Genomic DNA, 144,179 nt, shown 5'->3' on the forward strand with positions numbered 1-144,179 from the left:
TTACTTGCAATCATTGTTGCATTTGCGATTATTATTTACTGGTTTGTGTTTGTATTTCCAGGATGTGGGGAGTTATGCCGTCCCACCATTAAAACTTGCTTTTGAAACTAAGAATGTATTGAGTGTGCTTTTTCTTAAAAGAGTGCTGAATCCCCTGTCTTTATATCAGGATTATAATCCTGAGGCTCACTCTCTGAGCCATTTCATGTAATATATATATATATATATATATATATATATATATATATATATATATATATATATATATATACCAATTAATATGTAAAAGAACAACGTATAGGCAGAGTTATCCAATACCAAAGGGAAATCTACAGCTAGCTCAAAAGTTAACTATTCCTTATTCAGATCCAATCTCTGAGATAAAATAAAATGAAACCTGTAGAGTCTATAATGGGTTTTTACCAGGAAGGCTGCCAGGTCTATATCTTTATTAAGACCTTTCGGTATTTTGGTTTCCAAAGTATGAATCCAGAAAGTCTTACGTTTTCTAAGGGCCAATTTCCCATCTTCATTTGGAATAGCTTAGTTATATGTCAGATTATACAGTGTAGCTTATGCTGTCTCTTTAAGCAATTGTCCTTACTCCCTATATAACCTCCCACTTCTCTTACCTCATTGCTGGATTAATGTTTTCACATCCCTGCATGAGAAAGCTTCTCAGCCAATCTGCTATCTGACATAGGGGAATCATTCTTCTGCTACACAGAGCAACCACTTCCTGTGCTGCAGCTCTCTCCCTCTCACACAGAACCACCTGTGTGCAGGACTGACATCATCAGCTACTGCCACAGCTCTCACCTCTCACTCTCAAGCTTGTTACCTGCAGTTCAGCATTCTCATACACGCTGAACTCTTCTGTTCCTGGGAAACCTGTAGCAGCACTGGACTCTAACTCACTAAGGTCTAAGGCAGGTTGTATAACTTATTATCTTATGCTAAGTCAATTTATCTTCATGCTTAGTAACCTGTGAATTGTTACTGAAATCTCTCTCTCATTTATACCTGATTGTATTTGTATGGTTACCTTCTGCTTAAAGCTATAACCTCCAAGTCTGCAGTGACTCTGGAGAAATAGTTTATAGGCAAACATTAAGACAGATAGTTTAATATTGCCAATTGCATATTGTAATTAAGCTATCTGTAACATCTATCACTTTGCTTAAGTTAACCTATTGAAGTAAGCTGCATAAATTCTACAGAACTGCTTTCAGGAAATCCTCACAAAAAACAAGTACACTCACACTTTTTGTTCAGGGTTATAACATTATATGATGGTACCTTTAAGGCAAGAGGGATCCTTATTATGGAAATTTCTATAATGCACGGATAAGTTATGAGATTTATCCCCATTTTTGATGTTACTAATATGCTCCAATAAACGTTTCTTGTAGGGGCGAGTCATGCGGCCCACGTACTGTAGGCTACACCCACATTGGAATAAATAAACTACAAAATCCGTTCTACAGTTAAATAAAGAATTTACTTCTACAATTTTATTATTAGTACTTGAAGCAATATTTTTAGTTACTTTATTGTCAGACACACAGTCTTCTGTATATAATTAGAAATATGTATTGAAGTATAAATAGAACATATTCTTCTATGTGAAGAACATTGGAAATATTGGGTTAGTGCACTTGAGAAAATGTGATCAAGTTTGTGCTTGAGTAAGGGTGTTTTTTTGATGTTAAAAAAATACAGTTATGAAATGTGTGTTTTGTGTATATATTTGAATATATTCATGTTTTAGAATCAGAATTAAAGGAACACTGAACCCAAATTTTTTCTTTCGTGATACAGATAGAGCATGACATTTTAAGCAACTTTCTAAATTACTCCTATTATCAAATTTTCTTAATTCTCTTGGTATCTTTATTTGAAATGCAAAAATGTAAGTTTAGATGCCAGCCCATTTTTGGTGAACAATCTGGGTTGTCCTTGCTGATTGGTGGTGCTGTCCAGGTACTGAACAAAAAAAAAAAAAGCTTAGATGCCTTCTTTTTTTAAATAAAGATAGCAAGAGAACAAAGAAAAATTGATAATAGGAGTAAATTAGAAAGTTGCTTAAAATTGCATGCTCTATCTGAATTACGAAAGAAACAATTTGGGTTCAGTGTCCCTTTAAGTTAATGCTGAATGACGGAATATGTTTTGATGGGACAGAGTAAAAACTAACTGCAGAATATGTCTAAAAATAACAAAAAAGTAATTGGAACAGTTAAGCAGATACAATGACCTTTGGAACTGGCAGAAATAAAATTATTTAAAAGAATGATTTAAAAGAATATGGTTTGTTTAGTCATAGAATGTTAGTGATGTAATTTACACAAAGGTATAATTAAATAATTCTTTCCCAATTAATTCTATTATCAAATGTGCTTTGATCTCTTGGCATCCTTTGTTGAAGGAGCAGCAATGCATTACTGGTAGCTAGATGAATACATCTGGTGAACCAATGACAAGATGTATATATGTGCATCCACCAATCAACAACTTACTCCCAGTAGTGCTTTGCTGCTCCTGAGCCTTCCTAGGTATTTGTTTCAATGAAGAATGACAGATGAACAAAGCAAATTATAAAATAGAAGTACATTATAAAGTTATTTAAAATGATATCCTGTATCTAATTAATAAAATAAATATTTTGAGTTTCATATCCCTTTTACACCAGAGGGGCTAGACATAACACACACTTTAGAATTAAATTCATCAAACTTTTAGATTCACACATTTTTATATTATGATAGAAGTTAACATTGGTGTATAGTAACATAATAGGCCCTTTTCTAGCTGTAAGAATGATACATGGCTGTGAAACATTGCTAAGCACCTTGTTGTTATATGAAAATTCTGAATTATTAACCCCACCCTGCGACATGGAGGAACACCAATACAGATATTATTACATGTTACAAGTTATTTACATTTGTATTTATTTCTTCTTGTAAAATGTGATTTTATTTGATATAAGTAGAAAGAAGGGTTAAACCTTAGCGCAACCCTAATGTTTGTCAGCTATTCTGAAAATGATACAGCCTACCCTTATGGCTGAAAAGGTTAAAAGGCAAAATGTTGAAATTCAGAACAGTGCTAAAACAAAGCTGCAAACAAATCTAGTATATATTTAACATAGCAACTCAAAGCTTAAACGTAAATATGTTTACATTCAATATTTATTTATCAAACAAATGAGCAAATATATAGAAACCTGTGACCAAAAAATAATAGGGTTAAAAATGATAGGGTAAAAAAATTAAAGGGACAGTCTAGGCCAAAATAAACTTTCATGATTCAGATAGAGCATGTCATTTTAAACAATTTTCCAATTTACTTTTATCACCAATTTTGCTTTGTTCTTAGTTGAAAGCTTAACCTAGGAGGTTCATATGCTAATTTCTTAGATCTTAAAGGCCACCTCTTTTCAGAATGCATTTTAACATTTTTTTCACCACTAGAATCTAATATATAGCATAAATAAGAATGAAAATAGTTCCCAAAATGAGAAAAGGAAATTGGGAGCTAAATTCATAACAACTTATAATTTGGGTGCTAGTTGTATTAAATCAACATTAAAGAAGCATTGGAACATTCTTTTATCTGATCCCATTTTGGGGCCACACTTGGAGCCAACTCCTGTGACTGTTTTTAACCCCTTAACGACCGAGGACTGCAGGGTACGTCCTCAAAAAAAAGGCAGTTAATGCCTGAGAACGTACCCTGCACGTCCTCGGTTTGGAAAGCAGCTGGAAGCGATCCTGCTCGCTTCCAGCTGCTTTCCGGTTATTGCAGTGATGCCTCGATATGGAGGCATCCTGCAATAACTTTTTTAAGCCATCCGGTGCAGAGAGAGCCACTCTGTGGCCCTCTCTGCACCGGAGATCGGTGGTTCCCTGCGTTGGTGGGTGGGAGCCGGACCGGGAGGCGGGTGGCGGCCATCGATGGCCCTGGTTATGTGCAGGGGGGGCGGGATCGTGGGCGGGGATGAGCGGGGGCGCGCACGGACGCGCGCGCGTGGACGGGAGGGCGGGGGCGGGGGCGTGCACGGGAAGGGAGCGGGTGGGAACCGCTACACTACAGAAAATGTGTTAATAAAAATGTTTAAATGCCCTAATATTTTTTTTTTTAAAAAAAAGATCAGCAAGGTGGTGGGGGTTTGTCTGTGTGGGGGGGGAAGCTACACTACAGAAAAAAGCCAAATAAATATAAAAAAAAGCCCTTTTTTTTTGAAAACTGGGTACTGGCAGACAGCTGCCAGTACCCAAGATGGCCCCCAATGAGGCAGAGGGGATGGTCAGAGAGCGGTTTTGGGGGGGATCAGGGAGGTTGGGGGCTAAGGGGGGGATCCTACACCCTAGCATATGTAAATATGCTAAAAAAAATTATTTATTTTTTAAAAAACCCTTTTATTTTAGTACTGGCAGACTTTCTGCCAGTACTTAAGATGGCGGGGACAATTGTGGGGTGGGGGAGGGAAGGGAGCTGTTTGGGAGGGATCAGGGGGTGGGATGTGTCAGGTGGGAGGCTGATCTCTACACTAAAGCTAAAATTAATCCTGCAAGCTCCCTACAAACTCCCTAATTAACCCCTTCACTGCTAGCCAGAATACACGTGTGAGGCGCAGCAGGATTTAGCGGCCTTCTAATTACCAGAAAGCAACGCCAAAGTCATATATGTCTGCTATTTCTGAACAAAGGGGATCCCAGACAAGTATTTACAACCATTTGTGCCATAATTGCACAAGCTGTTTGTAAATTATTTCAGTGAGAAACCTAAAATTGTGAAAAATTTTACTTTTTTTTCAATTTGATCGCATTTGGCGGTGAAATGGTGGCATGAAATATACCAAAATGTGCCTAGATCAATACTTGGGGTTGTCTACTATACTACACTAAAGCTAAAATTAACCCTACAAGCTCCCTAAAAGCTCCCTAATTAACCCCTTAACTGCTGGGCATAATACACTTGTGGTGCGCAGTGGCATTTAGCGGCCTTCTAATTACCAAAAAGCAACGCCAAAGCCATATATGTCTGCTATTTCTGAACAAAGGGGATCCCAGAGAAGAATTTACAACCATTTATGCCATAATTGCACAAGTTGTTTGTAAATAATTTCAGTGAGAAACCAAAAGTTTGTGAAAAAATTTGTGAAAAAGTGAACGATTTTTTGTATTTGATCGCATTTGGCGGTGAAATGGTGGTATGAAATATACCAAAATTGTCCTAGATCAATACTTTGGGATGTCTACTAAAAAAAATATATACATGTCAAGGGATATTCAGGGATTCCTGAAAGATATTAGTGTTCTAATGTAACTAGCGCTAATCTTGGAAAAAAGTGGTTTGGAAATAGCAAAGTGCTACTTGTATTTATGGCCCTATAACTTGCAAAAAAAGCAAAGAACATGTAAACATTGGGTATTTCTAAACTCAGGACAAAATTTTGAAACTATTTAGCATGGGTGTTTTTTGGTGGTTGTAGATATGTAACAGATTTTGGGGGTCAAAGTTAGAAAAAGTGTGTTTTTTTCAATTTTTCCTCATATTTTATATTTTTTTTTATAGTAAATTATAAGATATGATGAAAATAATGGTATCTTTAGAAAGTCCATTTAGTGGCGAGAAAAACGGTATATAATATGTGTGGGTACAGTAAATGAGTAAGAGGAAAATTACAGCTAAACACAAACACCGCAAAAATGTAAAAATAGCCTTGGTCCCAAACGGACAGAAAATGGAAAAGTGCTGTGGTCATTAAGGGGTTAAGAGAAATAGGAATATAAAAAATATAATAGCTCCCTCAAAATTAAGAACTAAAATAGAAATAGGTAAAGGGAACCTTTCTGCCTGGTGTAAGGGATGGACCTTTAAGTGTGGAAGATTAAATTGCTGCATGTGTGGCTTAATAAACAAGGGTGACATCATTTACAATTGCGACTATTCTAAGGAATACAAAATTAAAGATAGGGCTTCTTGTGTGTCCGTATATGCGGTGTATTGCTATACCTGCGAGTGTAATAAAATCTATGTGGGCAGGACTAAGAGAAGGGTGAAGCGCTGCATATATGAACACATAGAGAACATAATTAGGGGCTATGAAAACCACAGTGTATCCGAGCACTTTAGGAGGGTACACAATAAAAATCCAAAAAATCTTTCTGTAAGAGTGCTACAAACCATACCATCATCAGTGGGAAATGAACAACAAAGGTTAATGAAACTTAGACAGTGTGAAACTAAGTGGATTCATCTACTCGATTGTATGGCACCCAAAGGGTTAAACTTAGATATAGATCTGCAGGCTTTTATGACATAAGTATTGTATATCTTGACAGATTGTTAAGACAAATATGGATCTACCCTTTTAATAATCCTTATAAATTGTGTTAGAATTCATGAATTAGTGATTTTAGTTCACATAATTTTAATCTTTGTATATAGGTTTTAACGATAATGTATATGCAATGTTTAGTGTATAATATATAAAATGACATATTTTAATGAAATTGTATTTTATAACACTTATTGCACAATATGAGATATGGATTATTATTATTATTGTTCGTAATTTTATCTTTATCTTTATTATTATTTTTTTTTACATATTTTTTACATATTTTTATAGATGTAATTAATAATATGGTGCGGCATAATCGTGATGTTCAGTACATAGCTGTGTCCATAAATGAGCTACGTTCCAAATAAGAGACAGGTCCTTATCGACTCACTGGATTGGCCAGTTAACAACGAATAGAAACATTGCATCGGATGTTTAAAGGCACGTCTAGGAACGTGCATTACATCATCATTTCCTCTTGAGAAAGTTTGCTAAGAGCAAACGAAACGCGTTGAGGGCGGAGCTTCAGACTGCTCCTAACGAAAGGAACATCATCTGGGACGAGGAACGAGCAGATACATACTGGATGGTACCGGAGTTGCTCATACTCGATTGGGACTCGTCACTTCCTGTCCCTTAGTGGGATTCAGGCTGGTTTTTCATTTTAATCTTGTAAGTGTGATATTTCCAGCATGTGCAATAAAAGTTTGAAACGTCTACCTTGATGTGGGGCTGCACTCTTTTCTTTTGTTTTTTTACTAGAGGGTGTTAGTATTTCATATAGATAACACTGTGCTCCTGCACGTGAAGTTATCTGGGAGCAGGCACTGATTGGCTAAACTGCAAGTCTGTCAAAAGAACTGAAATAAAGGGACAGTTTGCAGAGGCTTAGATACAAGATAATCACAGAGGTTAAAAGTGTATTAATATAACAGTGTTGGTTATGCAAAACTAGGGAATGGATAATAAAGGGATTATCTATCTTTTAAAACAATAACAAGTCTGGTGTAGACTGTCCCTTTAACATATAGTCCAAATACCACCTAGAGATAAAATATCTGAGAACATTATAAAAAAACATATAAAACATAATGTACCCTATTCATTTTTTTTTAAAAATGCTGTTTTACAGACCCGCTCTCTGCTCTCTGCTGAGCGGGTCTGTTATATTTACTCAGCGCATCAGGCCAGCTGTATAGTCACAGCACCGGCCCGACCGCGCCATAAGACTAAGTGCAGCTCCCTCCTGCTCTGTCAGACAGCAGGAGCGAGCTGTACTTAGTCTTATGGCGCGGTCGGGCCGGGCTGTGACTATACAGCTGGCCTGATGCGCTGAGTAAATATAACAGACCCGCTCAGCAGAGTACAGAGAGCGGGTCTGTAAAACAGCGTTTTTAAAAAGAAATGAATAGGGTACATTATGTTTTATAAAGTTTGGCTAATATAATGTTATACAATTCTGCACTATGCGCAGAATTATATAACATTATTTTTAAAGTTTACTGACACTTTAATGGGTTTGATGATACAAGCCTTGCAGATTTTGGGGAGGGTGCACCACTAGACCCTCACCCTTTTTCGTCCATTTGTTTTTATTGTATCATACAGTTTTTTAATAAACCTGTTGTGTTTTTACTTTTGAACCGTTGCATTGATCCTGTATTCTACCAACCTTTTGATACTGGGGATCATCCTGTTCCAGTATCCTGGAGTGCAGCTAGCACTGCTGTTAAAATCCAGCCTGTGACCTAAAGCACTATCACCGAGATTATGAGTTTTGTGTTACGGTTTTAACGCTGAAAAAATGGCCATTTCAGCGTAAAAACCAGTAACGCAGCTATTACGAGTCTTGTCGGTATAGCTATACCGCAAGCATTTTAGCCTGTAACGCAATGTCAGTCCCGCTAACGCAAAAATGACATTTTGGCATGGGATTTCCATAATGCTGGTATTACAGGTTGTGCGGTGAGGCTAAAATGCTTGCATTCCAGCCTATCCTGACACGATCCATACTGCCATCTGAGACCAGTAGTTATGAGTTTTGTGCAACAAAACTCATAACTAAAATGCTACAAAGTACACTAACACCCATAAACTACCTATTAACCCCTATTCCGCCACCCTCCCGCATCACAAATGCTAAATTAAACTTATTAACCCCTAATGTGCTGCTCCAGACATAGCCGCCACTAATAAAAATTATTAACCCCATTCCGCAGCTCCCCGACATCGCCACCACTATAATAAAGTTATTAAACCCTATTCCCCTAGACCCCAACATTGCCGACACTATAATAAAGATTTTAACCCTTATTCTGCCGCTCCCTGACATCGCCGCCACTAAATAAAGTTTTTAACCACTAAACCACTGGCCTCCCACATCACTGCCATAAATAAACATATTAACCCCTAAACCGCCAGCCCCCCAAATCGCAAAAAACTAAATTAAACTATTAACCCCTAAACCTAACAACCCCCTAACTAAAAATTAAAATTACAATATCCCCATCGTAACATAAATAAAAACTTACCTGTGAAATTTAAAAAAAACTAAGTTTGAACTAACAATTAACCTAACATAACTATTATACTAAAATTAAAATAACTACCAATTAAATAAACTAAATTACACATTAAAACAAACACTACTAAAAAAAAAATATTCTAAAATTACAAAAAATAAAAAACTTTTTTTGTGTTCATTTAGCACCCTCTATAGCGCAAAACTTGTAATCTAGGTGTATATATGAGTGCTCTTACCAAATGTGAGTACCCTGTGTCAGAGCCATTAATCATATTGATTGGACCTGACTGATACACACAGGCACCTCTCTCTTTGTTTGTTTGTTTTCTTGTATCCTACAACAATCTACACTAAGGTGTGAAGAGAGTGCAATCACCTCTGAATGAGAGCAGTGGACTGGAAGCCGCTATCTTTGGCTACCTAGTTATCCGGAAGACCTCTACTATTGGGACATAACATCATTATTGGATCTATTTGGACATTTGGTATTTTATCCTAGATTTCATCAGTGTGATTAAGGACATTTGTATTCACACACGCGTGCATGTGTGTGAGTGATTATACATATATTTATTTATATATCTATATAATTACATATTTGTATATATTTTTCCCCACATCATAATATATCTGTGCACATTAGTGCCCCCTATTGAGACTTTTTATATCTACCAATCATTGAACAGCAGTCTTAAATCCAAAGTCCTAAGGTGCTTGGAGAGCAAGTGATCCGGGACTGGGGAGAATAGATTGCGGCACTAAGGTTACATCATTTCCAAACTGTGCGATATAAGCCGTTATATTGACACTTGGACTTAGTAGTAATAGTGTACATATGGCAGCTGAATTTTGAAACTGCTGTTTAAGGATTGGTATCATCACACAATTAAGTGGATTGTGAACTTTCTCAGACATTTTATCTCTAGGTGGTATTTGGACACTGAGGCCTATTTATCAAGCTCCCTATGGAGCGCTGCTCCATAACCTGTCTACCTGCTCTGAGAAGACGGACAGAAATCGTAGGAAATCAACCCTATCGAATACAATCTGGTTGATTGACACCCCCTGCTAGCGTCCGATTGGCCGCAAATCTGCAGGGGGCGGTATTGCGCCAGCAGCTCACCAGAACTACTGGTGCAATGATAAATGCAGAGAGCGTATGCTGTCGGCATTTATCGATGTGCAGCCGACATGATCCGTAATATCGGATCATGTCCGCTCCCATCATGATAAATAGGCCCCTATATGTTCATATTTTTACTCTATTATTTTTAACCCTATTATTTTTGGGATTTTTAGTATTTTATGTGTCTGGTGACAAGATTTTATATATTAGCTCATTTGTTTGATGAATAAATATTGAATGTGCACATATTTACGTTTAAGCTTTAAGTTGCTATGTTAAATATGTACAAGATTTCTGATTTTATTTGATGAAGAACGTGCTGAATTTTTTTCCTTCTAATTAAAATTATTATTCAATCTATAAGGCTATAGACGAGACTGTCCGATATATTTTCTGTATCTGGATTATAAGCAGGTCAAGTGTCTTGATGACCGATGTAAAAATAACATGAGCTGAAATATAACTTAATTGTTAACCCCCATGTCCACTTGTCTGTTGTCTGAAATCTGGCACCTATAGTACTATTGTAAAATAAATAAATAAATGCAGAAATGAATAACCTCTTTATAGACATGTACTTTGAACATATTTTATTAAGGGCTCAAAGAAGATAATAGGCTTGGTTACACGTGGATCGCAATTAATCGCAAAGAATGTATTATATTTTGTATGAACTGGTATTACAGTTGAATGGTTAAATATTTTAACCAAAACAGCTTAACATGGCTGAAAATTTTTTTTTAGTGTGACCTATACTTTTAATGGATAGCGGAGGGAGCTCTATAAGCGGGCTCATTGCGCTTGTATTACAAGTGGTGAGTTAGGTTTTGCTCTGTAAAAGGTAGCACTTTTACAGATCAGAAGTAAACCATTATTACTAATAGTATAGCACTGATCTACATTAAAAACTCCACCACATGCTCACTATCAGCTTAGTGCAACTTTAGCTTAGCACTCAAGCTATATTCAACAGGAATTTTACTATACATCCACATAGAACTCTATGATGTGATGGAGTCTGCGCAACCGCGCTATCCAACATGCAGACATTTACGCCCCTAGACTATCACTGAGCAATAAAAAATAACATTAAAGTACAATAGTGCTAATATTTTTTCTCTCCACTTGTAATCTAGGCAAAAAATGTTGGTTATTGTAAGCACATCTTACTTCATTACAGAACTGTCTGAGAAACATATGCCTCTTTATGCTTCCTTTTAATCTTTCCCACTAAAGTTGTGACAAAGTAATGCCAAGTATTCAGCAAGAAGTGAGTAGGAATTTCAGATCTAGGGTGATTGTTTGCATTTAAATTTAAAATATCCTTTGAATACCTGAGTGAAACTACCAAGAAAAATAGCATGAGAAGCGAAGAGCACAGGAACAGGTTATTTGAGTGTCTTGATTAAAGATATATAAGGCAATATAGGCTGTAAATATCCAGAGGACTGTAGATTCATGGTTGTCATAAAGGTGGCTAAGCTGTTGTTTTTTTGAGACATAGATCAAATGTAACTACCAGAGAACGTTGTGCTGCAGACACCTCTACATTTTACCATTACTTTAAAGATTAAAGTTAAAAATAGGTTAAGCAGCTAGAGCTGAATAAAAGAGAGAAGACAGAGGAAAGATAAAGGGAGATAAAAGAAAGATATGCAAAGAAAAGAGGAAGAAAAAATACAGAGGGAAGGAACAGAAAGAAAGGAGAGAGGTAAAAAGGAGAAGCAGAAAACTGAGAGAAAGGAGCAATAGAACACAAAGAAAAAGGAGAGATTGAAAAATGAATGAGAGAGGAAATAAAGAGTAGACTGAAAAGAAATGGACAGAGAAAGAGCAGTTATAAAAGAGACAGACAAATAACGACAAAATGTGAGTGAAATACAGGTGAGAAAAAAGACAGATACGGGAAACGGGAATACAAAAAGACAAAGAAGGTAAAAAAGGGGGATAGAAGGAAGGGAGAGATAGAGAACTTTGGAAGGAGAGGGAGAGAGGATAGGGAAAAATAGACGAAGGAGAACAAAAATGAGGGGTAAAGAAAGATCAAAGAAAGAGTGAAAAAGATGGTCTACTATACCTTTCAAGTCCATACATTTCGCTATCTCTATTTTAATTTTATGATCTGGTTCAGTAGGTACAAAATAACCTGTAGACTACTCAGCCATCACCACAGAAAACTGCAAATTCAGTAGAAAAGTTTATTTACCACAAGTCATCTGAAATATATATAGAGGCCAAATTATAAAAGGTCTTGCGGACCTGATCCGACAGTGGGGATCAGGTCCGCAAGACCTCGCTGAATGCGGAGAGCAATACGCTCTCCGTATTCAGCATTGCACCAGCAGCTCACAAGAGTTGCTGGTGCAATGCCACCCCCTGCTGACTCGTGGCCAATCGGCCGCCAGCAGGGAGGTGTCAATCAACCCAATCGTATTCGATCGGGTTGAATTGCGGCGATTCCTGTCCGCCACATCAGAGCGGGCGGACAGGGTTATTGAGCAGCGGTCTTTAGATCGCTGCTTAATAACTGCTGTTTCTGGCGAGGCTGAAGACTCGCCAGAAACACAGCCTTTCAAGCTCCATACGGAGCTTGATAAATGGGCCTCATTGTCTAAAACATGTGACTCTATTCCATTCACTGAACAGGAGTTAACAGTACAATAAGCAATTTGCAATCAGAAAACTCAGTTTTCATGTGTTTTCTTAAAGGCTTATTATAGCAAATCCCATAAGAAAAACAAAACATTGCACACCCACACATACTATATATGACAATGAACTGAAGTCTCAGAGTAGACTGGGTACTCGTTTTCATATTCTTGACAATGCTCTCAGAATTGTCTATGTCTTATACAATTTTTGATATATTTGCTTACATAAAAACAATCATTTCCCCATAAGTATGTTACTGTTACTTATATGGATGATTTCAGGGTCTAGAAAGGTTTTAACCCTTAGCTGGACCATGTTACTTTGTATAAGTTGCTGCAGAATTTAGATAAAGTGGGGTTGAGTTTTAAGGTGAGGCCCTGACTAGAGTTGGACATATTTGTTTAATACAATTTAATTTACCCACGGCCTCAAGTCTAAAATTTGTTGTATTATAACCAAACAAATTTAAGACCCTTCCTTTTGAGAATATCAAAAATGACCAACCTTAAAGGGACATGCAACACTTTTTAAATGTAATATAAAATGTTCAAGTAAAAAAAAAAAAATGTAAAACATTTTGTTATAAACTTTCATTATTTATTTGGATGACCAACTTCCTAGCACATGTGGGTCACATGTCAACATTTTAGAAGCATTAAGGGCTGCATATACTGTAAATTGCAGATTATTTAACACCCAAATAATAATAATATATTTCCTTAAAGTGTTCAGGGGATTTAGGTGAGGTTGCAGGGTACCCTCTATTTTCTGTTCTTCAAGTTTTGGCTACCCAATATACACATTTTTTTTTTCTGCTTACTCTTGGGTCCACAGAAACTATTGCACACATTCTTTATTCTGCTTTTTGCCTGGGGCCACAAAGGCAAGTGCGGCTGCCCTTGGGCCACCTGTTGGCCATCCCTGATTTATGTTATTCCCTCTCCTGTAATTTAACTCTAAAAATCATGTTTTTTTTTTAATTCAGAGAACTGTAAGTGAACACTAAAGATATCACAAGCCTAACCCTACTACATAGCTTTCCCTATTTGCCCTTAGCCATAGTGATAAGATGATGCAAACAAAATATCTTTTGAAAACAAACTTACAGTAGAAAGTATTTTTACTCTAGTAAGTCTGGATTGGCTCCTTCAAATAATACAAGTGATGGGGGAGTTCGATGACTGAAAAAATTATTGCAGCAAACAATGTGTTATTTTATTTGCTTAGTGTTCACATTGCGCTAGTATGTCAAATATATTTGCAAAGTTTGCTGGTTTTACTTCAGTACCATTCTGTCATTATCTAGCATGGAATGAAAGCCATTCCTGTCATTATATGGACATTTTCTGGATTTTAGACATAACGTTCTTGACTGTCTTTGTTGCTGTCACCTAAATTCAGCGGTCAAGTCCTAAAAAAAAAAGTGTGGGAACTCACCAAGACTTCCACCCTCCCTCGCAATTAATATTGTTATATATATATATATATATATATATATATATATATATATATATATATATATATATATATCGATATAGATATATACACACACACACACACTGTATTTATATGTTTATAATCTATACACTTTGGTTAATGAGAGCAAATTATATCCAATGAAGGGTTGAATGGGCCTCAGAATCCTCCTCTGTCACAGACTCTCACCCACTAAAGGTGCAATAGTCCTATTTCTGCTGATGGGAGCTAAGTAACCCCAGAGCAAGTCACACAGAAATGTAAGAACCATGTGTAATAAAAGATAATAAAGATAATATTTATAACAGGGGTGATAACACGGCAGGACCACGACTAGCTTGCATTTAGTGTATTAGGAAGTGTTACTGCCCATTACTTGAGGATCTTACTATCCCTCTAACCAGACTGTGCTCCAGTTCCTCCCCCAGCAGCAGTGTTTACTGAAGTGTTTCTGTCCTCTGTCCAGAGGGAACTTAGTTCCTCCTGCAAAAATAGTGCAGGAACTCCGTTCCCATGCGTTCCCACCCAACTTGACATCGAACATTTTAGTATTTATGAACAATCTTAAGCAATAAAATCAGCTGCTCAGTTGTCAATGTGCTCTCACCCAAGGTAATTCTTAATGGGTCAGTCTAGTATAAATTAAACTTTTGTTGTTCAGATAGGACTTTTAATTTATTTAACTTTCCAATTTACTTTTATCATCAAATTTGCTTTTTTCTCTTGGTATTCTTAGTTTAAACTAAACATAGGTAGGCTCATATGCTAATTTCTAAGCCTTTGAGGGCTGCCTCTTATCACATGCTTTTTAAATCTCTTTTCAACACAAAGAGACAGAAAGTACACGTGGGCCATATAGATAACACTGTGTTCAGGCACAAGGGGATATTTAAGATTTAGCACAAAACAATGCTAAATTTAAGACAATAGATAATAAACAGTCACAGTCATGTGATCAGGGGGCTGGAAGAAGGTTCCTAGATACAACGTAATCACAGAGGTAAAAAGTATATTAATATAACTGTGTTGGTTATGCAAAACTGGGGAATGAGTAATAAAGGGATTATCTATCTTTTAAAACAATAACAATTCTATGGTAGACTGTCCCTTTAAAATCTGGCCTGTAAGTGGGTCCAAAGTATTGACAATAAAGAACACTGGTCTATATTCCTATATAAAATATATACATTTTGATACCTTTTCCCATCAGAATGTAAATGCTGAGATATTAATTGTTTTCCCATGGGTTTCATTTATTTAAGAAAATGGAATCTTTATTATGAATAAACTTAAGACTTAAAGGGACATTGTTTTATAACCAAAAATAGGGCTATTTGGCCCCAGCATAACATGAAATTCAAAAATATGTACACTGTATACAAAATATGAATCTTTTGCACATACTAAGGTCAACACTGGTCTCATGCAGAAGGTGAAAAAAGAAGGAACAAATGTGCATACACAAGTCTCTAGGGGGCACTCTTCAAAAACCAAATGTATACCAAAAACAAAAACAAACACACAAATAAGCAACATTTTTTATAAAAGTCAAAAAACGCTCCAGGGAAGAATAGGCAACTCTCTGTCGTAGGATGATCAGGAATCTGATGATATAAATGATCTGGAAGAGGAAATCACAGAGGCACCAAACGGTCTAGTACCATCAAAACAGGAAAAAATACAATGATAGCAAATGGTTACTCACAAACACATAGCACATGATGGTGCTATTCAGGCAGGCTATTAAGTCTATTTAGTCAGCCACCCAGCTGACTGATCCCAGGTGTTATTATAACTTAAATTCAATAGAGAATTGAATACAAGGATACTCTGTTAGCACTCTTAAGACTCTGTGAACAAATTAGAATGGAGAACTTGATAATTCACTTGAGTTAAAACATATTAATCTTTATTAGAACATATTTAAAATAATGGGTGTAGTTAAAGCTAAAATGTTAGCAGAGAAATAGTGATGAATTACATCTAATAGTTATTGGGTTGGTGCTGGTAGATAAATTACCATGGATTCAAATTGAGTATAAATATCATTACCTAGTAGGTGGCAGAATATTGGAACTTATAGGTCAAAAGAGGACACTGAAGTACCACTATATACACTAATTCAGTATTATATCTGGGTTACATTAGAAATATTGTCACTCTCCAATTTTCAATCTTAATATGGGACCTGAGTAGTGTCAGTTCAAATATATAACATAAAAATCAGATTTAAATTTACTTGTTCTTTATTATTATTTGTTGAACAGTATATACAAGTATTGTGTTATCTGAATAAAGTAACAGCTTGCCACCAATTATTTTAAAAATATAAGAATAATTAATGAAATCCAAATTCCATAGCAGTTTGAGTGTATTGTAACGTATTAAGTGAACACTTTATTGTATTTTCACAATGAGCCTCTTGTCACTGAATCTCTGAGTGTTTGTCTAGGTGAGCAACTAATTGTTGTCCTTGGGGTCAAATATTAGACCACCTAAGTGGGGTAATATTAGTTGCTGTCTCCTCTCTCAGGATTCAGAGATGGCAGGCTGTATTAGTTAATCACTTTTATTTAGTATTGTAGACAAAAGTGCCGGTCTACTTATAAAAAAATTTTACTTCGTTTTAACTGATATTAGTAATGATTGCCCGCTCAATAGTAAAACTTATGTTGGATTTATATCATAGTATATGTTGGTATATTATATCGATTTACTATTAATTGGTTAAGGGTTAATGGGCTTACTTAAATGATAATAAAGAACAAGTACATTTAAATCTGATATTTATGTTATATATTTGAACTGACACTACTTAGGTCCCATATTAAGATTGAAAATTGGAGAGTGACAATATTTCTAATGTAACCCAGATATAATACTGAATTAGTGTATATAGTGTTACTTCAGTGTCCTCTTTTGACCTATAAGTTCCAATATTCTGCCACCTACTAGGTAATGATATTTATATTAAATTTGAATCCATGGTAATTTATCTACCAGCACCTAACCAATAACTATTAGATGTAAATCATCACTATTTCTCTGCTAACATTTTAGTTTTAACTACACTTATTATTTTAAATATGTTCTAATAAATAAAGATTAATATGTTTTAACTCAAGTGAATTATCAAGTTCTCCGTTCTAATTTGTTCACAGAGTCTTAAGAGTGCTAACAGAGTATCCTTGTATTCAATTCTCTATTGAATTTAAGTTAATATAACTTTGATACTAAGCACTACACCTCAGCCATATAATATAGTTTTAGGCCAATTTGTCCTGACCCATGATGGTGATAAGACTCTAACGCATAGATTTAGAGTTTGGCGGCCAAAGGGGTGCGTTAGCTATGCTTGCTTTTTTTCTTCCGCACCTTTTAAATACCGCTGGTATTTAGAGTTCACAGAAGGGCTGGGTTTTCAGTGCGTTAGGCTCCAAAAAGGGAGCGTAGAGCATAATTTAACGCCACTGCAACTCTAGATACCAGCGGTGCTTACGGACGCGGCCAGCTTCAAAAACGTGCTCGTGCACGATATCCCCATAGAAAACAATGAGGCAGTTTGAGCTGAAAAAAAGCCTAACACCTGCAAAAAAGCAGCGTTTATCTCTTAACGCAGCCCCATTGTTTTCTATGGGGAAACACTTCCTATGTCTGCACCTAACACCCTAACATGTACCCCGAGTCTAAACACCCATAACCTTACACTTATTAACCCCTAATCTGCCGCCCCCGCTATCGCTGACACCTGCATATTTTTTTTAACCCCTAATCTGCCGCTCCGTATACCGCCGCTACCTACATTATACCTATGTACCCCTAATCTGCTGCCCCTAACACCGCCGACCCCTATATTATATTTATTAACCCCTAATCTGCCCCCCACAATGTCGCCACCAGCTACCTACAATAATTAACCCCTAATCTGCCAATCGGAGCTCACCGCTACTATAATAAATGTATTAACCCCTAAAGCTAAGTCTAACCCTAACACTAACACCCCCCTAAGTTAAATATAATTTAAATCTAACGAAATAAATTAACTCTTATTAAATAAATTATACCTATTTAAATCTAAATACTTACCTGTAAAATAAACCCTAATATAGCTACAATATAAATTATAATTATATTGTAGCTATTTTAGGATTAATATTTATTTTACAGGCAACTTTGTATTTATTTTAACCAGGTACAATAGCTATTAAATAGTTAATAACTATTTAATAGTTACCTAGTAAAAATAATTACAAAATTACCTGTAAAATAAATCCTAACCTAAGTTACAATTAAACCTAACACTTCACTATCAATAAATAAATTAAATAAACTACCTACAATTATCTACAATTAAACCTAACACTACACTATCAATAAATAAATTAAATACAATTCCTACAAATAAATACAATTAAATAAACTAACTAAAGTACAAAAAATAAAAAAATATTTACAAACATAAGAAAACAATTTTAAACTAATTACACCTACTCTAAGCCCCCTAATAAAATAACAAAGACCCCCAAAATAAAAAAATGCCCTACCCTATTCTAAATTACAAAAGTTCAAAGCTCTTTTACCTTACCAGCCCTTAAAAGGGCCCTTTGCGGGGCATGCCCCAAAGAATTCAGCTCTTTTGCCTGTAAAAAAAAACATACAATACCCCCCCCAACATTACAACCCACCACCCACATACCCCTAATCTAACCCAAACCCCCCTTAAATAAACCTAACATAAATAAACCTAACACTAAGCCCCTGAAGATCTTCCTACCTTGTCTTCACCATGCCAGGTATCACCGATCGTTCCAGGCTCCAAAATCTTCATCCAAGCCCAAGCGGGGGCTGGCGATCCATAATCCGGCAGCTGAAGAGGTCCAGAAGAGGCTCCGAAGTCTTCATCCTATCCGGGAAGAAGAGGCGATCCGGACCGGCAACCATCTTGATCCAAGTGGCATCTTCTATCTTCATCCGATGAGGACCGGCTCCATCTTGAAGACCTCCACCGAGGAAGCATCTTCTTCTTCCGACGACTTCCCGGCGAATGACGGTTCCTTTAAGGGACGTCATCCAAGATGGCGTCCCTCGAATTCCGATTGGCTTATAGGATTCTATCAGCCAATCGGAATTAAGGTAGGAAAATTCTGATTGGCTGATGGAATCAGCCAATCAGAATCAAGTTCAATCCGATTGGCTGATTCAATCAGCCAATCAGATTGAGCTCGCATTCTATTGGCTGTTCCGATCAGCCAATAGAATGCGAGATTAATCTGATTGGCTGATCGGATCAGCCAATCTGATTGAACTTGATTCTGATTGGCTGATTCCATCAGCCAATCAGAATTTTCCTACCTTAATTCCGATTGGCTGATAGAATCCTATCAGCCAATCGGAATTCGAGGGACGCCATCTTGGATGACGTCCCTTAAAGGAACTGTTATTCGTTGGGAAGTCGTCGGAAGAAAAAGATGGCTCCGCGGTGGAGGTCTTCAAGATGGAGCCGGTCGTCATTGGATGAAGATAGAAGATGCCGCTTGGATCAAGATGGTTGCCGGTCCAGATCACCTCTTCTTCCCGGATAGGATGAAGACTTCGGAGCCTCTTCTGGACCTCTTCAGCCGCCAGATTATGGATCGCCAGCCCCCGCTTGGGCTTGGATGAAGATTTTGGAGCCTGGAACGATCGGTGATACCTGGCATGGTGAAGACAAGGTAGGAAGATCTTCAGGGGCTTAGTGTTAGGTTTATTTAAGGGGGGTGTGGGTTAGATTAGGGGTATGTGGGTGGTAGGTTGTAATGTTGGGGAGGGGGTATTGTATGTTTTTTTTTTACAGGCAAAAGAGCTGAATTCTTTGGGGCATGCCCTGCAAAGGGCCCTTTTAAGGGCTGGTAAGATAAAAGAGCTTTGAACTTTTGTAATTTAGAATAGGGTAGGGGATTTTTTTATTTTGGGGGTCTTTGTTATTTTATTAGGGGGCTTAGAGTAGGTGTAATTAGTTTAAAATTGTTGTAATATTTTTCTTATGTTTGTAAATATTTTTTTATTTTTTGTACTTTAGTTAGTTTATTCAATTGTATTTATTTGTAGGAATTGTATTTAATTTATTTATTGATAGTGTAGTGTATTAACTATTTAATAGCTATTGTACCTGTTTAAAATAATTACAAAGTTACCTGTAAAATAAATATTAATCCTAAAATAGCTACAATATAATTATAATTTATATTGTAGCTATATTAGGGTTTATTTTACAGGTAAGTATTTAGCTTTAAATAGGAATAATTTATTTAATAATAGTTAATTTATTTTGTTAGATTTAAATTATATTTAACTTAGGGGGGTGTTAGGGTTAGGGTTAGACTTAGCTTTAGGGGTTAAAAAATTTATTAGAATAGCGGTGAGCTCCGATCGGCAGATTAGGGGTTAATACTTGAAGTTAGGTGTCGGCGATGTTAGGGAGGGCAGATTAGGGGTTAATACTATTTATTATAGGGTTATTGATGTGGGAGTGAGGCGGATTGGGGGTTAATAACTTTATTATAGTAGCGGTAGATTAGGGGTTAATAATAATATGCAGGGGTCAGCGATAGCGGGGGCGGCAGATTAGGGGTTAATAAATATAATATAGGGGTCGGCGGTGTTAGGGGCAGCAGATTAGGGGTTCATAGGGATAATGTAGGTGGCAGCGGCTTGCGGTCGGCAGATTAGGGGTTAAAAAATTTTAATAGAGTGGCGGCGATGTGGGGGGACCTCGGTTTAGGGGTACATAGGTAGTTTATGGGTGTTAGTGTACTTTAGAGCACAGTAGTTAAGAGCTTTATAAACCGGCGTTAGCCCAGAAAGCTCTTAACTACTGACTTTTTTCTGCGGCTGGAGTTTTGTCGTTAGATTTCTAACGCTCACTTCAGACACAACTCTAAATACCGGCGTTAGAAAGATCCCATTGAAAAGATAGGATACGCAATTGACGTAAGTGGATCTGTGCTATGGAAAAGTCGCGGCTGGAAAGTGAGTGTTAGACCCTTTAATGACTGACTCTAAATACCAGCGGTAGCCCAAAACCAGCGTTAGGAGCCTCTAACGCTGGTTTTGACGGCTACCGCCAAACTCTAAATCTAGGCCTTAGTATTTATCTATACTGGTGCCATCATTTACTTCTTTCTAGTGATCCCAGGTGTTAACCAGGATACACTCCAATCCACAGGTGATATTGTAGCAAAGTATAACAAAGCAACACGTGTATGTACAAAATCAAAATAATTTTAATATGAATAAAAATCTATTATTAGCTATTATTTATTATTTAGCTATAGCTAAATTATTTTGATTTTATACATACACTTGCTGCTGTGTTATACTTTGCTACAATATCACCTGTGGATTTGAGTGTCTCCTGGTTACCACCTGGGATCAGTCAGCTGGGCTGCTGAGAAGCTCCAGCCTGTTTGAATTGCACCTAGAGGTGCTTTGGATGATGTTAGTGAGACCTGTAGGGCTAAAGTTCGGCCGAGATTTGTACAGGCTTCATCATCTAATATTTTACCTTTTATTGATTAGGCTATTGATTAGGCTAGAAGATTTTAGAGGGGCTTTGTCCAGATCCTTGGGTGTTTTTGGTAGGTTGAGGCCTATGATGCAGCAGTGTATTCTGTCACAGTCAGCCTATTTAGTATGAGACTTGTGAGTCCCTGCAGGGTGAACTATAGGTTCTATCTAGATTCACAGTTAGATTTACCACTGTGGAGTGTGTGGAGCTTGCGTCTGGTAGTGATCTGGGGCCAGTAGTTCTAATTACGGGTAGTGGCCACGTGGATGGCAGAACCACTGAGCTGTGTGGCCTGCTGAGTCAAGGGCCAGTCTCACATAGGCTCTTCTGTCAGTGTTATATTGGAAGTATTGCCCAGGTTGGTGACTTCCTTTACTCACGCAGCCTCCAGTTATAGAGCAGGGTGCCTGGAGCATTGTTGGCTGCAAGCCTGTGGTTAATCTTAGGCCTCTGGGTCGGTCTCTGGAGTTCAGATGTCTGGTCATCAGCGGCTCCTTTGTCCGGAGCTTTGGGTGCACCTGAAGGGTCACTTAAGACCGTGAACCTGTCCTCGGCCTGTGCGGGCTCTGTTAAGACTTGTGTAGGCCGCAGTGCGACCCGTCGTTAAACTTTAGGATCCGTGAAGCCTATTGCTCGGATTTCCGCAAAGGGCTGTCAGATTGTGGCTGGAAGATATGCACCCTATGATTAGGTTGATGTGAGCTGCAAAAAACGGCTTTAGGTGGCCAAATGTGTGGTTTTTCACCGGAGCTCTGTTAAGGCACGTCCGTCCAGCTTTGCAGTTGACACCGCCCCCCTAAAAGGAATATTTTTGTTTTATACATATATGAAAAAGCATTTGCCACCTTATACATGGCCCAGAAAAATGTCCCTTTAAAAATATGCCCCATTAAGGGCCAGATTACAAGTGGAGCCATATTTAACGTTCTGCTCGTGCTCTAACTCCACTAGAAGTAAGCTTTTTGCGCACGTCGGGTAGCACTAGTATTAAGCGTTGAAAGTAAAAAGCTTTGCAAGTGCGCTAACCAGATGTGTGCAAAAAGCCGAAGTTAGAATATTGCAAACGCGTTAACGTATTCCCCCATAGAAGTCAAAGGAGCAAGAAAAGTGGAAAAAACTAACACCCTACTCATGGGCAAAACCAATTGCATATTCTCAGGTATGCTAACCTGACATGAAAATATGAATATTTCACATTACAATGTTCTTCACATAGCTGAAAATGTTCTATTTATTCATAAATACATATTTCTACACATATCTGATGTTTTATTTTTGGTAAAATTTGTATGGTTATCTATAGGTATAGATATATACAGATACTGTATACATAGTAATATCTATTTAAAAACACATAGAACATATTCTGCTGTGTGAAGAACATTGGAATGGGAAATATTTACAGTATAAGACTTTATTAAATATGAATATTGCATAAATATGTTTTTTATGTTTTCATCTACTTAACTGCCAAGGGCTCCAATGCACTACCTATCGATCTATCTATAAACATATATATATATATATATATATATATATATATATATATATATATATATATATACAAAATAAACAGATAGAGTCCAGCACTGTTGAGCTTTTTTACCTGGCTGTGTGCTCGTTACATTGGGCTATCAGCAAAAACCCAAACAAATACAGTCCATATGTAGAAAGTAACAGCACCACTGCATCAATATTCTTAAAGGTGAATTATTTCTTTATTGGTGATATCACAACCATTAAAACAGCGACGTTTCGGACCTACATGGTCCTTAATCATGCATAGTTAAAACACAGTAAAACACACATTTAAAAAGGGTGGTTTGACCAATCAGATTTCAGCTCACATTATTAATTGAATTAACCCATACCTATCCAGGCATGATAATACAAGTATTTACTTTTTCTGTTGGTGGCCTCTAGTGGTACCATATTGAATGTCACCCTATTTCAATATCAAAATTCATAAAAACAAATACAAATCATAGTCCCTATTCAAACCATAAGGATGTAATGTATTTAATTTCTTGATCCACCAGACCTCCTTTTTTTTTAATTTAAGTTCTCTGTCGCCCCCTCTTCTATGTATAGGAATGTGATCGATTACTTGGAAGCGCAGCTGACTAACTGTATATCCCATTTGGGTAAAATGTGCAGATACTGGTAAAGACATGTCTTTAGATTTAATTGATGCCTTGTGCTGACTAAACCTATCCCTAGCGGCCTGAGTAGTCTCTCCGATGTAACAGAGGCCACATGGACATTTGAGTAGATAGATTGCATAATTGGTTTGACAAGTGTATAAACCATTGATGGTATACTGTTTACGCTTATCATTCTGGGCCAAAAATGTACCTCTAATTACTGAATTACATTGTGCACAGTGGAGACATGGATAACATCCTTTATTGGGAGTGGTCAAATAATTAATGTCAGACTGTTTAGTTGTCCCCACATCTGCCCTAACTAGATTATCCCTTAGGTTTCTCACCTGTCTGTATGATGGCATTGGTGGTAATTTAAAAGACTCAACTTCTGGATTAAATTTTGATAGTAGATGCCAGTGTTTCCTCACTGCTTTGAAAATGTGTTGGCTTCGTTGGCTATATTCCATAGTAAGCACTAATCTGTTTGCATCATTTTTGGTTTTGGGTTTAGCTTTACTTTTGTCAAGATCTGTAATATTTTTATTGATAATCTCCTGAGGATAACCTCTTTAGATAAACTTATTACCCATAGATTCTAGCCTGTAAGGCAGTCTATCCTGATCACTGACTATCCTCTTGGTGCGTAATAACTGACTTCTTGGGATAGAATTGAACACTGTCTCAGGATGAAAGCTTTCATACCTCAAAAGGGTATTTCTGTCTGTGGGTTTAGTAAAGAGATCAGTGTTCAATTTATCATCTTGTATGTAGACAGTGGTGTCAAGAAAATTAATCTCATGTGATGAATATGTCAATGTAAATTTGATGTTTATCATTGAGGCATTGATTTCCTCCACAAACTGTATCAGGGACTCCAATGAGCCCCCCCCCCATATGCCAAAAATATCGTCTAAATACCTTAGCCAAAGCTTACAACAGTGATTGAATGACTTATTAGCATAGACAAATTTATTTTCAAAGCCACTCATAAACAAATTGGCATATGAGGGGGCTACATTGGAGCCCATGGCCGTACCTCTCTTCTGCATGTAGTAAGTGTCCTGAAACAGAAAATAATTGCAGTATAAGACAAGTCTTAACAGATCATCAATAAAATCTATCTGTGTTGGATCATACAATTTACTATTGTTCAAAAAACTTTTTATGGTGTCAAGGCCTGCCTCGTGAGGGATAGATGTATATAGATTAACCTCATCTAAAGAAAAGATAAACCAATTTTCTTCCATTTTTACCTTTTCTAATTTTATCAGGAAATCATTAGTGTCTTTTATAAAAGACATCTGTTCTTTAACCATTGGAAAAAGAATTCTATCCAGAAATATTGACACATTTGAAAAAACAGACTCTGTACATGCCACAATGGGCCGCCCTGGTGGGGATGACATATTCTTGTGAACCTTGGGCAAAGTATAAAAAACTGGTGTTATGGGATGTTTTTTATAAAGAAAATCAAATACCTGTTTAGTTATAGTACTACATTGAAATGCCCTATCAAGAATTGTTTTTAACTCTTTTTGTATTTCCACAAGAGGATTATGGTCTAATACTTCATAAACCCCTCCATCAGAGAGTTGATGTAAAATTTCCTGAATATAATATTTAGTGTCCAATATTACAACAGCTCTGCCCTTATCGGCGTTCTTTATTGTAATATTCTTGTTATTTTTTAAGGACAACATAGCTTTATATTCTTCTCTTGTTAGGTTATACTTTTTCATTTCTGGATTTAAATTCATTTTTTTCATCAAGTTACTAATATCCTGTTGCACAAACTTAATAAAAGTTTCCACACCAGAATTACTGGTAGGAGGTATAAATGGAGACTTTTTATATAAGTTAAGATATTTCAAATCAAGGGGATTTGTTTGCATAACACCTTCATTTATTGTGCTTTCAACACCCAGATTATTTATATTTTTGGCCCAGAATGATAAGCGTAAACAGTATACCATCAATGGTTTATACACTTGTCAAACCAATTATGCAATCTATCTACTCAAATGTCCATGTGGCCTCTGTTACATCGGAGAGACTACTCAGGCCACTAGGGATAGGTTTATTCAGCACAAGGCATCAATTAAATCTAAAGACATGTCTTTACCAGTATCTGCACATTTTACCCAAATGGGATATACAGTTAGTCAGCTGCGCTTCCAAGTAATCGATCACATTCCTATACATAGAAGAGGGGGCGACAGAGAACTTAAATTAAAAAAAAAGGAGGTCTGGTGGATCAAGAAATTAAATACATTACATCCTTATGGTTTGAATAGGGACTATGATTTGTATTTGTTTTTATGAATTTTGATATTGAAATAGGGTGACATTCAATATGGTACCACTAGAGGCCACCAACAGAAAAAGTAAATACTTGTATTATCATGCCTGGATAGGTATGGGTTAATTCAATTAATAATGTGAGCTGAAATCTGATTGGTCAAACCACCCTTTTTAAATGTGTGTTTTACTGTGTTTTAACTATGCATGATTAAGGACCATGTAGGTCCGAAACGTCGCTGTTTTAATGGTTGTGATATCACCAATTAAGAAATAATTCACCTTTAAGAATATTGATGCAGTGGTGCTGTTACTTTCTACATATGGACTATATATATATATATATATATATATATATATATATATATATACATACAGGTACATATGTATTTATGTGTATATATGTCTGTAAATATATATATATATATATATATATACAGTACATATATATATATATATATATATATATATATATATATATACATATAAATACATATATATATATATATATATATAAAATAAGAATAAAGAAAAAATATAAACCTTATTTAGCAATCCCACATAAGCCTAAATAAACAAAAAAGTAAGAGCTGCGAGAGTCTCAAAACAAACACACTAGTACGGATGCCAGGTATGTTGCAAACAAATCATTTAATGTCAAAGAATATATATAACAAGGTACATAAATAAAAGTAAAAAGGTGACCACTTTATTTGTGAGCCACAATAATCACATATGTTTGCTATTCATTCATTACCCAACGTACAACCAGGGGATCCCAAGAGTCCAGATACATAGTGCGTCCACTGGATTAACAAAAAATGAGTCCGTACATATGGACAGTTAAAGGCAATGAAATAAAGCCAAACAGGATCAGTCCTCTGGAAGTACACCTCTGTCCTATACACAGAATAATATATAGTAGATGTAGTTTTGAACGTGCTTACAAATTTACAAGACACTTCTGGGGGCCAATAAATCACCAGTTATCCCTGAACTTCGTCCCCACCACTCACTCAGATCCAGAGAGAGCTGAACAATTGCTAATGGGACTAAGTATTACCGTTCAGCAGGGAATTCTGGCGTCCGTCTCCTTGTCAGGTATATGTATAAACGTAACGCCTCTCACTCAGCGTTACCTAGTGTTACCTGATTACAGAGTCTCAGTGTATCTTCACCCCGTGTCTCCTCCGTATAAGGCTCACCACTAATCCGTTCTTGTTAGTACTCTCATGTAGTTGCATAGGAAAAGGAACAGAGGTAGTCATTGGGATGAAAACATTGTAATTTTAGACAGCGTGGAAGTCGGCTCCAGCTGATTGACAATCGCTACACGTGTTTCACCCTATGTCACTAAGGGCTTTCTCAGGCACAGTGAATCGATATCTGCTGTAGAGATTCTGCTCTATTTACCAAGAGCCCCACAGGTGAATTGAAACAAAATTAATTATTGCACAATATAACAAAAAAGCTAAATGTAACTACATTTAACAAGCCAAACTAGCTACTCAAAAAGTCACTCAACCTAACATCCGTAATAAGCACTATTTTATCTAAAATGCATATGTAATACCTAATGCATATATACAGAGCACATAGAGGCACACAGAACTCACAGATTTGAATGGCTTGTTAAATGTAGTTACATTTAGTTTTTTTGTTATATTGTGCAATAATTAATTTTGTTTTAATTCACCTGTGGGGCTCTTGGTAAATAGAGCAAAATCTCTACAGCGGATATCGATTCACTGTGCCTGAGGAAGCACTTAGTGACGTAGGGTGAAACACGTGTAGCGGTTGTCAATCAGCTGGAGCCGACTTCCACGCTGTCTAAAATTACAGCGTTTTTATCCCAACGACTACCTCTGTTCCTTTTCCTATGCAACTACATGAGAGTACTAACAAGAACGGATTAGTGGTGAGCCTTATACGGAGGAGACACGGGGTGAAGATACACTGAGACTCTGTAACCAGGTAACACTAGGTAACGCTGAGTGAGAGGCGTTACGTTTATACATTTACCTGATAAGGAGATGGACACCAGAATTCCCTGCTTAACGGTAATACTTAGTCCCATTGGCAATTGTTCAGCTCTCTCTGGATCTGAGTGAGTGGTGGGGATGAAGTTCAGGGATAACTGGTGATTTATTGGCCCCCAGAAGTGTCTTGTAAATTTGTAAGCACGCTCACAACTACATCTACTATATATTATTCTGTGTATAGGACAGAGGTGTACTTCCAGAGGACTGACCCTGTTTGGCTTTATTTCATTGCCTTTAACTGTCCATATGTACGGACTCATTTATTGTTAATCCAGTGGATGCACTGTGTATCTGGACTCTTGGGATCCCCTGGTTGTACGTTGGGTAATGAATGAATCGCATATGATTTGATTATTGTGGATCACAAATAAAGTGGTCACCTTTTTACTTTTATTTATGCACCTTGTTATATATATTCTTTGACATTAAATGATTTGTTTGCAACATACCTGACATCCGTATTAGTGTGTTTGTTTTGAGACTCTCGCAGCACTTCCTTTTCATTTATTTAGGTTTATGTGGGATTGCTGGATAAGGTTTAAATTTTTTTCTTTATGCTTATTTATTTATCCTTTAAACCTCCGAACACCTTGGTACCCATCTTAACATTTGGAGTAGGTGGGTCCTTGATCACAGCAAATCCAATCCAATGCTAGCTGGTATATTAAATTAATACATATACTGTATATATGTATATATATATATATATATATATATGTGTGTATATATATATATATATATATATATATATATATATACACACATATTTAGACATGTATATGTACAGTAAATTTCAATGTTCCTCACATAGAAGAACATGTTCTTTTTATTTTAAAATATATATGTTTATACAGTATATATATATAACTTTGGACATCAGTGATAAAACATTTGTTTATTGTGACGTTTCGGGAACACAAACGTCCCTTCCTCTAACAAACTTGAAGTGTAAAATCAAAACATTTATAGGACTGTATGACCCTCCCAATCAGGGCTACCAATCAAGGAAAGCAATGTGCAAAAGGAAAAGAAGCTGTGTGCAAAATGTTGTAATCGGCTCAATAGTATATACATGTAATATATCGAAAATGGGTTAATACATGAATGTGAGACAAGTGAACATGTCCTAAATGTTAGTGGTACAATAAAAAGGTGTATATCTCCTCTGTATCGATGATCTGACTCAAGTGTTATGTAGAAATATCTGGTTGCTATGATTATACTTCAGATCATCAGGCTGCATCATAACCACATGGCTATCATAACAAACCTCCTAATAGGCTCTAGCGTATTATGCCCACCTACAGGATTCGTCAATCAATGGTGATGTATGGGCCGGCCACTCCCCCCATTACAGAATGGCAGTGTCTCACAAGTAGATCCCGACAATTGTTCTCTCAAACATACATACAAGAGGGTTTATGTGTGTGTGCCCAGAATATAATAACTGCACCATCAATAATTTCACAAGACGGAAAATGTTTAGAGCCGTATGAGGCAACTACGCCCCCTCTCAGAACTAGAAGCCGATAGGGCAAAACATCACTAGATAGACAACCATAAGAACTGATGTCGACAAGCTAAAATACACAAGCCAGCTCAATACCTTAACAACCAGTGTGAAATTATAAATCACATCTGAGCCACAGGTAAGTGGAACCAGAATACAGCGATAATGTAAAGAAACCACATCACAACCAAAACAAATATAACCCACATATTAGAGCCAAAGTAAATAAATTGTTACTATGTGACACCAGTTATTAGAACATTATAAGTAGGCTACCAAAACTAAAGGTAAACATAAATAATAAAAATAATAAAAATAAATAAAATAAAGATAATATTTTGTCAGAATACCCACACTAAGAGTACTATCAACCATCCTCAAAGTCACCTGTGATCCGAAGCTTATATTGTCTTGGCATTATGTTTATATCCCCGGGTTGTCAAAAAATAGATACTGGGGGTTCTTTGGCCTCCATTCTAAGCAGAGACCAAAATGCCAAAAAGACAAGAACACAAATATTAAATGTGACTATTAACACTGAGTAGACGGGGTACGGTGGAAATATTTTAAAGCATCTTGCACTATATCTCCGGTAGAGCATAACCATTACCAGAGCTCTAACCGGCATATAAATTCCATCATGATCCCAAAGGTTCAATATGCTCCGTGGTAGCTGATTAGATGTAAACCTGCTAATTAAACATAAACATATCTAATAGAGGTAACTCCTCCAATACCTAACTATAGAAATGGGTAAACATAACTTGGCATGATATTCACAGGTGCATAACAATGTCACCTACGAAGTGTGCACCATTGAATATCCAAGTGTGGGGTGAGCATCCTAACGGAGACCTTGTAAGAGACAGAGATCATCCAACGTAGGGGAATCTCACAATACAAGTGTGGGTGCTAGTGGGGTGAATATATAATCAAAAACACATACTGTATATACAAATAATTCAATATGGCTAAAAACAACAACCTCATGTCAGTACCACAATCAAAATTCAAAATTCTAATATTACATCGACTGTGAAGTTGATTAGGGTCAATCCAATGAGGAACATAAGAGATTATTTATTCAAGGAATATTACTTTTGGGAAAAATATTATACAAATATGTTTGACCGCTAGGCAGGAGTCTAAATGGATTAAATTTCTCTCATTATTCGCAGGTAAGAATGGATCAGACCTACAAGGAAAAGTGAACTCTCAAATCTGATAATATGGGAAGATGAACTCTCAAAACAAATTATATGTAGAAGATAATATAAAAAATTAGATATAGTACATCTGTGCTCACAGAAAGCACTGCCAGAACGTCTGGACATTAAGACCCCTCGGAGCTAGGGTACCAAGTTCATGTATCAATCTCGCCTCTTTTTGCAGGAGTAATTTGGCTCTGTTGCCTCCCCTTCTTGGGATCGGTACATGATCTATAATTCTGAATCATAGATCTTTAACAGTGTGGTCTGCTTCCAGAAAATGGCGGGCCACTGGTTGTTCAGATTTGCCCATCTTGAGTGCAGTCCTGATACTGGAATGATGGTTCACCATCCTCACTCTGGCATCATCATTCGTCTTGCCTGTGTAAAACTTGCCACAGGGGCAATTGAGGAGGTAAATGATATACTGTGTAGTGCAGGTCAAGAAGAATTTGATATTTCTTTTTGCAGTCAGGATGTTGGAAACTCGTGCCAGTGTGCATACTGTTGCACGTGACACAGCTAGTGCATTTAAAGCATCCAATCTTCTTCTTGAGCCAAGATTCCTTATCACTCTTGGGGTTAACATCTGTTTTCATCAGTATATCCCTCAAGCTCCTTCCTCTACGTTATGCGAGCCGGGGTACTGTCCATTGGGTGAATGGTAGCATTGGATCCGATAAAATCAATTTCCATTCTTTCTTTATTGCTTTTGTGATGTGATATTGTTTTGGGGTATAGGAGGTGACAAACGTGAGCTGTGGGGCCCCCTTCTGTTTTGGAATATTCTGTACCTCTCGTAGCTGTAATGCTTGTTCTCGCATTTGATGCGGCTCTTTACCATTGTACCCACGTTGCATGCATCTCTGTTTCATCTCAGACAGTTGTATAGTGCACTTGTTTTCATCAGTGTTACTCCTAATCACACGCTGATATTGCGCTTTCGGGATATTTCGGATCAAAGCTGGTTGGTGACAGCTTCTTGCATGTAGGATGGAGTTCTGATTGGTGCCCTTTCTAAATAGAGTAGTGCTCAGTCTATCTTGGACCTTGAACACCCTTAAGTAGTCAACTGAGTTAAAATTTACAGTATGTTGAAATCTGAAGGTTCTTTCCATCTCATTCAGCGTTTTAATCCATGCATCTAAGGATGTTTTGCCGTCTCGCCAGATCAGAAACAAGTCATCTATATACCGACAATAAAATTTGATGGAATGTGATTCATAAACCTTCATCCGCACGAACTCGTATTCAGCCATAAACAGATTCGCCAGCAATGGGGCCACATTGGACCCCATCGCTGTCCCTGCAATTTGCAGATAGAAGGTATTTTCAAAACGGAAAAAGTTTTTCTCAAGGCATATAGTGAGAAGATCAACAAGTACATCTTTGGGTGGACCCACATAGGGTACCTATCTTAGGCAGTTAGTAACTGCTGCTATCCCAAGATTATGTTGTATAACCGTGTGCAAGCTGCACACATCCAAGGTAATTAACAGGTCGGTAGGTCTTATATCCTTTAATTGAGTGATCAGTTGAATAAAGGCTGTGGAATCTTGAATGTAAGATTTAATTTGTTTTACCAAAGGCTGCAGATAATAGTCTACAAATTCAGCAAGTGGCTGTAGCAGTGATCCCCTAGCAGAGACTATTGGTCTTCCTGGGGGTTGGACTGCATCTTTATGAATTTGTGACAGTGTGTATAGTATAGGTGTTATAGGAAAATCTCTTTTCAAAAAACAATACTCCTGCTGTGTGATCACTTCAGCCTCCTTCCACCCCAGTAGTTTCAGATCAATGAAACTCTTTAGTTGGTGAGTAGGGTCACTTAGTAGGGTTAGATATGTAGTTGGATCTGATACTTGTCTGATGATCTCAGTTCTATACTGGCTTAAGTCCATCACCACACAACATACGGAGGAGATATATACCTTTTTATTGTACCACTAACATTTATGACATGTTCACTTGTGTCACATTCATGTTCTAACCCATTTTTGATATATTACATGTATATACTATTGAGACAATTACAACATTTTGCACACGGCTTCTTTTCCTTTGGCAAACATCTTTCCTTGATTGGTAGCCCTGATTGGGAGGGTCATTCAGGCCTATTAATGTTTTGCTTTTACACTTGAAGTTTGTCAGAGGAAGGGACGTTTGTGGTCCCGAAATGTCACAATAAACAAATGTTTTATCACTGACGTCCAAAGTCCAGTGAGTGCTTTTTCATTAATTCTTTATATACCTGGCTATATCACCCTGGCAAGCTGAAGTTGACTGGTGAGAGTGCACACACTATACAATTTGGATATATATATTTATATATGATTATTTTAAAACATATATATCTATACCTATATATCTATATGAATATACACAGATAGATAGATATCATAAAACATTTTTAGTAATATTTAAATTATGTATTTTTTATTAAAAGGTGTTTATATGTGTATATGTTTTACATGGTTTTTGTACAACTTTTCCTTTCACCCTTACAGTTTACTTTATGTCTCAATGTGTGATAAATATTCTAGCACAGTTTAGGCTTTTGCTTGAGTGCAGCCTATAACTTTCAACTTGTAGCTTCTCTGGTTAGAGCGCTTTACCATGGACTTGTAATATCAAAGTGGTGTGCTAATGGTATCACAGTCAAGAAAACTGGTTATCGTGAGTGTGCTGTCATAAGCAAACCACTTGTAATCTGGTTCAGGGTGTATATTGTGTTGTGACTATATGTCAGTAGTAATAAGTATACATTCACAGACAATAAATTCATTTTGGACAGATCGTTCGTCTCACACACAAAAGTCAATTTGTTTTGTCTGATATTCTCTTATGCAGTTCAGAATTTGTTAATAAAAAAATAAAAAAACATTGACCTGTTTTTTTCCTACAGGGAATGTCTTCAGGATAGCAGAGGAGCAGCTATACCACAGATTAAATTTAATTAATGTTAAAGTAACAACTAGTGATACTACTACAGGCAAGCAGCACCACCAAAATACTTTAATGGAGTTAGGATTAGGCAATTTATATACTTATATGCCTGTTGCCAGAATCAATCAAATGGCAATGACATTGCTAAAAAATGTTTTATTGAATAGTGTTAATTTGAATGTTTGAAACATATACCATGTAAACATTGTAATTTGAAGTTCTTGAAGCATTTCTAGCATACAGAAAATCTTCGCCCTAAGAATAACATGAGCAAATCAACAAATTAATTTTTTTGCCGAGTGAATTTTTGTTTTTAACAATTGAAAAAAAAAAGAAAAAGCTTTTTAGAAAAATATTTAAATTGATTGGGAAAAAGATGCATCAAAGTAAGCATGATTGATATATTCAGCAGATAAAAGGGGTTAAAAACATAGGGCTGCATGTTTTAAGCAGCAAATGCTTCTTCAGTGCCCTTATGGTGCAGACTTTGAGGTTGCAGAATAAATCCCCACAAACTCATTCATTCATGGTGACTGACAGGCTCTGCTCTCACATGACCAAACAAGTAGCAGCGCTGAACAAGTAAATCCTTGTGCAATGATGTTCGTCCTCTGCCTGCTCCTTGTGAAGGCAGATGGATAGGCCCCCTTATTAGTTAGAATAAGTGGGGCAAAGATGTGCATAGATTGTACTTCTAGGATGTTAACAATAAAGATAGGATAAGTGGGCCTATCAGTAGCAGGCATATCTAGATAAACTCTAATCACTAGCCCATACTAATCTGAAATGGCACTGGAATGTTGTAGCTTGACTTTCTGTGATGTGTTTATTAGATAAGCAAGGGTTCAAATTACAATGTTCTAACAAATGAGAACTTTTTTTACATCTCAATAACATTTTAAGAAATTTAACACATATTTCACAAAAGAGTAAATACGTGTACATAATGTTAGGAGTGAACAAAACATACAAAAATAAATAAATAATGTTAGTACAATACAATAAAAGGAACACTTTTTTTTTTAATGAAAGGCATAGGGTACTTTCTTAACAAGTTAAAGGACCAACTTAAGTTTAAAGCTTTAAAATAGAAAAACTGACCACCATATGTGAAAGTAACTGGCTGTTTCATTATTTTTATGGAGAAATAAATGTAAATTAACATTACATTAGAAGATGAACAAGATATTGAGATGAAGTTTAAATCTTTGTTACTTATTAAACATTCAGAAATTACAAAGTGTTTCTGCAGTTTCTTCATAAAACCCTATAATTTGTACAGTTGTATTATCTTCAACAGCTAAATATATAATTTGCAAAGATTCCTTTTGCTAATAGCTATACTGACAAAATGTGTGAAATATTATCAATGCTAATCCTGAAAAGTCAGACCTCTCTCAGTTAGACATAACAATTATTTTTGCTCAAATACGCAAAGAAAAAAAAAAAAAAAAAACGCACCAAGGCAACAAAACAGAATAATCTGTTTATCTACTGCAGCATAGTATATCAATTTGTGATAAGCACACTCACCTTCCAGTATGTCTCCTTTAATAATACATGTTTGATATAGGTCTCTTAAATATGTGTATTTAAAGGGACATTGTACACTAAGTTTTTCTTGCATTAATGTGTTGTAGACGATCCATTTATATAGTCCATCTGCAAGTGTTTTTGTAACAATGTATAGTTTTGCTTATTTTTAAATAACATTGTGCTGATTTTTAGACTCCTAACCCAGCCCCAAAGTTTTAGATGTATACTGATGTATACAGACTTCAGACTGCTTCTGCTTGTATAATGGGTCTATTCATATGCAGGGGAAGGGGGAGGGTCTGCCTTCAACCCCTTTCAGTGGGTGTTCCAGACTACCTCATCAACAGTGCTAAATTTGAAACTTCTAAGTAAGTTTTTAAAAGGTTTAATACTGAATTTTTATATCAGTATCTGTGCATATTATTCTTTATAGTAGTGTCTATTACATGCAGTTAAATGAAAATTGGTGTATTCTGTCCCTTTAAATGGGCATTATATGAAACAAATGAATTAGGCACTGGAAAAATTTCAGGATTCAGCATTCGTTTGTGAAACAAATCTCAAATATGGCTGCAGGCCACTGGATATATTAGTGTGAAAGTGCAACACATAAAGATCTGGATTAGCACAGATCTCTGGGAAACGAATGCTGATGAATCCTGAAATTTTGACCATACCTACATAAATTAGTACATTTCTAATTGCTATGCAAGACTTTTTTTTCATTATTTTTGCAAAAAATATTTTTTCCTTTTTTAATTATCGTAGCTTTTTGTGCTCATGACTTATCTATGATATAGCTATAAGATGCAGTCTTGCATACTCTGATGCATATTTTGTATGTGTATAGTGAACTTACCAGCCCTAACATTGCATGCTATTACTGTAATTTAATTTTCAACAATAAAGCATATGCCAATATTTTAAATTTTTTGGTGTAACAGCGTTATAAACCATTTTCAAATTTTAAGTAATACTGTGGCCTAGATTTGGAGTTTGGCGTTAGCCGTGAAAACCAGCGTTAGAGGCTCCTAACGCTGGTTTTAGGCTAACTCCGGTATTTGGAGTCACTCAAAAAAGGGTCTAACGCTCACTTTTCAGCCGCGACTTTTCCATACCGCAGATCCCCTTACGTAAATTGCGTATCCTATCTTTTCAATGGGATTTTTCTAACTCCGGTATTTAGAGTCGTGTCTGAAGTGAGCGTTAGAAATCTAACGTCAAAACTCCAGCCGCAGAAAAAAGTCAGTAGTTAAGAGCTTTCTGGGCTAATGCCGGTTTATAAAGCTCCTAACTACTGTACTCTAAAGTACACTAACACCCATAAACTACCTATGTACCCCTAAACCGAGGTCCCCCCACATCGCTGCCACTCGATTAAATTTTTTTAACCCCTAATCTGCCGACCGCCACCTACGTTATACTTATGTACCCCTAATCTGCTGCCCCTAACACAGCCGACCCCTGTATTATATTTATTAACCCCTAATCTGCCCCCCACAACGTCGCCGCCAGCTACCTACAATAATTAACCCCTAATCTGCTGACCGCAAAGCGCCGCCACCTACATTATAGCTATGTACCCCTAATCTGCTGCCCCTAACACCGCCGACCCCTATATTATATTTATTAACCCCTAATCTGCCCCCCTCAACGTCGCCTCCACCTGCCTACACTTATTAACCCCTAATCTGCCGAGCGGACTGCACCGCTACTATAATAAAGTTATTAACCCCTAATCCGCCTCACTAACCCTATAATAAATAGTATTAACCCCTAATCTGCCCTCCCTAACATCGCTGACACCTAACTTCAAACATTAACCCCTAATCTGCCGACCGGAGCTCACCGCTATTCTAATAAATGTATTAACCCCTAAAGCTAAGTCTAACCCTAACACTAACACCCCCCTAAATTAAATATAATTTTAATCTAACGAAATTAATTAACTCTTATTAAATAAATTATTCCTATTTAAAGTTAAATACTTACCTTAGCTACAATATAAATTATAATTACATTGTAGCTATTTTAGGATTAATATTTATTTTACAGGCAACTTTCTAATTATTTTAACCAGGTACAATAGCTATTAAATAGTTAAGAACTATTTAATAGTTACCTAGTTAAAATAATTACAAAATTAAATTAATTAATTAAATACAATATCCGATTGTATTAATTAAATACAATGTTCCGATCAGCCAATAGAATGCAAGCTCAATCTGATTGGCTGATCGGATCAGCCAATCGTATTGAACTTGATTCTGATTGGCTGATTCCATCAGCCAATCAGAATATTCCTACCTTAATTCCGATTGGCTGATAGAATCCTATCAGCCAATCGGAATTCGAGGGACGCCATCTTGGATGACGTCATTTAAAGGAACCGTCATTCGTCGTTCAGTCGTCGGCCAGGATGGATGTTCTGCGTCGGAGGTCTTAAGGATGCTGCCGCTCCGCTCCAGATGGATGTCGATAGAAGATGCCGCCTGGATGAAGACTTCAATCGGATGGAAGACCTCTTCTGCCCCGCTTGGATGAAGACTTCAATTGGATGGAAGACCTCTTCTGCCCCGCTTGGATGAAGACTTCCGGATCATGGACATCTTCAACCCCTCGCTTGGGCTTGGATCAGGACATCGGAGGAGCTCTTCTGGACCGATCGGTGAACTTGGTATGGTGAAGACAAGGTAGGAAGATCTTCAGGGGCTTAGTGTTAGGTTTATTTAAGGGGGGTTTGGGTTAGATTAGGGGTATGTTGGTGGTGGGTTGTAATGTTGGGGGGGGTATTGTATGTTTTTTTTTACAGGCAAAAGAGCTGAACTTCTTGGGGCATGCCCCGCAAAGGGCCCTGTTCAGGGCTGGTAAGGTAAAAGAGCTTTTAACTTTAGTAATTTAGAATAGGGTAGGGCATTTTTTATTTTGGGGGGCTTTGTTATTTTATTAGGGGGCTTAGAGTAGGTGTAATTAGTTTAAAATTGTTGTAATATTTTTCTTATGTTTGTAAATATTTTTTTATTTTTTGTAACTTAGTTCTTTTTTATTTTTTGTACTTTAGTTAGTTTATTTCATTGTAGTTATTTGTAGATATTGTATTTAATTAATGTATTGATAGTGTAGTGTTAGGTTTAATTGTAGGTAATTGTAGGTATTTTATTTACTTAATTTAATGATAGTATAGTGTTAGGTTTAATTGTAACTTAGGTTAGGATTTATTTTACAGGTAATTTTATTATTATTTTAACTAGGTAACTATTAAATAGTTCTTAACTATTTAATAGCTATTGTACCTGGTTAAAATAATTACAAAGTTGCCTGTAAAATAAATATTAATCCTAAAATAGCTACAATGTAATTATAATTTATATTGTAGCTATATTAGGAATAATTTATTTAATAAAAGTTAATTTATTTCGTTAGATTAAAATTATATTTAATTTAGGGGGGTGTTAGTGTTAGGGTTAGACTTAGCTTTAGGGGTTAATACATTTATTAGAATAGCGGTGAGCTCCGGTCGGCAGATTAGGGGTTAATGTTTGAAGTTAGGTGTCAGCGATGTTAGGGAGGGCAGATTAGGGGTTAATACTATTTATTATAGGGTTAGTGAGGCGGATTAGGGGTTAATAACTTTATTATAGTAGCGGTGCGGTCCGCTCGGCAGATTAGGGGTTAATAAGTGTAGGCAGGTGGAGGCGACGTTGTGGGAGGCAGATTAGGGGTTAATAAATATAATATAGGGGACGGCGGTGTTAGGGGCAGCAGATTAGGGGTACATAAGGATAATGTAAGTAGCGGCGGTTTACGGAGCGGCAGATTAGGGGTTAAAAATAATATGCAGGGGTCAGCGATAGCGGGGGCGGCAGATTAGGGGTTAATAAGTGTAAGGTTAGGGTTGTTTAGACTCGGGGTACATGTTAGAGTGTTAGGTGCAGACGTAGGAAGTGTTTACGCATAGCAAATAATGGGGCTGCGTTAGGAGCTGAACGCGGCTTTTTTGTAGGTGTTAGTTTTTTTTTCAGCTCAAACAGCCCCATTGTTTCCTATGGGGGAATCGTGCACGAGCACGTTTTTGAGGCTGGCCGCGTCCGTAAGCAACTCTGGTATCGAGAGTTGAAGCTGCGTTAAATATGCTCTACGCTCCTTTTTTGGAGCCTAACGCAGTGGACTCTCAATACCAGAGTTATTTTTATGGTGCGGCCAGAAAAAGGCCGGCGTTAGCTACGCTGGTCCTTACCGACAAAACTCTAAATCTAGCCGTGCATGTATAAGAAAACAGGTTATCAAATCATTTTAATGACTTTAAACTGCATTGACTTTTCATATACTTATGAGCTGCAGTCAGATTTCCTAGACAATAATAACAATATATTAAGACATGATGAAGTCTTCTTTTCTAATTTAATTTTTTTTTAAATACATATATGTAGGCTAGTGAAAATTTGATGTGTTTACTCAATCCAAATGCTGAAAATCCAGATGTTCCAGAATTTTTCTAATGACATACAAACACAGTTTTAAGTAGCACAGATATAAATATTTGTTTAATTAAATAATCATGAAAAGTCCATACAATAATGGAATAGTGTTCAAATTAGGAAATTGAATAGTGCTCAATTAGAGCTTGCTTCCATTGAGCCGTAATTCCGTTTGCATGCACTCGCAAACCGATAAATATGCTGTTGAAAGCAATATCGTTTATCGTCAGCTTCCAACGGCCCGTTATACCTCAATTCCGGCATCCGAACTCTGGCTGCCGAAAACATTATCGTGTCCCATACAAAGTATAGATAGCCGCTAATCTTTAAATAATATCAGGTTTCCAATACCAGTGCAAACCGTAAATACACTGTCGGAGGCTGCCGATACACTTACAAAAATAACACCCAGCTCAACTAGGTGTAAAACAGGAAATGGGTGCTCTTTGAGACTTTTTTCCCATTTAAATCTAACCCGACACATCAAAACCCCTCTATCCGCCATCCCCCTCACAGTGCAACTTATAATAAATCTATTAACCTCTAAACTGCCATGCCCCACAATGCAAACTAGCTATTTAAACTATAAACCCCTAATCCGCAATGCATCTATTAAATCTATTAACCCCTGATCCCCAATGCCCCCACATTGCAAAGTATCTATTCAATCTATTAACCTCTAACCCGCCATCTTCCACAACGCAATCTAGCTATTTAAACTATTAACCCCTAATCTGCCAATAAGACATATCGTAATTAACTAATCACTAAGCCCCCTAACTAATCACTAAGCCCCCTAACCTAACACCCCCTATAATAAATTAAAATAATCCTAAATTACAATTAAAATAAAAAACCTAACTTTACTTTAAAAATAAAAAAACTAAGTTTAAATTAAGCTAAAATTACAGAAAATAAAAAAAGTCTAACATTACAGAAAATAATAAACAAGATTATCAAAATAAACCTAATCCCTATGAAAAAAGCCCCCCAAAATAAAAAAAAACCCTAATCTAATACTAAACTACCAATAGCCCTTAAAAGAGCCTTTTGTAGGGCATTGCCCTAAGTTAAACAGCTCGTTTCCTTAAAAAAATACTAAGCCCCCCTCTAACAGTCTAACAGTAAAACCCCCCACCCACCAAACCCCCTAAAATAAAAAAAAACCTAACACTAAAAAATACTAAACTACCCATTGCCCCTAAAGGGGCATTTGTATGGGCATTGCCCTTAAAAGGGCACTCAGCTCTTTTACTGCCCTTAAAAGGGCATTCAGCTATTTTAAGATTGCCCAAAATCCCTAATTTAAAAAAATATATATATATATATATATTTTTTAAAAAAGGCCTAACTCTAACCCCAGATAGGTACTCATGGTTCCTGAAGTCCGGCGGTGAAGTCTTCTTCCAAGCGGCGACCTCTTCTGTCTTCATCCTGGACCGCGGAACTGAAGACCGGCGACCACTGAACCATGGAGCGTGGAGGATACTTTTCGTACGATCGTCGCTGTACACTGAATAGTGAATTTAAGGTACGAGATTAAAAACGGTGTCCCTTACATTCCTATTGGCTGATTTGATTCTTCAAATTCAAATCAGCCAATAGGATGAGAGCTACTGAAATCCTATTGGCTGATTTGAACAGCCAATTGGATTTCAGTTCCGCGGTCCAGGATGAAGATAGAAGAGGTCGCCGCTTGGAAGAAGACTTCACCGCTGGACTTCAGTAACCGGTCGCTGCATGGAAGAAGACTTTACCGCCGGACTTCAGGAACTGTGACCTGTGTACCTATCTGGGGGTTAGAGTTAGGTTTTTTTTTTATTTATATTTTAGATTAGGGATTTTGGGCAATCTTAAAAGAGCTGAATCCCCTTTTAAGGCCGGTAAAAGAGCTGACTGCCCTTTTAAGGGCAATGCCCATACAAATGCCCCTTTAGGGGCAATGGGTAGTTTAGGAATTTTTAGTGTTAGTTTTTTTAATTTTGAGGGTTTTTACTGTTAGAGGGGGACTTAGTATTTCAAGGAAAAAAGCTGTTTAATTTAGGACAATGCCCTACAAAAGGCCCTTTTAAGGGCTATTGGTAGTTTGGTGTTAGATTAGAGGGTGTTTTTATTTGGGGGGGGGTAATTTTCATAGGGATTAGGTTTTTTTTTTTTTTTGATAATTTTGTTTATTATTTTAAGCATTGTTAGACTTTTTATTTTCTGTAATTTTAGCTTTAGATTTAAATTTAGTTTTTTTATTTTTAAAGTGATGGTAGGTTTTTTATTTTAATTGTAATTTAGTATTATTTTAACTTATGTAATGGGGTTAAGGGGGCTTAGTGATTAGTTAGGGGGCTTAGTGATTAGTTAATTGTGATGTGGGTTATTGCAGGTTTAGGGTTTAATAGATTTATTAGGTTAATTGTGATGTGGGTTATTGGCGGAATAGGGGTTTATAGTTTAAAAAGCTAGATTGCGCTGTGGGGGCATTTCGGATTAGGGGTTAATAGATTTAATAGACAATTTGCGTTGTGTGAGCATTGCGTATTAGGGGTTAATACATTACTTATTGCGGTGGGGGGTTTGCGGTTGAGAGGTAGATATTGCGCATGCGTTAGGTGTTCGATTTTATTTTAACAGCGAGTGACGGGTAAAATATATGGCGCCACACTTGTATGCGGAGCTGTATATGCGATTAAGTGTAGTGTAAGGTCGGGTTACCATAGTAACCTATTAATGTTAACAAAACGGGCATCGGGTTGGAAGTGTTAACACACAACGCTAATTTACACCTATACGAAAAGAGCGACCGCTCGCAAAGTGGAAACCTTTTCGATGGAAACCTGGTACTAAAATGGAGCCGTAAATTACTTTTAGCTGTTAGCCGCTTCGGTAGCTTACGGCTCCATTTTTAACAGCTCAATGGAAGTGAGCTCTTAGTCAAAAATACTAACAACTAATAACACCTTTTGGCTCAAGGGCAAAGTCATAGCTATTTAACAAGGCATAATATATTAAAATACAAATGATTGCCATGGTTTAGATATGGTTATCAATGTTAAAATAATACTGTGGCTGAGTCCACTAATTGCAAACTGCAGATGAGTTGGAATAGTATATTAAAAAGCTATACATCAAAGGGTTAATATACTCCAGAATAGTTATTGTTAAAAAAGATAGATAATCCCTTTATTACCCATTCCCTAGTTTTGCAGATCCAGCTCTGTTATACTAATATAATTTTTACCTCTGTGATTACCTTGTATTTTAGCCTCTGCAGACTGACCCCTTATTTCAGTTCTTTTGACAGACTTGCGTTTGCCCTCTCATAAATAACTCCACAGGAGTGAGCAGCATGTTATCTATCTGACACACATGAACTAGCACTATCTAGCTGTGAAAAAATGTACTGAGATACTAGGCCTTCAAGTCAAGGGCTTAGAAATTAGCATATGAGATTACCTAGGTTTAGCTTTCAAAATAGAATACCATGAGAACAAAGCAGATTTGATGATAAAAGTAAACTGGAAAGTTGTTTAAAATTGCTGCCCTATCTGAATCATGAAAGTTTAATTTTGACTAGACTGTCCCTTTAAGTTAAAAATTTCAGATACAGCACACAATCTTTAAATATTGCTTAGACCAATAGACCAATGCAGATAAGGCTAGGGAAAAGATTTCACAATTTCAAAATGATAACAAATTAAGCTAGGGCAATCAGATTTCAATCAGTTCTAAATGCATTTCTTTTGCATGTGGAACTTTGCAAGTGTTTAAAGGGACATAAAAAAAAATTTCATGATTCAGATAAAGAAACAAATTTGGTAACGGGGTAAATTGGAAAATCATTTAAAATTGAATGCCCTGTCTGGGTATCCTTTGTTGAAAAGCATACCTAAGTAGACTCAGTAGCTGGAAGTTAGCTTTTAATTGGTAGCTGCACATATATTCCTATTATCATTGGCTTACAGATGTGTTCTTCAGCTAGCTCCCAGTAGTGCATTACTGCTGCTTCAATTAAGGATACCAAAAGAATGAAGCAAAATTCATAATAGAAATATATTGTAAAGTTGTTTAAAACCGTATGCTCTATCTGATTCATGAAATAAACATTTTGGGTTTTATGAATTTAAGCAAATCTAAAATATATGCCAAGACTTTCCCTTTGAATTAATATATTTACTACTGTCCTGAACAGTTTTATACCGAAAGATAAATATTTACAAAATATTCACCTTGTAAAATACTTTTACTATATCAGTAGTGGAAACACTTTAATACTATTTTTTTACTTGCCATAACTGCTTAAATATTTTCTCTTGAATAACTACATCATGTATCTTACAAATATGACAAATCAGTGCGCATCTCCCATGTTTTGACACTAAATTCAAATTGCCTCTCCAAAAATGGTTACAAATGATAAAAAAATTACCTATTCATACATTTCATTTTTTGCATTTGTATTATAAGTAATACAAATAATAATACAACTTCGATATTGAGGTCAATACTTTACTTTTTAGAAATAGTAAAATAATAATAAAACAAAACAAGGTAATGTAGCTTTAAATTGATGCTGATGAATTATGCATGAGCTTCCTTTACATATGAAAAAGAACACTTTTCAGCAAGTGTGTTTTATGAGTAGGAAATAATGTTGCAATAAAAGAAATATTAGAATACACTACAGCTAGCAGGTCCTAAGTCCTATTTGGAGTAGGAAGCTATATAAATTGCATCAGAAACTGTGGCAGATGAGGTCTTATGATTAAAATATACAATTTTTACTGTTGTTTATTGATATAAAATATTATCTGCTAGATAGAACACAGGTAAGATTTTAAATCATAGAGATGAGCAAATGTATTTTTTAATACAGGTACGCAGTGCCATCTAGAGGCATAAAAAGAATGCCAATTTTATAATGAAACATAAGATCGGTCCAAATTTTTATTGAATGCAAAGAAGCAGAAAAAAATCTTCTAATATTTTTTTAAAATTAAAATTTCCTTGGAGTTTTAAAAATTAGGAGTTTTTACTGGATCATTTAATATTCATTTACATTCATTATATTGCTGTCATCTCAGTTAAAAAAAAGCTCTGGAAAGACATTGTTTTATACATATAATTTCTTCAATAAAAAAAATATAACATCTTAAATAATAAGTAGTAATTCATGAAATTGAATGCCCATATATTTAAAACAACACTAAATATTCATCATTTTGTGATTTCTGATGATTTATGTTTAGTGATCTAATGGAGAATGTACAATTATTTTTATCATGAATGTCTGCAAAATAAGGCAATCAAAATATAAAATAATATTATTGAATCATCTGTTGGTGTCACAGTACATTCTATATATAAGAGTAGATTGGTGACTCCAAACAGAGTAATATTTTATATTATATAACAAAAGGTTAAAGTGCTCACTCAGTAGCTTAAACAGAACATGATACAAATGTATTAATTACTCCTAGTTATATATATATATATATATATATATATATATATATATATATATATATATATATATATATATATATATATATTGGTACACACCTATGGTATATAGCAGGCCCTGCATATTTCTTAATATACCTGACCAGAACTCACATATGATTAGACTAAGTTTCACATATTCACTTAAAGGGACACTAAACCCAAACATTTTCTTTCATGATTCAAACAAGATTCCAATTTACTTCTATTATATAATTTGCTTCATTCTTTAAATATCCTTTTAAGAAGAAATAGCAATGCACAAGGGTGATCCAATCACACAAGGCATCTATGTGCAGGCACCAATCAGCAGCTGCTGAGCCTATATTGATATGCTTTGAAGTAAAGGATCTCAGGAGAATGAAGCAAAATATATAATAGAAGTAAATTAGAAAGTTGTTTAAAATTGCATACTCGTTCTAAATCGTGAAAGAAAAAATGTGGGTTTCGTGACCCTTTAAACTTCTTTGGCCTGAGAGCTAGCTGTTATAGACCTAGGGAGTATATCATTATCTTCCAATAGAAAGTAATGGGACTTCCTAAAAGCAGGATCTCCCAGGTGTTGAGAAGTGTAATATGACAGCACCTAGCACTGCTAAAAACGTTATCGTCAATACAAGGGAAAACCTATGGGTATTGGCCTAGTTTACCTTGCATTTGTTTCTAATTTTGTATGTATTATGTTTTATACATATTTAGAAGTTCTAACAGTTAAACAAGTTTGCCACGACAAGTCATATGTATCCTTTGGATGAAAATGACATAGCAATGGAATTCTTGCTAATCTCACAATTGATATTTCAAGAGCCATTTTAGTAGATAAAAAGCAATATGAATACAATAAATATTTGTATACTTTTAAATAGATTTTTGTATAAATGATACAACATAAAGTAAATACAACTAATAGTTAACTGAGTGCTTGCCATATTGTATTTATCCAATATTTTGATCTTAACTCTATGAAACATTTCTTAATGAAATATACAATATATAAAGTATTCAGCATAACATTTACTGTGAATTCTGTGCACAATCTTGCAATATCTGAAATTATTAAATAATTTAGTGTATCTTCTCTTTAAATATCAAAAAACTATGTAATTATCTACAAATAATTGAATTGTGAAATACTGAATATTCAAAAATATTGTGACATATTGAAAAGTTTTATAATATATATTTAATGAAATTGTTTTCATTCAGAAAAAAATAATTGATCCTCAGTTCAGAGTTTCCAATGTCTATTATCTGTCACAAAATATTTAAATTAACTCCATATTTCTCATATATACTTAAATAATATATGTTTATATTCTAATTTAATCTAAAGTTGTCAAAAAATTGCAAAAAATGTATACATGCATCATTATAAATGGTACACAGTCTTATTAAAAATGCATAAGGTTTACATATGTACATATTTTATTGTAACTTGTTTTCTATTTATTTATATGCTTAAATCATCAGTTTAAGATGATCTATGGTTTATAAACAATATATAAGAGAAAATAGCTAAATGAAGACTAATGTGTTTAAACTGAATACTATAGTAAATAACCAGTTTTGATTAATTAATTGTGTGCATACTATGTTTAAAATATGCAGCCCTTGCAAAAAGTTTTATAATGTGCTTGGAGACCTGTTTTGAGTACATAGAAGCTGAAATATTCTCTGCACTAAGGATGCATTAAAGTTAATATGATAAAGTGGCATTTATCTAGAAAGGTCAACTAACAGTATCTGAGACAGATTACGTTTATGTTTGCATTTTTGAAGTATACAAATATTACAAGCCCTAAGAGACTTTTTTGGAAGATAATAAAATACAAGTAGAAAATGTGTATTTGCAAGATAGTATGCAAAATAATAAATAAATATTTAATATATACAAATACAATAAAAATATTTTAAAAATCTTAAAAACATTATATCTTATTGATGTTAAAGGGACATTAAACACTAAATACATGCTAGATAGAATGGTGCATTCAAAGAAAAGATTAGTCCATGACTAACATGTAGATGTATTTTTTGAAGTTTCATTAGTTGTTTAAAAAGTGACAAAATAAGTGTAAAGTTTTAGTGTCTATAAAACACTGGGAGCTGCCATGTTGTAACTTGTGTTACCTTCTCTGCTGTGGCCAATTAGGGACAGTTGTAAATAAATCACTAGAGTGTGCAGCCAATCATTGTGCTGGATTTAATAGTGTTCTGCACTTCCATTTCTAACAGGAACTGAAAAGCTCACAATTTCAGAATGGAATTACAGGCAAAGAGGACAAAATAAATAATGAAAGTATATTGCAGAGTTGTTTTATTATATACAATTTATCATTTTATATTACCATCTCAAAGTGTTTAATGTCCCTTTAACGTATGTTATGACACAATGAAAAGTGGCTAGGTAAGAGAAATAGAATATTCTTGTAAACTACGTAAGTTTCATTAAATATAAATATGAAAAACATTAATCTGAATTTTAAAAAACAAAGAATTTGTGCTAGATTTCTATAGCTTTTTCCAGATGAAAACATATTGCAGTTGGAAATGTACTGTATATGACTAGTATTTTGAAAGAAAAAAAGTTTTAAATATCTACAATCTGAATGTCTGAATATTTCAAAGAGCATAGTAGACGTGTTTGTAAAATAATTCTCAGTTTAAGTTGAATTTGAAACACATTTTTGACTCTCTGGTATGTAACATAAATTAATAATACTTATACAAATATAAAAATAGAGAATAAACAAGCAACAATTTATTTTCAAATAATAAACAAAATATTGCTTCAGAATTATTAAAGAAAATATAACAAAATTGAATATTTAAGTAGATTAATATAAATATTGAGATTCCAACAATAGACATAAGAAGAAACAAAATGCATTATTATAATGCACAGGAATAAGCAAATGCACGTATTTAAACAAATGAAAACAATTATAAATGCACCAAAAATAAAACTGAGCATTGAGTACTAGGCAGATTTCTTTTAAAACAAAGTAGCTAAATAAGAATAACATTTCTTTGAGTATTTTGCTTGTTTATTCGTTTTCTCATAAAGTCTTAAAAATCTCAAAACAAAACTGCAGTTTGAACAAGATTGTGACTGAGCTCCTCCTGCAGGGCTGCTGTGTGACAGACCTTATGCTCCAGCTATTCTATGTAAACATTTTTAACAAGAACTTGTAATGAAGTGTAATATTTGCCCTAGCAACAAAAAGTAAATAAAAAAATGTTTTAATATCAGATGGTTTACAAGGGAAATATGAATTAATTCATTAAACTGTATTGTATTCATGTATGATTTGCTCTTGAGTAGAGTGTGAAAATATTTTCAGTGATATTTAGAGTTTTGTAAAAAAAAAAAATTCAGTGATTCTGTGATCTTTTTGAATATCAAATGATTAAGATATATTGAACCTTAAGCTTGGCATGGAACTATATTGGTAACTAAGGATGGCCAAATGTTTAGGCACGTCTATGAAAAATAATGAATGTTTGCTCAATTAACTCAATGGGTTCCATGTATGAAGCAGCGAAAGCTGCTCTGGAGCCCTTGCGCGGCAGGTTCGCATATGCGAGCCTGCTTCCTGCAATGTTAGAAGCAGCGGTCATTAGAACACTGCTTCTTACACCCTTTGCCACCTCTGAGATGGCGAGGGAAAATCACTGAGTGCTTGCTCTCTGTGATTGACAGCCCCTTCAGTTGTGCAATTTCACCCCAATGAAGGGGTGGGCATTACACACTACGATGAGTGTGTAATGATACATATGAGCCAGCGGATCAATAGATCCGCTGCCCGTGTTTAGCGAAGGCGGGTGGACAGCTTCGCGAATTGAGAAGCTGTCTGCCCTACCTTTAGTACATGGAGTCCATTGTATATGAAAGCTGAATGCATATAACAAATTGAATATTCATTTTTAGTTACTAAATGTTAAGTGAAAGTAAATCCTAGCGTTTTACAAATGCTAGGATTTACTATTGAAACAAATAAAGGGCACTTTCATTCATAAAGTATAAGATACTTCATGTAGAAAGCTCCTTTATTTGATTCAATCAATCGCCGCTTTTAGCTCCTACAGCTTTTGGCTAAGAGGTGAATAGACGTGCGGTAAATCCGGCTTGGCGCCTATGGGAGCCGGATTTACCGCACTGCTATTGGCTAAGAGGTGAAAACGTCACCTCTTAGCCAAACATTTATTTAGCCGTGCTCTGCTGTAGGAGCTAAGAGCGGTGATCGATTGAATCAAATAAAGGAGCTTTCTACATTAAGTATCTTATACTTTATGAATGAAAGTGCCCGTCTTTGTTTGTTTCAATAGTAAATCCTAGCATTTGTAAAACGCTAGGATTTACTTTTACTTTAACTATCTGTAAATAGCATACACATATTAAAGTAGGACATTAAACACATCTTACTTTTGTGTACACTTTGTCTCACATTTCCTAGGAGGCTAAAGAGCAAAAGCTGTAAATTACAGGTGCTGCAAGTCAAATAGCCAGTTTACGTAGTTTGCAGCATTTTTAATGCCTTTGTTACAGAGTTTGCTTATTGGCCTCTTTAGGGTATATGTTCAAAAGCACAATTTTACACAAAATTGAGAGGTCTTTAATTTACGTTTAACATTTAGACCTAATTATTCAATCTAGACTTTAATCTAAGTCTATTAGAATGAATCTTTAAATGTAATCAAATGTGTAACCTTCCTTTGTTTAAATGTTAAAGTGACATGACAGTAAAAATGTAACTTTCATGATTTAGAGAGAGCAAGCAATTTTAAGAGACTTTTCAAATATCTTCTGTTATACATTTTAATTTATTCTCTTGGTATCCTTTGGGTAACAGGGTAAATAAGTAGGCTCGGAAAAGGAATGCACTAGTGGGAGCTAGCTGGTGATACACACATATGCCTTTGTGTCATGTGCTCGCCAGATACATTGATCTAGCTACCACATGTGTACTATTGCTCTGGGGCTGACTTTAACTATGTGTTTAACCTATTTGCAGGTGTTAGACACATAGTTATATGGAAGCAGTAGTGCAATCATATAAAACAAATTAGATTTTTTGATTTTTGTATATATATATATATATATATATATATATATATATATATGTCTCTTTAACATCCACTCTTTGTAAACACTTAATTGACAGAACAAATGTCAAGGTAATATTAATTTTGCCATTCAAATATCAAAAAGCAAACATTTATCCATTCTAACCATAATTATCTAAGGCTGTCTACCTCAATATGTTTTGTCATTCTATACAATCAATCTATATTGTTAATTAATAAAACTTAAGAACAAATTTTACTGGTACGGCAAGCTGTTAATAAAGTTATTCCTGCCAGTTACAAAAATGAATACATTTTTAGTTTTATACTCCCATCCATTAGACTAGACCATTCAAAAGTGCTTCACTTGGGTCTTCATCCTGTTTTAAAACTGAAGGCAATTCCAGTCAATTAGAAAACAATCTTATTGTTCATTTTTTCAGTTCAAAATCCGTACATAAACTACACCAATCACTTTTATGGAGACAATGGCAGTGGTATTCCAGTAAGGGATGGGCGAATGTTTCTAAAAATTCAAAAATTAAAATGAATTTCGATACATTTGTTCGTTCGCATCGAATTTCGAATGTTTATATAACATTCTAACATTCTATTTTCGAATTTTCATTTTCAAATTTTTCAGTAAAATTCGAAAATATTTGTTTGAATAATAGAATGTTTAGCTATGTATTCATTCAATTTCGAAATGTAATATTCGAATTTGAATGTGACATTCGAATTCGAATGTGACATTCAAATTTGAAATAGTATTTCTAGTCTACAACTGGGTTTAATAAATGTATTATTCGAATTTGAATGCTACATTCGAATTCGAATGTCACATTCAAATTTGAAATAGTATTTCTATTCTAATTATGTGTTTTAAATGTGATATTCGATTTGAATGTGATATTCGATTTGAATATGACATTCGAATTCGAAACAGTATTTCTTGTCTAATACTGTGTTTTATAAATGTAATATTCGAATTTGAATGTGACATTTGATTAGAATGTGATATTCGATTTGAATGTGACATTCAAAATAGTGTTTCTAGTCTACAATTGTGTTTTATAAATGTAATATTCGAATTGGAATGTGATATTCGAATGTAACATTCGAATTCAAATGTGACATTTGAATTCAAATGTGACATTCGAATTTGAATGTGACATTCGAAAACTGTAAATAACATTCAAAAATCAAATTTTTAAGAATATTCGTTCTTATCAACATTCTATTATGTAAATCGAATTTCTACAATAACATTCGTTCTAACATTCAAATTCGGATATAAACACATTCGCCTATCCCTAATTCCAGTCCACCAGAAAACACATTTCTATTTCAACAGATTTTATGTTTTGAAAGTCCACTGTGGCCTCTCTAGCAAGATATGTTTTGCTGATTGTTTTCCTTCCACATGATGTTTTTGTACATGCTCAGTAACAAGTTAAACAAACATCTATTCTCTTAGATCCTTTTTTATGTCTGCTTGTGTTAATATTTAAATAAATATAAGTGATTTCTAGTGGTAATGGAGGAAAAATATCCCACACATATTTTTAACCCCTTAGTGACCGAGGACGTGCAGGGTACGTCTGAAAAAAAAGGCAGTTAACGCCTGACGACGTACCCTGCACGTCCTCGGCTAAAGTGAGTGCTGGAAGCGATCAAGATCGCTTCCAGGCACTATTACAGTACTGCAGGGATGCCTCGATGTCTGGGCATCCCTGCAGTGCTGTTACGGAGTGCCGGGACCGGAGCGATCACTCCCCCTTGAGTGATCACTTCCGGTTTTGCTCCACGTGGAGCCCGGCAGTGCAGCAGAGCATCGGAAGCGATCGGACACGCTTCCGATGCTCTGCTAGTGTGCTAAGTGGGTCGAGGCACTTAGTTAGTATATAAATAAAATAAAAAATGTAAAAAAAAAAATAATATATAATATTAAAAAGCCCCACATATAGCGCCCCCCCCCCCCCCATGAGGCTTCCAAAATGGCGATGCCCGGTGCATCATGGGGCATCTGGGGGTGTCCCTAGCCTGTCTCACCATAGGGGCAAGCTAGGGTCACCCAATCTGAGCCTTCTTTGAAAAAAAAAATAATAATAATAAAATACCCCATTTGTCTGATCATGTCAATATTTGTAAATATTGACTCTGATCAGTGTGGATCTCCCTCCCTCTCCTCACTTGCCATTTTGTTGGAGAAAGAGAGAGACCTGTATTTTAGCAGAGAGAGATTTATTTCTTTTATTTGTTAAAAAATTTAAAATCCAAAGGCTCTTTTCAGAGCCATTAACCCCTAGCTTGCCAGTGATCACTATAAATCACTGGCAGTAGCACAGCTGCACTTTTTTTTGCTGTCTGTGCATTTTTTTAGGGGTTAATTTTTGTTGTTGTATTTTTTTTTAAAAACTCAAAGGCTCCTTTCAGAGCCATTTAGCTAATTTAATTTAATTTAAAGACTATTTAACCCCTAGCTTGCCAGTGATCGCTATACATCACTGGCATTAGCATAGCTGTAATTTTTTGCTGTCTGTGCATTTTTTAGGGGTTAATTTGTGTTGTTGTAATTTTTAAAAAAAACCAAAGGCTCCTTTCAGAGCCATTTAGCTAATTTAATTTAATTTAAAGAGTATTTAACCCCTAGCTTGCCAGTGATCGCTATAAATCACTGGCATTAGCATAGCTCTACATTTTTGCTGTCTGTGCATTTTTTTAGGGGTTAATTTTTGTTGTTGTAATTTTTTAAAAACCTAAACGCTCCTTTCAGAGCCATTTAGCTAATTTAATTTGATTTAAAGAGTATTTAACCCCTAGCTTGCCAGTGATCGCTATAAATCACTGGCATTAGCATAGCTGTACTTTTTTTAAAAAAAACCCAAAGGCCATTTAGTTAATTTAATTTAAAGAGTATTTAACCCCTAGCTTGCCAGTGATCGCTATAAATCACTGGCATTAGCATAGCTGTACTTTTTTAAAAAAAAACCCAAAGGCCATTTAGTTAATTTAATTTAAAGAGTATTTAACCCCTAGCTTGCCAGTGATCGCTATAAATCACTGGCATTAGCATAGCTGTACTTTTTTTTAAAAAAAACCAAAGGCCATTTAGTTAATTAATTAATTTTGGTTTTCTGTGACAGATACAAAAATGTCACAGAAAAGATATAGTGTTGAGGAGGCGTATGCCATCCTTGCGTCAGAGTCAGATGCCTCTATGTCTGACTCAGACCCCAATTTTGACCCTGCCATATGCTCAGATACATCATTAGATGCAGTCTCAACTGATAGTGATGTATCTGTGGCTGCTAGCCCCCCTGCCAGCCCCCCTGCTAGCCCCCCTGCCAGCCCCCCTGCTAGAAGGAGGCGTGTTGCTGCCATTGCCGCTGAAGAGTGGGTAACGCCTCATCTCCAGAGGCCAGATATCCCACCCTTCACAGCAAATGCTGGCATAAATATAGATGTGGCAGGTTTTAGCCCCCAACAGTTTCTGGAGGTGTTTCTGGGTGATGATGTATTGGGGAACATTGTTGCCCAAACTAATTTATATGCCCATCAGTACCGTGCTGCAAAGCCTGAAACATATTTGGCAAAGCAGCAATGGGCCCCCATCAATGTGCCAGAATTTAAAAAATTCTGGGCATTGACTATGCTGATGGGCATCATAAAGAAACCCTCCGTTCGCTCCTACTGGAGCAGTAGCCCCATCTGCTCTACCCCCATTTTCTCCCAGAGTATGTTGAGGCAGAGATATGAAATGATTCTTCATTTCATGCACTTCAGCGACAACAGCCTGTGCCCCCCTAGGGAGCATCCCCAATTTGACAGGCTGTATAAAATCCGCCCCCTGATTACCCACTTTTCTGCCAGGTTTGCAGAGGCTTATACACCTGGAAGGAATATATGCGTTGATGAATCCCTGATGAAGTATAAGGGAAGGCTGGGATTCAAGCAGTATATTCCTTCCAAGCGCTCCAGGTATGGGGTAAAGGTGTATAAGCTCTGTGAGAGCGAGACTGGGTATACTCAGGCCTTCCGGGTGTATGAGGGAAAGGATAGCCACCTTGACCCTCCAGGTTGCCCAGAACATATGGGAACCACTGGCAAGATTGTCTGGGACCTGATATTACCCCTAATGAACAAAGGGTATCACTTGTACTTAGACAATTTTTATACAAGTGTCCATTTGTTCAAGCTACTGTATTGCTTTGATACAGTAGCTTGCGGTACTATTAAAAAGAACCGCAAAGGTTTCCCAGGACAACTTGTACGCACCCGGCTACGAAGGGGGGAGACCTCTGCTCTGCGCCAAGAGGAGCTGTTGGCACTGAAGTACAGAGACAAGAAGGATGTATACCTTCTTACCACCATCCACACAGAGAGGACGGTGGCGGTCTCTGTACGTGGCAGAGCTGAGATCATAAGGAAGCCAGTGTGCATCAAATCTTATAACCGGCATATGGGTGGGGTTGATCTGGCAGATCAGCTGCTGCAGCCCTACCTAATTATGCGGAAGACAAGGGCCTGGTACAAAAAGGTTGCAATTTACCTAATGCAGATTGCAACCCACAACGCTTTTTTGTTGTTCAAAAAAGCAAACCCCGGAATGAAACTGACTTTTTTACAATTTCAGCTCCAGATCATTTCGGGGATTTTGTACCATGATGCACCTGCTCCCCGGGCGGTGATGGGAGAGAGCAGAGTTGGGGCTACTCATTTTATTTTTAAAATCCCCCCTACTGCCGCAAAGCAGAGACCACAAAAAAAATGCAGAGTCTGTACCAAGAGGGGGCAGAGAAGGGACACTGTATATCACTGTCCTGATTAGCCTGGACTCTGCATTGGGGACTGCTTCAAGCGGTACCATACAATGGTCAATTTTTAAAAAATAAATAAATTTGCTGTTATTTTTTTTTTGTTATGTTTACTGTTACATTTTTTGTTATTTTTTTACTTTTAATGTGCCAGATTTTTACATTTCACTGATATATTTTTTTTTCTAAAATGGGGCTGTTCTTTTTTTTTTTTTTACAAAAACCCCTGTCAAACCTATGCATGGGGACATAGGTGTACTCAGGGTGCCTAGCAGAAAACAACCTGTAGTATTTTTTTTTGCACTAACTTACAACAGTCTCTCCTAAATCATAGTCAAAAAGCAATGTGTGTGTAAAAATGAAAATTGAAAAAATGCCACCATACACTTTCTCCAATTTTTTTAGCTAAAACAGTTACTTCAAATGCATCAAAGCACACCATATACAATACCTTGGGGTGTCAACATTTCAAAAATATGCACATTCATGGCAATAAATAAAAGTGGGGTTTACAATAGGCCCCAAACTAAAGATAGGCCTATCAGAAGAAATACTCTCACTTAATAACTAAAATCACAAGTCATAAAATTGTAACATAACCTTCCCAAAATCCTGGCAAACCTATGCATGGGGGGCATAGGTGTACTCAGGGTGCCTAGCAGAAAACAACCTGAAGTATTTTTTTGCACTAACTTACAACAGTCTCTCCTAAATCATAGTCAAAAAGCAATGTGTGTGTAAAAATGAAAATTGAAAAAATGCCACCATACACTTTCTCCAATTTTTTTAGCTAAAACAGTTACTTCAAATGCATCAAAGCACACCATATACAATACCTTGGGGTGTCAATATTTCAAAAATATGCACATTCATGGAAACAAATAAATTGGGGTATGTTAAAATACCCCCAAAAAGACAATAGGCAAAGAAAATATGTTAAATGTGAAAAAAAAATCACAAACGCATGTTGGACATTTGGCATTACACCCCCCGAACAAGCCAAGAAACTTATGCATAGGTGGTATCACTGTACTCAGGAGATGTTGGTGAACACATATTGGGGTCTTCTTTGGCAGTAACACATAACAGGAGCTGAGAATTCATGTCTAAAGTACAATGTGTGTGAAAAATAACACACAAAAAATGACTGCCTAATAGTTTGACAAAGAATTAGTGCATGGAAAGTGTTAAAATACCAGCATTTGAAATACCCTAGGGTGTCTACTTTTCAAAAATATATGGTTTGATGGGGGTAAATTACATTGGCCGGCTTCAGAAATGTCCTACATAGGACATGGGTGCATGGGATGTGAAAATTCCAAGTTGAAAAACTGGAATGCGCCCCCTAAAAATAAGGCCTTTTAGCCCCCAGAGAACCCAACACACCTATACATGGGTGGTATCACTGTACTCAGGAGATGTTGTTGAATACATATTGAGGTTTTTTTTGGCAGTAACACATAACAGGGACTGAGAATATATGCCTAAAGTACAATGTGTGTGAAAAATAATGCAAAAAAATGACTACCTAAAGGTTTGACAAAGACTAGTGGTTGAATTAGTGCATGGAAAGTGTTAAAATACCAGCATTTGAAATACCCTAGGGTGTCTACTTTTCAAAAATATATGGTTTGATGGGGGTAATTTACATTGGCCGGCTTCAGAAATGTCCCAAATAGGACATGGGTGCATGATGACAGATGTGAAAATTCCAAGTTGAAAAACTGGTATGCGCCCCCTAAAATTAAGGCCTTTTAGTCCCCAGAGAACCCGACACACCTATACATGGGGGGTATCACTGTACTCAGGAGATGTTGTTGAATACATATTGAGGTTTTTTTTGGCAGTAACACATAACAGGGACTGAGAATATATGCCTAAAGTACAATGTGTGTGAAAAATAATGCAAAAAAATGACTACCTAAAAGTTTGACAAAGACTAGTGGTTGAATTAGTGCATGGAAAGTGTTAAAATACCAGCATTTGAAATACCCTAGGGTGTCTACTTTTCAAAAATATATGGTTTGATGGGGGTAATTTACATTGGCCGGCTTCAGAAATGTCCCAAATAGGACATGGGTGCATGATGACAGATGTGAAAATTCCAAGTTGAAAAACTGTAATGCGCCCCCTAAAATTAAGGCCTTTTAGCCCCCAGAGAACCCGACACACCTATACATGGGGGGTATCACTGTACTCAGGAGATGTTGTTGAATACATATTGAGGTTTTTTTTGGCAGTAACACATAACAGGGACTGAGAATATATGCCTAAAGTACAATGTGTGTGAAAAATAATGCAAAAAAATGACTACCTAAAAGTTTGACAAAGACTGGTGGTTGAATTAGTGCATGGAAAGTGTTAAAATACCAGCATTTGAAATACCCTAGGGTTTCTACTTTTCAAAAATATATAGTTTGATGGGGGTAATTTACATTGGCCGGCTTCAGAAATGTCCCAAAATAGGACATGGGTGCATGATGACAGATGTGAAAATTCCAAGTTGAAAAACTGGAATGCGCCCCCTAAAATTAAGGCCTTTTAGCCCCCAGAGAACCCGACACACCTATACATGGGGGGTATCACTGTACTCAGGAGATGTTGTTGAATACATATTGAGGTTTTTTTTGGCAGTAACACATAACAGGGACTGAGAATATGCCTAAAGTACAATGTGTGTGAAAAATAATGCAAAAAAATGACTACCTAAAAGTTTGACAAAGACTAGTGGTTGAATTAGTGCATGGAAAGTGTTAAAATACCAGCATTTGAAATACCCTAGGGTGTCTACTTTTCAAAAATATATGGTTTGATGGGGGTAATTTGCATTGTCCGGCTTCAGAAATGTCCCAAATAGGACATGGGTGCATGATGACAGATGTGAAAATTCCAAGTTGAAAAACTGGAATGCCCCCCCTAAAATTAAGGCCTTTTAGCCCCCAGAGAACCCGACACACCTATACATGGGGGGTATCACTGTACTCAGGAGATGTTTTTGAATACATATTGAGGTTTTTTTTGGCAGTAACACATAACAGGGACTGAGAATATATGCCTAAAGTACAATGTGTGTGAAAAATAATGCAAAAAAATGACTACCTAAAAGTTTGACAAAGACTAGTGGTTGAATTAGTGCATGGAAAGTGTTAAAATACCAGCATTTGAAATACCCTAGGGTGTCTACTTTTCAAAAATATATGGTTTGATGGGGGTAATTTACATTGGCCGGCTTCAGAAATGTCCCAAATAGGACATGGGTACATGATGACAGATATGAAAATTCCAAGTTGAAAAACTGGAATGCGCCCCCTAAAATTAAGGCCTTTTAGCCCCCAGAGAACCCGACACACCTATACATGGGGGGTATCACTGTACTCAGAAGTTGTTGTTGAACACATATTGAGGTGTTTTTGGTCAGTAACATATAACAGGAACTGAGAATCCATGCCTAAAGTACAATGCGTGTGAAAAATAACACACCAAAATGACTACCCAAAAGTTTGACAAAGACTGGTGGTTGAATTAGTGCATGCAAAGTGTTAAAATACCAGCATTTGAAATACCCTAGGGTGTCTACTTTTTAAAAATATATGGTTTGATGGGGGTAATTTGCATTGTCCGGCTTCAGAAATGTCCCAAATAGGACATGGGTGCATGACGACAGATGTGAAAATTCCAAATTAAAAAACTGGAATGCGCCCCCTAAAAATAAGGCCTTTTAGCCCCCAGAGAACCCAACAGACCTATACATGGGTGGTATCACTGTACTCAGGAGATGCTGCTGAAGACATATTGGGGTGTTATTTGGCAGTAACCCTTAACGTTCTCAGTAAATGTATTCTTGAATTGCTATTTTGTCAAAAAATCACCATTTTTTTTTTTTTTTCAAACTTTGGCATAGATTGGTGGTAAAATAGTTGCATGGAAAGAGTCAAAATACTCCATGTTTAATACCTTAGGTTGTGTTCTTTTAAAAAATATATATATGTGAAGGGTTAATCAGGGATTCCTGACAGATATCAGTGTTCCAATGTAACTATCGCTAATTTTTTTAAAATTTTTTTGGAAATAGCAAAGTGCTACTTGTACTTATTGCCCTATAACTTGCAAAAAAAGCAAAGAACATGTAAACATTGAGTATTTCTAAACTCAGGACAAAATTTAGAAACTATTTAGCATGGGAGTTTTTTGGTAGTTGTTGAAGTGTAGGAGATTTTGAGGGTCAAAGTTAAAAAAGTGTGTTTTTTTCAATTTTTTCCTCATATTTTATAAAATTTTTTATAGTAAATTATAAGATATGATGAAAATAATGGTATCTTTAGAAAGTCCATTTAATGGCGAGAAAAACGGTATATAATATGTGTGGGTACAGTAAATGAGTAAGAGGAAAATTACAGCTAAACACAAACACCGCAGAAATGTAAAAATAGCCTTGGTCCCAAACGGACAGAAAATGGAAAAGTGCTGCAGTCATTAAGGGGTTAAAATATCAACCATAACAGACATGGAATAGAATAAAAATAATTGTATACCAACAGCTTAATCAGTCAACAGTTCTTGAGATGTTATAAAAACACAAATTATGTATATATGTCAGTCATTTACCTTATAGATTATATTTTGCGGATAGTATTTTGGTGTAGTTTTAAAGAATGAATGAGGTCAAAACCTGTGTTTGAAGCTGAACAACTTATGAAAAGTTTTTCATTCAGATATCCGGATGCTATAAACCTAAGTATGATATGCAAAGGTAACATTATAATAAGAAGCAAATAGGTAAAGCTCTTCTAGATCACCTAACATGAAGGTCATCTACTGGAGAGCTTGGCTCATAGGCTTACACGCAAAGGGGGTCAGGGGATGACAAAAAAGGTGAGGAAATAAGGTAAGAAAAGCTTAGTATGCATTGTATGACAGGTTGTATGCATCCCTCCCTAAACAGTAAAGTTTTTAAGGAGCATTTGTAACTTTGAAACTTTGGAGAGAGGCAGAGAGTTCCACAAGATTGGGGTCATTCTGGAGAAGTTCTGTAGACAAGAATGTAAGGAGGTAGCAAGAGAGGAGAGAAGGTAGTCTTGAGTAGAGAGAAGGAGATGGGAGGGATATTATCTGGAGACAAGTTTACATATATAGGAGGGGAGTAGTATTACTGAGGGCCTTGAATATTAGGGTTAAGATTTTGTGTTTTATTCTTGAGGCTAGATGAAGCAAGGGAAGGGATTGGCAGAGAAGTGCAGTAGATGAGGAGCGATGTATAAGGAAGATCAGGCTGGCAGAGATCCATATACGAAACAGCGGAAGCTGCACCAGAGCCTTTTGCGGGGCAGATTCGCACATGCAAGCTTGCTTCCTGCAATGTAAGAAGCAGCAGTCATTGGATCACTTCGTCTTACACTCTACGCCAACTCAAGCAAGCCTGCTTCCTGCAATATAAGAAGCAGTAGTTAATAGACCGCTGCTTCTTACACCTCTGAGGTGGCGAAGAGAAATCACTGAAAGCTCACTCGCTCTCGTTAATTGTCAGTCCCCGTTTAAAGGGGCGAGCATTACACACTCAGTGGAGTGTGTAATGCTGAATATGGGCCAGCGGACGAACAGATTTGCTGCCCATATGTGGCGAAGGCGTATGGACTACTTTACAAGTTGAGAAGCTGTCCGCACACATTTTTATCATAGAGTCATAAATGCTAGAAATATGTTTGTCTAAAACCACTTCCAGCCATGCTGAAGCCGGTCCTCTTCATCTTTATCATTTGCCTTAACAATTCAGGAGTTCCTGTTTTTTTGTAACCATATAAACCAATCTGGAATTTTGAATTGCAAGACTTACTATGAAGACTAAAGATGTTTTATAAAGTTAATTACAAAGAATTATAAATACAAGAAACATGGATTGATGTATATAATCGATTTGGGCATAATTAGTGTTTATAATGCTTGCTCTCATTTACTGCTCTAAGCTTACACATCTATCCATGGGTGATATGAAAGTAATCATAATATTCCATACCCAATAGAGGTGCATATTTAGATCTATTCTATTAGGCATAACATTTATAGATTTACTAGCATAGTAACTTACATTTTTATCATCTTGATAATTAAAATGCATTTTTGCACTAGGAGCTGCAGTGGTGAACTCAAGCAGGCAGGTAATGATATGTACATATGCAGTTCCATCATGAAGATGTGCAATTTTCCAGTGTTGCAGATATCATGTTAGCTAACCCCTTCTTTGCCAGGCATGCACATAAAATCTATCTGCCCTAAAATAATGGGCGAGATTACATATGTGGCACAAGCTTCAACGTAACTGCTGAAACCCGCGCCGCCCGTAATTTCACCTCGCACATCAGTGTATTACATATATGGCACTGGCATTCATAAAGTGCGTAAGTCGGATAAACTAGCGATGTCCAGAAATGTGCGTAAATACACATTTCTGGAGTCGCCAGTGACTTATGGCACTTTAGAAACTACCGGCACCTAAGAAAATAAAAAAAAAAAATCAAATCTTCCGTAAAAGTCTAACCCGCCCCCAAAAAGAAACACGTAAAAAAACTATATCCGCAATCCCCCCACATCACAACTAATAATAAATGTATTAACCCCTAAACTGACAACCCCCCCACAATGCAATATGCTTAAACTATTAACCCCTAATCCGACATTCACCCACATTGCGATCTACCTAGTAAAAGTATTAACCCCTAAATCCGTCAAACCCAATATCGCAAACTACCTAATAAATGTATTAACCCCTAATCCACCATTAACCCACATTAAAAAGTACCTATTAAAACTATTAACCCCAACGCAATAATCCTAATAAATCTATTAAACCCTTATCCGCCAAACCCACACAGCACAATAATCCTAATAAATCTATTAGCCCCTAATCCGCCAAACCTCCACAATGCAAATAACTAATTAAATTACTAAGTCCCCTAACCCAATACCCCCTAAATTAACCCAAATTACCTACTGTAAATTAAAAAATACTAAGTTAAAAAAATATAAGTAATAAAAATTAAAAAAGTCTAACATTACATAAAATAATAAACCAAATTATCAAAAATAAAAAAATTAAATATAATCCCTATGAAAGTTAAAAAGCCCCCCAAAATAAAAAGAACCCCTTATCTAATACTAAACTACTAATACACCTTAAAAGGGCCTTTTTAGGGAATTGCCATAAATTATACAGCGCTTTTATCTTAAAAAATATTGTTCCCCCTCTAACAGTAAAACCCACCACCCAACAAAAATACTATTCCCCCTCTAACAGTAAAACCCACCACCCAAGAAGATCCTGTTCCAGGCGGTGAAGTCTTCTTCCAAACGGATGACATCTTCTTTCAAGCGGTGACCACTTCCTTCTTCATCCAGGATCAAGCCGGCTCAGAGCAGAGATGAGCGCGGAGCAGGACCAGCGATTGCAGAGCCATGGAGGATCCTCTTCGTACGATCGCCGCCGTACACTGAATAGTAAATTCAGGTACGCGTTTAAAGATGGCGTTCCTTGCATTCCTATTGGCTGATTTGATTCTTCAAATTCAAATCAGCCAATATGATGAGAGCTACTGAAATCTTATTGGCTGTTCAAATCAGGATTATTAGGATTATTGCATTGTGTGGGTTTGGCGGATTAGGGGTTATTAGATTTAAAAGGTTTGTTGTGATGTAGGTTAATAGCGGATTAGGGGTTAATAGTTTTAATAGGTACTTTGCGATGTGGGTTAATTGCGGATTAGGGGTTAATACATTTTTACATGTATTGTGATGTGGGTTAATGGTGGATTAGGGGTTAATATACTTTATTAGTTATTGTGCGGGGGATTGCAGTTGACAGGTAGATAGATATTGTGCATGCGTTAGGTGTTAGTTTATATTTTACGGTGCTCACATTTTCAGCGCAAGGCTTGCTGCGCCTGCCTAAATGTGTGTTGAGGTGAAAATGGAGTCCAATTTCTCCATTTTCGCCCCCAAAGTCCTTGCGCTGAATATGTGATACCGATTTGCGAGTAAAAATTGTGGGCGACGGATGAAATACACGCGCCACATTTATAAGCGGAGGCTTATATGTGATACAAAAACTGCATAAAAAACAGTGTCGCCGACTTTTGCGGTCGACACCGCATATGTGATCTTGTCCAATATGTTTCCTTCCTCACGTCAAAAACGTTATGTTTTTGAAAATTATTTATATTTGCACAAAAAATACATCCAAGAACAATACAATACAAATGTTATGTTATGACTCTACTTGTGCATTTCTCTTCTTTTATTGTTTGTTATAACCATCTGAAGATTTGCCTGAGGCAATAGGAGATATAGTTTGTTAACATAATTGGGTTGCTATTATGAACTCTGAATGTATTTCATTATGAAATTATGTTTCAGTAGCATAAGATGTCTCACTCTGTAATAGCTGATATTAATCAGATTTTGGTATGGTTGTTTTGTTTTGTATTGTTATTTAAAACCAATAAACATTGTAACAAAAAACCCCAAAAAAATGTTTGCAATCCCAAGTTTTTTTTAGCTAATAAAACTTTAAAAAAAGAAATATTTACTAATTTGTGAAATATATAAATATATCACAAACATCAAATGATACATTAGTCCATCCACTTTATTTTAATTATTTGATAATTAATATGATTTATTTAAAAACAAATATCATGAAATACAGTATTTTTTTTCTCAATCAACTGTTCTGATGTTAAAGATCTGCAGGAGGCCACACACAACAGAATAAAGTACATTTAACTAAGTTAAATATTACAGGATCTGGTCGATCCTAATAATTTATTAATAAACAGATAGGAGAATAGAAATAGCAACTTACATAGATATAGCACAGCTTGCATGGTGTGGCAAAGCCTGTGCAAATGTCAAAGGAAAAACAGTCAATGTGACTAGACCCAGGTTTTAACTAAAGCTGAGATATTTCACATCAAAGAAAGGGTAAAATAGAGAATGAGATGCTTTTCACAACAAAAGCTTCAATATCCTGAAGAAAGAGAGCAAAATTTCTCATGTTTAGGGAAAGAAATAATTACTAGTTCCTTCAGGGTCTAAAACTCATAAGACATAAGTATGACTGCTGCCTGGAAGCTCCCTTCTTGTGAACATTTCATCAGTAAACCACCATCATGTCTTAACATAGTGTTTCTTGTCTTCTACCTATAACATATTGCTCTGAATTTCTCTCCACTCATTTCCTTACAATAATGCAGCCTACGCCTTTGCCTTCTTGAATTTCCTCAATGCTCATTAGCTTAAAGGGACAGTCTTGGTATCATTTAGAAATATAAATAATCTATTTAATACCGATTCCACCAGTTTTGCATAACCAGCATTTTTATATTAATATACTTTTTACCTCTTTGATTACCTGTATCTAAGTCCCTGCAGACTGACCCTTATTAACTTCACTGCTTTTTGCAATTGTACATGTTAGCCAATCAGTGCTGGTTCTTCTATACCTATTATCATTCTCCATGGGAGTGATCACATGAACTAGCACTGTCTGGCTATTGTGCAAAATTTAAAAAGCACTGAGATTAGGGGTGGCCTGTGGGAGATTAAAAACAGGCAAACTTAGAGGTTATAAAGTATATAAATATAACAATATTTGTTATGCAAAGCTGGGGAATGGGTAGTAAAGGCATTATCTATTTTTTACTTTTTAATAAACTGTCCATTTTCTTTTATTGATATGGTAACTCTACAATCATGCTAGCTGTACTAAGTTTTATTTTTACCCATCACTTTTCAATTTAAATATTATTAAAAAATAGTCTAGGAAATTACAAGCCTTTTCAACACATCTAGCTTTATTTCCCGAAAATAAAAAAAAATAAAAAACACATTTGCATACATAGAAACACTGTTCATTTTGTTTCATAAATCAGATGAAAAATACTGGTTTCAGTGTTTCAGAATGAACATGGTGTTTTAAAATTAGAATATTGTAATATTAGTAAGAAAAAAAAAATCTGTAGACATAATGTTTTGCAATTGAAGAGGACAATGTGAAAATGCAACTTCCTTTATTTTGAAACCCTTCCACACATTCCTATACAATAGAAAATAATTCTAAATAATTTAGTTTCACATCTCTGTAGAAACAAAAGGGAAAAAAAGGTGTTGGGAGTATTGAAATCTGAATGCTGCAGTTTACAAATCTTTCTTCAACAACGGGAATTAAAATAAAAGTTAAAAATACTCATTTGATTTATCACTTCATCCATTCAAAGTAAATAGCCGCTATACAAAATTAAAAAAAAAAATGGTGGTGCAGAGGGAATAGGAAGTAAGAAGGTGAGAATAAATGTATCTGCCTTAGGTAAGTACTGTGATTAATTCTGATGTGCGTATCACCGGTAGCAACAAGGTCTCTGATGCTTTCTCAAATTAAATAATGCATTGCATAATTATAATAGTTAAAACATAAGGAACTCAGGCAAGCTGAACCCTCAATCAACATATCTTTTGTTTTTCCAATACTTTGTCATACATAAAACAATAGATTCAGAAAACCATGTACTTAAGTTTATCCTAGATATATTCTCATGGCAACAAGATTCTACAAAAGGATTATGGCTCTACAAATATACAAATGATTTATAAAACACAGTTGCTACACTATTCGTGTAATGTCCTTGTTAAATGATCTTAATATGTAGCCTAATCTTGCAGAGCAAATAGTAGCAACATTTTTTGTTCACAAAATGTCAGAATAACATGTTTCTCTCTACTTGCAAGAACTATATCTAGTAAAAATGTCACTATTAGAAAGGTCTATGGCCCCATTTATGAAGATGTTGAAGCAGCTTTAGGACACGTTTCGGTGCAGGCTTGTTCATGTGAGCATTCAACAGAAAGTTAAGAAGCACCGTCACTTCTTTACATGGCCGCTACTTCTAAACATGTCCACAACTTCATAGTTTGCGGATATCTGGCTTCCAAGACTTATTCATCCAGGAGGACTGACAAACCCTGCTCTTGCTCAATTAAGTCCTGACGATCAAACGTTTGCTTAAAGGGACACTGAACCCAAAATTTTTCTTTCGTGATTCAGATAGAGCATGCAATTTTAAGCAACTTTCTAATTTACTCCTATTATCAATGTTTTTTCTTTCTCTTGCTATCTTTATATGAAAAAGAAGGCATCTAAGCTTTTTTCTTGGTTCAGAACTCTGGACAGCAGTTTTTGATTGGTGGATGAATTTATCCACCAATCAGCAAGGACAACCTAGGTTGTTCACCAAAAATGGGCCGGCATCTAAACTTACATTCTTGCATTTCAAATAAAGATACCAAGAGAATAAAGAACATTTGATAATAGGAGTAAATTAGAAAGTTGCTTAAAATGTCATGCTCTATCTGAATCACAAAAGAAAAAATTTGGATACAGTGTCCCTTTAACAATACTATTTTTTCCTGTAAATATTTGTGTGAATGATTCAAGTATTCATTTTGTATGATTTTTAAAATTACGATTTTCATTGAGCACTTTTTTAATGTATGCATCTCCTTCCCATATAAAAATTCAGTATATGCCTCTTAGCGAGATATCCGGTTTTCAGAGTAAAAAGTGGCTTTATAAAATTTTACCAGTAAAATAGAAGTACTGGCGAGCATTCTTAAAGGGATGCTAAACAGTCTGTTTCATTGATTTAATAAAAAAGCACTAAGCTGTGTCTTATACCTATAAAAAAAAAATAATTGCCATAAGTATTATTCATATATTTGTACAGTATCCTTAAAGTGAATGTCAATTTTGATGCTAAAGAGTCCGGTTTTTAAAAATTCAATTAAAAACAGGGGCACTTTAATTCATCAAAATTTACATTTCACTCCTGTTGTGAAAAAATACTAACCTTTTAAACTTGACAGCCGCTCCAGCTTCCCCCACCCGTCGCAAAGCCTCTTCGTGGGTCTAAAATGAGGAATCCGACTTCCTCCAATCACGGCATTGAATCAGACACTTATTCCCCGGGGGGAAACCGTGATTGGAGGATGACCTATCCATAATTTCTGACGTCAGAAATGGCTTGCAATGACCGGAGGAAGCTGGAGCTGCTGTCAAGATTAAAAGGTACTTTTTTTTTCACAACAGGAGTGAAATGTAAATTTTGATCAATTAAAGTGCCCCTGTTTTTAATCAAATTTTTAAAAACTGGGCACTTTAGCATTAAAATTGCCATTCACTTTAACTACCTGTCACAGCCTTATAAGGAGGAAGGGACCTCTCCAGGAAGGCTTTATCTAGCCTGATGTCATAAAACTTCTAGGCTGGTTACTATTAAGTGAATAGACTAGATAACAGGCAATTATCCTTTCTAATGCCTAGATCAATCAGAATGTAATCTAAGTTTCAAAGATGTCAGCTCCCATATCACACTGGGGGCAGGGCTACACTGAGCATTTCTAAGTGCTTATTATGCAATAAAACAAGTAAGTCTGTTCTTTTTAGGTTTACTTTGATTTAACACATTTTATTTTGCCAAAGAAACATTGTTTAATATCACTTTAAATAATCTTGCCAGCCCAGAGATCTTTAGGTCATCTTTAGCCCTTAGTGTTGCTAGAGCAAGGTGCTGCATAAGTGTTTTCTTATTCAATGTTAAATTATGGAAAACTATGCTTCATTGATAAGGCCCCAAAGACATGTAGACAGGTTTCCTGTCTTGGAACATTGTTCACATGCACCATGATACATTGATAAATGTTGGTCTATGGGCAAGATTCTCTAAAACTCTCTGGTCTGGTGAAATTCTTTAAGATGCCTCACCAGTATTAAAAGGCCCCTAAGGGGCACATTTTACATTAGAATCTGTGTATCTCAGTAAGGGATGTTCACTAATATTCTTGTGAAGGAGAGACTATTACTTCAAAATATAGTACTTAATAAAATAAGCTGATTATTTTTCTTCAAGCAGGTGAGTTTTTGAGATTCAGGCCCTAAGTGTTTTCTAGCTTATCAAATATATAAATACTAGTCCTAAAGCCCGTTCACACTGGCCATTTTTTGCAGTACAGCGGTCCCACCCCTTGCGCTCTCTCCCTCCCCTTCTCTTTTGCTCTCTCTCTCTCCCTCCCCCCTCTCTTTTGCTCTCTCTCCCCCTCTCTTTTGCGCTCTCTCCCCCTCTCTTTTGAGCTCTATCTCTCCCCCCTCTCTTTTGCGCTCTCTCTCTCCCCCTCTCTTTTGCGCTCTCTCTCCCCCCCTCTCTTTTGCACTCTCTCTCTCCCCCTCTCTTTTGCGCTCTCTCTCTCCCCCTCTATTTTACGCTCTCTCCCCCTCCTCTCTCTCTCCCCTCTCTTTTGTGCTCTCTCTCCCCCTCTCTTTTGCGCTCTATCTCCCCTCTCTTTTGTGCTCTCTCTTTCCCCTCTCTTTTGCGCTCTCCCCTCCTCTCTTTTGCGCTCTCCCCTCCTCTCTTTTGCGCTCTCTCCCCTATCTTTGCACTCTCTCTCCCCCTCTCTTTTGCGCTCTCCCCCCCTCTCTTTTACGCTCTCTTTCTCTCCACCCTCTTTTGCGCTCTCTCTCTCCCCCCTCTCTTTTGTGCTCTCTCTCCCCCCTCTCTTTTGTGCACTCTCCCCTCTCTTTGCACTCTCTCCCCCCCTCTCTTTTGTGCTCTCCCCCCTCTCTTTTGTGCACTCTCCCTCTCTTTACCCCCCCTCTTCTGCTCTCTCTCTCCCCCTCTCTTTTGCGCTCTCTCCCCCTCTCTTTTGCGCTCTCTCTCTCCCCCTCTCTTTTGCGCTCTCTCTCTTCCCCTTTCTTTTGCGCTCTCTCTCCCCCCTCTGTTTTGGCTCTCTCCCCCCTCTTTTGTGCTCTCTCTCTCCCCCCTCTCTTTAGCGCTCTCTCTCCCCCCTCTTTTGCGCTCTCTCTTTCTCCCTTTCTTTTGTGCTCTCTCTCCCCCCTCTCTTTTGCACTCTCTTCCCTTTCTCTTTTGCGCTCTCTCCCACCTCTTTTGGGCTCTCTCCCCCCTCTCTTTTGAACTCTCTCCCCCTCTCTTTTGTGCTCTCTCTCTTCCCATCTATTTTACGCTCTCCCCCCCTCTCTCTCTCCCCTCTCTTTTGCGCTCTCTCTCCCCCTCTCTTTTGTACTCTTTCTTTCTCCCCCTCTCTTTTGCACTCTCTTTCTCTCCCCCCTCTTTTGCGCTCTCTCTCTTTCCCCTCTCTTTTGCGCTCTCTCTCCCCCATCTCTTTTGCGCTATCCCCCCCTCTCTTTTGTGCACTCTCCCCCCTCTCTTTTGCTGTCTCTCTCCCTCTCTTTATCCCCCCTCTTCTGCTCTCTCTCCCCCTCTCTTTTGAGCTCTCTCTCTCCCCCCCTCTCTTTTGCTGTCTCTCTCTCCCCCCTCTCTTTTGCTCTCTCTCTCCCCCTCTATTTTGCGCTCTGTCCCCCCCTCTTTTGTGCTCTCTCCCCCTCTCTTTTGCGCTCTCTCTCTCCCCCCTTTCTTTTGCGCTCTCTCTCCCCCCTTTCTTTTGCGCTCTATCTCCCCCCTCTCTTTTGCACTCTCTCTCCCACCCTCTCTTTTGTGCTCTCTCTCTCCCCCCTCTCTTTTGCGCTCTCTCCTCCCTCTCTTTTGCTCTCTCTCTCTCCCTCCCCCCCTCTCTCTCTTCCCCTCTCTCTCTCCCCCCTCTCCCTCTCCCCTCCCTCTATCTCCCCCCTCTTTTTATCTCTCCTCCTTTCTATCTCTCTCCCCTTTATCTTGCGAGTGACCGCGCCTGGCCACGCCCCCTGTACGTCCGGCCATGCCCCCTTCACGTCCCTTCACGCCCGACCACTCCCCCTTCATGTCCGACCACGCCCCCGATCACGCCCGGCCACCCCGCCTCAGCCGCAGATCAGGTAGAGATCTCAAAGGCCAGGTGTGTTTGTCCTCGTGCTGTCTCTACTGCGCATGACAGCTTCGGACAAACACACTTGGCCTTTTATATAATAGGATAATTGGCCTTGTGATAATTTTTCTTACACATGTCTGATGACCAATCTGTGCAGCATATGCATGTTGCTGCCAATCACTAGTAGTGTTACATCTGTTTAAGATCAGTTAAGCTGTTGGTTAATTTTTTTTGTTATCATGTGATCATTTTGAGAATTGTATACTATTTATTGCACTAGCATAAACAAAGCAGTTTCCAGAGGTGTAACTAGAAACCACAGGGTCCAGGTGAAAGAATCTAAGAAGGGCCCCCCTACCCCCCACAAAAAAGGTGAATTTGATACATATCTTTTTTTTTTTTACATTTAACACAGAAAAAAAAATGTGAATCAGACTACATGTCTGAAAAAGGAGGTACCCTGTGCCCACAGTCTGTGAGATTGTCTGACTTCCTATTACTGTATATAGTGACACTTTTTAACCCACCAGTACTGTATATAGTGAGTTAGTGACACAGTCTGTAATCTGCCGGTGAGATGGCTGGCCTGACCCTACCCGCCCCAGTACTTTATAAAGTAACCACAGTAGTTCCACAAACATACACACACACACACATACATACATACATACACACATACATACAAACATACACACACACACATAAACACCAATGGGTAAAACAGAAACACTAACCCCTGAAGTAAGAGACAGAGACACTCACATGATATCAGTGCAGGCAGTGAAAGGTCAACGTTTTTTATTGAAAAAATAAAACATATTTTCTTTAAGCTGGAGAAATCAGCTCATTTACTTTAAAAATAAACAAAGTGTCCCCTAACAGTAAAACCCCCAACCCACCAAACCCCCCCAAATAAAAAAAAAACTAACACGAATAAACCTAAACTACCCATTGCCCCTAAAGGGGCATTTGTATGGGCATTGCCGTTAAAAGGGCATTCAGCTCTTTTTCACTGCCCTTAAAAGGGCATTCAGCTTTTTTGCAATTTGCCCCAAAAAAACACTAATCTAAAAAAAAAAACAAAAAAAAAAACTAACACTAAAGCCCCAAATAGGTACTCACAGTTTCAGAAGTCCGGCGGAGAAGGTCTTCTTCCAGGTGGGTCTATCATCTTCATCCACAGCAAAGACGGTGTGGAAAGGAGGTCCGAAGTGGTCTTCCCAGATGTGGCAATCCTCCGCGGCGGTCCTCAGCTGTGGCAGTCCGCGGCAGTGGTCCGCGGCGGTTTAGGTTTATTAGTGTTAGTTTTTTTTATTTTGGGGGTTTGGTGGGTGGAGTTTTTACTGTTAGGAGGGACTTGGTTTATCTTTAATGTAAAGGAGCTGATTTATTTAGGGCAATGCCCTACAAAAAGCCCTTTTAAGGGCTATTGGTAGTTTAGCATTAGATTATTTTTTTTTATTTTGGGGGACTTTTTAATTTTCATAGGGATTAGGTTTAATTTTTTTATTTTCGATAGTGTTGTTTATTATTTTTTGTAATGTTAGTTTTTTTTATTTTCTGTAATTAGACTAATGTATTGTAATTTTTTTCTATTTCCTATTGTAATGTAGTAATTTTTTACTGTTATTAAGGGGTTAATTTAGAGGGTGTTAGGTTAGGGGGTTTAGTCATTAAATTATTTTTTTGCGTTGTGGGGTTTGGCGGTTTAGGAGTTAATAGGTAAACTAGGTTTATTGCATTGTGTTGGGCATTGGCAGATTAGGAGTTAATAGATTTATTACATAGTTTGCTATGTTGGGGTTTGTGGATTTAGGGGTTAATAATTTTTGGCCAGATTATGAGTTTTGCCTTATGAGGGGTACGGTGCTAACTTGCACGTTATTGTCAACGCTCACTTACCTACAGCACTGGTATTACAGGTTTTTATAAACCTGGCGTTAAAAGCAAAAGAAGTGAGCGTAGAGCAAAATTTAACTCCATACCGCACTCCAATACCAGTGCTGCTTAAGTCAGCGGTGAGCTTGTTGTACGTGCTCGTGCAGGATTTCCCCATAGACATCAATGGGGAGAGCCGGCTGAAAAAAAGTATAACACCTGCAATAAAGCAGCATAAAGCTATGGGGAAACTAAATGTATGTTTACACCTAACACCCTAACATGAACCCCGAGTCTAAACACCCCTAATCTTACACTTATTAACCCCTAATCTGCCACCCCTGACATCGCTGACACCTACATTATACTTATTAACCCCTAATCTGCCGCTCCAGACATCGCTGCCACTATAATAAACATATTAACCCCTAAACCGCCGCACTCCTGCATCGCAAACATTAGTTAAATATTATTAACACCTAATCTGCTGCCCCTAACATCGACACCACCTATCTACAATTATTAACCCCTAATCTGCCGCCCCCAACGTCTCCGCCACTATACTATATTTATTAACCCCTAAACCTAAGTCTAACCCTAACCCTAAAACCCTCTAACTTAAATATAATTAAAATAAATCTAAATAAAACCTACTATTAATAACTAAATAATTTCTATTTAAAACTAAATGCTGTAAAATAAACCCTTATCTAGCTACAATATAACTAATAGGTACATTGTATCTAGCTTAGGGTTTATTTTTATTTTACAGGCAAGTTTGTATTTATTTTAACTAGGTAGAATAGTTGCTAAATAGTTATTAACTATTTAATAACTACCTAGCTAAAATAAATACAAATTTATCTGTAAAATTAAACCTAACCTAACCTGAGTTACACTAACACCTAACACTACACTACAATTAAATAAATTACCTAAATTAAATACAATTAACTAAATTAAATACAATTACCTACATTACAAAAAAACAAACACTAAATTACACAAACTAAAAAACAAATTACAAGATATTTAAACTAATTACACCTAATCTAATAGCCCTATCAAAATAAAAAATCACCCCCAAAATAATAAAAAAACCATAGCCTAAACTAAACTACCAATAGCCCTTAAAAGGGCCTTTTGCAGGGCATTGCCCCAAAGAAATCAGCTCTTTTACCTGTAAAAAATATACAAACAACCCCCAACAGTAAAACCCACCACCCACACAACCAACCCCCCAAATAAAACAGTAACTAAAAAAACCTAAACTCCCCATTGTACTGAAAAGGGCATTTGGATGGGCATTGCCCTTAAAAGGGCATTTAGCTCTATTGCAGCCCAAAGCCCTAACCTAAAAATAAACCCCACCCAATAGACCCTTAAAAAAAACCTAACACTAACCCCTGAAGATCCACTTACAGTTTTGAAGAGTCGACATCCATCCTCAACGAAGCCAGGAGAAGTCCTCAGCGAAGCAGAAAGAAGTCCTCAACGAAGCTGGGAGAAGTCTTCATCCAAGCCGGGAGAAGTGGTCCTCCAGATGGACAGAAGTCTTCATCCAGACAGCATCTTCTATCTTCATCCATCCGGCGCGGAGCGGGTCCATCTTCAAGACATCCGTTGTGGAACATCCTCTTCTGCCGACGACTACCTGACGAATGAAGGTTCCTTTAAGTGACGTCATCCAAGATGGCATCACTTAGAATTCTATCAGCCAATCGGAATTAAGGTTGAAAAAATCCTATTGACTGATTGGAACAGCCAATACAATTCAAGCTCAATCCTATTGGCTGATTGGATCAGCCAATAGGATTGAAGTTCAATCCTATTGGCTGATCCAATCAGCCAATAGGATTTTTTCAACCTTAATTAATTCCAATTAGGTGATAGAATTCTATCAGCCAACCAGAATTTAAGTGACGCCATCTTGGATGATGTCACTTAAAGGAACATTCATTCGTCGGGTAGTCGTAGGCAGAAGAGGATGCTCTGCGCCGGATATCTTGAAGATGGACCCGCTCCGCACCGGATGGATGAAGATAGAAGATGCCGTCTGGAGTAAGACTTCTGCCCGTCTGAAAGACCACTTCTCCCGGCTTGGATGAAGACTTCTCCCGGCTTCGTTGAGGACTGCTTTCTGCTTCGATGAGGACTTCTGCTGGCTTCGTTGAGGATGGATGTCGGCTATTCAAAACTGTAAGTGTATCTTCAGGGTTTAGTGGTAGGTTTTTTTAAGGGTTTATTGGGTGGGTTTTATTTTTAGGTTAGGGCTTTGGGATGCAATAGAGCTAAATGCCCTTTTAAGGTCAATGCCCATCCAAATACCCTTTTCAGGGCAATGGGGAGCTTAGGTTTTTTTAGTTATGGTTTTATTTGGGGGGATGGTTGTGTGGGTGGTGGGTTTTACTGTTGGGGGGTTGTTTGTATATTTTTTACAGGTAAAAGAGCTGATTTCTTTGGGCAATGCCCTGCAAAAGGCCCTTTTAAGGGCTATTGGTAGTTTAGTTTAGGCTAGGGTTTTTTTTTTATTTTGATAGGGCTATTAGATTAGGTGTAATTAGTTTAAATATCTTGTAATTTGTTTTGTTTTTTGTGTAATTTAGTGTTTGTTTTTTTTTGTAATTTAAGTAATTGTATTTAATTTAGTTAATTGTATTTAATTTAGGTAATTTATTTAATTGTAGTGTAGTGTTAGGTGTTAGTGTAACTTAGGTTAGGTTTTATTTTACAGGTAAATTTGTATTTATTTTAGCTAGGTAGTTATTAAATAGTTAATAACTATTTAGTAACTATTCTACCTAGTTAAAATAAATACAAACTTGCCTGTAAAATAAAAATAAACCCTAAGCTAGATACAATGTAACTATTAGTTATATTGTAGCTATCTTAGGGTTTATTTTACAGGTAAGTATTTAGTTTTAAATAGGAATTATTTAGTTATTAATTGTAGGGGCTTTTTTTTAGATTTATTTTAATTATATTTAAGTTTGGGGGTGTTAGACTTAGGTTTAGGGGTTAATAAATATTGTATAGTGGCGGCGACGTTGGGGGCGGCAGATTAGGGGTTAATAATTGTAGGTAGGTAGCGGCAATGTTAGGGACAGCAGATTAGGGGTTAATAATTTTATTTTAGTGTTTGCGATGCGGGAGGGACTCGGTTTAGGGGTTAATAGGTAGTTTATGTGTGTTAGTGTACTTTTTAGCACTTTAGTTATGAGTTTTATGCTACAGCTTTGTAGTGTTAAACTCATAACTACTGACTTTAGAATGCATTACGAATCTTGCGGGATAGGCTGTACTGCTCACTTTTTGGCCTAAAAAAAAAAAAGCTTGTAATACTGGCGCTATGGAAGTCCCATTGTAAAAAGACTATACGCAAATTGAGTTAGTTGATTTGCGGTGAGGCCAAAAAGAGTGCGGGACAGCTGTACCTACAAGGCTCGTAATAGCAGCGGTAGTAAAAAAGCAGCATTTTTACTCATAACACAAAACTCTTACGGCTAGATTTAGAGTTGGGCGGTAGCCGTCAAAACCAGCGTTAGAGGCTCCTAACGCTGGTTTTTACCGCCCTCTGGTATTTGGAGTCAGTCCGGAAAGGGTCTAACGCTCACTTTGCACCCGCGACTTTTCCATACCGCAGATCCCCCTACGCCATTTGCGTAGCCTATCTTTTCAATGGGATCTTTCTAACGCCGGTATTTAGAGTCGTGGCTGAAGTGAGCGTTAGAAATCTAACGACAAAACTCCAGCCGCAGAAAAAAGTCAGTAGTTAAGAGCTTTTTGGGCTAACGCCGGTTTATAAAGCTCTTAACTACTGTGCTCTAAAGTACTCTAACAACCATAAACTACCTATGTACCCCTAAACCGAGGTCCCCCCACATCGCCGCCACTCTATTAAAATTTTTAACCCCTAATCTGCCGCTCCATACATCGCCGCCAGCTACGTTATCCCTATGTACCCCTAATCTGCTGCCCCTAACATCGCCGACCCCATATTATATTTATTAACCCCTAATCTGCCGCCCCCGCTATCGCTGACACCTGCATATTTTTTTTAACCCCTAATCTGCCGCTCCGTACACCGCCGCAACCTACATTATACCTATGTACCACTAATCTGCTGCCCCTAACACCGCCGACCCCTATATTATATTTATTAACCCCTAATCTGCTGTCCCCAACGTTGCCTCTACCTACCTACAATAATTAACCCCTAATCTGCCGACCGGATCTCACCGCTACTATAATAAATGTATTAACCCCTAAAGCTAAGTCTAACCCTAACACTAACACCCCCCTAAATTAAATATTATTTAAATCTAACAAAATAAATTAACTCTTATTAAATAAATTAATCCTATTTAAAGCTAAATACTTACCTGTAAAATAAACCCTAATATAGCTACAATATAAATTATAATTATATTGTAGCTATTTTAGGATTAATATTTATTTTACAGGTAACTTTGTAATTATTTTAACCAGGTACAATAGCTATTAAATAGTTAATAACTATTTAATAGCTAACTAGTTAAAATAATTACAAAATGACCTGTAAAATAAATCCTAACCTAAGTTACAATTAAACCTAACACTACACTATCAATACATTAATTAAATAAAATACCTACAATTATCTACAATTAAACCTAACACTAAACTATCAATAAATGAATTAAATAAAATACCTACAATTAAATACAATTAAATAAACTAACTAAAGTACAAAAAATAAAAAAGAACTAAGTTACAAAAAATAAAAAAATATTTACAAACATTAGAAAAATATTACAACAATTTTAAACTAATTACACCTACTCTAAGCCCCCTAATAAAATAACAAAGACCCCCAAAATAAAAAAATGCCCTACCCTATTCTAAAATTAAAATAGAAAAGCTCTTTTACCTTACCAGCCCTTAAAAGGGACCTTTGCGGGGCATGCCCCAAAGAATTCAGCTCTTTTGCCTGTAAAGAAAACATACAATACCCCCCCAACATTACAACACACCACCCACATACCCCTAATCTAACCAAAACCCCCCTTAAATAAACCTAACACTAAGCCCCTGAAGATCTCCCTACCTTGTCTTCACCTCGCCGGGTTCACCGATCCGTCCACCGAAGTCTTGATCCAAGCCTCCGAAGTCTTGATCCAAGCCCAAGCGGGGGGCTGAAGAGTGACATCCATCCTCCGGCTGAAATCTTGATCCAAGCGGGCAGAAGAGAACATCCGGACCAGCAAACATCTTCATCCAAGCCGCATCTTCTATGTTCTTCAATCCGATGACGACCGGCTGATCTTCAAGACCTCCAGCGCGGATCCATCCATCTTCACCGACGACTTCCCGATGAATGACGGTTCCTTTAAGGGACGTTATCCAAGATGGCATCCCTCAAATTCCGATTGGCTGATAGGATTCTATCATCCAATCGGAATTAAGGTAGGAAAATTCTGATTGGCTGATGGAATAAGCCAATCAGATTCAAGTTCAATCCGATTGGCTGATCCGATCATCCAATCAGATTGAGCTTGCATTCTATTGGCTGATAGGAACAGCCAATAGAATGCAATCTCAATCTGATTGGTTGATCGGATCAGCCAATCGGATTGAACTTGAATCTGATTGGCTGATTCCATCAGCCAATCAGAATTTTCCTACCTTAATTCCGATTGGCTGATAGAATCCTACCAGCCAATCGGAATTCGAGGGACGCCATCTTGGATGACGTTCCTTAAAGGAACCGTCATTCGTCAGGAAGTCGTCGGTGAAGATGGATGGATCCGAGCTGGAGGTCTTGAAGATCAGCTGGTCGTCATCGGATTGAAGAACATAGAAGATGCGGCTTGGATGAAGATGTTTGCCGGTCCGGATGTCCTCTTCTGCCCGCTTGGATCAAGACTTCAGCCGGAGGATGGATGTCTTCAGCCCCCCGCTTGGGCTTGGATCAAGACTTCGGAGGCTTGGATCAAGACTTCGGAGGACGGATCGGTGAACCTGGCATGGTGAAGATAAGGTAGGAAGATCTTCAGGGGCTTAGTGTTAGGTTTATTTATGGGGGGTTTGGGTTAGATTAGGGGTATGTGGGTGGTGGGTTGTAATGTTGGGGGGTATTGTATTTTTTTTTACAGGCAAAAGAGCTGAATTATTTGGGGCATGCCCCGCAAATGGCCCTTTTCAGGGCTGGTAAGGTAAAAGAGCTTTTTATTTTTTTAATTTAGAATAGGGTAGGGCATTTTTTTTATTTTGGGGGTCTTTGTTATTTTATTAGGGGGCTTAGAGTAGGTGTAATTAGTTTAAAATTGTTGTAATGTTTTTCTAATGTTTGTAAATATTTTTTTATTTTTTGTAACTTAGTTCTTTTTTATTTTTTTGTACTTTAGTTAGTTTATTTAATTGTAGTTATTTGTAAGTATTGTATTTAATAAATTTATTGATAGTGTAGTGTTAGGTTTAATTGTAACTTAGGTTAGGATTTATTTTACAGGTAATTTTGTAATTATTTTAACTATTTTAGCTATTAAATAGTTCTTAACTATTTAATTGCTATTGTACCTGGTTAAAATAAATACAAAGTTGCCTGTAAAATAAATATTAATCCTAAAATAGCTACAATATAATTATTAGTTATATTGTAGCTATATTAGGATTTATTTTACAGGTAAGTATTTAGCTTTAAATAGGAATAATTTATTTAATAAGAGTTAATTTATTTCGAATAATTTATTTAATAAGAGTTAATTTATTTCGTTAGATTTAAATTTTATTTAATTTAGGGGGGTGTTAGTGTTAGGGTTAGACTTAGCTTTAGGGGTTAATCCATTTATTAGAGTAGTGGCGAGATCCGGTCGGCAGATTAGGGGTTAATAATTGAAGTTAGGTGTCAGCGATGTTAGGGAGGGCAGATTAGGGGTTAATACTATTTCTTATAGGGTTATTGAGGCGGGAGTGAGGCGGATTAGGGGTTAATAACTTTATTATAGTAGCGGTGAGGTGCGGTCGGCAGATTAGGGGTTAATTATTGTAGGTAGCTGGCGGCGACGTTGTGGGGGGCAGATTAGGGGTTAATAAATATAATATAGGGGTCGGCGGTGTTAGGGGCAGCAGATTAGGGGGGAAATAGGGATAACGTAGGTTGCGGCGGTGTCCTGAGCGGCAGATTAGGTGTTAATAAGTGTAAGGTTAGGGGTGTTTAGACTCGGGGTTCATGTTAGGGTGTTAGGTGCAGACGTAGGAAGTGTTTCCCCATAGGAAACAATGGGGCTGCGTTAGGAGCTGAACGCTGCTTTTTTGCAGGTGTTAGGTTTTTTTTTCAGCTCAAACAGCCCCATTGTTTCCTATGGGGGAATCGTGCACGAGCACGTTTTTGAAGCTGGCCGCGTCCGTAAGCACCGCTGGTATCGAGAGTTGCAGTGGCGTTAAATATGCTATATGCTCCCTTTTTTGGAGCCTAACGCTGCCCTTCTGTGAACTCTAAATACCAGCGGTATTTAAAAGGTGCGGGAGAAAAAAAGCACGCATAGCTAACGCACCCCTTTGGCCGCAGAACTCTAAATCTAGTCGTTAATCTAGCCGTTTATTAGGTAGTTTTTTTTTTTTTCTTAATACTTCGTATGGGCGGTTAGTTTATTTTTCTCTTAATACTTTGTGCGGGCGGTTAGTTTATTTTTTTCTTAATACTTTGTGCGGGTAGTTAGTTTATTTTTTTCTTAAAGGGACATTAAACCCATTTTTTTTCTTTCATGATTTAGAAAGAGAATGTAATTTTAAACAACTTTCTAATTTACTTCTATTATCTATGTTGCTTCATTTTCTTGATATCCTTTGCTGAAAAGTATATCTGGATAGGCTTAGTAGTTGCTGATTGGTGGCTGCACATAAATGCCGTGTGTGATTGGCTCATCCATGTGCATTGCTATTTCTTCAGCAAAGGATATCTAAAGAATGAAGCAAATTAGATAATAGAAGTAAATTGGAATTATTTAAAATTGTATTCTCTACCTGAATCATGAAAGAAACATTCTCAGTTTAGTGTCCCTTTAATACTTAGTACGGGCGGTTATCTTTTTTTTTAAATATTTATTGCATGTGGTTAGGTTGTTTTTTTTTAATACTTATTGAGGACATTTTTGTTTTTTGTGGATTCTGCAGGGGATTCTTTCACTACCCTGCCATTTTCGGAATCCACCATGATGTAGGTGAATTATTTTGGCTGCACGCGCAGCCAACATTCTGTTGGCTGCCTCACACTGCCAACATTCCTTTGAGGATGCGTGCACAAATGCCGACGGAAGCGTTCCAAACGCGGTTATAGAATAGATTTCCCAGTTCTGCATAGCCAACACTGTTATAATAATACACTTTTTACCTCTTTGATTGCCTTGTATCTAAGCCTTCACAGACTTCCCCCAATCTAATTTTTTTTGACAGACTTGCATTTTAGCCAATCAGTTCTGACTCATTAATATCTCCACAGGAGTGAGCAAAATGTTATCTATATGACATACATAAACTAGCACATTATAACTGTAAAAAACTGTCAAAATGCTAAGATAAGATAAGGTGGCCTTGAATAGTTTAGAAATCAGTTTGAGCCTACCTTGGTTTAGCTTTCAAAAAAAGAATACCAAAGAACAAATCAAATTTGTTGAAAAATTAAATTGGAATGTTGTTTAAAATTGCATGCCCTATCTGAAGCATGAAAGTTTAATTTTGACTTGACTGTTCCTTTAAAAAGAATTTATTACAATTGACAATATTTTTAGTAATGCACAAATCAATTAAACTGAATTAAAAATTTTCATCTTTAAATATATTTGACATTTACATTTGTATAATAGATTAAAATCAAGGTATAATTAATTATTAATTAAAAACATTTACTACATTAACTAATATATGTAACTATAAAAAACAGCCAGATTTGATTAGCTCACATGATCAAAATCAAGTAAGTATGAAGTAAAATCCCATTAAGAGTGAGCAGGGGAAAGTACAATGCTGTATATTCACTTAAAGCCTCTTCAGGTTTCCAAAATTTCCAGTCACTCCAATTTTTCTTGTTCCTATGTTGTGCACTAAATAATGGAGGGTTGCAGGAGTTGTAGTAATTAGATACAACAGAGATAGATAGGAAATGACAAGCTCAGTCAGCACAACCATTTATTACAACCTATGCCATATGTGCTTTACAATTTGTAATATGTTCCATCAAAGTGCATCAACAGGTGGAGTTGGAAGTTGTCAGAGCTGCTGAGGACATGGTGAGGAGGAGAAAGCCAGCTCTTTATTAAAGATAAGGAACCAGATTGTACATCATAGTAAGTTGGAACCTGGGGCCCGATCCGATATGCAGCGTCGCCCGCAAAAGCCGGCGACGCCAAATTTTGCGCTGGTTTGGTATCCCATATACGGCGTAACATAGAAGTTACGCTCGTATATTTCTGCCTGTACCCTTAGTTTTTTGCCCCATAGACTGACATACACAACACACGCAGTTTGGTATCCAATATACAGCGTAAGGACTTACGTGGCGAAAATGGAGAAATCTTACTCCATTTTCACCTCGCCACAAAATGCAGGTGTAGCAAGCCTTACGCTGAGTATTGAATCACCGTAACTCCCTAATCTGACTGCAAAAAAAAAACCTAATACCTAACGCATGCGCAATGTCTATCTACCTGTCAATCGCAATCCCCCACCACAAAACCTAATAAAGTGTTTTACCCCTAAACCGCCGCTCCCGGACCCCGCCGCCACCTACATTATATGTATTACCCCCCTAATCTGACCCCCCTACACCGCCGCCACCTATATTAAATATATTACCCCTAATCTTATCCCCCTACACCGCCGCCACCTATATTAAATATATTACCCCCCTAATCTGATCCCCCTACACCGCCGCCACCTATATTAAATATATTAACCCCTAATCTGATCCCCCTACACCGCCGCCACCTATATTAAATATATGACCCCCTAAACCTAAGTCTAACCCTAACACCCCCTAACTTAATTATTATTTAAATAAATCTAAATAATATTAATATTATTAACTAAATTATTCCTATTTAAAACTAAATACTTACCTATAAAATAAACCCTAAGATAGCTACAATATAATTAATAATTACATTGTAGCTATTTTAGGGTTTATATTTATTTTACAGGTAACTTTGTATTTATTTTAACTAGATACAATAGCTATTAAATAGTTAATAACTATTTAATAGCTACCTAGTTAAAATTATTACAAAATTACCTGTACAATAAATCCTAACCTAAGTTACAAATACACCTAATACTACACTATCAATAAATTAATTAAATAAACTACAATTATCTAAACTAAAATACCATTAAATAAACTAAACTATATTAAAAAAACCCCACTAAATTACAAAAAATAAAAAAATATTACAAGAATTTTACACTAATTACACCTAATCTAAACCCCCTAATAAAATAAAAAGCCCCCCAAAATAATAAAATTTCCCTACCCTAAACTAAATTACAAAAGTAATCAGCTCTATTACCAGCCCTCAAAAGGGCCTTTTGCGGGGTATTGCCCCAAAGTAATCAGCTCTTTTACCTGTAAAAAAAAAGAACAATCCCCCCCCATTACAACCCACCACCCACACACCCCTACTCTAAAACCCACCCGATCCCCCCTTAAAAAAGTTACAGTAGCTCTTATTCTATTGGCTATTCAAATCAGGCAATAGAATTACAGTAGCTCTCATCCGATTGGCTGATTTGAATTTGAAGGCTCAAATCAGCCAATAGGAATTCAAGGGACTCCATTTTTAATAGCGTACCTTGAATTCCTATTCAGTGTATGGCGGAGATCGTATGAAGAGGATCCTCCACGCTCCATGGCTCCGCGGTCTTCAGTTCCAGCGTCGCCGATCTTCAGTTCTAGTGTGGCCAGTCTTCAGTTCCAGAATCGACGGTCTTCAGCTCCGCGGTCATCGGTCTTCAACTCCTCCACTCCGCGCCGGCTGGTTCCTGGAAGAAGAAGAGGTCGCCGCTTGGAAGAAGACTTCACCACCTGGAACAGGACTTTCTCCGCCGGTCTTCAGGACAGGTAAGGACCACTTGGGGGTTAGACTTAGTTTTTTTTAAGGGGGATCGGGTGGGTTTTAGAGTAGGGGTGTGTGGGTGGTGGGTTGTAATGGGGGGGATTGTTCTTTTTTTTACAGGTAAAAGAGCTGATTACTTTGGGGCAATGCCCAGCAAAAGGCCCTTTTAAGGGCTGGTAATAGAGCTGATTACTTTTGTAATTTAGTTTAGGGTAGGGAAATTTTATTATTTTGGAGGGCTTTTTTATTTTATTAGGGGGCTTAGATTTGGTGTAATTAGCGTAAAATTCTTGTAATATTTTTATTATTTTTGTAATTTAGTGTTTGTTTTTTTGTAATATAGTTTAGTTTATTTAATTGTATTTTAGTTTAGATAATTGTAGTTTATTTAATTAATTTATTGATAGTGTAGTGTTAGGTGTATTTGTAACTTAGGTTAGGATTTATTTTACAGGTAATTTTGTAATAATTTTAACTAGGTAGCTATTAAATAGTTAATATCTATTTAATAGCTATTGTACCTAGTTAAAATAAATACAAAGTTACCTGTAAAATAAATATAAACCCTAAAATAGCTACAATGTAATTATTAATTATATTGTAGCTATCTTAGGGTTTATTTTATAGGTAAGTATTTAGTTTTAAATAGGAATAATTTAGTTAATAATATTAATATTATTTAGATTTATTTAAATAATAATTAAGTTAGGGGGTGTTAGGGTTAGACTTAGGTTTAGGGGGTCATATATTTAATATAGGTGGTGGCGGTGTAGGGGGGTCAGATTAGGAGGTAATATTTTTAATATAGGTGGCGGCGGTGTAGGGGGATCAGATTAGGGGGTAATATATTTAATATAGGTGGCGGCGGTGTAGGGGGATCAGATTAGGGGGTAATACATATAATGTAGGCAGCGGCGGTGTAGGGGGGTCAGATTAGGGGGTAATACATTTAATGTAGGTGGCGGCGGGGTCCGGGAGCGGCGGTTTAGGGGTTAAACACTTTATTTAGTGGCGATGGGGTCCGGGTGCGGCGTTTTAGGGGTTAATACATTTATTATTAGGAGTGAGAGGGGGGGATTGCGGATATAGGGGTATACGTGTCGGGATGATGTTTGAGAAGCGTGTTAGACAGTTACGGGATATTTAAAAGTTTAGTAAGTTTTTTTAGGCGCAGGCAGTTTCTAAAGTGCCGTAAGTCACTGGCGACTCCAGAAATTTGTACTTACTCTTATTTCTGGACATCGTTAGTTTGTCCGATTTACGGCACTTTAGAAACTGCCGGTGGGGTATATTGGATACCCCGATGTGTGAGGTGAAACTACGGGCGGTGCGGGTTCCCTCGCTTGTGCCAAAAACTACGCTGTATATCGGATCGCGCCCCTGATTACTTCAGTCAGTCAAGCGCAATATTGGACATGATTTTTTTGGGGGGGACTAAACCTGTTAAGCTCTGTTGTTTTTTTAGCACTAGTGCCACTCTTAGTTTTACCCCTCCCTCACCACCCCATACTAGCCAAAATGGCTTTACAATCTGAAATCTATAGATTAAAATATATATAATTTGGTCGTAACTCCAGATTTCCATGTTTTTGTGTGTGTGTGTGTGTTTTTTTTAATAAAGCTAAATAGCTAATAATAGAGTTCCAGGCTTTTTCTGTTTTTATTTATTTATTTTTTGCATTTTTGGGTAATTCCAGTTTTCTCTGACATTAATGGCCGGTATCACTAGATGTGCACATAGTTTTGAACTCACATTGCTTTCTATACAATAGGAAAGGGTCCACTAGATTCTGTGGCCTATATTTAACAAAGTCTGGCGGACCTGATCCACCAGACCTCGCTGAATACGTAGAGCAATACGCTCTCCGTATTCAGCATTGCACCAGCAGCTCACAAGAGCTGCTGGTGCAACGTTGCCCCCTGCAGACTCGTGGCCACCAGTAGGGAGGTGTCAATCAACCTGATCGTACTCGATCGGGTTGATTTGCAGCAATGTCTGTCCGCCTGCTCAGAGCAAGTGGACAGGTTATGGAGCAGCGGTCTTTGTGACCGCTGCTTCATAACTGCTGTTTCTGGCGAGCCTGCAGGCTCGCCAGAAACACGGGGCATCAAGCTCCATTCAGAGATTGATAGATAGGCCCCTATGAGTACTGCCAACATTGAGGTATGAAGTATAGAATGTGCAAGCTATTTGGAGCAGGGCCTTCCTCTTGTATTGATTTGCTTTGTTTATTCTGTTTTATGTTCCTGTATTATTGTTAACACAAATCATTGTATACTCTTACTTCTCTTACTTATGTACCCAGTGTTATAGAATTTGGTGGCCCTATACAAACAGCTAAAAAAAAATATTTTATTATAGTAATAATTATTATTATTATTATTATTATTATTATTATTATTATTATTATTATTATTATGTTTAGCCAGTACACTTTAATACCTCAGTCATGTTTTGTATGTAGTTTAATATATGTTAAAATGAGGAATGTCCAAATATATTTCAGATACTTATTTTCCACAATATATAAGACTGTTTATTTTTTCAAATTTAAAAACTAATATATAATGTAATGTGTTTGTAAATAATGAAATATTGTGTATTTTTTGCTTTAAATTCTTTTTTTTTAATACATCTTTCTTATATGGCTCACAAATCATACCATATAACATGAAACATTATTTTTCTTAAGGATGCAAAGAAAGTATATGAAATAAATCATATATTAATATAATATGTATCATATATCATACATTATTAAGAATTATATACATACTGAAAAGTCAATTTGATATCTTTCCAAAAAAAATGTGGGAAAAATATGGTATTGTATATTAATTGCTAGATAATTATAGGTATAAAGCATAGCTTCACTACTTTATTCATTACGTATATTTATTTATTTTTGTAGGATATTTTTTGCTAGCCTTTTTCAAGGTGCATTTAAAGAACTTGCTATTATTGAGTCTAGGGGAATAGCCAATGGATATTCATACATATGGAGAACATTATGCAAGTAGCCAATTTATATTCTTTCAGCGCTGTTTCAATGACCACAGCTTATCTGTTCTTCCAGATGTCTGAGAGCTGACATACAGTTTTAAGTACTCTTCCAAAGCAAGACAAAAGAGTCCACTGGAGGTCTCTATCACTCAAGTGCTTAAGCTAAATCAATTCCACCTCCTACGCAAAACAAAAATAAAAAAAAAAAGTTGTTTTTTTGTAAGAATCAAAGTCAAGCATATCTTTCACGTTTTTTAAAAAAAGAGAAAAGGTAGCTAAATTTACACACATTTATTTTATAAAAATGATAATTGGCTGGATAATTTGTACAAATTAAGGGCTAAATTACAAGTGGAGTGCTAAATTATCATGCGATAAATAACCAACTATTACAAGTAGCTGGTTAATGCTACCGCAAGCTTGCAGTAGCAATTAGCACTTTTAAAATTAACCAGAGATCAGATCTCTGGTTAATTTTATAAACGTTCACAAAATGCCCCAAAAAACAAGTGTGATATATTTTATTTAACCCCTTAATGACCGGACCATTTTTCAATTTTCTTACCCTTAATGACAATGGCTATTTTTACATTTCTGCAGTGTTTGTGTTTAGCTGTAATTTCCCTCTTACTCATTTACTGTACCCACACATATTATATACCGTTTTTCTCGCCATTAAATGGACTTTCTAAAGATACCCTTATTTTCATCATGTCTTATAATTTACTAAAAAAAAAATAATAAAATATGAGGAAAAAATGGAAAAAAACACACTTTTTCTAACTTTGACCCCCAAAATCTGTTACACATCTACAACCACCAAAAAACACCCATGCTAAATAGTTTCTAAATTTTGTCCTGAATTTAGAAATACCCAATGTTTACATGTTCTTTGCTTTTTTTGTAAGTTATGGGGCAATAAATACAAGTAGCACTTCGCTATTTCCAAACCACTTTTTTTCAAAATTAGCGCTAGTTACATTGGAACCCTGATATCTGTCAGGAATCCCTGAATATCCCTTGACATGTATATATTTTTTTTTAGAAGACAACCCAAAGTATTGATCTAGGCCCATTTTGGTATATTTCATGCCACGATTTCACCGCCAAATGCGATAAAAAAAAAAAAAAGTTCACTTTTTCACAAAATTTGTCACAAACTTTAGGTTTCCCACTGAAATTATTTACAAACAGCTTCTGCAATTATGGCACAAATGGTTGTAAATGCTTCTCTGGGATCCCCTTTTTTCAGAAATAGCAGACTTATATGGCTTTTGGGTTGCTTTTTGGTAATTAGAAGGCCGCTAAATGCCGCTGCGCACCACACGTGTTTTATGCCCAGGAGTGAAGGGGTTAATTAGGGAGCTTGTAGGGAGCTTGTAGGGTTAATTTTAGCTTTAGTGTAGTGTAGTAGACAACCCCAAGTATTGATCTAGGCCCATTTTGGTATATTTTATGCCACCATTTCACCGCCAAATGCGAGCAAATAAAAAAAAAAAACTTAACATTTTTCACAATTTTAGGTTTCTCACTGAAATTATTTACAAACAGCTTGTGCAATTATGGCAGAAATTGTTGTAAAAGCTTCTCTGGGATCCCCTTTGTTCAGAAATAACAGACTTATATGGCTTTGGCGTTGCTTTTTGGTAATTAGAAGGCCGCTAAATGCTGCTGCGCACCACACGTTAATTATGCCCAGCAGTGAAGGGGTTAAATTAGGTAGCTTGTAGGGAGCTTGCAGGGTTAATTTTAGAGATCAACCTCCCACCTGACACATCCCACCCCCTGATCCCTCCCAAACAGCTCTCTTCCCTCCCCCACCCCACAATTGTTCCCGCCATCTTAAGTACTGGCAGAAAGTCTGCCAGTACTAAATAAAAGAGGTTTGTTTTTTTTTTTTTTAAATAAAAATAATAAAGTATTTTAACTGTGATGGACCCCTGCCTTAGCCCCAACCTCCCTGATCCCCCCTCCAGCTCTCTAACCCTCTCCCCTACCTAATTACCACCATCTTGGGTACTGGCAGCTGTCTGCCAGTACCCAGTTTGGCCCCAAAAAGTATTTTTATTTTATTTTTACTTAAAAAATTATTTCTGTAGTGTAGCAGCCCCCCACAATACCCCCACCCCCACCCCCTCCCAGATCCTTTTATATTTTTTTTTTTTTTTAAAAATCCTTTTTTTCCCCTTTCTGCATCATTCATTGGTGTCAGTGTGGCTAATGGGTGCACGTGCACGCGCACGCGTGCATGCGCACACACGCGCACATGCATGCTCACGTGCACGCGCACGCATCGTGCACGCGCGCGCGCATCGTGCACGCGCACCCTCACACCCGGCACTATCGCTACCGGTGCAGAGAGGGCCACAGAGTGGCTCTCTCTGCATCGGGGGCTTGTAAAGTGGTATTGCAGGATGCCTCCATATCGAGGCATCACTGCAATACCCTCAGAGCTGCTGGAAGCATTTGTGATCGCTTCCAGCACTCTGTTAGACAACTGACGTACCAGGTACGTCCATTGTCATTAACTGCTTGTTAATGCATGACGTACCTGGTACGTCAGTTGTCATTAAGGGGTTAAAAAATAAAAATAAAAAAATAGTAGCAGGTCCAGGCTATGGGCCAAGATGGCCGCTAAACTGGGAGCTCTGGAATACAGTTTTACATTCCGCCTGTAAGCTGCTAACTACATAGCCATCCAGCTAAACTTTATATCTCAAGTTGTAGGGGACATTTGGCTGAATAGACTGATATAAGAATTTTTTCCAATATCGCAGGACTTCCCAGTCTGGACTGCTGAAGGTCCCTGGCGGCTCTTAAGGAGAGGGATCCCAGCTCCCCCCCCTGGGGAACCGGGTAATCAGAGAATACAGAGATTCTCTACATAACACTCACACCATGGAGGAGGATTTTTGCACTAAGGTACAAGCCCTATTTGATGAATCTGAGCGGCTGATGCTCTACAAATTTGACCGCCTTATGAAACTATTTGAAGCCCCTGTGGCTCAATCTGGCAGGCCTGCTGTGGAAAGAGAGGTGGCTTCACGCATTGAGAAGGGCAATACACAGCCGCAGAATGAACACACATTCACCGAATCCAGCGTCATAGAGAAGGGACAGCGAGATGCTAGTCCTGGAGACAATAGGTGGGGAGTTGTCAATACTCTAGGAGTGCCTAAAATAAAAGATCCGCCTGAGAAGGAAAGGGATGGGACGGCAGCGTCTGTCAGCATCGCACGAGATAAGGTAGTGGCTCAAGAGGCTTGTCCCATTAGAAGTATCCAGCTCAATGCCGCTTACCTGGGCATATGGGGGAGACCGTCCGGCTCCCCTGCGAAAGGCTGTACGTTGGTGGCTCATCATAACTGCCCTGCTCTGGCTCTCAGTGGGGGCTGTGTCCTAGAGTTGTGGCGCGCGCTGAAGTTTTTGTCTGACCTGGTTTCTGAAGTGCTGCAGAGGATACCCGGAGGCCTTCAAGATCTGAGTGACAACATAAAAGCCGGGATAGGGTAAAGTAAAGGCCACTTTTGGACTGCTGGGGCCGATTTAACTCTACCTCAGAACTTCTCCTCTCTTGGACTGGGTATCTATGCACTGCTCAGCGAGCAGTTATGTCTGATGCTGAGATGCTATTTGTATATATGTTTACACTGAGGCTACCTACATGAAGTATATTATTTAGGCAGACCAGTTGATTTATGAAACATAATACTGTCTCTTGACGTGATTTTTCCCTGATAGTAGTTTATTCCGTTTAATTGCAGGGGTTCAAGAGTGGCATATATGTGTGGTAAATATTGTATCGCATATTGAGCTGTTGCTTCACCATTTATAAATGCTTACAGCCTCTTTTTTCTCAGCAGATATACGCTGCTAACCTATATATCCAGCTTCTCTCAACGCCTTTTATGTAGCTATTTATATATATATTGCTGAGATAGTACAATAGAAAGAAAGTAAAATTACAAGATGGCTGTAGGTCTCTAGAATAGCTCCTACTTTACAGTGGCTATTGGCTTAACAGAGCTATTCCCTCCATCTTTATAATGTTATTCCCTAGGTAGAGGTCAGACTCATACCTTTCTGCTGTTACTTATATATAGAAATTAAGTGTCCAAGAGTGGCCCTATCATCTAAGGTCTAATGTGCTCCATACAGCTACTTTGAACATGTACTGTATATTATGCTTTATCTTCATATCACCTATGATGCTGGTCTTAGGCATACATAAAGTTTTATATAAAGGTTTGAATGATACCTATAATCTTTTCAGTTTTAATTACACCTTGTGTGCCCTTCACATGTGCTTAGTCTACAATCAACCTCAGTTGTACAGATAGTTTTTATCTTCCATATAAATTTCTCAAATGATAGCTCTGTACAACATGGTGTATCGTACCTTTAATAGACTCTCTTTTGAGATAAACGGGGGCCTATACCACCGACAGTACTGTTTATATAGAATTCACTACTAGGCTGGGTCCTAGAAGGCCCCTATAACTTTACCCCCTACGTTTTCTACAGTACTTATTTTTTAAGATGTATGGCCCGAAAGTGGCCGTTAACTGAGGTATGTCTCATTCATACTTTAGCATAGTTTAAGGGGAGTGTATGACAAAATATATAATGCCTATAGTGTTAATATTCTTGTTGAAATGTTTTATTACTGAAATTGTATGTAATATATGTTCTGCTGAAGATATCAAGGACGCGTACAAGCCTGCATAGGTTACGATTTGGCTATTGCATTTAGGCCTATGCCAAAATAGGTGTTAGTCTTGTGTCATATGTCCTTCCGTACACGTACTTTTATAAAATGAGGTAATATCCATGGCTGGAAAATGTATCTTTGGATTAGGATATGCTTTGATCCTACAGATGTGAAGACATGCTTGTTTAATTAACTCTGTAAATCCTGATGTATGACAAATGGGCATGTTGCCATGATGTTTCTTTCTGAAATTTTGTTTGTTTGCCGTTTTACCTCAATAAAAAAATATTAAAAAAAAAAAAAAAAAATAGTAGCATCTTTATTTTTTAATAAAGTAATTACAAAAAGCAGATTTTTGGGATCTAAAGGGAGTGGGTGTCGGGTGTTAAAAAAAGCACAAAAAATTGCCTTTACTTTGCTGTCTATGGGAACTGTGCGTTCCCCGTAAATATATATGTATATGCTTGTATGCATATACATTTATGTGTTAAAGTGATGGTAAATCCCAGCATTTGTGAAACACTAGGATTTACCATTGGAACAAATAAAGGGGACTTTCACTCATGAAGTATAAAATACTTCATGCTTAAAGTTCCTTTAATTGTTTAAAGCGTTCGCAGCACTGAGCTGCTAAGGCAGCCCACAGCAGAACGCTATTTTGCTGAGAGGTGATGTCTCCACCTCTTAGCCAATAGCCATGCGGGCTATCCATGGCTTGGCGCCATCACTTTAATATGTGTACACATATTAACTCATATATATATATATAATCATATACATTTACACTTTGCTGCCATCGCTGAGCTATTTATCCCCTGCGCTGCACGAATTCTCATGCCGTGTCTGATGGCTAGAATTAGGCTCCCATTGGAGCCTATGGAAGCACGCTCTCATGAGGTCACGTTCACATTGCGCTCAACTTGTAATACCAGCGCACATTAGCGTGCGCTGGTATTACTCAGTGGAGAACTAATATTGCTTTCTCAAAAACTTTGCAATATACTTTTCTTGTTTTCTTGTAATTAGACTCTCAACAAAGTGCATTTTCCAATTCTTAGAATTGGAAGTGCACATTTCAGATTTTAATGCTAACATTGTAAGAATTTCTGTATCTAATTGACCTCAGCAGAGGTGATTGGATAAAATACTACAAAACAAGCAATTTTTTTTTAACAAAATGACAATGACAGGTCTTGTCTATTAAAAAGTCCAGATTTGCTCCCCCCAAATAAGGCAAATGGTGAGGCTGGACATTTGAAAATCCCTTTGCAGTAAAGAAGTTATTAATGCATTCTGAAAGGTTTTACACTAGGTTAGTATGTTATAGTACACAAGAGTCTTGTAATTGCAAAGTGTATAATGTCCCTTTAAACTCTATAATAAAAACACAATATAACTACCTATAATGTACCTTTACCTTATCACAGTTGGTTATATAATGGGTGGGTAAAATACTACAGTAATCATTTAAAATAAAGAATCAGACTGTCTATACTTGTTAGAGTTTCTGAAAATTGGCATTTTATCTTAAAGAGTTGTGCCAGACTAAATTCTTAAGGTTGGGGCCATTAGCTATTATTCAATAAATAAGATGGCATATTTAAAACCAGTGCTATGAGACAAAATCCTTATAAAACATTGACTAACATGGCTGCAGTTTGGCAGGCAAACGTTATATTAAAACAATAAAATATCAGCATTCATAATGCACAGACATTACATCAAAACAAATATGTGCTAGAATTCTGGTTATGGTTCTTTATATCTGTTTTGATTTATATATTTTATTGTCTTTACATATTTATACACAGACACTTTTTATATAAACAATATTATAAAATATAGACCAGAAAATATGCAATTTTTGGAATTAACATTCAGCCAAGGAACATCTTTCAGTATTTTTTTTACCATAACTAAGTAGAAGCAGTGGCCAGATAGCTAATAACATTGGAATGTAAATGAAAGCATGCTTCAAAACTCTTATCTGACTAGTGGAGAAACATGGATGTAAATTAGAATGACAAATTTACTAATTTTCCTGAATTTGATTTGATTCAACAAATGTAATCCTCATCTGAATTACATGCAATGTCATAATCAACTTTTTGCTTATTAGGAGGAAAACAGGCAGTTATTCCAATTGGTAAAATAGTAAAATCTTCTCATTAAGAGATAAATGAGTATAGTTGAATGGGTATCAACATTCTCTTAATACAAAAAGAATCCATTAAAGTATAAAGGGATTTTTTCACAATAAAGACTATAAAACATATTTAAGATGGTACGGAATTGGCTTCTTTAAAGAGACGGTTAATTATTTGGTGTAGTCAACTCTTAGAGCTCCGTTTATTAACTGGTGGCCAATTGAGGTTCGCTGTCATGAACCTTGTGTGCCCTGTCATGTAGTGCTCCAGATGCCTACAAGTGGGCAGCATTACCTGCCTGCATTTAACATTGCACAAGTCGCCAATCACGTGCGAGCTGGGGTTGTCAATCATCCCAATCAGATCTGATCAAGATAATTCAGCCATACTTTAAGTGACAGAGAGGTTAAGTAGCAGCGGTCTTCAGCCTGAAATGCTAGGGTTACCAATCTACTTTTGCCACTTGATAAATGGAGTTCATAAGGTGGGCAAAATGCTTTTCTTGTTTTTGCCATGCATTGTTGCCAACTTTAAGGGACATAATACTCATATGCTAAATCACTTGAAACGTATGCAGTATAACTGTAAAAAGCTGACAGGAAAATATCACCCGAGCATCTCTATGTAAAAAAGAAGATATTTTACCTCACAATTTCCTCAGCTCAGCAGAGTAAGTTCTGTGTAAAAAGCCTAGCTGCAGGTAAATAAATGAAGAAATGAACAGCAGCCAATCAGCATCAACAGTGCTGAGGTCATGAACTTGTTTACTGTGATCTAATGAGATTTCACTTAACTCTCATGAGATTTCATTGTAAACTTCCTTAAGCTGAATAGGGAAATAAGATGAGAGTGCACGTAAGCTCGCTCCTTCCGCTGTCCTGGGACAGACATACTAATTTGCTGCTTAGAAGTCCTTTACAATGGGATGTGGCTACTGAGAAACTTTTAAGGTGTTAGAGATGTTCAGGTGATATTTTCTAGTCAGCTTTTTACAGCTATACTGCATCACTTTCAAGTGTTTAAACATTTGGGTATTATGGCCCTTAAAAATTTGGGACATAAAACCCAAAAATTTTTCTTTCATGATTTAGAAAGAGAATGCAATTTTAAACAGGTTTCTATTTTACTTATATTATCTAGTTTGCTTCATTCTTTTAATAGCCTTTGCTGAAAAGCATATCTAGATAGGCTCAGTGGCTGCTGATTGGTGGCTGCACATAGATTTCTCTTTTGATTGGCTCACCCATGTGCATTACTATTTCTTCAACAAAGGATATCTATATAATTAAGCAAATTAGATAACAGAAGTAAATTGGAATGTTGTTTAAAATTGGTTTCTCTATCTGAATCATGAAAAAAAAATGGGTTTAATGTTCCTTTAAATAGCCTAAAATGAAGTAGGTAGATTTGGGAATAATCTTACGGCTAGATTTAGAGTTCTGTGGCCAAAGAGTTTTGTCGGTAACGACCCGCGTAGATAACGCTGGCTTTTTTCGCCCCGCACCTTTCACAGAAGGGCTGCGTTAGGCTCCAAAAAGGGAGCGTACAGGCATATTTACCGCCACTGCAACTCTAAATACCAGCGGTGCTTACAGACGCGGCCAGCTTCAAAAACGTGCTTGTGCGCGATTCCCCCATAGGAAACAATGGGGCCGTTTGAGCTGAAAAAAAACCTAACACCTGCAAAAAAGCAGCGTTCAGCTCCTAATGCAGCCCCATTGTTTCCTATGGGGAAACAGTTTCTAAGTCTGCACCTAACACCCTAACATGTACCCCGAGTCTAAACACCCCTAACCTTACACTTATTAACCCCATAATCTGCTGCCCCCGCTATCGCTGACACCTGCATTATATTATTAACCCCTAATCTGATGCTCCGTACACCGCCGCAAACTACATTATACCTATGTACCCCTAATCTGCTGCCCCTAACGTCGCCACCACCTACCTACAATTATTAACCCCTAATCTGCCGACCGGACCTCACCGCTACTATAATAAAGTTATTAACCCCTAATCCGCCTCACTCCCACCTCAAAAACCCTATAATAATTAGTATTAACCCCTAATCTGCCCTCCCTAACATCGCCGACACCTAACTTCAAGTATTAACCCCTAATCTGCCGACCGGACCTCGCCGCTACTATAATAAATGTATTAACCCCTAAAGCTAAGTCTAACCCTAACCCTAACACCCCCCTAAATTAAATATAATTTTATTCTAACGAAATAAAATAATTCTTATTAAATAAATTATTCCTATTTAAAGCTAAATACTTACCTGTAAAATAAACCCTAATATAGCTGCAATATAAATAATAATTATATTGTAGCTATTTTAGGATAAATATTTATTTTACAGGCAACTTTGTATTTATTTTAACCAGGTACAATAGCTATTAAATAGTTAAGAACTATTTAATAGCTACCTAGTTAAAATATTTACAAAATTACCTGTAAAATAAATCCTAACCTAAGTTACAATTAAACCTAACACTACACTAGCAATAAATTAATTACATACAAATACCTACAAATAAATACAATTAAATAAACTAACTAAAGTACAAAAAAAGAAAAAAAGAACTAAGTTACAAAAAATAAAAAAATTATTTACAAACATTATAAAAATATTACAACAATTTTAAGCTAATTACACCTACTCTAAGCCCCCTAATAAAATAACAAAGCCCCCCAAAATAAAAAAATGCCCTACCCTATTCTAAAATAAAAATTGAAAAGCTCTTTTACCTTACCAGCCCTTAAATGGTCGGAACAGCCAATAGAATGCGAGCTCAATCTGATTGGCTGATCGGATCAGCCAATCGGATTGAACTTGAATTTTCCTACCTTAATTCCGATTGGTTGATAGAATCCTATCAGCCAATCGGAATTCGAGGGACGTCATCTTGGATGACGTCCCTTAAAGGAACCGTCATTCATCGGGAAGTCGTCGGCCAGGATAGATATTCCGCGTCGGCGGGATGAAGATGGAGCCAGAAGAAAGAAGATTGAAGATGCCGCTTGATAGAAGACTTCAGCCGGATGATGGACCTCTTCAGCCCCCGCTTGGATGAAGACTTCAGCCGGATGATGGACCTTTTCAGCCAGATGATGGACCTCTTCAGCCCAGACTTGGATGAAGACATCTCCTGGATAGGAGGAAGACTTCGGACCCTCTTCTGGACGGATCAGTGATACCCGGCATGGTGAAGATAAGGTAGGAAGATCTTCAGGGGCTTAGTGTTAGGTTTATTTAAGGGGGGTTTGGATTAGATTAGGGGTATGTGGGTGGTGGGTTGTAATGCTGGGGGGGTATTTTATGTTTTTTTTTACAGGCAAAAGAGCAGAATTCTTTGGGGCATGCCCCGCAAAAAGCCCCTTTAAGGGCTGGTAAGGTAAAAGTGCTTTTCAATTTTATTTTAGAATAGGGTAGGGCATTTTTTTATTTTGGGAAGCTTTGTTATTTTATTAGGGGGCTTAGAGTAGGTGTAATTAGCTTAAAATTGTTGTAATATTTTTATGTTTGTAAATTATTATTTTTTTTGTAACTTAGTTCTTTTTTTATTTTTTGTACTTTAGTTAGTTTATTTATTTGTTTTTATTTGTAGGTATTTGTATGAAATTAATTTATTGCTAGTGTAGTGTTAGGTTTAATTGTAACTTAGGTTAGGATTTATTTTACAGGTAATTTTGTATTTATTTTAACTAGGTAGCTATTAAATAGTTCTTAACTATTTAATAGCTATTGTACCTGGTTAAAATAAATACAATGTTGCCTGTAAAATAAATATTAATCCAAAAATAGCTACAATATAATTATTATTTATATTGTAGCTATATTAGGGTTTATTTTACAGGTAAGTATTTAGCTTTAAATAGGAATAATTTATTTAATAAGATTTATTTTATTTCGTTAGATTAAAATTATATTTAACTTAGGGGGGTGTTAGGGTTAGGGTTAGATTTAGCTTTAGGGGTTAATACATTTATTATAGTAGCGGTGAGGTCCGGTCGGCAGATTAGGGGTTAATAATTGTAGGTAAGGTAGCGGCGACTTTGGGGGGGGCAGATTAGGGGTTAATAAATGTAATATAGGGGTCAGCGGTGTTAGGGGCAGCAGATTAGGGGTACATAGGGATAATGTAGGTTGCGGCGGTGTGCGGTCGGCAGATTAGGGGTTACATTTTTTTTTTAGAGTGGTGGCGATGTGGGGGGGGGGCCTCGGTTTAGGGGTACATAGGTAGTTTATGGGTGTTAGTGTACTTTAGAGCACAGTAGTTAAGAGCTTTATGAACCGGCATTAGCCCAGAAAGCTCTTAACTCCTGGCTTTTCTCTGCGGCTGGAGTTTTGTCGTTAGAGTTCTAACGCTCACTTCAGCCAATACCGGCGTTAGAAAGATCCTATTGAAAAGATAGGATACGCAATTGACGTAAGGGGATCTGCGGTATGGAAAAGTCGCGGCTGCAAAGTGAGCGTTAGACCCTTTCCTGACTGACTCTAAATACCAGCGGTAGGACAAAACCAGCGTTAGGACCCCCTAACGCTGGTTTTGACGGCTAATGCAGAACTCTAAATCTAGGCGTTTTTGTTTAGAGCTTTAGATATTCATTTATTGTCATATGTTTATATATTTTTTTTTAATTTATGTGTTAGTTCCTAGTCTTTCTATGTTAGTTTTCATTATTTAAATGTGATTGAAAATACGTATTTCTTTAAAGGGACATAAACATAAAAAAAAAGAAAATAGCCGAATGATTCAGAGCTATGTGTAATTTTACTTTTGCTTTCATATAACTTTGTGTTTAAAGGGATATGAAACCTAAACATTTTCTTTTGCGATTCAGACAAATCATACCATTTTAAAAAACGTTTTACATTTACTTCTATTATCAAATTTGCTTCGTTTCCATGATATGATTTTTTGAAGAGATACCTAGGTATGCATCTGGAGCACTACATGACAGGAAATACTGCTGCAATCTAGTGCTCTTGCAAATGGATAAAATTCTTGCAAAACTGCTGCCATATAGCGCTCCAGAAATGGTCAAGCTCCTAAGCATACGTCACTGTTTTCAAACAAAAGATGCCAAGAGATCAAAGAAAATTGATATTAGAAGTAGATTAGAAAGTTGTTTAAAATGACATCTTCTATCTTAATCATGAAACAAAAATGTTGGGTTTTAAATCCCTTTAACTCTCACTAAGAGATTACACATACAAACACATAGAAAGCTTTAGAGCAGCAATGCATTACTGGAAGCTGAACACATCTAGTGAAGTATTGACAAGAGGCATATATGTACAACCACCAATCACCTGCTTGCTTCCAGTAGTGCATTTCTGCATAGGTATGCTTTTTAAAAAAGGATGCCAAGAGAAAAAGATAACTTTAATAATATAAATTGCATGCTCTATTTGAACCATAAATGTTTAAATTTGATTTGAATGTTCCTTTAAGTGCAGAGCTTGTTTAGGAATAAAAACTTCTTTCTTGTTTTTATTCATTTCCTTATTTCATCTCCCCCTCCCATCCTATCATTATATTCCCTCACTATTTCCTATTTAACCACTCCATTTCATCTGTCTAACCTCCCAACCATCACAGCGGTGAGATTAGAGGAGGTTCTTGGACTAGTGTGTACGTCAAAGCTCTGAAGCTTCTAACTTTACTTCACCTTCCTTGGCCTTTCTATTGGTTATTTCCCAAGAGTAGTTAAAGGGACATAATACTCATATGCTAAATCACTTGAAACTGATGCAGTATAACTGTAAAAAGCTGACAGGAAAATCTCACCTGAGCATCTCTATGTAAAAAAGGAAGATATTTTACCTCACAATTTCCTCAGCTCAGCAGAGTAAGTTCTGTGTAAAAAGTTATACTCAGCTGCTCCCAGCTGCAGGTAAAAAAAAAAAAAAAAAATGAAGAAATGAACAGCAGCCAATCAGCATCAGCAGTGCTGAGGTCATGAACTCTTTTACTGTGATCTCATGAGATTTGACTTAACTCTCATGAGATTTCATTGTAAACTTCCATACACTGAATAGGGAAATAAGATGAGAGTGCACGAGGCTTATCCCTTCGGCTGTCCCGGGACAGACATACTGATTTGCTGCATAGAAATACTTTACAATGGGATGTGGCTACTGAAAAACTTTTGAGGTAAAATATCTTTATTTTTTACATAGAGATGTTCAGGTGATATTTTCTAGTCAACTTTTTACAGATAGACTGCATCACTTTCAAGTGTTTAAACATTTGGGTATTATGGCCCTTTAAATTACCTGAGATCACACATTCTGAGATCATCTCCAGAGCATATTGTCCTGTTTAATAGTACAAAGTAATAAGCAATCCCATACTTATAGTAAATATAAAAATGTATTCAAATTTGCGTAAAAGCAAAGTGCTGAACAATAGAAACTGTAAAAGGTCCAGTGAAGGTTCCAATCAGATTGAGTGCATTATTCCATACGTGTTTCGGTCTTTCTTTTCGCCTTTGTTTGCTGATATGGTTTAGCACTCTGACTGGGACATTTTTAAAGATCTAAATCACTGTTTACAGCATATATTAATTCTTAAAGAAATAATCTCAACATGTAACCAATATATTAAATATGTTATACATTATTACCATATAATACACCCACAAATCAATATAGATCAATAAAAAATATTGAGATTGGTTAGGTAATTTAAACCAAGAGGATGTTTAGTTTGTAATTTAAAGATCCAAAAGACCTCATGTTGATCAAGAAGTCATTCCCTCTCAACCCCCCATGTATGTTTAGGGGTTATCAGAATTTGGGTTTTCAATAACTCTAAGATGTTCTAATGCCCTATTTCTTAGGGCACGCTTAGCATGCCCTATATATTGCTTGCCACATCCTTGGCATGTCAAAAAAAATATGACGTGTCGTGTTACATATAAAAAAATTTTTTTTAGTTAAGTCCAGTTGTAGTGGAGATAAAAAAAAATCACCTTTTTTATGCGTTCACATGTTTTGCATATTACTCCCCTACATTTCTATTAGCATATCCTTTGAGGTAGCCAGGTGTTTTGTCTGACTTCTGGTAACATGGAGGGAAACAGAATATTCCTTAAAGTTCGAGCTTTACGAGATACAAACCATTTGATTGTATTGTGGATAGTTTACTGTCCCCTTTGAGTATGGGACACCAATTACTGATTATACCACATATTTTTGCATCATTTTGACTATATATTGTGATGAAACATGGTTTCTTGTATCTTTTAACTCTAGTTTTAATATTATATTGTAGAAGTTCCATTCTAGACATTCCATTAACCTCTGCTTTGACTTGGTCTATCATAACCTTTGGCCCTTAATCTCTCATATGCTATATTTGCATTATTTGTATATGTGGTTTGCTGAGTGCAATTACGTTTTGTACGTATAAATTGGCCTCAAAGAATTGATCATAAAAGATGTCTTGGATGGCATGAATTAAAATGAAGAATAGCATTATGCACTATGCTCTTTCTGTATAATTCTGTATAATAGTAGTAAATATAGTTCCACTTTTCACCTTCACGCCATGACACACCCATATTACAATGTTAGGGAACAATGTACAAGTAAGTAAATCCCTGAGGGCATTCATGGCTATACTGAAACCACTGAGGATTTAACTACTTTTGATACCAGCCTATAGTTAAATCTCAGGTTTTGTTACACCCAGCACAGTTTTTTGTTTCTGAGCCACATGAGGGTTTTTGTTTCACTTTGCCCTTTTTTTCTGGGATCTCCTCACTGTCTCTCTTGTGACATTTATTTTTTTCAACTGCAGGCTATTAGCAATTGCCCATTTTTTAAATTAGCCTCATGAGCCTGCATACAGTGCTTGGACATTGTGGGCAAGATTACAAGTTGCACATTATGACTTTTGTGCGTGTGATATGGTCTTTTCGCAACCAATTTACATTGCACAACCATTATAAGTTTTGAAAAATCACAAATGCATGCCCACATTTGCCTTTTACGCAACAATCATTTACGTGCTCAAAGAGCTGTAGTTAACAGTTTTGTGAAACATAAAGGTTTCACAAAACACTTCCAAAATACATTACAAATTACAGTTACACACAAAAGTTATAAGGGCTAAAATATACAAGATTGCGGGTGTTAGGAAAAAAAGCATACACAGGGATTTTACATTGACATACATACACATACACTCACCAGCCACTTTATTAGGTACACCTTGTTAGTACCGGGTTGGAGCCCTTTTGCCTTCAGAACTACCTTAATTCTTTGTGGCATAGATTCAACAAGGTGTTGGAAACATTCCTCATATATTTTGGTCCATATTGACATTATAGCATCACGCAGTTGCTGCAGATTTGTTGGCTGTGCATCTATGATGTGAATCTCCCGTTCCACCACATCCCAAAGGTGCTCTATTGGGGTGCTCTATTGGATTGAGATCTGGTGACTGTGGAGGTCATTGGAGTACAGTGAACTCATTGTCATGTTCAAGAAACCAGTTTGAGATGATTTGAGCTTTGTAACATGGTGCATTATCCTGCTGGAAGTAGCAATCAGAAGATGGGTACACTGTAGTCATAAAGGGATGGACATGGTCAGCAACAATACTCAGGTAGGCCATGGCATTTAAACAATGCTTAATTGGTACTAAGGGACCCAAAGTGTGCCAAGAAAATATCCCCCACACCATTACACCACCATCACCAGCTAGCTACACTACAGATTTTTTTTACAGCTGCCAGTACCTAACATGGTGGCTAATAGGTAGAGGGGGGGGGGGTTAGAGAGCTGTTTGGGGGGTCAGGGAGGTAAGGGGGGATACTACCCTGCAGAAAATATATTTTAAAAAAAACCTTTTTATTGTTATACTGGCAGACTTTCTGTCAGTACTAAAGATGGGGGTGACCTTTGGGGGATGGGGAGGGAAGCGAGCTGTTTGAGTGGGTCAGGGATGGATCAGGGAGTTGGGATGTGTCAGGTAGGAAGCTGATCTCTACACTAAAGCTAAAATTAACCCTACAAGCTATCTAATTAACCCCTTCACTGCTGGGCATAATACAAGTGTGGTGTGCAGTGGCATTTAGCAGCCTTCTAATTAAAAAAAAGCAAAGCCAAAGGCAATAAGATGAGAGTGCACGAGGCTTATCCCTTCGGCTGTCCCGGGACAGACATACTGATTTGCTGCATAGAAATACTTTACAATGGGATGTGGCTACTGAAAAACTTTTGAGGTAAAATATCTTTATTTTTTACATAGAGATGTTCAGGTGATATTTTCTAGTCAACTTTTTACAGATAGACTGCATCACTTTCAAGTGTTTAAACATTTGGGTATTATGGCCCTTTAAATTACCTGAGATCACACATTCTGAGATCATCTCCAGAGCATATTGTCCTGTTTAATAGTACAAAGTAATAAGCAATTCCATACTTATAGTAAATATAAAAATGTATTCAAATTTGCGTAAAAGCAAAGTGCTGAACAATAGAAACTGTAAAAGGTCCAGTGAAGGTTCCAATCAGATTGAGTGCATTATTCCATACGTGTTTCGGTCTTTCTTTTCGCCTTTGTTTGCTGATATGGTTTAGCACTCTGACTGGGACATTTTTAAAGATCTAAATCACTGTTTACAGCATATATTAATTCTTAAAGAAATAATCTCAACATGTAACCAATATATTAAATATGTTATACATTATTACCATATAATACACCCACAAATCAATATAGATCAATAAAAAATATTGAGATTGGTTAGGTAATTTAAACCAAGAGGATGTTTAGTTTGTAATTTAAAGATCCAAAAGACCTCATGTTGATCAAGAAGTCATTCCCTCTCAACCCCCCATGTATGTTTAGGGGTTATCAGAATTTGGGTTTTCAATAACTCTAAGATGTTCTAATGCCCTATTTCTTAGGGCACGCTTAGCATGCCCTATATATTGCTTGCCACATCCTTGGCATGTCAACAAAAATATGACGTGTCGTGTTACATATAAAAAAATTTTTTTTAGTTAAGTCCAGTTGTAGTGGAGATAAAAAAAAATCACCTTTTTTATGCGTTCACATGTTTTGCATATTACTCCCCTACATTTCTATTAGCATATCCTTTGAGGTAGCCAGGTGTTTTGTCTGACTTCTGGTAACATGGAGGGAAACAGAATATTCCTTAAAGTTCGAGCTTTACGAGATACAAACCATTTGATTGTATTGTGGATAGTTTACTGTCCCCTTTGAGTATGGGACACCAATTACTGATTATACCACATATTTTTGCATCATTTTGACTATATATTGTGATGAAACATGGTTTCTTGTATCTTTTAACTCTAGTTTTAATATTATATTGTAGAAGTTCCATTCTAGACATTCCATTAACCTCTGCTTTGACTTGGTCTATCATAACCTTTGGCCCTTAATCTCTCATATGCTATATTTGCATTATTTGTATATGTGGTTTGCTGAGTGCAATTACGTTTTGTACGTATAAATTGGCCTCAAAGAATTGATCATAAAAGATGTCTTGGATGGCATGAATTAAAATGAAGAATAGCATTATGCACTATGCTCTTTCTGTATAATTCTGTATAATAGTAGTAAATATAGTTCCACTTTTCACCTTCACGCCATGACACACCCATATTACAATGTTAGGGAACAATGTACAAGTAAGTAAATCCCTGAGGGCATTCATGGCTATACTGAAACCACTGAGGATTTAACTACTTTTGATACCAGCCTATAGTTAAATCTCAGGTTTTGTTACACCCAGCACAGTTTTTTGTTTCTGAGCCACATGAGGGTTTTTGTTTCACTTTGCCCTTTTTTTCTGGGATCTCCTCACTGTCTCTCTTGTGACATTTATTTTTTTCAACTGCAGGCTATTAGCAATTGCCCATTTTTTAAATTAGCCTCATGAGCCTGCATACAGTGCTTGGACATTGTGGGCAAGATTACAAGTTGCACATTATGACTTTTGTGCGTGTGATATGGTCTTTTCGCAACCAATTTACATTGCACAACCATTATAAGTTTTGAAAAATCACAAATGCATGCCCACATTTGCCTTTTACGCAACAATCATTTACGTGCTCAAAGAGCTGTAGTTAACAGTTTTGTGAAACATAAAGGTTTCACAAAACACTTCCAAAATACATTACAAATTACAGTTACACACAAAAGTTATAAGGGCTAAAATATACAAGATTGCGGGTGTTAGGAAAAAAAGCATACACAGGGATTTTACATTGACATACATACACATACACTCACCAGCCACTTTATTAGGTACACCTTGTTAGTACCGGGTTGGAGCCCTTTTGCCTTCAGAACTACCATAATTCTTTGTGGCATAGATTCAACAAGGTGTTGGAAACATTCCTCATATATTTTGGTCCATATTGACATTATAGCATCACGCAGTTGCTGCAGATTTGTTGGCTGTGCATCTATGATGTGAATCTCCCGTTCCACCACATCCCAAAGGTGCTCTATTGGGGTGCTCTATTGGATTGAGATCTGGTGACTGTGGAGGTCATTGGAGTACAGTGAACTCATTGTCATGTTCAAGAAACCAGTTTGAGATGATTTGAGCTTTGTAACATGGTGCATTATCCTGCTGGAAGTAGCAATCAGAAGATGGGTACACTGTAGTCATAAAGGGATGGACATGGTCAGCAACAATACTCAGGTAGGCCATGGCATTTAAACAATGCTTAATTGGTACTAAGGGACCCAAAGTGTGCCAAGAAAATATCCCCCACACCATTACACCACCATCACCAGCTAGCTACACTACAGATTTTTTTTACAGCTGCCAGTACCTAACATGGTGGCTAATAGGTAGAGGGGGGGGGGGTTAGAGAGCTGTTTGGGGGGTCAGGGAGGTAAGGGGGGATACTACCCTGCAGAAAATATATTTAAAAAAAAAACCTTTTTATTGTTATACTGGCAGACTTTCTGTCAGTACTAAAGATGGGGGTGACCTTTGGGGGGTGGGGAGGGAAGCGAGCTGTTTGAGTGGGTCAGGGATGGATCAGGGAGTTGGGATGTGTCAGGTAGGAAGCTGATCTCTACACTAAAGCTAAAATTAACCCTACAAGCTATCTAATTAACCCCTTCACTGCTGGGCATAATACAAGTGTGGTGTGCAGTGGCATTTAGCAGCCTTCTAATTAAAAAAAAGCAAAGCCAAAGGCATATATGTCTGCTTTTTCTGAACAAAGGGGATCCCAGAGAAGCATTTACCACCATTCTGACACAATTGCACAAGCTGTTTGTAAATAATTTCAGTGAAAAAGTTAACAATATTTTTTATTTGATCGCATTTGGTGGTAAAATGGTGGCATGCAATATACCAAAATGGGCCTAGATCAATACTTTGTGTTGTCTACTAAAAAATATATATACTATACATGTGAAGGGTTATTCAGGGATTCCTGACAGATATCAGTGTTACAATGTAACTATCGCTAATTTTGAGAAAAAAATGGTTTGGAAATAGCAAAGTGCTACTTTTATTATTGCACTATATCTTGCAAAAAAAGCAAAGAACATGTAAACATTAGATATTTCAAAACTCAGGACAAAATTTAGAGACTATTTAGCATGGGTATTTTTCGGTGGTTGTAGATATGTAACAGATTTTGGGGGTCAAAGTTAGAAAAAGTGTGGGTTTTTTTCAATATTTTTCATCTATTTTATTATTTATTTATGGTAAAATATAGGATATGATAAATATAATGGTATCTTTAGAAAGTCAATTTAATGGCGAGAAAAACGGTATATAATATGTGTGGGTACAGTTAATAAGTAAGAAGGAAATTATAGCTACAAACAAACTCCTGCAGAAATGTAAAAACAGCCCTGGTCCATAATGGTAAGAAAATTGAAAAATGGTCTGGTCACTAAGGGGTTAACCTTTTCTACTGACCCTGCTTCTTCCTGCTGATTTTGTTCCTTGCTGCCTGTGTGGACTTTGATCCTTTCCTGCCTTACCAGTCTTACTGTAAGATTCTTCTGCTTGTTCTACCATCCAATGCCGGGTTAACTGTTTACCCTGCTTCTGTAAAACCTGTAAGCTCCTGACACGTCTTCTCTTGCTGCAGAGATCCCTGTCTCAGATGTCTCTAAAGGTATCTATTTCTGCTTGGCTACATTGCACCTGTCAGCAACTACAGCAAACTTGTGTATTCAGACACTGCATGATACCATTGCACCTGTCAGCAACTACAGCAAACTTGTGTATTCAGACACTGCATGATACCATTGCACCTGTCAGCAACTACAGCAAACTTGTGTATTCAGACACTGCTTGATATCATTGCACCTGTCAGCAACTACAGCAAACTTGTGTATTCAGACACTGCATGATATCATTGCACCTGTCAGCAACTACAGCAAACTTGTGTATTCAGACACTGCTTGATACCATTGCACCTGTCAGCAACTACAGCAAACTTGTGTATTCAGACACTGCTTGATATCATTGCACCTGTCAGCAACTACAGCAAACTTGTGTATTCAGACACTGCATGATATCATTGCACCTGTCAGCAACTACAGCAAACTTGTGTATTCAGGCTCTGCTTGGTTCCATTGCACCTGTCAGCAACTACAGCATACTTGTGTATTCAGACTCTGCTTGGTTCCATTGCACCTGTCAGCAACTACAGCAAACTTGTGTATTCAGACTCTGCTTGATTCCATTGCACCTGTCAGCAACTACAGCAAACTTGTATATTCAGACTCTGCTTGATTCCATTGCACCTGTCAGCAACTACAGCAAACTTGTGTATTCAGGCTCTGCTTGGTTCCATTGCACCTGTCAGCAACTACAGCAAACTTGTGTATTCAGACTCTGCTTGGTTCCATTGCACCTGTCAGCAACTACAGCAACTTGTGTATCAGACTGGTCTGCACCTGTCAGCAACTACAGCAAACTTGTGTATTCAGACTCTGCTTGGTTCCATTGCACCTGTCAGCAACTACAGCAAACTTGTGTATTCAGACTCTGCTTGATTCCATTGCACCTGTCAGCAACTACAGCAAACTTGTGTATTCAGACTCTGCTTGATTCCATTGCACCTGTCAGCAACTACAGCAAATTTGTGTATTCAGACTCTGCTTGGTTCCATTGCACCTGTCAGCAACTACAGCATACTTGTGTATTCAGACTCTGCTTGGTTCCATTGCACCTGTCAGCAACTACATCATACTTGTGTATTCAGGCTCTGCTTGGTTCCATTGCACCTGTCAGCATCTATAGCATACTTGTGTATTCGGACTCTGCTTGGTTCCATTGCACCTGTCAGCAACTACAGCATACTTGTGTATTCAGGCTTTGCTTGGTTCCATTGCACCTGTCAACATCTATAGCATATTTGTGTATTCAGACTCTGCCTGATTTCATTGCACCTGTCAGCAACTACAGCAAACTTGTGTATTCAGACTCTGCTTGATTTCATTGCACCTGTCAGCAACTATATGAAACTTTTGTATTCAGACTCTGCTTGATACCATTGCACCTGTCAGCAACTACAGCATACTTGTGTATTCAGGCTCTGCTTGGTTCCATTGCACCTGTCAACATCTATAGCGTACTTGTGTATTCAGGCTTTGCTTGGTTCCATTGCACCTGTCAGCAACTACAGCAAACTTGTGTATTCAGACTCTGCTTGGTTCCATTGTACCTGTCAGCAACTACATCATACTTGTGTATTCAGGCTCTGCTTGGTTCCATTGCACCTGTCAGCAACTACAGCAAACTTGTGTATTCAGACTCTGCTTGGTTCCAGTGCACCTGTCAGCAACTACAGCATACTTGTGTATTCAGGCTTTGCTTGGTTCCATTGCACCTGTCAACATCTATAGCATACTTGTGTATTCAGACTCTGCCTGATTTCATTGCACCTGTCAGCAACTACAGCAAACTTGTGTATTCAGACTCTGCTTGATTTCATTGCACCTGTCAGCAACTACAGCAAACTTGTGTATTCAGACTCTGCTTGATTCCATTGCACCTGTCAGCATCTATAGCGTACTTGTGTATTCAGACTCTGCTTGGTTCCATTGCACCTGTCAGCAACTACAGCATACTTGTGTATTCAGACTTTGCTTGGATGCATTGCACCTATCAACCTCTATAGCATTCTTGTGTATTCAGACTCTGCCTGATTTCATTGCACCTGTCGGCAACTACAGCAAACTTGTGTATTCAGACTCTGCTTGATTCCATTGCACCTGTCAGCATCTATAGCATACTTGTGTATTCAGACTCTGCTTGATTCCATTGCACCTGTCAGCAACTACCGCAAACTTGTTTATTCAGACTCTGCTTGATTCCATTGCACCTGTCAGCAACTACAGCAAACTTGTGTATTCAGACACTGCATGATATCATTGCACCTGTCAGCAACTACAGCAAACTTGTGTATTCAGACACTGCTTGATACCATTGCACCTGTCAGCAACTACAGCAAACTTGTGTATTCAGACACTGCTTGATATCATTGCACCTGTCAGCAACTACAGCAAACTTGTGTATTCAGACACTGCTTGGTTCCATTGCACCTGTCAGCAACTACAGCAAACTTGTGTATTCAGGCTCTGCTTGGTTCCATTGCACCTGTCAGCAACTACAGCATACTTGTGTATTCAGACTCTGCTTGGTTCCATTGCACCTGTCAGCAACTACAGCAAACTTGTGTATTCAGACTCTGCTTGATTCCATTGCACCTGTCAGCAACTACAGCAAACTTGTATATTCAGACTCTGCTTGATTCCATTGCACCTGTCAGCAACTACAGCAAACTTGTGTATTCAGGCTCTGCTTGGTTCCATTGCACCTGTCAGCAACTACAGCAAACTTGTGTATTCAGACTCTGCTTGGTTCCATTGCACCTGTCAGCAACTACAGCATACTTGTGTATTCAGACTCTGCTTGGTTCCATTGCACCTGTCAGCAACTACAGCAAACTTGTGTATTCAGACTCTGCTTGATTCCATTGCACCTGTCAGCAACTACAGCAAACTTGTGTATTCAGACTCTGCTTGATTCCATTGCACCTGTCAGCAACTACAGCAAATTTGTGTATTCAGACTCTGCTTGGTTCCATTGCACCTGTCAGCAACTACAGCATACTTGTGTATTCAGGCTTTGCTTGGTTCCATTGCACCTGTCAGCAAATACAGCAAACTTGTGTATTCAGACTCTGCTTGGTTCCATTGCACCTGTCAGCAACTACATCATACTTGTGTATTCAGGCTCTGCTTGGTTCCATTGCACCTGTCAGCATCTATAGCATACTTGTGTATTCGGACTCTGCTTGGTTCCATTGCACCTGTCAGCAACTACAGCATACTTGTGTATTCAGGCTTTGCTTGGTTCCATTGCACCTGTCAACATCTATAGCATATTTGTGTATTCAGACTCTGCCTGATTTCATTGCACCTGTCAGCAACTACAGCAAACTTGTGTATTCAGACTCTGCTTGATTTCATTGCACCTGTCAGCAACTATATGAAACTTTTGTATTCAGACTCTGCTTGATACCATTGCACCTGTCAGCAACTACAGCATACTTGTGTATTCAGGCTCTGCTTGGTTCCATTGCACCTGTCAACATCTATAGCGTACTTGTGTATTCAGGCTTTGCTTGGTTCCATTGCACCTGTCAGCAACTACAGCAAACTTGTGTATTCAGACTCTGCTTGGTTCCATTGTACCTGTCAGCAACTACATCATACTTGTGTATTCAGGCTCTGCTTGGTTCCATTGCACCTGTCAGCAACTACAGCAAACTTGTGTATTCAGACTCTGCTTGGTTCCAGTGCACCTGTCAGCAACTACAGCATACTTGTGTATTCAGGCTTTGCTTGGTTCCATTGCACCTGTCAACATCTATAGCATACTTGTGTATTCAGACTCTGCCTGATTTCATTGCACCTGTCAGCAACTACAGCAAACTTGTGTATTCAGACTCTGCTTGATTTCATTGCACCTGTCAGCAACTACAGCAAACTTGTGTATTCAGACTCTGCTTGATTCCATTGCACCTGTCAGCATCTATAGCGTACTTGTGTATTCAGACTCTGCTTGGTTCCATTGCACCTGTCAGCAACTACAGCATACTTGTGTATTCAGACTTTGCTTGGATGCATTGCACCTATCAACCTCTATAGCATTCTTGTGTATTCAGACTCTGCCTGATTTCATTGCACCTGTCGGCAACTACAGCAAACTTGTGTATTCAGACTCTGCTTGATTCCATTGCACCTGTCAGCATCTATAGCATACTTGTGTATTCAGACTCTGCTTGATTCCATTGCACCTGTCAGCAACTACCGCAAACTTGTTTATTCAGACTCTGCTTGATTCCATTGCACCTGTCAGCAACTACAGCAAACTTGTGTATTCAGAAGCTGCTTGATTATGTTTCACCTGTCAGCAACTACAGGAAACTGGTGTATTCAGACTCTGCTTTATTCCATTGCACTTGTCAGTAACTACAGCATACTTGTGTATTCAGACTCTGCTTGATTATGTTTCACCTGTCAGCAACTACAGGAAACTGGTGTATTCAGACTCTGCTTGATACCATTGCACCTGTCAACAACTACAGCAAACTTGTGAATTCAGACTCTGGTTGATTCCATTGAACCTGTCAGCAACTACAGCAAACTTGTGTATTCAGACTCTGCTTGATACCATTGGACCTGTCAGCAACTACAGCAAACTTGTGTATTCAGACTCTGCTTGATTCTGTTTCACCTGTCAGCAACTACAGGAAACTGGTATATTGAGACTCTGCTTGATTCCATTGCACCTGTCAGTAACTAAAGCATACTTGTGTATTCAGACTCTGCTTGATTCCATTGCACCTGACAGCAACTACAGCAAACTTGTGTATTCAGACTCTGCTTGATACCATTGCACCTGTCAGCAACTACAGCAAACTTGTGTATTCAAAGTCTGCTTGATTCCATTGCAACTGTCAGCATCTACAGCAAACTTTTGTATTTAGAATCTGCTTGATACCATTGGACCTGTCAGCAACTACAGCAAACTTGTGTATTCAGACTCTGCTTGATTCTGTTTCACCTGTCAGCAACTACAGGAAACTGGTGTATTGAGACTCTGCTTGATTTCATTGCACCTGTCAGTAACTACAGCATACTTGTGTATTCAGACTCTGCTTGATTCCATTGCACCTGTCAGCAACTACAGCAAACTTGTGTATTCAGACTCTGCTTGATACCATTGCACCTGTGAGCAACTACAGGAAACTTGTGTATTCAAAGTCTGCTTGATTCCATTGCAACTGTCATCATCTACAGCAAACTTGTGTATTTAGAATCTGCTTGATTCTATCTCACCTGTCAGCAACTACAGGGAACCTGTGTATTTAGACCCTGCTTGATACCATTGCACCTGTCAGCAACTGCAGCATACTTGTGTATTCAGATTTTGCTTGATTCCATTGCACCTGTCAGCAACTACAGCAAACTTGTGTATTCAGATTTTGTTTGATTCCATTGCACCGGTCAGCAACTACAGAAAACTTGTGTATTCAGACTCTGATTAATACCATTGCACCTGTCAGCAACTACAGCAAACTTGTGTATTCAGACTCTCCTTGATTCCATTGCACCTGTCAGCAACCACAGCAAACTTCTGTATTCAAACTCTGGTTGATTCCATTGCACCTGTCAGCAACTACAGCAATCTTCTGTATTCAGACTGTGCTTGATACCATTGCACCTGTCAGCAATTACAGCATACTTGTGTTTTTAGATTCTGCTTGATTCCATTGCACCTGTCAGTAACTACAGTAAACATGTGTATTCAGACTCTGCTTGATTCCATTGCACCTGTCAGCAACTACAGCAAACTTGTGTATTCAGACTCTGCTTGATTTCATTGCACCTTTCAGCAACTACAGCAAACTTGTGTATTCAGACACTGCTCGATTCCATTGCACCTGTCAGCATTTACAGCAAACTTGTGTATTCAGACTCTGCTTGATACCATTGCACTTCTCAGCAACTACAGGAAACTTGTTTATTCAGACTCTGCTTGATACCATTGCACATATCAGCAACTACAGGAAACTTGTTTATTCAGACTCTGCTTGATACCATCGCACCTGTCAGCAACTACAGCATAATAGTGTATTCAGACTCTGCTTGATTCAATAGCACCTGTCAGCAACTACAGGACACTTGTGTATTCATACTCTGCTTGATACTATTGCACCTATCAGCAACTACAGCAAACTTGTGTATTAAGACTCTGCTTGATACCATTGCACCTGTCAGCAACTACAGAAAACTTGTGTATTCAGACTCAGATTGATTCCATTGCACCTGTCAGCAACTACATGAAACTTTTGTATTCAGACCCTGCTTGATACCATTGCACCTGTCAGCAACTACAGCAAACTTGTGTATTCAGACTATGCTTGATACCATTGCACCTGTCAGGAACTACAGGAAACTTGTGTGTTCAGACTCTGCTTGATACCATTGCACCTGACAGCAACTACAGCATAATTGTGTATTCAGACTCTGCTTGATTCCATTGCACCTGTCAGCAACTACAGTAAACGTGTGTATTCAGACTCTGCTTGATTTCATTGCACCTTTCAGCAACTACAGCAAACTTGTGTATTCAGACACTGCTCGATTCCATTGCACCTGTCAGCATTTACAGCAAACTTGTGTATTCAGACTCTGCTTGATACCATTGCACTTCTCAGCAACTACAGGAAACTTGTTTATTCAGACTCTGCTTGATACCATTGCACGTCTCAGCAACTACAGGAAACTTGTTTATTCAGACTCTGCTTGATACCATCGCACCTGTCAGCAACTACAGCATAATAGTGTATTCAATAGCACCTGTCAGCAACTACAGGACACTTGTATATTCATACTCTGCTTGATACTATTGCACCTATCAGCAACTACAGCAAACTTGTGTATTCAGATTCTGCTTGATACCATTGCACCTGTCAGCAACTACAGGAAATGTGTGTATTCAGACTCTGCTTGATTCCATTGCACCTGTCAGCAACTACAGAAAACTTGTGTATTCAGACTCAGATTGATTCCATTGCACCTGTCAGCAACTACATGAAACTTTTGTATTCAGACCCTGCTTGATACCATTGCACCTGTCAGCAACTACAGCAAACTTGTGTATTCAGACTATGCTTGATACCATTGCACCTGTCAGGAACTACAGGAAACTTGTGTGTTCAGACTCTGCTTGATACCATTGCACCTGACAGCAACTACAGCATAATTGTGTATTCAGACTCTGCTTGATTCCATTGCACCTGTCAGCAACTACAGTAAACGTGTGTATTCAGACTCTGCTTGATTCCATTGCACCTGTCAGAAACTACAGGAAACTTGTGTATTCAGACTCTGCTTTATACCATTGTACCTGTTAGCAACTACAGCAAACTTTTTTATTCAAACTCTGCTTGATTCCATTGCACCTGTCAGTAACTACAGCATACTTGTGTGTTCAAACTCTGCTTGATTCCATTGCACCTGTCAGCAACTACAGCATATTCATGTATTCAGATTCTGCTTGATACCATTGCACATGTTAGCAACTACAGAAAACTTGTGTATTCAAACTCTGCTTGATTCCATTGCAACTGTCAGCATACTTGTGTGTGCAGACTCTGCTTGACTCAATAGCACCTGTCAGCAACTACAGGACACTTGTGTATTCAGACTCTGCTTGATACTATTGCACCTATCAGCAACTACAGCAAACTTGTGTATTCAGACTCTGCTTGATACCATTGCACCTGTCAGCAACTACAGGAAACATATGTATTCAGACTCTGCTTGATTCCATTGCACCTGTCAGAAACTACAGCAAACTTGTGTATTCAGACTCTGATTGATCCCATTGCACCTGTCAGCAACTACAGGAAACTTGAGTATTCAGACTATGCTTGATACCATTGCACCTGTCAGGAACTACAGGAAACTTGTGTGTTCAGACTCTGCTTGATACCATTGCCCCTGACAGCAACTACAGCATAATTGTGTATTCAGACTCTGCTTGATTCCATTGCACCTGTCAGCAATTACAGTAAACGTGTGTATTCAGACTCTACTTGATTCCATTGCACTTGTCAGAAACTACAGGAAACTTGTGTATTCAGACTCTGCTTGATACCATTGCACCTGTTAGCATCTACAGCATACTTGTGTGCTCAAACTCTGCTTGATTCCATTGCACCTGTCAGCAACTACAGCATACTTGTGTATTCAAACTCTGCTTGATTCCATTGCACCTGTCAGCAACTACAGCATATTTGTGTGCTCAAACTCTGCTTGATTCCATTGCACCTGTCAGCAACTACAGCATACTTGTGTGCTCAAACTCTGCTTGATTCCATTGCACCTGTCAGCAACTACAGCAAACTTGTGTATCCAGGCACTACTTAGCTCCATTGCACCTGTGAGCAACCACAGCATATTCATGTATTCAGATTCTGTTTTTCTCAATTGCACCTAGTATACTATTAACTTAACTGGGTCTTTAACATACCTGTGTATTCAGACATGTCTAGCAGTGTATGCGGAACCTGTCAGCAACTACAGCAAACGTGTGTATTCAGACTCTGCTTGATTCTATCTCACCTGTCAGCAACTACTGGAAACCTGTGTAATTAGACTCTGCTTGATACCATTGCACCTGTCAGCAACTGCAGCATACTTGTGTATTAAGATTTTGCTTGATTCCATTGCACCTGTCAGCAACTACAGCAATCTTGTGTATTCAGATTTTGCTTGATTCCATTGCACCTGTCAGCAATTACAGCAAACTTGTGTATTCAGACTCTGCTTGATACCATTGCACTTGTCAGCAATTACTACATACTTGTGTTTTCAGATTCTGCTTGATTCTACTGCACCTCTCAGTAACTACAGTAAACGTGTGTATTCAGACTCTGCTTGATTCCATTGCACCTGTCAGCAACTACAGAAAACTTGTGTATTCAGACTCTGCTTGATACCATTGCACCTGTCAGCAATTATAGCATACTTGTGTTTTCAAACTCTGCTTGATTCCATTGCACCTGTCAGTAACTACAGTAAACGTGTGTATTCAGACTCTGCTTGATTCCATTGCACCTGTCAGCAACTACAGCATACTTGTGTGCTCAAACTCTGCTTGATTCCATTGCACCTGTCAGCAACTACAGCAAACTTGTGTATCCAGGCTCTACTTAGCTCCATTGCACCTGTGAGTAACCACAGCATATCCATGTATTCAGATTCTGCTTTTCTTAATTGCACCTAGCATACTATTCAAAACAAAACAAAAAATGATAGGGGGCGCCCTTGAGAGTAACCTATATGGTTATAGCTTCCTAAATAGACAATTGTATCTTTATGATGATATGCAATATAGAAAGATAAATGATAAATTACCATATAATGCACCTATGATTACAGGTATATATAATTGGTAAGAAATATAATAACTAGTATATATTATAAAGATAGAATACAAATAAATTACACTGTACAGAAAATAGGCACAATGCTGATAAGACAGTGGTAAATATTGAGTGATGATAATCACTATATTGTCCTTTATAAGGATCTTGATAGTAGAATACAAAGGCAGCAATCTGTGGTGGTCCAGGCCAGGATCCAATTACAGCAATCTAGAATATCAAACAGAAACAGATACGCCACATGGCCCAATATTGTAGGTTCCAAAGAATGGTAGATTTTGCTTTATAATTGCACTCACATGTGATGGAGCATCTCAATTGGTGCAAATGGCACAGTCTGGGATCTATAACAGTCACCCAGCAGACCAACCTCCCGAATTGTTACAGGGTCTGTGTGAGATAGAAAACACAAAAAAGCCTATATGGCCTAGTATACTATTACTTACCTGGGTCTTTAACATACCTGTGTATTCAGACATGTCTAGCAGTGTATGCTGAACCTGTCAGCAACTACAGCAAACGTGTGTATTCAGACTCTGCTTGATTCTATCTCACCTGTCAGCAACTACAGGAAACCCGTGTATTTAGACTCTGCTTGATACCATTGCACCTGTCAGCAACTGCAGCATACTTGTGTATTCAGATTTTGCTTGATTCCATTGCACCTGTCAGCAACTACAGCAAACTTGTGTATTCAGACTCTGATTAATACCATTGCACCTGTCAGCAACTACAGCACACTTGTGTATTCAGACTCTCCTTGATTCCATTGCACCTGTCAGCAACTACAGCAAACTTCTGTATTCAGACTCTGGTTGATTCCATTGCACCTGTCAGCAACTACAGCAAACGTGTGTATTCAGACTCTGCTTGATACCATTGCACCTGTCAGCAATTACTACATACTTGTGTTTTCAGATTCTGCTTGATTCCACTGCACCTCTCAGTAACTACAGTAAACGTGTGTATTCAGACTCTGCTTGATTCCATTGCACCTGTCAGCAACTACAGAAAACTTGTGTATTCAGACTCTGCTTGATACCATTGCACCTGTCAGCAATTATAGCATACTTGTGTTTTCAAACTCTGCTTGATTCCATTGCACCTGTCAGTAACTACAGTAAACATGTGTATTCAGACTCTGCTTGATTCCATTGCACCTTTCAGCAACTACAGCAAATTTGTGTATTCAGACACTGCTTGATTCCATTGCACCTGTCAGCATTTACAGCAAACTTGTGTATTCAGACTCTGCTTGATACCATTACACCTGTCAGCAAATACAGCAAACTTGTGTGTTCAGACTCTGCTTGATACCATTGCACCTCTCAGCAACTACAGGAAACTTGTTTATTCAGACTGTGCTTGATACCTTCGCACCTGTCAGCAACTACAGCATAATAGTGTATTCAGACTCTGCTTGATTCTATAGCACCTGTCAGCAACTACAGGACACTTGTGTATTCAGACTCTGCTTGATACTATTGCACATATCAGCAACTACAGCAAACTTGTGTATTCAGACTCTGCTTGATTCCATTGCACCTGTCAACAACTACAGAAAACTTGTGTATTCAGACTCTGATTGATTCCATTGCACCTGTCAGCAACTACAGGAAACTTGTGTATTCAGACTCTGCTTGATACCATTGCATCTGTAAGCAACTACAGCAAACTTGTGTATTCAGACTATGCTTGATACCATTGCACCTGTCAGCAGCTACAGCAAACTTCTGTATTCAGACTCTGGTTGATACCATTGCACCTGTAAGCAACTACAGAAACTTGTGTATTCAGACTATGCTTGATACCATTGCACCTTTCAGGAACTACAGGAAACGTGTGTGTTCAGACTCTGCTTGATACCATTGCACCTGACAGCAACTACAGCATAATTGTGTATTCAGACTCTGCTTGATTTCATTGCACCTGTCAGCAACTACAGCAAACGTGTGTATTCAGACTCTGCTTGATTCCATTGCGCCTGTCAGAAACTACAGGAAACTTGTGTGTTCAAACTCTGCTTTATTCCATTGCACCTGTCAGCAACTACAGCAAACTTGTGTATTCAAACTCTGCTTGATTCCATTGCACCTGTCAGCAACTACAGCATACTTGTGTATCCAGCCTCTACTTAGCTCCAATGTACCTGTGAGCAACTACAGCATATTCATGTATTCAGATTCTGCTTTTCTCAATTGCACCTAGCATACTATTACTTACCTGGGTCTTTAACAGACCTGTGTATTCAGACATGTCTAGCAGTGTATGCAGTACCTGGACAATCCTCTGTTTCTCTTATTATCATTTTTTTGTCTGATAAAGAGACTTTCAGTAAAATAAGGAGCTTGTTCATTCATCATCTCCTGACAGCAAAAACCTAGAACTCCAATCTTTAAACACTGATCATATCATGACAAGAGTACAGGTGTTTGCTGTAAATATAGTGGTCACCTGCAGCTGAAGTGGCTGAGTGACCTTTTATGTAATATGAGAGGAACACTACTTTTGAATGAGGAATAACTTGCAATTGATATTTGTAAAATAGTGAATCCTGCCTTAAGGACATCAGGGAGATTTTGCATGACCTTTAATGTCGTCAAGCTCCGGCCCTTTAACAACCAACACCCAATCCCAATCTTTTAACACCAACATAAATAAAAGACAACAGACTTAGCTAATGGTATAAATTGGCCGCAGCCGTTTATTTAAAATAAATAACTTTGTAAAACTTTAATAACTTAATAAAGTGCAAATAACTGTAAAGATTTTACACATCAAAAGACAACCCAGCGGTGCTAGTCCTTCCTGCTTTCTTCAACTCTTACTATGGCCGTAGCTCCTTTAATTGGACCCAACTGTTCCAGTGGTTGGGCCCGTAAATGATCATCCATCTAAGTTTTCTAAGGAACCCCTTGCCCTTAGAAAACCCCATCTTAAAATCCCCCCATGGGAATTCAAAATACCACCACACTTGACAATTGGCCATAATATTCTGTAACTTAAGGGCTAGCACCCCCGCCTTCCAACTGCGACAAAACCTAGAATAACAGAAACAAACAAAAAACACGCTCCTCTCAAGATTAAAATGGGGACGGGCGGGAGGGGGATGTTTCTTCACCAAAGTAATAAACAGTCTGCTGGTTTTCCCGCTCTGCATGCCCTTTTAAAACCTCCCTTAAGGTTCCACCTCTAATCCCTCCTACCTCCCATAAGGGCCTCTTCCTCCCAGGTCACAGCTCCCTCCGACCATGCTTTGCGGTCTCCAGGAGCCCCTGAATGGATGAGGGCTATTTTACCTCTGATTTATTAACATAAGAGATTAGCTTTGAAGAGAGTTGCAGGCACGGAAAGAAAAATAATAGCATGATTAGTAGTAACCATGCTTTTGTATTTGTGTCCACTAGTTTAATGTCACGTTAAGTTATTTTGCACTTCTTATGAAGGTGTTTTGCCATATTTCTCAGAAAATCAAAGTATAATTTGCATTAGTAACTCACAGATGTGGAACTACTCATAATTTAGGGGAATTAAAGTGCTATTAAATATAGTAGAACTGCGCATACCACAAGGGCATAATAAAAAGCCAATGCAATAGCACTTACTCTTATTTTTAATGAGTAGTACATTTGTTATGACAAATTTGAAAATGTATTTCAATTTTCCAGTCCCCTGTATCATGTGATATCCATCAGCTATTCACAGACTCATATATGCACACTGTGAACTTTTTCACATGCTCAGCTGGTACCTCAGAAAGTGTACATATAAAAAGATTGCACGCAATTAATGGATGTAAATTGTAAAGTCTCTTAAAAATGCCTGCTATATCTGAACCATGAAAGTTCAATTTTTAGTATCCCATTAAAGGGACAGTCTAGTCCAAAATAAACTTTTATGAATGTAATTTTAAACAATTTTCCAATTTACTTTTATCACCAATTTTGCTTTGTTCTCTTGGTTTTCTTAATTGAAAGCTAAACCTAGGAGGTTCATATGCTAATTTCTAAGCCCTTGAAGGCCGTCTCTTCTCTCAGGGTATTTTGACAATTTTTCACCACTAGAGGGTTTTAGTTCATGTGTGTCATATAGATAACACAGAGCCTTAAATACAAGGTAATCACAGAGGTAAAAAGTGTATTTATATAATTGTGTTGGTTGTGCAAAACTAGGGAATGGTTAATAAAGGGATTATCTATCTTTTTAAATAATAACAATTCTGGTGTAGATTGTCCCTTTAAAGAAGGTTTTTTAAAATAGAATAGGTGATACCTAGTGTACAACTATATTAATAGAAGGTCTTATTGTGGAACACAAAGGCAGTGCTCGTCAATATTGCTTTAAGCAAACACATAAAAATTGGCTCTGCATGTATTACAATGTATGTATCTATATATCTTTCTGTCTGTCTGTCTATCTATCTATCTATCTATCTATCTATCTATCTATCTCTCTCTCTCTCTCTATATATATATATATATATATATATATATATATATGTATATATGTGTGTGTGTGTGTGTACTGTATATGTATATCAATTCTTCATAAACAAAACTATTAGAAATTAATGGTGCAAAATGTATAAAATCTTTTATTCTGAATAAACGCTATGTTTGGCCTCTTCATATGTACAAGAAAAATTATAAATGATCTCTGTGTGTGATTTCTTTTTGCATTTAGGGATCTTTTCAATAGTTATCTACACAAAACAGTTGTTCTTATCCACTAAAGATATTTTGAAAGTGTGCACTACTGCAGATAAAAACACTTTGTAAAAAATTAAATGCTTTGCTTTTTATAGATGTGTTTGCATTTTTTGACTTCTAAGGACATTTATTAGTTTACAAGATAAAATGTCTCTGTCAAATTTAACTGAATCTAAAAAAAATCTTTAAACTCAAGCTGAGCTTTATCTCAAAGGGCTTCCAAAACTATAAAAAGATATGGGAAGATATACATGGGGTTGAAAAATATGCCCAGGTATTACTAGTTCTTTGAAAATTCTTTCTAGCCCACTTTTTTAACTTTAGAATTTTGTGGTGCCACACACAAAATTATAATACACAATTATATTATTTTATTACACATTTGTATTAAGACTAAAACACTATTTGTATATACTTATAAATAGTATAAACATATTATCTTAAAAGATAAGTTTCTTCTTTAGATGACAGCAAACTGAGGCAGAGATAAACAAACACACAGGCAGGGACACACACACAGTCAAGGAAAGAAACATACATGTATGCAGACAGTCAGGGAGACAAACTCACACAGACATGAATAGACAGACAGACACATAAACACATAAATAATGGCTAAGTTACAGGGGTATGACTGAGTTGAACAACCATGGTTAACTAGCTGGCTAGCCCATGCTCTTACCAAAGAATAAGGATATGTGTGACACACATTTGCTGTTAAAGAGACTGTAGACAAGACTGTCATAAGGGGCCACATATATGAAGCCACAGGTGGACAAGGTTGCAAATGGCCTGCGAACACTGTACATCTATTGGGGCCGAATTATCATAGTGCGAGCCGACATGATCCGCTGTAGCATTTATCATTGCACACGCATTTCTCCTAAACTGCTTGTGCAATACCGCCCCCTGCACATTCACGGCCAATCGGCTGCTAGCAGGTGGTGCCAATCAACCCCATTGTATCTGAAACGAATAAATTAGAATGCATCCGAATTCGAATCGATCTGGAAACGAAATTCGAAAAAAATCAGAATCTGACCGAAACAAATTTTTCAGCCGCGCACAAGTCTAACTGTAACCGATACTCCAGAGAATTCTGGGTTAGATATGCATTATAGATATGCAACATCTCAGGCTTTTTACTTCGAAATACAAAACAACCAATACCTGTAAAGCAATGGTTCCCAGGGGGCGCCTAACTAAAGCCACAAGACAAAAATAAACAACCATGTGCTGGATGAGATGACAATATGAGAACCAGTGGTGATAATGCTAATGCTAATTAAGGTAGGAAAAATCCCATTGGCTGATGCAATCAGCCAATAGGATTGAAGTTCAATCCTATTGGCTGATCCAATCAGCCAATAGGATTGAGCTTGCATTCTATTGGCTGATTGGAACAGCCAATAGAATGCAAGCTCAATTCTATTGGATGATTGCATCAGCCAATAGGATTTTTCCTACCTTAATTCCGATTGGCTGATAGAATCCTATCAGCCAATCGAAATTCAAGGGATGCCATCTTGGATGATTTATAGAAAAATAGCAAAACCAGGTTTGCCAAGTGCAATGTCCTTTATTCTCTTGTTGTTATAACATACAGCGCAGTGTGTAAATTCCCTTTGTATTGCGAGTTATAGAGCAGACAACAGGTTCAGTATGCTAATATATACGGACTTATGTAAACTCTCACTCACCCCGCTCTTCATGAGGTAGCCTCACTCGATCTGTCCTCCTAGGTCAAACTCCTTTTGCAGGAAAAGAAGAGGTCTTACCTAGTAGTGTAGAGTGTCCGTTAGCAACCTCCACATTCCCAGATCCTGTTTTGTCCTTGTTCCTACAGCTCGCCCGGTCACAGCTGCACACTTACGCTGCCTTTCGAATCTGGGTGTGATCACAGTACAAACTCCTTGCAATTAACATGAAGCAAAAGAAAAAGCAGATCCATCCATAGCTTCAAATCAAGGTGACTTTATTGTAGCAATTTTCGGTCACAATTACAGCTTTAGACAACTTCAGAGGCACACACTTTAAAATCAAAGGAGCTGTTACGAGGTCCGGTGTAAGTCTTACATGTTTCGGCGGATCCTGACTGCCTTAATCATCTTACCGCCGAAACATGTAAGACTTACACCGGACCTCGTAACAGCTCCTTTGATTTTAAAGTGTGTGCCTCTGAAGTTGTCTAAAGCTGTAATTGTGACCGAAAATCGCTGCAATAAAGTCACCTTGATTTGAAGCTATGGAAGGATCTGCTTTTTCTTTTGCATCTTGGATGATGTAATTTAAAGGAACCTTCATTCGTCGGAAGAAGAGGATTCTCCACGTCGGCTGGCTTGAAGATGGACCTGCTCTGCTCCGGATGGATGAAGATAGAAGATGCCGCCTGGATGAAGCCTTCTGCCCGTCTGGAGGTCCTCTTCTGCCCGGATCGGATGAAGACTTCTGCCCCTCTGGAGGTCCACTTGTGCCCGGCTGGGTGAAGACGGCTCAAGGTAGGGTGATCTTCAAGGGGGTAGTGTTAGGTTTTATTAAGGGGGGATTGGGTGGGTTTTAGAGTAGGGTTGGGTGTGTGGGTGGTGGGTTTTAATGTTGGGGGGGTATTGTATTTTTTTTTACAGGTAAAAGAGCTGATTACTTTGGGGCAATGCCCCACAAAGAGCCCTTTTAAGGGCTATTTGTAATTTAGTATAGGGTAGGGATTTTTATTATTTTGGGGGGCTTTTTTATTTTATTAGGGGGATTAGATTAGGTGTAATTAGTTTAAAATTCTTGTAATTTTTTTATTTTCTTTAATTTAGTGTTTGTTTTTTTGTACTTTAGTTAATTTTATTTAATTGTAATTAGTTTTATTTCATTGTAGTTATTTTATTTAATTATTTTAATTATAGTGTAGTGTTAGGTGTAATTGTAACTTAGGTTAGGTTTTATTTTACAGGTAAATTTGTATTTATTTTAGCTAGGTAGTTTATTAAATAGTTAATAACTATTTAGTAACTATTCTACCAAGTTAAAATAAATACAAAGTTGCCTGTGAAATAAAAATAAATCCTAAGCTAGCTACAATGTAACTATTAGTTATATTGTAGCTATCTTAGGGTTTATTTTACAGGTAAGTATTTAGTTTTAAATAGGAATAATTTAGTTAATTATAGTAATATTTATTTAGAGTTATTTAAATTATATTTAAGTTAGGGGGGGTGTTAGGATTAGGGTTAGACTTAGGTTTAGGGGTTAATATGTTTATTATAGTGGCGGCAGTGTAGGGGGTGGCAGATTAGTGGTTAAATAGGTATAATGTAGGTGGCGGCGGGAGCTGGGAGCGGCGGTTTAGGGGTTAATACATTTATTAGAGTTGCGGAGGGGTCCTGGAGCGGCGGTTTAGGGGTTAATACATTTATTAGAGTTGCGGCGGGGTCCGGGAGCAGCAGTTTAAGGATTAATACGTTTATTGAGTTGCTGTGGGGTCCGGGAGCGGTGGTTTAGGGGTTAATAAGTATAATGTAGGTGGCGGTGTAGGGGGGGGCAGATTATGGGTGTTTAGACTCGGGGTACATGTTAGGGTGTTAGGTGTAGACATTTACCATAGGAATCAATGGGATATCGGGCAGCAGTGAACATAAGCTTTCGCTGCTGTCAGACTCCCATTGATTCCTATGGCATCTGCCGCCTCCAGGGCGGCGGATTGAAAATCAGGTACGCTGGGCCGGAAAAGTGGCGAGCGTACCAGGTAGTTCTTTGATAACTTCCAAAAGTAGTCAGATTGTGCCGAACTTGCGTTCGGAACATCTGTAGTGACATAACGATCGATCTGTGTCGGACTGAGTCTGGCGGATCGTATGGTATGTCACTATATTCTACTTTTGCCGGTCTGTAGGGTTTGATAACTACGGCGGATCAGACTCGCCACAAATACGCTGCGGAATTCCAGCATATTTGCAGTTGACAGCTCGATAAATAGAAGCCAATGTCTTGAGCCAGGGGGGAACCCATGTTCTTAACAGAATGGGTCCTCAATCACATTTATCCCAGAGACAGAACCAATCAGCTGGGAAAATTGTCCCCTATTCCCCCCCCCCCTTTTTTTTCTGTTCCCTTCCACACTTCCCTCCTATTCCCCCCTCTTCTCATCCCCTCACTCTCTATATGCCTTTTCTTCTCTTTGTTCTGTTCCCCCTAGGGTCAGGAGTATTTTTGACAAGGCTTTTCCTGGAGTATCTGACTCTCTAGGGGGTCACGGTTCTCAGTTAGTATACCTCACCGCTTTGATTTCCTTATGTTTCAGCAGTACATTTGTTGCTTGTTCTTACATACAATTCTCAGGGAATACTACAGTGTGGGTCATTTGTTTTTAGATGACGGTGTTGTTCATTCTATTGTGTAGAGCGAGGTGTCATTATAATGCATATAGTCTCTTTGTTGTTTTTTTCTTTATTATGCGGTTTCTTCCACACATCAACTCTCTCTCATTTATGTGGATGGTCCATAATGTGAGCTCCCTGAACTTTTATGCAGTCATATTGTACCCCTCTGGAAAATGTTTACTTGTACTGTTTAAACGAATATATTTAAACAAAAACAAAAATAAAGATACCAAGAGAATGAAGAACATTTGATAATAGGAGTAAATTAGAAAGTTACTTAAAATTGCATGCTCTATCTGAATCACAAAATAGAAAAATGTGGATTCAGTGTCCCTTTAATTATCTTTCTCAACTCCCTCCTCTTCAGTCTCTCTTTTTACCCTCTCCATTCTCTCTCAAATCTTCTCTTTACACTCTTTTTTTCCCCTCTCTCTTATCTCTTCACTAATTTTTTTCTCCACTCTTTCTTAACTCTACCTTCTTCTCCACATTTCCTCTGCAAGCTCTCTCTCTCTCTCTGTCCTATTTACCCTCTCAGAAGTAACAGTCTAAGCAATAATGGGGTCCCTACAGCCTTTTAGCACATGGCACAAAATGTGTGTTGCAATGAGAATGCACAGAAAATGTGCCAACTTTGCTACTTACAGTACAACATGCCACCAGACTTTACTAACTTTCACTCGCCACCATTCAATTTTCACTCGCCAATGGCTAGTGAGCTAGTGGAAATTTTGAGCTCTGTATGTATATACAGGGAGTGCAGAATTATTAGGCAAGTTGTATTTTTGAGGATTAATTTTATTATTGAACAACAACCATGTTCTCAATGAACCCAAAAAAACTCATTAATATCAAAGCTGAATAGTTTTGGAAGTAGTTTTTAGTTTGTTTTTAGTTATAGCTATTTTAGGGGGATATCTGTGTGTGCAGGTGACTATTACTGTGCATAATTATTAGGCAACTTAACAAAAAACAAATATATACCCATTTCAATTATTTATTTTTACCAGTGAAACCAATATAACATCTCAACATTCACAAATATACATTTCTGACATTCAAAAACAAAACAAAAACAAATCAGTGACCAATATAGCCACCTTTCTTTGCAAGGACACTCAAAAGCCTGCCATCCATGGATTCTGTCAGTGTTTTGATCTGTTCACCATCAACATTGCGTGCAGCAGCAACCACAGCCTCCCAGACACTGTTCAGAGAGGTGTACTGTTTTCCCTCCTTGTAAATCTCACATTTGATGATGGACCACAGGTTCTCAATGGGGTTCAGATCAGGTGAACAAGGAGGCCATGTCATTAGATTTTCTTCTTTTATACCCTTTCTTGCCAGCCACGCTGTGGAGTACTTGGACGCGTGTGATGGAGCATTGTCCTGCATGAAAGGATGAAGGATGCAGACTTCTTCCTGTACCACTGCTTGAAGAAGGTGTCTTCCAGAAACTGGCAGTAGGACTGGGAGTTGAGCTTGACTCCATCCTCAACCCGAAAAGGCCCCACAAGCTCATCTTTGATGATACCAGCCCAAACTAGTACTCCACCTCCACCTTGCTGGCGTCTGAGTCGGACTGGAGCTCTCTGCCCTTTACCAATCCAGCCACGGGCCCCTCCATCTGGCCCATCAAGACTCACTCTCATTTCATCAGTCCATAAAACCTTAGAAAAATCAGTCTTGAGATATTTCTTGGCCCAGTCTTGACGTTTCAGCTTGTGTGTCTTGTTCAGTGGTGGTCGTCTTTCAGCCTTTCTTACCTTGGCCATGTCTCTGAGTATTGCACACCTTGTGCTTTTGGGCACTCCAGTGATGTTGCAGCTCTGAAATATGGCCAAACTGGTGGCAAGTGGGATCTTGGCAGCTGCACGCTTGACTTTTCTCAGCTCATGGGCAGTTATTTTGCGCCTTGGTTTTTCCACACGCTTCTTGCGACCCTGTTGACTATTTTGAATGAAACGCTTGATTGTTCGATGATCACGCTTCAGAAGCTTTGCAATTTTAAGAGTGCTGCATCCCTCTGCAAGATATCTCACTATTTTTGACTTTTCTGAGCCTGTCAAGTCCTTCTTTTGACCCATTTTGCCAAAGGAAAGGAAGTTGCCTAATAATTATGCACACCTGATATAGGGTGTTGATGTCATTAGACCACACCCCTTCTCATTACAGAGATGCACATCACCTAATATGCTTAATTGGTAGTAGGCTTTCGAGCCTATACAGCTTGGAGTAAGACAACATGCATAAAGAGGATGATGTGGTCAAAATACTCATTTGCCTAATAATTCTGCACTCCCTGTATATATATATATATATATATATATATATATATAAATAAATAAATAAAATGCAAAATAATATATAATATGGGTCCTTCAAACAGCAGGAACAAGTGCTGTAGGATATCAGATTCAGAGGTAGCTAACATATTATTAACTAGGTTTTACGTCTATGACAGCACTATATAGTCAAGTGATTAGAGAAGATAGACATACATACTATCGCCTAGATTATGAGTTTTGCATTAGAGGCTGTGCGGTGCTAACGAGCAGTTTATGCTCACCGCTCACTTACAGACAGCACTGGTATTACGGGTTTTTACAATCCCGGCGTTAGCCGCAAAAAGTGAGCGAAGAGCAAAATTTTGCTCCACATCTCACCTCAATACCAGCGCTGCTTACGTTAGCGGTGAGCAGGTAAAGCGTACTCATGCACGATTTCCCCATAGGAATCAATGGGGGAGAGCCGGCTGAAAAAAACCCTAACATCTGCAAAAAAGCAGCGTAAAGCTCCTAATGCAGTCCCATTGATTCCTATGGGGAAAGAAAAGTTATGTCTACACCTAACACCCTAACATGAACCCCGAGTCTAAACACCCCTAATCTTATTAACCCCTAATCTGCCGCCCCCAACATCGCCGACACCTGCATTATATTATTAACCCCGAATCTGCCGCTCCGGACACAGCCGCCACCTATATTATACTTATGAACCCCTAATCTGCCGCCCCAACATCACCGACACCTACATTTTATTTATTAACCCTTAATCTGTCGCCCCCTATGTCGCCGCAACCTACCTACATTTTTTAACCCCTAATCTGCCGCCCCCAACATCGCCGCCACTATAATAAAGTTATTAACCCCTAAACCTAAGTCTAACCCTAACCCTAACACCCCCTAACTTAAATATAATTAAAATAAATCTAAAGAAAATTACTACCATTAACTAAATTATTCCTATTTAAAACTAAATACTTACCTATAAAATAAACCATAAGCTAGCTACAATATAACTAATAGTTAAATTGTAGCTATCTTACGGCTAGATTTAGAGTTGGGCGGTAGCCATGAAAACCAGCGTTAGAGGCTCCTAACGCTGGTTTTTACCACCCTCTGGTATTTGGAGTCAGTCGGGAAAGGGTCTAATGCTCACTTTGCAGCCGCGACTTTTCCATACCGCAGATCCCCTTACGTCAATTGCGTATCCTATCTTTTCAATGGGATCTTTCTAACGCCGGTATTTAGAGTCGTGGCTGAAGTGAGCGTTAGAAATCTAACGACAAAACTCCAGCCGCAGAAAAAAAACAGTAGTTAAGAGCTTTCTGGGCTAACGACGGTTTATAAAGCTCTTAACTACTGTGCTCTAAAGTACACTAACACCCATAAACTACCTATGTACCCCTAAACCGAGGTCCCCCCACATCGCCGCCACTCTATTAAAAATTTTTAACCCCTAATCTGCCGTCCGCACGCCGCCGCAAGGTACGTTATACTTATGTACCCCTAATCTGCTGCCCCTAACACCGCCGACCCCTATATTATATTTATTAACCCCTAATCTGCCTCCCTCAACGTCGCCTCCACCTGCCTACACTTATTAACCCCTAATCTGCCTACCGGACCGCGCCGCTATTATAATAAAGTTATTAACCCCTAATCCGCCTCACTCCCGCCTCAATAACCCTATAATAAATAGTATTAACCCCTAATCTGCCCTCCTTAACATCGCCGACACCTAACTTCAAACATTAACCCCTAATGTGCCGACCGGAGCTCACCACTATTCTAATAAATTTTTTAACCCCTAAAGCTAAGTCTAACCCTAACACCCCCCTAAGTTAAATATAATTTAAATCTAACAAAATAAATTAACTATTATTAAATAAATTATTCCTATTTAAAGCTAAATACTTACCTGTAAAATAAACCCTAATATAGCTACAATATAAATTATAATTATATTGTAGCTATTTTAGGATTTATATTTATTTTACAGGTAACTTTGTAATTATTTTAACCAGGTACAATAGCTATTAAATAGTTAATAACTATTTAATAGTTACCTGGTTAAAATAATTACAAAATTACCTGTAAAATAAATCCTAACCTAAGTTACAATTAAACCTAACACTACACTATCAATAAATAAATTAAATAGACTACCTACAATTATCTACAATTAAACCTAACACTACACTATCAATAAATTAAATAAATACAATACCTACAAATAAATACATTTAAATAAACTAACTAAAGTACAAAAAATAAAAAAATATTTACAAACATAAGAAAAATATTACAACAATTTTAAACTAATTACACCTACTCTAAGCCCCCTAATAAAATAACCAAGCCCCCCAAAATAAAAAAATGCCCTACCCTATTCTAAATTAAAAAAGTTCAAAGCTCTTTTACCTTACCAGCCCTTAAAAGGACCTTTTGTGGGGCATGCCCCAAAGAATTCAGCTCTTTTGCCTGTAAAAAAAAACATACAATACCCCCCCCCCCAACATTACAACCCACCACCCACATACCCCTAATCTAACCCAAACCCCCCATAAATAAACCTAACACTAAGCCCCTGAAGATCTTCCTACCTTGTCTTCACCATGCCAGGTATCACCAATCGTTCCAGGCTCCGAAATCTTCATCAAAGCCCAAGCGGGGGCTGGCGATCCATAATCCGGCGGCTGAAGAGGTCCAGAAGAGGCTCCAAAGTCTTCATCCTATCCGGGAAGAAGAGGCGATCCGGACCGGCAACCATCTTGATCCAAGCGGCATCTTCTATCTTCATCCGATGACGAACGGCTCCATCTTGAAGACCTCCACCGCGGACCCATCTTCTTCCGACGACTTCCCGACTAATGACGGTTCCTTTAAGGGACGTCATCCAAGATAGCGTCCCTCAAATTCCGATTGGCTGATAGGATTCTATCAGCCAATCGGAATTAATGTAGGAAAATTCTGATTGGCTGATGGAATCAGCCAATCAGAATCAAGTTCAATCCGATTGGCTGATCTGATCAGCCAATCAGATTGAGCTTGCATTCTATTGGCTGATCGGAACAGAAAAATAGAATGCGAGCTCAATCTGATTGGCTGACTGAATCAGAATCCTATCAGCCAATCGGAATTCGAGGGACGCCATCTTGGATGATGTCCCTTAAAGGAACCGTCATTCGTCGGGAAGTCGTTGGAAGAAGAAGATGGGTCCGCGGTGGAGGTCTTCAAGATGGAGCCGTTCGTCATCGGATGAAGATAGAAGATGCCGCTTGGATCAAGATGGTTGCCGGTCTGGATCACCTCTTCTTCCCGGATAGGATGAAGACTTTGGAGCCTCTTCTGGACCTCTTCAGCCGGAACGATCGGTGATACCTGGCATGGTGAAGACAAGGTATGAAGATCTTCAGGGGCTTAGTGTTAGGTTTATTTAAGGGGGGTTTGGGTTAGATTAGGGGTATGTGGGTGGTGGGTTGTAATGTTGGGGGGGGTATTGTATGTTTTTTTTTTTACAGGCAAAAGAGCTGAATTCTTTGGGGCATGCCCCGCAAAGGGCCCTTTTAAGGGCTGGTAAGGTAAAAGAGCTTTGAACTTTTGCAATTTAGAATAGGGTAGGGCATTTTTTTTTATTTTGGGGGGCTTTGTTATTTTATTAGGGGGCTTAGAGTAGGTGTAATTAGTTTAAAATTGTTGTAATTTTTTCTAATGTTTGTAAATATTTTTTTATTTTTTGTAACTTAGTTCTTTTTTATTTTTTGTACTTTAGTTAGTTTATTTAATTGTATTTATTTGTAGGAATTGTATTTAATTTATTTATTGATAGTGTAGTGTTAGGTTTAATTGTAGATAATTGTAGGTAGTTTATTTAATTTATTTATTGATAGTGTAGTGTTAGGTTTAATTGTAACTTAGGTTAGGATTTATTTTACAGGTAATTTTGTAATTATTTTAACTAGGTAGCTATTAAATAGTTCTTAACTATTTAATAGCTATTGTACCTGGTTAAAATAAATTCAAAGTTGCCTGTAAAATAAATATTAATCCTAAAATAGCTACAATATAATTATAATTTATATTGTAGCTATATTAGGGTTTATTTTACAGGAAAGTATTTAGATTTAAATAGGAATAATTTATTTAATAAAAGTTAATTTATTTCGTTAGATAAAAATTATATTTAAGTTAGGGGGGTGTTAATGTTAGGGTTAGACTTAGCTTTAGGGGTTAATACATTTATTATAGTAGCGGTGAGCTCCGATCGGCAGATTAGGGGTTAATTATTGTAGGTAGCTGGCGGCGACGTTGTGGGGGCAGATTAGGGGTTAATAAATATAATATAGGGGTCGGCGGTGTTAGGGGCAGCAGATTAGGGGTACATAGGGATAATGTAGGTAGCGGCGGTATACGGAGCAGCAGATTAGGGGTTAATAATAATATGCAGGGGTCAGCGATAGCGAGAGTGGCAGATTATGGGTTAATAAGTGTAAGGTTAGGGGTGTTTAGACTCGGGGTACATGTTAGAGTGTTAGGTGCAGATGTAGGAAGTGTTTCCCCATAGAAAACAATGGGGCTGCGTTAAGAGCTGAACGCTGCTTTTTTGCAGGTGTTAGGTTTTTTTTCAGCTCAAACTGCCCCATTGTTTTCTATGGGAATATCGTGCACAAGCACGTTTTTGAAGCTGGCTGCGTCCATAAGCACCGCTGGTATCTAGAGTTGCAGTGGCGTTAAATTATGCTCTACGCTCCCTTTATGGAGCCTAACGCACTGAAAACCCAGCCATTCTGTGAACTCTAAATACCAGCGGTATTTAAAAGGTGCGGGAGAAAAAAAAGCACGCGTAGCTAACGCACCCCTTTGGCCGCCAAACTCTAAATCTAGCCATTAGGGTTTATTATTATTTTATATTCAACTTTGTATTTATTTTAACTAGGTACAATAGTTATTAAATAGTTATTAACTATTTAATAACTACCTAGTTAAAATAAAGACAAATTTACCTGTAAAATAAAACCTAACCTAACACTAGACTATAATTAAATGAATTACCTAAATTAAATACAATTAATTACAATTAAATAAAATGATCTAAAGTATGAAAAAAAACACTAAATTACAGAAAATAATAAAGAAATTACAAGATTTTTAAACTAATTACACATACTCTAATCCCCCTAACAAAATAAAAAAGCCCCCAAAATAAAAAAGCCCTACCCTACATTAAATTACAAATAGCCCTTAAAAGGGCCTTTGCGTGGCATTGCCCCAAAGTAATCAGCTCTTTTACCTATAAAAAAAGTACAAATCCCCCCCAAACATTAAAACCCACCACCCATACAACCAACCCTACTCTAAAACCCACCCAATCCCCCCTTAAAAAAAACCTAACACTAACCCCTATGAAGTGCACCCTACCTTGAGAAGTCTTCACCCAACCGGGCAGAAGTACTCAATGAATCCGGCAGAAGTGGTCCTCCAGACGGGCAGAAGTCTTCATCCAACCGGGCAGAAGTGGTCCTCCAGATGGGCAGAAGTCTTCATCCAGAGGGCATCTTCTATCTTCATCCATCCGGCGCGGAGCGGGTCCATCTTCAAGACATCCGACGTGAAGCATCCTCTTCATCCGACGGCCGACAACTGAATGAAGCCAATCGGAATTAAGGTGATCGGAACAGCCAATAGAATGCAAGCTCAATCTGATTGGCTGATTGGATTAGCCAATCGGATTGAACTTCAATCTGATTGGCTGATTCAATCAGCCAATCAGATTTTTCCTACCTTAATTCCGATTGGCTGATAGAATCCTATCAGCCAATCGGAATTCGAGGGACGCCATCTTGGATGACGTCCCTTAAAGGAACCTTCATTCGTCGTTCGTCTGTAGGTGAAGAAGGATGGCTCCGCGTCGGCTGCTTGAAGATGGTCCCGCTCCACGCCGGATGGAAGAAGATAGAATATGCCGCCTGGATGAAGATGTCTGCCGGTCCAGATCTCCTCTTCTGCCCGGATAGGATGAAGACTTTGGACCCTCTGGAGGAGCTCTTCTTGCTGGATAGGATGAAGACTTCGGACCCTCTTCTGGACGGATCGGTGATACCCGGCGTGGTGAAGACAAGGTAGGGAGATCTTCAGGGGCTTAGTGTTAGGTTTATTTAAGGAGGGTTTGGGTTAGATTAGGGGTATGTGGGTGGTGGGTTGTAATGTTGGGGGGGTATTGTATGTTTTTTTTTACAGGCAAAAGAGCTGAATTCTTTGGGGCATGCCCCGCAAAAGGCCCTTTTAAAGGCTGGTAAGGTAAAAGAGCTTTACAATTTTTATTTTAGAATAGGGTAGGGCATTTTTTTATTTTGGGGGCTTTGTTATTTTTTTAGGGGCCTTAGAGTAGTTGTAATTAGTTTAAAATTCTTGTAATCTATTTTTATTTTTTGTAATTTAGTGTTTGATTTTTTTTTGTAATTTAGTTTAGTTTAAATAATTGTAGATAATTTATTTAATTTATTTATTGATAGTGTAGTGTTAGGTTTAATTGTAACTTAGGTTAAGATTTATTTTACAGGTAATTTTATAATTATTTTAACTAGGTAACTATTAAATAGTTATTAATTATTTAATAGCTATTGTACCTGGTTAAAATACATACAAAGTTGCCTGTAAAATAAATATTAATCCTAAAATATCTACAATATAATTATTATTTATATTGTAGCTATATTAGGGTTTATTTTACAGGTAAGTATTTAGCTTTAAATATGAATACTTTATTTAATAAGATTTATTTTATTTTGTTAGATTAAAATTATATTTAATTAGGGGGGTGTTAGGGTTAGGTTTAGATTTAGCTTTAGGGGTTAATACATTTATTAAAGTAGCGGTGAGGTCTGGTCGGCAGATTAGGGGTTAATAATTGTAGGTAGGTGGCGGCAACGTTGGGGGCGGCAGATTAGGGATTAATAAATATTATGTAGTGGTCGGCGATGTTAGGGGCAGCAGATTTAGGGTACATAGGGATAATGTAGGTGGCGGCGGTGTGCGGTCGGCAGATTAGGGGTTAAAAAATAAATGTAATAGAGTGGCGGCGATGTGGGGGGCATCGGTTTAGGGGTACATAGGTAGTTTATGGGTGTTAGTGTACTTTAGAGCACAGTAGTTAAGAGCTTTATGAACCGGCATTAGCCCAGAAAGCTCTTAACTCCTGGCTTTTCTCTGCGGCTGGAGTCTTGTCGAAAGTGAGCGTTAGACCCTTTCATGTCTGACTCTAAATACCATTGGGCGGTAAAAACCAGCGTTAGGACCCCCTAATGCTGGTTTTGATGGCTAACGCAGAACTCTAAATCTAGGCGTAAATCTACCCATTGCCCTGAAAAGGACATTTGTATGGGCATTGTAAAGGGCATTCAGTTCTTTTTCAGCCCATTGAAATAAAACAAGCCCTATTCTAAAAAAAAAAAACCCAACTGACCCCAAAATTGGTACATTTGCTGAAGGCCAGCGAAAGATCTTCATCCCAGCGGCGAAGCATCTTAATCCAGGCGGCTTTTATCTTCATCCATCGCGGGACCGGCATCTTCTTCATCCTTGCAGAGGTGGAGCGGTCGATGCGTGTAGGTCTAGACGGAGGTCCATCAGTCCAACATTGAGGTCCTCTTCATGCGATCATTTGCCGCACACTAAGGATTCAATGCAAGGTACTCCATTTATATTGGGGTACCGTTGCATTCCTATTAACTGGAAAATTAAAATCAGCCAAAAAGAATTAGAGCTGCTTAAATCTTATTGGCTTATTTAAACAGCCAATAGGATTTAAGCAGCTCCATTCCTATTAGCTAATTCATTCCTATTGGCCGCCTGGATGAAGATGCTTTGCCGCTGGGATGAAGATCTTTCACCGGACTTCAGCAACTGTGAGTACCGATTTTGGGGTCAGTGTTCGGTTTTTTGGAGTGATTTTTTTTGGATTAGGGCTTTTTTTATTTTAATGGGACTAAAAAGAGCTGAATGCCCTTTTAAGGGCAGTAAAAGAGCTAAATGCCCTTTTCAGGGCAGTGCGTAGATTAGGCTTTTTTTTAGTTAGGTTTTTTTTTTATTTTGGGGGTTTGGGGGGGTGGGGGGTTGTAATGTAAGGGGGTGTTTGTTTTTATTTGTTTTCAAAAGAGCTGTTAGCTTTAGGCCAATGCCCTACAAAAAGTCCTTTTAAGGGCCATTGGTAGTTTATTATAGATTAGGGTTTTTTATTTTGGAGTGTTTTTTTTTTAAATGGGTTATTAGAATAGGAATAATTTTTATTATTTTGGATAATTTAGTTTTATTTCACAGGAATGTTTGTACTTATTTTTAAATAGGTAGTTAGTTAATGATTTTAACTTTAATTTAGGTCTATTTTAATTATGTTAACATTAGGGGGTGTTAGGTTTAGAGGTTAATATATTTTAATTTAGGTTGTTGAAATGTGGGGGGCAGCGGTTTAGAGGTTAATTAGTTTAGTTAGTGTTGGTGAAGTGTGTACGGTGGTTTAGGGGTTAATAGGTTTCGTTAGTGTTGGCGATGTTTGGGAACGGCGGTTTAGGGGTTAATAGGTTTATTAAGTGTTTCAGTTAGTGTCGTTGATGTCGGGGACCTGCGGTTTAGGGGTTAATAGGTTTAGTTAGTGTTGGTGATGTTTGGAAATGGAAGTTTAGATTAGAACAAGAAAAATTCTGAATTTTTCGGGATTTTAGTTATGGTGCCGAGAACAAAGAAACATTGTTAATAAAAGTAAACTGGAAAGTTGTTTAAAATTGCATGCTCAATCTAAATAGTGAAAGACTTCCATGGTTCAGAAAGGGCATATTAACACTAAATAAATAAATACATCAATGAAAATGACAATTTAATTATATTATCATAGTTACTTCTTTCTCATGCTGACATTTTGAAATGAGCTCAAGAAGTGTTTGTAACTATGTATAATATTGCTATAAACACTGCTGCCAGATGGTTGAAGACACGTGCATGCTCCTGAGCTCACCTAGGATTACTCTTTAAGAAAAGATACCAAGAGAACAAAGCAAAATTGATAATAGAAGTCAATTATAAAGTTGTTTTAAACGCCATGCTCTATCCAATCTATTAAAAGGGATTTTTCTTTGCATTAATAAAATGTATAGTATAATATAAAATGTATAGTTTTGCTTATTTTTTAAGAACATTGTGCTGATTTTCAGACTCCTAACCAAGCCCTACAGTGCCAGATGTATACACACGTTTACAGACTCCTTCTGACTCCTGTTTATGTTATCTGTCTTTTTATATGCCGGAAAGGAGGGAGGGGGGAGTGTCTACTCTTTTTGCTGTCCCAAACTACCCCATCTACAGTGCTAAACTGGAAGCTTCTAATTAAGTTTTTAAAAAAAATTTATACTGGATTTGTAGATTAGTACCTGTGCATATTTTTCTTAATATTAGTGTCTATTACATGCAGTTATATGGAAATTGGGGTATAATGTCCCTTTAAGTTTCATTTTTGTCGTTACAGTCCCTTTAATAAAACAACACATAAAGAGGGCACATATATCTTTATATTGGAAACATACATACAGTTTGAACAGTAGTAGTAGGGGAACGCACAACAATTGGTGTACCCTAGTTTTACTCAACACAGCTTATAGCAACTTCCTCTAAAGGTCACCTGTATACAGTTTCCACACACTTCTGCCTTGTAGTATTAAAGAAATATACACAATCCTGAGCCACCTTTAGCAAACTCTCATATGAAATGCCACATTATAACCAAGGAGACCAAGGGCCCAATTCTCCAAAGCTCTCTGCTCTGGCAAGACTATAGAAAGCCTTGTCACTACTACAATGTCCCTCAGAAAATCCTCTAAAAGCAATTTTTACCTTATCTCATTGAGAGGAGTTCCCTAATTCTCTGTAAAGGAAAGGTCCAAGAGAAAGAGGTAAATTTGACGGTAGAAGGCAAAAGAGAACTTTTTTAATATATCTATCTGAATAATGAATTTGTATTTCCATGCCCCTTTAAGACTAACATACAGTGCCATATATGTTGGTGGTTATATCTTTCTTGCTTCTCAAAATACTCATGAATTATAGGAAAGACTTATTAATGTCATTTATACCCTACCAAACTTTCAGTTGTTTGTTGTTTTTTTTTTATTTATTTTTTTATAATCTAGTTTTCAATACTTTCAAATATGTTTTGCTGACAGTACAAGTTCTGAATTATGTTGATGAAACTGAGCATAATGAATGCACAGTATAAAGAGATATAATTTCCATTCATAAAAATATTCAAAACCAAACAATCTTGAGGACACATCTGTAGTTTTTGCTGATGAAATGGTCTAAATAAGAATATGTCCATCTGGTGAGAATGTACAACACTTATATTTGTGCTTTTGCAGCACAATAGTCATATTATTGTACACACAGTTCTGATTTTTGACTCATTTAATTGTTAAGTTAATTATCTTTTGTATGTTTTGAGAGTATGCTTTAGTTGAAATTGTTATATCTATTTTGATGCTAATTGTAAGTCATCATCTGATATGTGTAGTGTTAAAGTAAAACAAATGTTCTTTCAGAAACACAGCAGAGTTCTGAATATCAACAAATATTTTCTAATATTGTTTTGGACTCCAGAACAAAATTGAAGAATCAGCATTGTTTTGATTTTGTTTTACAATATTCTCTCTTCAATAAAATATTATTTTGGAGATAAAATATTTAAAATGTTGCAGTTAAAATAATTGTACTACTTAGCCTTAGACATTGATGGCTTAAAGGGATTGTAAAGTCAAAATAAAACATGCAGGATTTAGATACAACATGTAATTTTCGACAACTTTCCAACCTACTTCTATTTTCAACTTTGCTTTGTTCTCTCTGTATCCTTTGTTAAAGCGTAATCTAGGTAAGCTCATAGGAGCTCAGGAGCGTGCATGTGCCTTAGCTCCAGAGCACAAAGAAAAATGCATGGCAGGAGACTGAGTACAATTTTAAAACTTAGGGTTTAATAGAACAATTAAAAGGATAACATTGCAAAGTATCACAGTAAAACCCCAGTGTAGCAGCGGTCTTACGCGTTTCAGCTATTGCCTTACTCATAGACCGTGCTACACCAGGCAAAATGGCTATTTAAAATGACTGATAAGTAGTGATGTCACAAACTTAAAATTTTCCATTCGTGAACGGCGAATGCGAACTTCCGCAAAAGTTTGCGAACAGGTGAACCGGGCGAACCGCCATAGATTTCTGGCCAGAATAGTGATGGAAAAGTTGTTTCAAGTGGACTAATACCTGGACTGTGGCATGCTGGAGGGGGATCCATGGCAAAACTCCCATGGAAAATTATATAGTTGATGCAGAGTCTGGTTTTAATCCATAAAGGGCATAAATCACCTAACATTCCTAAATTGTTTAGAATAACATGCTTTAAAACATCAGGTACGCCCGCTTCACAATGTGCAGTGTAGGTGATATACCTGCCCTGACCATGCTTTGCAGACCAGGTATCAGTGGTCAGATGGACCCTTGCCCCAACACTGTGTGCCAGACATGCCATTTCTTCCTTTTGCACAATCGAGTACAGGTTGGGGATTGCCTTTTGTGCAAAGAAATTTCAGCCTGGTACCTTCCACTGCGGTGTCCCAATAGCTACAAATTTTTGGAATGCCTCAGACTCCACCAGCTTGTATGGTAAAAGCTGGTGGGCTAAGAGGTCAGACAACTTCAAACAAAACAAAGTCCAAGCACCATCCACTCTTTGCTTGATTTTTGTATACACCTGTGATTGGTGTGTCCACCGGAATATATTTAAAACACCTTGGCTCATTCACCTGTTATATTTTAAGCAATCTTTGCTCTGTACCATAATGGTAGAGTATTATCTGTATTATATTCCTGCAGGTCAACAGTTCAATAGAGGAAAAGATAGATTTTGTCTTACCACTATACTGGATTTCAAAGCTGGGTACGTATTCTTCCCGTCTGTAAAAATAGGTGTCGGTCCACAGGAGCTGTATGGGCTCTGGTGCCTAGCTCCCTCCTCGATCCCTCTATTGGCGACTAGGAAACAAGCAGCAATCACACTGTATGAGCGCCCCGTCTTTACACCAATATCGGTCCACAGGAGCCGTTACCTGCTCGGTCTTGCTCCCTCCTCGATCTGTGATGTGTCGGTCTCTGCTGCTCAGGCTTAATTCTTTACTTTTCTTCCTTGATCAGTTGCCGCAAAAAGGCCTCCGGTGTTTGCCGGTTACACACCCTTTGCTTTTCCACAGGCTCTAACTTCACAGTTTAACTCAGTCTGTGCTCTCTCGAAAACGCCCCATACTCAGTATACAAACAAAGTTCAATGAGGAGCACCAGACCGACTTGCTTGGAATAAAACTTAGCTTTTATTTGGCTTTTTATTTGTTTGTATAAGAGTTCAGACAAGCCAGCTGTCAGATGCCGGGCAAGGGGGTGACTTTGAGACATTGGCTTCTTACGCTCAAACATGTCCTTGACAGACACCTGACTGTAGGCAGATGAGCAGGAACTGCTCAAGGCAAGAGACAGAGTGGCGGATGGTTGAGAGGGGGCAAGGAGAACAGCAGTGGTTGACATGGCTGAAGATGCTGGACCAGGAGGAGGATGGCGGCTTTGAGTTTGTGTGCTGCTTGTACTCATGTGTTGATCCCATAGGCGTTTGTGATGTGTGATCATGTGCCTTCGCAAAGCAGTTGTACCTAGGTGGGTGTTGGACTTCCCACAACTCAGTTTCTTTTGGCACAGGTTGCAAATGGCATCACTGTTGTCAGAGGCAGACAGTAAAAAAAAAATGCCACACTGCTGAGCTCTGCAATGATGGCATTCTGGTGGTGGCAACAGCATGCGTTGATTGACGTGCTGTCTGGCTGACCCCGGGTTCTGATGCATGCTTTCTGACTGTGCCACTAGCTCCTTGCGACGACCTCCCCCTTCTTCCAACTCATCTCCTCCTCCTCTGTCTCCCCATCTGAACTTTCCCCCTGTTCTTCTTCTCTTCTAGCGGGCACCCACGTGACATCCACGGACGCATCGTCATCATCAACCGCTTCACTTGTATCTGCCAACTCAGCAAATGAAGCAGCAGCGGGTACAACATCATCATCATCATCATCACACCGTACGTCCATGTGTGTAATGCTGCCTGACTGAGACATATCCCTGTTATCTACATCTTCTGGCAATAATGGTTGCGCATCACTCATTTCTTCCAACTGATGTGTAAATAACTCCTCTGACAGATCAAGTGAAGCGGCTGTGGTGCTAGTGTTGGTGGTGGTGGCAGGCAGGTGAGTGGTAACTTGAGGTGCCCGAAGCTAAGCTGGAGGAGGATGGTGCGTCAAGGTTCCGAGCGGAAGCAGTAGAAGATTGGGTGTCCTGTGTTAGCCAGTCAACTATGTCCTCAGAACTTTTCGAGTTCAGGGTACGTGGCCTCTGAACACTGGTCATTATTCTAGGGCCAAAGGGAATCACAGCACCATGACCACAATGGCCCCTGCGGGGTGGCCTGCCTCTGCCTGTCATTTTTTTTTTTCGATTAGTGGTACTATGTGTGCAAGCTACTGTGACAACCGATATGAGTGGCACTGTGCACTGGCAGAAGTTGGCAGAGTAGACGCTGTAGGCCTGACACACACGCTTGCAGACAATTAACTGCTATTCAATCTATTACAGTCAAAATTGTAGTTTTTTTTTTTTAAATGTACACTACTGTTACACCAGATATGAGTTGGACTGGTGTGACACTGTGCCCTGGCAGGCCCTGAAACGCACACACGTGAAGGAAACTGACTGCTATTATTTCACAGTCAAATTTGTATTTTTTTTTTTAATGTACACTACTGTTACACCAGATATGAGTTGCACTGGTGTGACACTGTGCCCTGGCAGGCCCTGAAACGCACACGCGTGAAGGAAACTGACTGCTATTATTTCACAATCAAATTTCTAGGTTTTTTTAACCCCTTAAGGACCAAGGCCATTTTTCAATTTCTTTCCCTTAAAGGGACACTGTACCCAAAATTTTTCTTTCGTAATTCAGATTGAGCATGAAATTTTAAGCAACTTTCTAATTTACTCCTATTATCAAATTTTCTTCATTCTCTTGGTATCTTTATTTGAAATGCAAGAATGTAAGTTTAGATGCCGGCCCATTTTTGGTGAACAACCTGGGTTGTCCTTGCTGATTGGTGGATAAATTCATCCACCAATAAAAAAGTGCTGTCCAGAGTACTGAAACCCAAAAAAATGCTTAGATGCCTTCTTTTTCAAATAATGATAGCAAGCGAACGAAGAAAAATAGATAATAGGAGTAAATTAGAAAGTTGCTTAAAATTGCATGCTCTTTCTGAATTACAAAAGAAAAAAATTTGGGTTCAGTGTCCCTTTAAGGACCAGGTCTATTTTTACATTTCTGCGGTGTTTGTGTTTAGCTGTAATTTTCCTCTTACTCATTTACTGTACCCACACATATTATATACCATTTTTCTCGCCACTAAATGGACTTTCTAAAGATACCATTATTTTCATCATATCTTATAATTTATTATTAAAAATATTATAAAATATGAGGAAAAAATGGAAAAAACACACTTTTTCTAACTTTGACCCCCAAAATCTGTTACACATCTACAACCACCAAAAAACAACCATGCTAAATAGTTTCTAAATTTTGTCCTGAGTTTAGAAATACCCAATGTTAACATGTTTTTTGCTTTTTTTGCAAGTTATAGGGAAATAGATACAAGAAGCACTTTGCAATTTCAAAACCACTTTTTTTCAAAATGAGCGCTAGTTACATTGGAACCCTGATATCTGTCAGGAATACCTGAATATCCCTTGACATGTATATATTTTTTTTTTAGAAGACATCCCAAAGTATTGATCTAGGCCCATTTTGGTATATTTCATGCCACCATTTCACCGCCAAATGCGATCAAATAAAAAGAAATTGTTCACTTTTTCACAAACTTTAGATTTCTCACAGAAATTATTTACAAACAACTTATGCAATTATGGCATAAATGGTTGTAAATGCTTCTCTGGGATCCCCTTTGTTCAGAAATAGCAGACTTATATGGCTTTGGCGTTGCTTTTTGGTAATTAGAAGGCTGCTAAATGCCACTGCGCACCACACGTGTTTTATGCCCAGCAGTGAAGAGGTTAATTAGGGAGCATGTAGGGAGCTTGTAGAGTTATTTTTAGCTTAAGTGTAGTGTAGTAGACAACCCAAAGTATTGATCAAGGCCCATTTTGGTATATTTAATGCCACGATTTCACCGCCAAATGCGATCAAATTTAAAAAAAAATTACATTTTTTCGCAATTTTAGGTTTCTCAATGAAATTATTTACAAACAGCTTATGCAATTATGGCACAAATGGTTGTAAATGCTTCTCTGGGATCCCCTTTATTTAGAAATAGCAGACATATATGACTTTGGCGTTGCTTTCTGGTAATTAGAAGGCCGCTAAATGCTGCTGCGCATCACACGTGTATTATGGCTAGCAGTGAAGGGGTTAATTAGGTAGTTTGTAGGGAGCTTGCAGGGATAATTTTAGCTTTAGTGTAGAGATCAGCCTCCCACCTGACACATGAGACCCCCTGATCCCTCCCAAACAGCTCCCTTCCCTCCCCCACCCCACAATTGTCCCCGCCAGAGTACCCAATTTGCAAAAAAAAGTAGTTTTTTCTGTTTTTAATTTTTTTTCTGTAGTGTAGCTTCCCCCCCCCCCACAGACCAACCCCCACCACCTGCCACACCAGATATGAGTGGTGGCACTGGGCAAGTGGGCACAGTATACGCTGTGAGCCTGTCACACACGCTGGCAGGCAGGCAACTGCAATTATATTACACAGGGAAAAAAAAGCAGACTGATGTTCTAGCCCTAAAAAGGGCTTTTTGGGGTGCTGTTCTCACAGCAGATCAGATGAGTCCTTCAGGACTGTAGTGGACACTGAATACACTAGCCTAGCTATCGATTTCCCTATTAAATCAGCAGCAGCTACACTGTCCCTCCTCTCACTAAGAATGTAGCTTCCGAATGAATCTAAAATGGATGCTGTCCAGGAGGTGGGAGGGTCTGAGAGGGAGGGTCTGCTGCTGATTGGCTGGAATGTGTCTGCTGACTGTGAGGTACAGGGTCAAAGTTTACTCAATGATGACGAATAGGGGGTGGACCGAACATCCCATATGTTTGCCCGCCGCGGCGAACGCGAACAAGCTATGTTCGCCGGGAACTATTCGCTGGCGAACTATTCGCAACATCACTACTGTTAAGTGATTAATGGCAACAACACCTGTTAGACACTTAACCCTATCCTTTCCATACACTTCTATGTGCTTAATGTCTTATCTCCCTATGGTACCAGTGTTTTGCAACAATATGTAACACTGCTACAATCAATATAGCAAACACTGCTGCCAAAGAGTGCTAAAGACACGTGTATGTTCCTGAGCTCCAATAAACCCTCCTAGATTTACTCTTCAACAAATGATACTGAAATAACAAATCAAATTTGTTAACAGAAATAAATTAAAAAACTGTCTAACCTGTGAAAGTTTTATTTTGATTTTACTGTAACCATTAATCCCATAGCACCAGCTGGCGTACATGGTACAATTCTAGGGCTTTAGTAAAGCAGGTCTTGCCAAAAGCTATTTTTGAATCACCAATCGATGTACGCTATTAAGTTGGAATCTGAATCATGAAGGAAAAAAGTGGGTTTCATGTCCCTTTAACCCTCCAGTCTTCAACCAGTCAGAAGAGAGCGAAACTCATTTCATATATTTACTCATGTCTCTTTCTTTGCGGACAAAGGACATCAATATTGCCAATTAATATAGAATAATTTTAATATGTTTTACGGATAAATGTATAAAGAGAATTTAAACATGCAAACATTGGAAAGAAAAAATGGTGTTATGTATACATTATAATATGTACTAGTAGCATTACAAGTACTCATGTCTAGTATATTTTATCATAAGGCAACAGCATTAAATAGAGTTCGTCCAAAATAAAGCTTAGTGAGCATTGACTAAATAATTCTTAATAGGGCACAACATTTTGGATTATATTACAAGTGGTGCACTAACATTACCATGCACGATATAAGAATATTGCAGACGCTCGCTTGCTTGAGTGTAATCAAATATAACACGTGTCTGGTTTGTGTGACTGAACCCCTCATATAAAGGTTAGGAATATAATAAAAGTTGCACCAAACACAATACAAATACATTAAAATATACTGTTACACTCATACAAACACTATCTGATAAAAATGTATTTATAAATATGTCATATACTGTAAGACTCGATGCACTCTGAGAAGATTTATCATGTTACATCTAGCTTTACCCACAGCAGTTTAGG

Source organism: Bombina bombina, chromosome 1 (assembly GCF_027579735.1).
Source record: "Bombina bombina isolate aBomBom1 chromosome 1, aBomBom1.pri, whole genome shotgun sequence".
NCBI classification, from domain to species: Eukaryota; Metazoa; Chordata; class Amphibia; order Anura; family Bombinatoridae; genus Bombina; species Bombina bombina.